This window comes from Ammospiza nelsoni, chromosome 1 (genome assembly GCF_027579445.1).
Source record: "Ammospiza nelsoni isolate bAmmNel1 chromosome 1, bAmmNel1.pri, whole genome shotgun sequence".
Lineage (NCBI taxonomy): Eukaryota > Metazoa > Chordata > Aves > Passeriformes > Passerellidae > Ammospiza > Ammospiza nelsoni.
In genome coordinates this window covers 17,033,832-17,155,727 of record NC_080633.1, presented here as the reverse complement: position 1 = coordinate 17,155,727, position 121,896 = coordinate 17,033,832, and the positions used below count along the sequence as shown (strand labels likewise).

Here is a 121,896-nt window from a genome sequence, read left to right as displayed (position 1 = left end):
TGCCCAGGGAACTGGTGGAATCACTGTCATTAGAAGTGTTGAAAAAACATGTGGATGGGGCACTAGAGTAGTGAACATGGTAGTGCTGAATTAATGGTTGGACTTGATGATATTATAAGTCTTTCGCAGCCTTGACAATTCTAGGATTCTAAGTAATTTTTATTCATATGCAGAGTAATACCAAAACTATTATATCAGTTTCAAATTCATGCCTTAATTTATGTCTGAAATCTCACAATAGCAGGCTGGATTTTGTGTGTTCCTCCCCCTCTTCCACTTGCCAAGCAGATTTCTCCTATCATTTGTTTTCTGAATTTGAGTAAGAGACTTCAAAGTAATGATAGGATATGTCTTGCCCTCAGCGGGCATGTGTTGTTATATATTAAAGCAATATACCACTATTTGATATATCTCATATTTCTTATCATTCTCTGTTGGTTAGTAGGAAGAGATTTAGTCACAAGAGGAGGGTTTATTTTCATATGGATCAGTAATCTGAAAGCTAAAATCAGGACACAGAAGCAATAAGTCTGTGATTTTAGCTGGAGGGCTAGTATGAATTTCTTCCTTCTCACTTTTCTTGACATTTTGATTTTCTGGTTTGATATTTGATTATATTACTCAATAATTAATCCAGAATAATTTAGCACATCTCCTACCACTTAAAGTTATTTGGTGTTGCTCAACCATTTCTCAATATCGTGCTTGTAGAAAGGAAAGGACAAAAATCTGAATACTATAAAACATAGTGCCACATCTATTATGCAGGGAGGGCCTTGTTACATGATGAAAGAATTAATCCTGTCTATCTATTTATTACAGATGTTTAGGACACACCTGACTTTTGTGCAGGGGTGGATGGATAAATATGTCTACCTCATAAACAGCCTGCTCCAGCAGGATAGAAATACCTGTTACTGTATTGCCAAAGTGCTTCAGCTCAGCTGTGGGAGCCTGGCTCTTCAGGGCAGTGTCACTAATCCCTGGCACAATCCCAGCTGTGCCATGACCATGGAGGTTTGCTCAGAATCTGCATCCGTGCAAGAGGCTTGTGCTTGAATGGTTTTGTGGCCAAGATTTGGCCATCCTCTCACTGCCCCACCAGCTCAAATCTCACAGGGCCTTGGTCAGCACATTTAAACTGTTTGACAGAACCTCCTTTACTCTGTCTGGAAGGAGAGGAGCATTGGGGAGAGCAGTTTCAGAGGCAGATCAGAGGGGCAGCAATCAGCGGCTGTAGACGTGCAGGAGATCCTCACCTCAGCCTCTTTGAAGTAGCTAGCAAGAAATGTGTGAATGCACCCTGAAATTGTGGAAAGAGGTTCTAAGAATTATTTACTTTATTAAAATGTAACTTGCCTCTGTCAGTTAAAATGAGGCAAAGCTTGAAAATTAGTAATTTGTTCTCTTTGTTTTCCATTCCCAGCCTTGGATTGAAGGGGGAGTTCAGTTACACTGCAGGGTGAGTTGACACCCTTGTTCTGGCACCATCCTGCTCTTTTGAATTGTGCCTGATCTGTGAGCTAATCTGATAAATGAGGACATTTTGTGCACACATGGTGTGCATTTTAAAGAGCTTCAGTGTGTTAACAAACTGCTCTGAATATCGTGGGCCCCACCAGAAAGCACATAATTTGAGGCACATGAGAAAGAGATGCAGACCTGAGGAGTAAAGAAGGTTCATTTGGAATGACTGAACCACCACCACAGAACTGCTTTCCAGGACACGCATGAGCTTTCACTTGCTTTTACTACAACTGTTTAAAATGTGTTTTCTCAAGTCATTCCCAATCACTTTTTGATATCTCTTTTCAGTAATGTAAAATATCCAGAACCATTGATTTGGGAGCTTAACCTGTTTCTTTGTACCTTCAAATTTCCCATTTCAAGACATGTAAGATAGCTTCATATTTTCAATATCTGTGGTCAGAAATATAATAATTTTGTGCATATTTATTCTGTTACTGTTGATTCCTTATACCAGTTATGCCACACATTCTTCAATGAAATATATTACCATGATGCTTTGGTCATGCAGATGACAGCATCCAGCAACCATGAAGCTCTTTCACAATGATTTAGAAAAATCCACCTGTGAGTCTACTGTGAGTGCAAATCTGAGTCAAGAAATAAGGGGAATGGCAGGTGGCAGGAAAATAAACCACAATGCAAGAATTCCTGACTTATTCCTGACTTCCAAGGGCTTATAAATGTACATAGGACTTCATTTTATTATTACAGAATCAGTGGGATGCTCTGGATGTTGATCTTGAATGTGTGTATAAGTCAACACAACTGCTGTTTTATCTTCAAAAGACATGTTTGGGCTGTGGTTGCAGTGGTTTGGTCTTTGATTTGTGAATGTCTTTTGTTCCTTCCTCTGTCCAGTGCACAATTTTGGATTTATTTATGCAGAATAAAGGGGGGAGCTGTGGTGGGAGTGGGGTCAGAAGGTTTGTGCAGCCATGTGAACTACAGCACAAGTCACCTAATCCATGGGAGGCCCTGTGGGCAGTACTGCATCCTCTGGGGTCCTGACTACAGGAAAGACATGGATGCATTAGAGCAGGTCTGGAGGAGGCCACAAGGATGATCAGAGAGAGAGAATAACTTTCCTGCAGGGAAAGGCTGAGGGAGTTGGGGTTGTTCAGCCTGGAGAAGAGAAGGCTCCAGGGAGACCTTGTTGTATCCTTTCAGTACTAAAAAGGGACAAACATTTTATCAGGGCCTGTTGCAATAGGACAAGGAGTAGTTTTTAAACAAAAAGGCAGTAGATTTGGACTAGATACAAGGAAAACATTTTTTACAATGAGAATGGTGAAACATGGGAACAGGTTGCCCTGAGAGCTGGTAGCTGCTCCTACCCTGAAAACATTGAAGATCAGGTTGGATGGGGCTCTGAGCAGCCTGATCTAGTTGCAGATGTGCCAGCTCATTGCAGTGGGTTTGGACAAGATGACATTAAAGGTCTCTTAAAACCAAAACTATTCTATGATTCTATGATTTTACCAATAGCTCATAATGTACTTATCAATTTTATATAGCACATCACTACTTTATACTCTATCATGTATGTACAAATATACATACATATAGTTGGTCATTGCACTGTCCCCTCTATCATAAACCATATTCTCCAAATATTTAACTATTTTAAATATTTTTGAAAAAGAAAGTACATAATGTCTGCAGTACATTTATCCTGACAGACTGTGGAATAGAGAACATGACTAATCAAAAGCTTTAATCACAGTGTTTAAAACCCATGTTTTTATTTACATTAAAATGAAAAACAAGGGAGATCTAGTTATCTGCATCTTCTAAAATTAGATCTTCTTAAATAAGCACATACAGTTTAATCACATCCGAGAATTTTAAATGAGCCAGCAAAGAGTGTTATGGACTGTTAATATTCATTTTCAGACAGTTTTCAAACACTGGAGAAGTTCCAGAGCACTGAAAGAAAGCAGAGGTTGTGCCAATATTGAAAAGAGATATATAGGTATTATAGTCCTATCAACTTAATATTGATCCCGAGTATATGGCAGAATGACTAACAGGAGATTCCACTAAGAAAAAAATAAAGAAGAACAATTTAATTACTGCAAATCAATAGGAATGTATGGAGAAGTATACATATTTTCAGGATAACTCAATATCCTTTGGTGTGAGAATACAAATTGAATAGATAAATGCATTGCAGAAATGTATTTATATTCTGTAAAAATCTAACAATAAAACTTCGAGAAACTACAATTTAAAAATTAAAAATAAATAATTATTTGAATTGAAAATCATCATGGTGCATATTAAATAAAAAAATGCTGATAGACTACAAAAGTGGTCATAAAGGGTATATTGAGCTTGACTCCCCATTGGACTTAGCTTATTTTGGTTAACTTATTTTGATTAGCCTCCAAGAAAACAATAAAGTCATTGCAGATAAAAGTCCCACAGAGACAAATAATTAAAAGAACAGACTGGCATGAGAGAACAATCTGATAAGCTAGTTTCACAATCAGCAAAAGTGATTGCAACCCATCTTGCTCCCACCACTCCAAACAGCTTTAAGAGTACACACTTATAACAGGGGCCCTTGACTACAAGTAGGGTAAGGAGATCCTGTGCTTTGGGGCCTTCACCCACCTCTATATCCAAAAGGACCAGTGAATTCTGGATGTAAGTGTGAGAATATTGAGTTTGGAGGAGGCAATATTTCAGTCTTAACATTAATACAAGTGCCCAGTAGTAGTATCAATAATTCACAAAAGATGTTAAAGTATTGGAAAGACATAGCAGAGAAAGAATGGATTCACTGGAGTGAAAACATTGTTGAATTCAATTCTAAATAAAAGAAATCCAGGAGCTGCTTGATTTCTATTTATACAGGTTTGTAGGATTGTTGGAGAACCCTTCAGGAGGATAATAGGGAGCTTGGTAATCTAGAAGACATGGCTGCATAAGGATTAAAAACTGATATTTTTAATATTTTGCATGGCATTTTAATATTATGCAGGGCATATTGTACTGCTCTGTTTCTTTTGCATGGCAAAATGCAGTATTAATATTTGATTTCAGGATGTGTTAAAGTAATCTCTATGACACTGAAGACTTGGGCTCTTAACAGGTACATCTTTGGTTGGAGAATTATAATGCCTGCCCAAAACTGCCCTCTGCCCTCTGTTAGATAACTCAGTGTGACAGATTCCAATGCATTCAAAGACTTCTATGGACTCAAAGATAATTTTCATTTTGTGTAGCTAAATTGTCTCTCTTTCTTGGGTTATTTTTAAAAACCAATAGTAATTTACTTGGAAATCTATTCAGCAAGTTCTTTGATTTTTTTCTAGTTTTTTGGAAACAAAAACTTACAGTTATCTTTCATCATTAACCTATCATTTACAGAACTTTGATATTAAGTTTCTCATGCTGAACATATTTTATAGTGATGAGAATACTTTAGTGCAAAGAAAAGTAAAAAACACTTAAGACACTTGATTCCCTCACTTTTCCTCATCTGAGTGAACTGGACAGGCCTTACCATCCCAAAACTGTGAAGCAAAGACAATGCCTTTATTTCAGTTGAGCAGAAATGACCTGACAGTATAAACTGAAATGGCTCCTGAATGTCAAACTTTGTTCTCAGTAAAGCTTCCCAGATAAATTTTGTTAGAAATGTCTTGCTGCAAACGTGATCTGAATATGAGAGTGAAAAATCCATGGTTCATAACTGGGACTAGCTGGCACTGATTTCTGTGGAAGTCTGATCTTTACAGTGACTGGTACAGGAAAAAACTGGGTGCTTGTGGGGTTTGCAATGAAGTGAGGGTCCTGTTCTGAGACACTCAATTAAATTCAGTCTTAAATCCTTCTGAGAGCTTGTTGGAGGACTCACTCCAGTAATTCAACTATCTGTTGAATTAGGTTGTTGAAAGCCATTGACCAAAACCACAGTGGTATATTTTCTGCTGGATAAATATCCACAAGATGCACAGGTCTGAAATACTTTAGATGTTTGCCAGTTATATTCCTGGCTCTGCATACTGATAAATGTGTTTCATGAGCAATGTCATTAAAATCATCAAATTTTCACAAAGTCATTTTTCAGACTTGCTAGAAAGAATAATAAAAATATTTTGCTAGAATTTTAAAAGAACATGCATAAAGTAAGGGTGTTTCATTTTTTTCCCCTTTGCAGATACTGAAAAGAAAATATCACAAGAGCTGTCTGGCTATAAATATGCCATTGCATAAGCACATTAATATGATACAGTCACAGTATTTTGTTTGCTATTCCCAAGAGGCAAATTACACAGGGATAGGCTGCTAAAACTTTAGCAGCAGTAGCTGAGAAGACAAGAAGCACAAATGTCAAAACGGGAAAAATATACCAGACATGGTTCTATTTTTTAGAGTCAGATTCTTACTCATTTACATTATGACAATGTGTAGCACCATAAATATTCCCAAATCAATCAAGTAATTCCAAATTTATATCACTGTAAATGACAGCACAATTTGACCTCCAGAAATTCTGTATTTTACTGAAGGGAAAGGATTAAGTATTTATTATAAGCTGTCTTCTGATGTTTATAATAAGACACAGTTTGGCATTGCTGCAAGATGAAACTACATACTTTTCAAAGCTCAGTTTATGGCTCTGTAAGGGAATGGGATTTTTAGAATGTTCTTTCTAGAATAGGCAAAATCTGAACAATTCTCTTATAACTATCTGCTCTCTCTACAAGAATAATACCTTGAGGCAGTAGGGAAAACTGAACTTTATTAAAAATTTCATCAAAGAGATGAATAGTAACCTTGGAGAAAAAAAAAAGAGGGGCTTAAGACACAATATGGCACTGCATTATGCTTTAGAACCTACAACAATATAAACCTGTTTTGACTTCATAAATGCTGTACACTTCAATGCAAAGTCAAATGCTGCTGAATGTCTTTGGAAGTATGATCATATTTTGTTCTTCAAAGAGCATTTTATGAAAGGGATTTAAGCTTATACTCTTGCTACTCCATCTACTTTTTTGAAATATGTGTGAAGTGGGGGACCATGGAGGAAAACAAAAACACAGGTTGAAATATTGATCACTGAAAGGCCTGAGATACCTGAATTGAATAGCTTAAAAAAGACTTGAAATGGGATCTGTTACCTAATCCTTAGGCTGAGAAGCTGCTGTTAATAACAGTTAAAAATAATTCCATTACTTAATCCCCAACTGTGAAATGAATGAGTATTTCTAGTGAAGTTGTTAAGGGGTGTAACTGAACCTCACAAGGAACTTCTATCCCCAAAAGCATTATTGTTTGTGTCAATCTAGTCCTTTGCCCAAAGGGCTTTTGCTGAGGAACAGGGATTGGCCTACATAAGTGAACAAATTTCAGCTGTTTTTGCCATATTCATGGTAAGCAAATAATTCTCTTTCTCCAGATCTGTTGATTTTGACTCAACATCCTTAATGATTTCATTAAAAATTCTCTAAGTAAATGTTATTTGAAATATTAGCCTTTCTACTGTAAACAGTGTAGAAAGTTTCTCCTCACAAAAACCTCTTTCCTTCTTAGATGACATCTTTCCATTCTTCATCAGCATGTAGATTTGACTGAGAAATTGTAATGCTAATTTCGTTCTTCATAATTATGACTATTAGGTTTTAAATAATTCATTTTTCCTCCCTGCTGGATTATATACTTCAAAAAGTAAGCCTTGCTAAAATTACATGCTCTTGGATCTGGGAGCTTACAGAACTTGCTCATAATGCATATGAGACTATGGTCCACTTTCTTGAGAACCATTTTTAAAGTACTCTGTAAAATACACTGCTGTGATTCAGACCCTTGAGGGAGCAATAGGCATAATTGGTTCCGGTTTCAGCTTTTCACTTGCATAATTTAACTGACTCCTTTGTCCCTCAAGTAAAATGAAGGTGCTCTTCAAGCTGGGCTGGGGCATAGCTCAGCACTGGAAGCAACTGCTAGAAAACTAATGCAGTAGGATACAAATGAAAATTATACAAAGGGACAGTGGCAGCTCACAAATGGCACAAAATGAGGATTGTAAGGTGGGTCCACACATCAGACTTTGATATACTATCCTGTGGCATAGCAGCACTGAACTCAATAACCCTCCCTAATGTACCTGTGAAGGATATGTCTCAGGTAACACTCAAAATCATGCTTGTCTGCCTTTTATTCAGAGATCCCCTAAATGTATTCCTTCAGCAGCTACAACAGCATGCTTCCATACAAGATTTTATGTGTCTCAATGCTGCCAGGAATGCCTCATATTAGTGATTCACAGGCTCTCCATAAGTAATTTGTGAAAGACCAAGTGAAGAGGAGCGTGAGGACTGCAAACCACTCAGACATGTCAAGTGTCACACACTGCACTCGCTGCCAAGTCATGCTGGTAGCAGAGCCAGCCATGGTCTGTCCTCTCTCACATCTCAACTGATGGACATCGTTGGTTTCTCCTTCTGTCACAGTTCCCAAAGTTTGGCTTCTCACACGCTGAATAATAAAAAAATAAGAGCAAGTCATACTTATGATTACTTTGGAAACTGCTGTTGGGGAACAATAGAAACACAGCCCAGTTTAACACATATATAATAATTAGATTTTGCAAGCATGGAATATAATTGTGTTCCCTAAAGAATGCAGCCTAAGTCCTCCTTGAGATAAAGCTGCAGATCCATTCCTGGCTGTCTGTGAGAGATGAGAAGGTCTCCTTAATTACCTGTACATTTAATTATTGTTAACTCTTCATAGTTAACTTCATAGAAGTCACAGCACTAAGGATGCAAAATACATAAAGACATCTATTAACAATGCTAATTAGTAATAAATATGATCATTAAAATTAACTAGTGATTTATGATATGTTCTCACAAAATGTTCGTCAGTGCTCAAAATTTGCCTCTCATTTGCTATTTCATGCTTGTGTCAGAGCATGATGATACTGATTATTTTGGGCTACTTCAATTACCTCATTCTGGATCTGCAGATCTTACACCCTCACACATCTTCAGTTCAAAGAGGGCAGCTTCTGTTTCTGCACACAGCCACTAAATAGGTTGTCATTTGCATCTCTTCTAAAGCCTACTTCCAGTGAAAGTCTGGGAACATTCATTATAAAAATGCAGACTGCATTTCTCTTAAATCAATTAAAAGGCAAACATCATTATAGATTGTGTCGGATAAACAGAATTTACACATCAGCTGGCTTCACAAAAGGCTCCTAATTTTTGTATTACTTTTGAAATTAACTCCTTGCATGCTCAAAGAATACAGAGACCCATTTATCTTCAAAAAGCACTTCTCTTTGATCTGAGCTTCTGTTATTCCTACCTTCATGGATAAAAAACATGATAGATCTTAGTATGAAGCTCACAAGTACTTTAGAAATCTAGCACTCAAAATGAAAAATGCAGAGAAATTATTCTGTAACATTCAGGAGTGGAGCAGTGCTCAAAACACGGGTTCATCATTTGCCCAGTGTGGGGAATCCTATCTGAACACCTCTGGAATTGTCAGCTTCTCTGCAGCAAAGCTCTCCCCAGGCCAGCTGGCTGCTGACCTTGTAGAATGCACTAGCTCAGCAGAGCTGGGGCTGATCTGCTCTAATTCCCTCTCTCTGGAGCTTTTCTTTCCCACCAGAGGGCATACACTGTGAGCACACAACTGCCTTCAGAGGAATTTAAAATATATATTGTGTACTAGATAAATGAACTGACTGAAATGCCAAGTTTTTGGACTCAATTCATTCAATGGGGCTGTTAATTCATCCTGTTGCTCACTGGGTAAATTATTCCATTTGCTACAAAAGCAGTTGGTTTAGCATACTTTTGTTTGACTTTGCAGAGTGCTGGATGCGCAGTGCTTTTGAATAAGGACATTCATTTATAAGCTACCGAGCTAACTGGTAGTACTGTGCTGGTATTCACCCACATCTCTGGATACCATGGAAATAGCTGCTCCCTGGGTTCTAGGCATGCCTAAAATTTTAATGGAAATAGGAGTCATTCAAACTATTTCAAAAAATGTGTCTACAGCGGTAATTTAGGTGAATTGTGTGTGACTAGGTGCGGGTATGAGGACGGCTGTGAGGAGGGGAGGCAGCAGCACAGCAGGCTGCCAGGTGGTAAGTGTCCTGAAGATAACTGAGGTCCATAAAACGGGTGGAATATGGCAATGGCACGTTTTCAAATTTCCCCGTATTGCAGCAATACAAGCACAGGGGAGAGAGGGGAGGAAGAGGAAGGAAAGACAAAGAAACTACGTTTCCCGTCGTGCCCCCGCGGCCTCGGGGCGGTGCGGGAGGAGGGAAGGGCAGGGAGCCGCTGTGGGAGACGTAACATGGGCGCCTGAGGCCGGGGCGGAGGTCGGGCTGGGCTGGGCTGGGCTGAGCTGAGAGCGGGGCTGGCCGTGGGTGCGGGGCGAGGCCGGTCCGAGGTGCTGGGCGGGCTGTCCCGGCCCCGCCGGAGGGGAGGGTGCAGGGGGGCGGGGGGCAAGGCCGAGGCCGGGACCGGTCCTGGTGGAGCTGGGACTGGGGCTGGGTACGGCCCGGCTCCTCCCGGCACCGCTCCCGTGCAGGCGGCTGCGGCGGGAGCGCTGAGCCGAGCCGAGCCTGCCCCGCCGGACGCGGCCCGGCAGCCGAGCAGGAGGCGGTGAGGGGCCGGGGCCATGGCCGAGACCGGCTCTCTGCACGCCACCAGGTTCGAGGCGGCCGTGAAGGTGATCCAGAGCCTGCCCAAAAATGGTGAGTGCGGCGGGAGGGTCCGGCGGCAGCGGCGCCATCGGTACCGGGCGGCTCCGGGAGCGGGCAGGGCCCGGCGGGCGGCGGGGCTCGGTCGCGGGGGCTCGGGGTAGCGGGGCCGCCCCAGCAGCCCTGGAGAACCGCTGCAAAGCTCGGCATTAGTGCTGCTCCCCGCCTGTCGGGGGAGCCCCGGCTCGGGGGCCTTCTGAGCCCTGCCTGGAGCTCCTCAGCCGGGCGCCTGGACCGGGGGATCTGTCAGCTCCCCGCGATCTCAGCCTCCCTGAAACCCTGAAGTTGCTTTAACAAAGCTGTTACCGTGAGTTCCCCTCTGCTGAAAGAGTTAACAAAATGGAAAAGGAAAAAAACCACAGAACTTATCCTTTTGATAAGAGCTGTGATAATTTTAAAAACATTTATTACATACACCATTAATTCTGGTGTAAAGTAAAATCGGATGTTTTTGAGGTAAATGTCACTGTAAGCTTTTAATTATTAGAATCCAACCTCAAGCTACTTGATTTAGTGGATTGGTTATGAATCTTCCCTGCTAGCTGTTAGTTTTATATTTACATTTTTTACCTGTACAAAAATGTGTTCCACAAAGGAAGAAGAGAAACCAAATCGGGAGGTACGGTGAAACTTTTACTGAAAGTTGTCAAATACCTAAGGTAAACAAAAACACTGCAGAGGGCCGTGGTTTGGGTTGTGTTTATTTGGATTTTTTTGTTGTTGTTTTTTAACTTCTGGAGGCTCGCAGTAAGTTACCATTTGTTAACAATAAAGTGACTTGCACGATACTTTGTTTACTTAGAGCCAAACGTGTCCCTTTAAACTGAGTGAAAGGACATCGGCTTGATGTTACTTATTACCTTTTTTTATTCTAATTGTGGAGTTTGACCTTAGCAGTAGGAAAGGTTATAGTCCTTTAAACTACATCTGAAACTTGCTGTTTGTATAGTAAATATTTTCAGTGGTGCTGGTTCTCAGATAAATGATGTGAAGATGTTCTCTGTTGACTTATACTGTACTGCTGTAACAGGCTGCAGGCTGTTTTCTCACAGAACCATTAGGCTTGTAAAATACTCACTAATATTCTTGATGACACTTTAATTGTATTTTAAAATGTTTTCACTAGGTTCATTCCAGCCAACGAATGAAATGATGCTCAAGTTCTATAGCTTTTATAAGCAAGCAACCCAAGGACCCTGTAACATTCCTCGACCTGGATTTTGGGATCCAATTGGTAGATACAAATGGTAACTTTTCATGAGTTGTTGTTTTGGGGATTTTTTTTTTTTATGTTCAGAAGACTAGCACTTGCAGAAGGAAACTCTCTAAATGCTTCATTTTTTAAATAAAAAGAACATTTACAACCTTTTATGCTTTAATTAGTTTTCTGTTGTATTCTAACTCAGATAATTGATCACTTCTCAGAGTTGCAGGTGGAAACGTTCCCTTGGATTATGCAGGTGGTCAGGTTTTTCTTGGACAACCACCATCATGGTACCTCTGCAGTGTTTATCCCGTGTTTTGCAATGAAGTCTTAGGTGCTCTGAAGAATAAGTGATGTGGAGGGGTGTCTGGAGCTCTTCCTTGAGTTTTCTTGTGTGATGTGAGCCTGAAGTAAATAAGTGCTCACTGGCAACCACTAATATAGCTTTGGGCTCTTGATGGGGAGGTTGGCTTTATGTCTTTCTGGTTTGTCTGCTCAGTGGCAGGTCTTCCCACTATCTGTGTTTGCCTTGGCCTGGGAAGAATTCTGATTCACCAAATTGCCAAGTTCTCTTTGAGAAGCCAATGTGAAGGTTTTGCTTGTAATATTTTAATGATAATTTGTCCTGAAGAACAAATATTATCGTTGTCTTTGTGGTCGTGGTATTCTTAGGAATCTGTGAAAACATTATTCCTAGGACTTTTTTCTCCTTCCTCATCCTCCCCAAGGCAGAGTGCAGGGGATAGACTAGGGCTGGGAGCTTTCATCCACCTGGCTGGTTGTAGCTGGAATGTGAGCCACCAACCTTGGTGGTTTTTGATGGGTGGGACAAGTACTCTGGAATGTCAAATAATGTGTGAGACTGAGGAACTGTTTTATTGCAGTCTGTGGTCTAGAGATGCCTTGTGCAACACTAATAAATTTGGTTAGAGTTTGCTGTCTTGCAGAGTTGGAGAGGGGAAGATTTTATTTAGGTCATAAGTAGCTGCTGTGGTAACTATTTGCCTTCTAGGCTGATGTGTCTTTCCCCAGCTGCTAAACTCAAAAAAGGACAGATTTTCCTTGTGGCTTATTCTACCTCAGTGACAGCTGTTTGTAAGTGCTGGCTGAGGTATCTGGGCCTGTTTGTTTTATACAGCACAGGATCTTAAACACAACTTAGTCAGAAGGGTAACACATGTGTCTTTTATCTGGGCTTATTTACAACTTACTGGGTACATAATCATAGATAGTCAGTGAGGAACTCTTCAGTCCCCAGTCTGTTCAGTTTGTTGCTGCTTCTTCCACTGTGTGATTATCTTAGCAAATTATATATTTGTACTTAAAAATTAATGTGAATCATTCTTGCGTTTTACTTGTATCAGAGTAACTTTGGACATTACATAACTGACCTACTTAAGGCCAAGTTGAAAAAAATCCAGTTTGCCCTAAAGATACTGAAGGTGTATGTGACTTTCTTTCCTAGGGATGCTTGGAGTGCCTTGGGAAACATGTCCAAAGAAGATGCCATGATAGCCTATGTTGATGAAATGAAAAAGGTATGTTTACTAAGGAAGAGATTTTCTAGAAAAAATGTTACAGGAATAGAGGAATGTGAGGGGAGTCTTGCTGACTGCTGCTGCCAAAGCTCCAAATGAGTTATCCCCTATGTGAACTGTTACATTTCAGTACTATGCTGTTTGGCCTGTGGGGAAAAGAAAATTACAAAGTTCCTTCAAAACACAGAATTTGTGTTGTTTTCAGAGAAACATGATAGCTATAGCTGATACAAAGCTTAAATGGCAAAGCTAAAGAAAGTGGAATACTGAAATAATGGTAAAGGGGGCATTAAGGGAAAAAACTGTACTGCACAGTGCCTCAGTTCTTAGAGCTGAGAGAGGTAAGTGATCCTTATTCTGGAAAAGAGACTAAAGCAACTTTCCAGAAGAATTTTAGGAGAAAAGGTCTCACTCTTATGACAGAAAACATTAATATAATCCAATATGTAAATGTAATAATTTTCTATTTTTCAGGAAGAACTTAGCAACCTGAATTTTCTGTACTTGTTACAAAAATATTCCATGAATGTTATAGTTGCAGTGATACTATTAGCATTGAGTCACAGTTACCATATTAAGCAGGAATTGCAGCATTAACTAAAGTAAACAGAGTTAAAAGTTTCATGTCATTTCTTAACTAACTCTTTACACTGCAGTCTTTTCTCTGAAACTTTTAGAGATTACTTTTCCAGTTTAAAGATTATTTGATGTCAATCTGAACAAAAGTATAGTTGTAATCTATTATTATAATGAGGTTTGAATCAAAGGGAAAAAGTTCTACTCCAAATACACTTGCTTTTTTCTGAGGCCACTATCTTTACACCAAACTCTGAATTTGTTTAATGGGCAATACAACAAAAATTTTTACTAGGCAAGGAGCTGGAGTCTGATTTGCTATTCTTTTTCCTGTCTGTAGTTCTGGTAATTTAGTTCCTGCTGCTATTACTGTATCTGCTCTAAACTGGAAAATAAGCAGCTCCAGAAAACCCAGAAGGCCAAATACTGTTTGTTTGATTAAAAATCCCACTAAATTTTAACAATTCCTTTGAATGTGTGCCACAAGGTTTAGTCTTTCATTTCAAACCTTGAATTCAATATGTGTGATATTGCAGTAGATTACCTCATGGGTTTTTTTCAGTGCAATAACTGGTTTGGTCAGGACAGTAAAACCAAGTGAAACTGCAATGTTTGTTCCAAAAAAACTCTAGTAAGCCTCCTGTGAGGACGTTTGCTTCCTTGACCCTAATGAACCATAAATATTCTGCTTCTGTGTGGATTATGTGTAGGGAATAGAGAGCAGATGACTTCCTGCCTTTCTCAGCTTTGAAACTGGGGAATCTGTTTACCCTGCTTTGGTGCTGTTCAGCTCTCACATTTGGAATCCTAGCTTCTGCTTTTCTATCCCAATTGATTCTACTTGCAATGTCAATGGAAGTGCATTTCAGATGGATCCACTGGGTTGTTCTATCAGCACATACTGCACTAATTCTCATGGACTTACTGTGGCCAGTCTGCTGTTGTCTGAGGGTACAAAACCCCACTTGTATGCTGATATCCCAGGACTGTGTTTAAGGGTGTATAAGCCTGCCATATTCTCCCAGCCCTAAGGCATTCCCTGGCATTTGCACATTGTGTTTGGGCTATGCATGCATCAGATGACCCTGTTCCAAAGTCCCAAATTTGTTTTGGGGTTTTTTCCCTCCTTAATGTTGCAACCTTGAAAATCACAGTTGGGAATGTGTCTGGGTGAGCTTTATGCTGATGAGAGATGAGCACAAATGTATTATTTTTAGTTAAAATAAACAAAATGCGCCCGAGCTCAGACTCAAGGTTAGTTTGTTTCAGGTAGCATTTCTGAAATTTATTTTGCAATGCTGTTTAAATGAATTTGTTTGCATTTCAGATATATTGTTTTCTTATGTATTACAAATAAGTGATATCATAGCATGAAGTGTTAACACTATGTGGTGTTTCTAATTTAAAACATGAGTATATATATGAATTGTGTGACATCCAAGGAAAACAGTAAATCAGGGTACATAATAACTTATTTTTCACTTTGAATTTTTGAGATTGCTTATTAAGCCTAGTGGCTATAATAAGCAAGCAGTTACTTTTGCTGGTGAAAGTATTTTCTCTTTTTGTGCTCACCTAAAAGCTAGCAGTTAGAAAAAAATTCTAAGTGCTATAAGTAGCACGGAATATATTGAGGTCTGTTTAGAATACATGAAGGGCAGTAATGTGCAGACATCACAGAAATGCATCTGTGAAACAGTTTACAGAGCTGACTAGAGCAATAACTGCATAACAAATACAAGTCTATTCTAGAAAAGGCTTCTTTCTCTCAATGTTACTGAAATGAAAAAATCGGCAATCACAAAACTGTTCAATCTGTGTTTCATATCCAGCTCTGTGTATCTGAGTATTCCTCCCTAACAAAGACAGAATGAATTACATACACTGAGCAGATCAGAGAAGTGGCAGTGAAACTGCAGGTTGATAGAATTGTTATCTCTTGGTATCCTTGACTGGTTTGCAAGTGTTGACTTGCTAGGTGTTGACTTGCCGGCCTGGAGCCCCTGCTCTGTGCAATAATGCTGCAGCTTTTGCTCCTACTGCTTGCTGGTGTGCTGGGTGCCTTTGAGCAGCATGTTCTGTGGCAGCATGTACCTTCACCTGTTGCTTTCTTGGTGCCCCTTAGGAGGAGGAGGTGCACTGTAGCTGTTAGTTTGCTTCAACCTGTGTTTTTACCTATAGCTATTGCTACTTTTAAAATATGATAACTAAAAATGTAGAGGATGAAAGAGGAACAAAGCTATTGGCAAAAAGGTTATTTGAAAGGACTTAAACTAGAATGGGACAGTAATACCATGTGCCTTAAAAATAGTATCCAACTATTGAACCTCTTCTCTTTAATTTATTTTAGATTGAAGATTATGCATTCCTACCATATGATCAAAGATACTGTGTTTGTAACTTAAAATGAAGAAATGCTCCAAATGACTTCAAGAGCAGAACTTGGTTCTAGTTTGTTCTTCTTCTAAGTGGATCTTTGTGCTGTCTCAGTTTTGCTGTATTATGCCCATATTTTTGTTTGGGACCTAGAAGGACCTAGTAGAGCACTTTTGATCTGCTTCTTACATTGCATTGAGGGCAGCAGGGTTTGACAGTACAAAGAATCCTCTAAGACAAAAAAGTTTTTCCATTTTATTTTTTCTGTGGAAAGACTTGTCTATAAAACAGTTATATTGGCCAACAGCAGCCTGTTGAACTTTGAGATGGTTTAATTCAAAATTGAAGAAATAATGGGTTTCAAGGTTTACTAATAAATACTGTGTCAAGCCTGTGTTTTAGTGTTGGCAAATGCATTAGCTCTCTCATCTCATCTTCATCTGAAAAAAATTAATATTATTATAATATTCTTATTCAGTAACTTAGTTTTATGTTCTTTCCCCGTAATTAAAAAAGGTAAACAAAAATCAGAATAACTAGTTTGATGACTTAGTGAAATGTTACAGAGTTTTGCAATAACCAGCAGTTTTAAAATCAGTTGAAATGAATGAATGATTGAAATGCTGTTTCATAAGATGCTTCATGTCTTGGACTTGTGCAGATTCTTGAGAGTATGCCAATGACGGACAAAGTTGAAGAGTTACTCCAAGTAATAGGCCCGTTCTATGAGATAGTGGAAGATAAAAAGAACAGAGGATCTGACCTAACATCAGGTTCGGACAAATAACTTTCTTTGTACTACTAATAATCATAACTCAGCGTTTTTGGGGGCTGTTTATCTGTAAATGATTTGAAAGCTAAATGTTGCATCTCTTTGTTCGTTCTCTTTGCTATATGGCAGTTCGAATGGAGAAAGTCTCTAAGTATTTGGAAGGTAGGAATAATAAATTATGTGTAAAACCATCATTTCCATTGTTTTGGTGCTGTAGGAACTTCTTGCTAACACTTGTGACTTCTGGGCTTGCCACCTCATTAGGCTGGGTTTTGTTTTATTTTACTCTTGAAGTGATTAGGTCCAGGAAGCTGCACATTTAGTCAGCAGGTTTTTTGAGCTGCTGAGGGAAGAAGAGTATTTAAAACAACTCTCCCAAGCAAATCTAGTTTGTGCCTTTTCATTAAGAAAATGAACAACTAATGTGTATTGATATGTTCTGATGTAGATGTGGATTGTCAAAATGAATACAGTTCTGGTAATCCAGCTCTGTCATCTAATCTAAAATGTAAAAAAAAAATTGACAATCAAACCTCATGCTTTTTAAAAAGTCATGGCTTCTCAAGTTTTCTGAGGCTCAAGTTCGTGAAGGGAATATTTAAATATTTTAAATTACTGATGGGTGGCAAACCTAGTGGTATCACAACTGCATAAAGTCAGTGTGTTAATTTTTATTTAGCAATACCATTGTGAGAATGTTTTGATCATACCAATTATTATGTTACAGGTAATGTGTTCATAAGGCTGTTGTGTAAGTCTTACAGTTGTTTAAATCTGGCTTAAAATGACATTTAAAAACTGAAATGCAACAGGGCAAAACTTGAAACTGTTTTTAAAAACTAAATCCATTGCACGTATAAATTGGTTAATGTCTTTAAGAAGCATGAGTCAACTGGTTAAATTGCCTTTTGTATGTGGTTTTTTTTCCCCCTACCTTAAAGGAATGTGGTTTTATTATCAAGCCTCAGAGAAACAGAAATAAATTTTCATTGTTTTGGGGGAAAAGTAGTGGTAGAAGTTTTTACATGGTTATTTTGAAAGTGGGTGTGACTTTTTTCTCAACTAAAGTTGTGTACACTTTATGTGTGGGATGCAATAGGTTTGCCTGACAGCTGGATTGATGGGTGGGTAAGAGTATCAGTAGATTCAGGTCAGTGATCTGTGTAATAAGGATTTACTTGGACTTGCTGTCTGTGGCACAGTGCCAGAAGCCACTTCTTTAAACAATGACACAGAGAATCATGGAAGTTGAACTGTACCTATTTCCATAACAAATCTAGCATACTTGTTTTTTAAAGAGGCAGTTTAAACATAAGGCAGTGTAAGTTAAACAGAACAGCAGATTTCAGCTTTACCTTGTTCTGTAATAATTACCTTGTTCTGCAGTAATTCTAGTGATATGTCATCATTCATGCCGCTTACAGGTGCAACACCTGATTATGCCATGATAAATTAGGACAGATTTTCATAAAGTTCCTTGTATGTTACAACTTTACCATTGCATTTAAGGTTTTGAAGCCCTTTCTTTATTGCTCTTACCACTTCCCTGATTAAAAGTGAAGCTGGAAATAATTATTATTGTTTACAGCACAGATACCAAAATATTCCATAGAAGTATAGAAGCATGGTTACCTTCAGTCTTTCAGATACACAATAAAGAATAGAACCAAAGGACCCAAGTCTGTCTGAGATGATGTAAACACTGGTGACAATACTGTTAAAAATTGACACATGGTTATGTTTTGATTGTGTCACTTTATCCAGTCTTGTTTCTTTCCTCACCCCCAAACCCCTACAGTCTGTAAACTCTGCTGTGGAAGGCATGCTTTTCAAGGGCAGGCAGTTGGTATCTTCTGAAATCTGGGACCCTTCTCTTGACTGCCTTGCTTCATATTGTACCTCCATCTTCTGGTCCATTCTGTTTTGAGTTTGCCTTCCCTTCTTCCATCAAACTTTAATCTGTATGCAGATCATTATCTAATTGTTTAGGAATTGTATGCCACTGCCTCAAAATCAACAGTTTCTTGAATTAGTGGAAGAGAATTGTCTGTAAGCTCAGTGTACATCAGTTATGGCTTGTGTATTGTCTCTCACAGATTGGCCTCAACAGAAAAGTATAGCCTTTTATAATTGCATTTCTAGTCTTTGTGGATCTTTGAAAATGTTAAATACAAACCATTGAAACACTGCCTTTCTGAATCAATAGAGCCTGTGGGTCCTTAATAAAGAACACAGAAGTCTGACATGCCAGCATTGAAATCAATGACTTGTAACATCTACTAGAAAATGAGGATGAACTTACTGGATCCATGGGTTCCAAATACCCAGACTTGAATGTGTTGGTAAAGAAAGAAAAAATAAAGAATTCACTCCAATAGGCTGAGCAAATCTAAGAGTTATTTTGAAAGCATAAAAACTGGGTAGTGTTTGGAAAGGTCACCCTGCAGCTGTGTGAGAAGCTTGATTTTTCTGGAAAGCTGTGTCAGTAGTGTCTTTCTGACAAATATGAAGTGCTTCTTTACATACAGAGTCATTGACAAATTATTTTTGGGTACATGATATACTGGACTTCAAAGAAGAAAGTGGGCTCTTAGCTGACATAGCACTGCAGAAAGGAAGAGGTAACTCTTGCAGCATTATAGAAAAGACTTGTTTGTAGCTGCTGGAAGAGTAGAGAGACACATAGGTGCTTTAGAAGAGTAGCATTTTAACTTTTTTGCACCTTCTAGTAAATGCATAAGAAATCTGATGTCTAAGTCTATGTTAAAAAGGCAAAGAAGCTTCAAAACCCCATTGCTCAGTAAATGTGAATTTTACAGAATGGGCATTCAAGTTTTCTTGTTTTATGATGGCTGAAGAAGCCAAAGGTGAGCTAGGATTGGCACCTAGTGATCTGATGTGGGCTGGAAAATATTGAGAGCTTCAGAACCAATTCATCCTTCAGAATGTTTCCCTGAGAATGTTTGTGGATATGTTTTTGTTTCAGAATGAGAGTAAATCCAAAAAGGGAGCAAGGAAATCCCTATCTGACAGGCTCCTACACTAAGTTGAGGTATCTGAACAACTAAGCAAAGTATCTGAAAATTGTCTGCTGGTTGTTCAGTAGAATTTTTCTGTATAATCTTTCTGCTTTGTGAAAAGGCATTTCATCTGTTCCAAAATCCTTCCAAATAAAGATGACCCTTTGCCTGCATGCTGAGTAGCAGTCATGTTATAAACCTTTGTGAAAACCAAATGTTGCCTCCAGTAACAAGAAGTTAAGTACTGCAGAGGCTGTAGGAAGTTTCAGCATTATTATACTCTTATACCTTGGCTTCCTAAGGACTGTTTTTCTCCCAGCTGTGTTGCAGTGGCACCAGATGAAGTCTGCTGAAGCAAGGTGCTGTGCAGTGCTGCATGTGCTGGTTTGGGGCAGTGCTGATGGCAGCACAGGCTGTGAAGGAGGAGCCCGTGCAGGGCACTGCTCCTGTGACTGGCAGAGGCTGGCCCAGCTCACAGGCAGACACAGCTGTTTAACAGTTTGCTTGGTGTCTTCTTGCATTCGATGTGGGAGAAAGGTTTAAAAGACAATACTCACTGAGGTCTGTATGCTTTTAGAACAAGCAAACACATGTAAACATTTGTGTTTCAAAGGCAGTAGTTAGTACAGGATCAGCTTGAAAAAAGAGAGTCTGTTCCTAATTACTATTTTCCAGGTAGAAATACTTTTCTTACTCTTAAAATGCAATATATCTTCCAACTGCGTTTCTTTATATGAGTATGTTTGTGAGAGTTTCTTTGTATGAGTAGTTTATCTGTTCAAATAGTTTTGTATTCTCAAAGACCATCTTAGGTTCTTTTCAGTGTCTTTGCTTTCTAGTGGGGCATTTGGTGGCTCTTTCTGCTTGTGTGTGAGCCTTTGCTCTGAAACACCCTCTAGGGCTTCATAAGCTCACTTTTTCATGGCTCTTTGACCAGGAAGATACTTGGTTAACAGATTTCCTTCCCTTTCCTTCCACCTTTCTTCATTAGGATTTTTACAGAACTCAATGTCAATGAATGTTCTTAGTCATTCATAAGAAGGAGGAAAAGAGCTGAAATCTGTGTTGCTCTGAGCTGCAGGGCTTTATTAGGTTCTGTTAGTGTCTGCACCACAATGAGGAGTTGCATTGAGGCAGGAGAAGCTGCTGGGTGTGTGGATGAGTGAGGTTTTTAAAATCCCATCCTTTAAACTTTTCTCCCTTTCTAGTTTCCAATTACAAATTAACAGGTATAATCAAGGTTACAAATGATATTCAGATAGGCTACTGTGAAACTTACTATACAAATACTTTTTGTTAAATTCACAGTAATTTGGCCTTCAGAAGTGTCTAGAACATTCTCTCCAGCATTTGCTGCAGGATGGGATTATTAGAGAAGATTAAGGGCTGGGCCAGCAAGTGCCATTGGAGATGTGGAATCAGTGACTCAACAAGCCATGGCTTGTGCTGTTGCAATCTATACCTGCTTCATGCTTTGCACACCAAATCTCAGCCTCCTTTGTGAACTCGACTTCAAGCTGATGGCTTTATGTCAGTGCTGTCTAACAGTGCTGGAAATGAGGGCAGAGCATCAGTGCAGCTCTAAGCCTGAGTATTTCAACAGCTCCCCTCTCATACAAAGAGATCAGAAAATGTATTGCCACAGGCTGAGCAGCAAAGTATCCAAATGGTAAAATGTAAGATTAAAAATTGTTTCTTTATAAGTGGAGGGAGCTATGAGACGTTTTCTTCCATGGAAAGAAAAGCTTGTCTGTATTGTGATTCATGCTGGGTTGAGTCAACAGTAACAGTTTTGGTGCATAATTGGTTGTTGAACTTGGATTTTTTCCTTCCAGCTACACAAGATTTCCCTACAAAAGGCAAAGTAAATGTCAAAAGCTCTTCAGGTTTCATAATTTAGAAGATGTACCCACTTGCCAGATAATTCTGGTGTCTTGTATTTTAGCTGTCTTATTGTAAAGATCTTGTGACAAAAGAACTGGAATTGGTATTTCTCAGAGCTCTGTTGTACAAAGACAAGCTACAAAGAAGTGGATAGGGGTGTAGGAGGTTGGGGAAGGTCAGACATTGGTAGTCACATCTTGATTGCTGTCAGAAAAGTACCCAGTGGACACATTCTGGTGTTTTGTATTTAACTTTGTGTAGCAAAACTAATTAATTATAGCCTTTAAGATGCATAGAAAAGCGATTTGTTTTACCTCTGAGGCTGTGTTTGATATGGGCTTTGTAAAAGACATTTCAGATGGTAGGCTTGGTGCAGATGGCAGGAGAATATGACCTTAATGTTATTTCATTTTTGGTTTTTTTCTGATACAGGGCAAAACAATTTTTGATTGCTACAATTCAAGGCTACAATGTGCGTCTCAGCTATGTGGCCTTGTGTTGTTTTCAAGTATAATTCACTTTTCTTTATAGGGTTCTGAATTCACTGCACTCACATTGTGTATTTTCTGGGACAAAACTCAAGAGTGAATAATGCTCCTTCCTAGCTGCCATGCAAAGTGAAAATTCCAAATGATGACTATCTCTTCTGCACAGAAAAGAGTTTAGCAAGTTTTTCTCCTCCGGGGGGAAGTAGTACCAGGCTTGGGGACATCCTGGATCCTGGAATGATGTTACTGTGCTTTCAAGTTCCAACATCTAAGGAGCAGCTGTTCCTCATGTTCATTCTCACCCATTGCTGAGGTGCTGACAGAGCTGGCAAAGCCTGGATCGTTGGTCCTGTGTAACCAAGCTGTGTGTGCTGCTGGCCCTGGGCACCCTGGAGCTTCCTGCCAGTGCTGGGAGTGCCTGTGCAGCAGCTGCTCTTCTGCTGGGCTTCTCTCTGCAGGAAGTCCCAGGCACCTTGTCTCTACTGCAGAAGGCTGAGGAGCGTCAGGGAGATGGGAAATGTATCCAAGTCAACCCCAAAACTTGGTATCCTTATTTATATGGCACATATTCTGAAAATCCTTTGGAAAAGGTATTGGCAATATGGGTTGAGATGAGAAACTCCTTGGATACTGAAAAGTGTAAAGGTGTGGGATGACTAGTCGGTAATCCTAAATACTGTACTTGCAAGTTAATATGAATGTCTGAGAAGTTGCTGTTTTCTGTGTTTGTTCTTATCCACAGACTATTGTTTTAATGTTTATTAATGGTAAATAAAGATGTGACTATTGTTGATTAATTTTTTTTATTAAATACAGAGTCATCTCTTGTAGTGTAACAGCTTGAAAGGCACATGAGCAGAGAGATGAATGCTGACAAAACAAGGTTATAGTCTTTTGGAGTATATTAAAAGAAAAATAAAAATGAGGAGAGGCTTTTTCTGTTATTGTAAAGTTTAGGAAGACTAAACCACCAAAATAAAAGGAAAACTCTGTAGAGGAAGATGTGGATGTCCCAGTATGTGGGTGCTTAGGGTGTACATTTGTCAGAGAACTTGTACCTAATGCACTTAAATTTAAAAGAAATAAAACCATGATAGTTAAAGTAGTGATTTTTAGATTTTTCAGTCTGCATTTCTTACAGACTCTTATAAAATCTCTTCTTATTTGTGTTGCTTGTTTGAGTAGTGCAGAACAGATGTTGCAGAGCAGGCTGGGCCCTCAGACATTTTCTTTGTAAAGAAGAAAATATCTTTTCAATATAGTGATATAGATCTATTTTTATATAGTGTCCTATATTAAAAAAAATGCAATGAAATGAGGGAATAAAAACTCTTGGTCTAGCTGAAGAGTTTATTGCTCCCAGATGCTTTTATGTACCACTTCTGTCTCCTGCACACACTGCTCCTTGCAGTATTTGGTACATCAGTTTCAAAATGAGGTGGGGATTTGTGTAACCAAGTGTATTGGAAACGGCAGAACATGGTTGCACAAACTTGGAATTGAAGTAGGGAGCCTACCTGGATCAGTAACAAGCATGAAACATCAAGGGGTGATGGCTAGAAAGTAATTACAGTTACCTGATGATGAAAACAACTTTGTACAGCATGTAGACTCCTTGAGAATTAACACAAACACAGGCGTGCAGGGAGATCCTACGCAAAGTGATACAAGTGTAGGCAATGCTTAAGATTTTGCTGCTATTGAGCAGATGTTATGGTATTTCATGAAAACATGTAGTTTTTATTGAACAGTGAGGGTGTACACAGCTAGCTAAATGTTTTATCCCATCTTTCATGTGCTGTTGCAGATTTTCAAAGCATGTGAGAGGCTGTGGAACTTGTGTGAGGATGATACTGTGGTGTACTGGGCTAACCATCAGTACAGGTCTAGCAGTGCATGTTAATTTTGTTTAAGAATTACATGCCTGTTCATAAAACAAAAATACAAGGCATTTGAGAAAAACCTGCTAGGCAAGGTCTCCTTTGTCAAATGACCTTCAAGCTGGGGCAGATGTACAGAGGCATTTAAATTCTGAACTCCCATCTGGGTAACAAAAACAGCGTTGAAATATGTGAAGAGTTAAAAATCACTTACTATTGAGAAACTTAGCCTCATTTTACAGGTCCTTGAGGAGAATTGTAGTGATGCCTTTAAAGAAATATATTTAGAATGGCTTGTAGGAAATTCCTTAATAGAGCTGATACTAGAAAATAAACATCTGGTGAAAGCTGGTAGAGAAGCTGCAGGTTTGTTCTTCACATCCTTTCCATCTTGCCTTATTTTTGGTCAAATCTTTCCTTCTATTTCAAGTTGTTGCTGTTACACTGCTCCTACTATTTAGCATTAAAAACCCCAAACCCACACCACAGGCTTTTACAGAATAGAATTCCTTCTATGGCTAAAAAACAGTACAGCTTTGATTTAAAAAATTGTCACAAATCTCACATTTTGATGTTGTATGTGGTGAGATGAAAATAATAAACCAAGAGGAATTCTACAGTATCTAAAGTAGGGCAACAGAAAAAGCTACTAACATTTTGCGTGCAGTTGAAGTGAGTAGATGAAATAAAGGGTTGACGGGTAGCTGAGTGGGATTAGCACAAACCAAGTAAGGTTTTAAAAGCTAGCTTAACTTGTGAATATTCATTCCTCAGGGAACAGCCATTAACCTACTGGCAGGGGATGTAGAAGTCACTGCTAGCTGGCTCTGCTTAATCTTTAAACCCGTCACCCCCAGGATTAAACTGATGATTGACCATCATGTGTGGTTCCTTAGCAGATACTCAGAGCAGTGAGAATGGCAGCTGGCTGTGGGTTTACTGTGTAGTAAAAGCAGTTGGGGATGGAGCTGATGAGGATAGCAGGGTAAGGGTTCTGAGGAAAAGCACACAATTAGGCCTGGCATTTCATGTGGCCAAACTCTGTACAGGGTTGTGTTCTTGGAGACTGCATCAAAGCAATGCCTCTTTGTGGTCTTTGGGAGCACTGCTGTTAAGAATGACTTAGTGGAAGAAATGGGATCCTGATGGATTTCAGTTGTTCAGGTGTCCTGTGGTGTGATACCACAAATCTGTAACTGTTGATACATTCTCTCAGCTCCTCCTCTTATTTTAAATGTATGTAATAGATCACTCAGAAGTTTCCCCAGATGAATAATCTCCTTACTGCAAATAGGTGAAGAAAGAACATGCTTGAATGTTCAAAAACATTCCTTTCAAAAAGAAAAGTAAATCTTAGGAAAAGGCTTATGGTGTAGCTGGGGCTGTTTGCAGTGTCTTTGGTAGGGTGAGGAGCTTTGCAGTTTTAATTTCCCTTCACAACTCAATGTTCCTCCTGGTCTTGTCTTTCCTGTTCACTCCTACGGCTGGGTAGGACACATGGATGATTGTGTCCCCACCCCCATGTTGTTAAAGGGAAGGGTGATGTGTGCCTCACAGTGCCAAGGGGGTTGTGTCTGTGCCTAGTGCTCATGCTGTGAGGACATAACTGCTGCCTTATCCTTCTTGGGCTGCTGCTTCTCAGAAAAACATCTTGAGAACTGGGATTCGCAATTCATGAAACACACTTGTGAGAAAATAAATGGGACTATGTTGGGATTTCTCTTTCATGAAGCAAATTTCTGTGCAAATAAGTAGTGACCACCTATGAGGAGAAAATGAGCAGGTGCTTATATTCTTGTAGTGTATGAGATAGACAATTCCTTTTCCTTTTCTCATTTTACAGAAAAGCAGGGGTTTTTTAATCTTCAGATAAAGAGATGGATTAAATCAATCCAAAGCAGTGATGCAGGGTGCCCACAGAAACATTACCTTGCAATAAAACTAAAGTGAACTTAATATTTAACATAGTCATTGTTACTGTACAAGAAGTTATTTTACCTTTTTTTCTCTTTTTAAAATGCTGTGGATAAGCTTGGAAACTAGAGAACTGTGGGAAGGCTCTTCATTGGAAGGTTAAAGTAGAAAAAAGCCTTAGCTTAAATTACCATGCAGCAGAGAAAGTAGCGAAGCTGGTTTGGTAACTCCAGTGTAATTGGATATTATTTTGCAGTTTAATGTTAATCCCAAATGTGAGAATAAATCTTTCAAGGTTCTGACAAGGGAATGTAGAAATTATGCAAATGAAATGCTGTGGTGACAATTAAAACAGTCAGATTTCAGCCTTGGAGCCAACATGTAATCTGTCCAAGTGTCTCACAGAAAGTGTCCTCTCTTTGTACCTTTGTACTCTGTCCTAACATAGGAGGCTTAAATGATCATCAGGATATATTTAGCCATAATATTTTTTACAGGAGATGGTAGAATTGTCCTTTATATACTTAATCTTTTTAATGAATCTTTACCTTTCAATTTTTTGTACAGTTATAGTAGTTACAGTAAATTGTCATCCTTGGAGTGATCAAAGATGTGGAAAACAGGGATTTGGAAGTTACTTTGTCTATTTCAATATTTTTTTCTTTAAATATTTATGAAAAAAATGCTCAGTGTATATATTAATTTCATCAACTTTTTCACTGAAATCAGGGAATTTATTTCCATGTGTCATTTGTTAGGTGAAGATCTGTAGAAATGTGAATAATCTTACCATATTTTGCATCTGCCTAAATTACAGCAGATGTGTAGAATATTGTATTTACCTTATTCAGAATTCTGTTGTTCACATAATTGAATATGTTTCAAGATTTGCCTCTGAACTGTGAGTAGGTTTGAAGCATTTCAGCCCAAAAGGGAAATTATGTTTAAAAAGTGATTTCTGGGTTTAAAAGAACATGGCCACCACATCAGCCCCAGCTGCAGCTGTAACCTAAATACAGTAACAAGCTTGGTCTGAGACTCCTTCTGCAAGTGGCTGCAGTCACTTCCCTGAAGGCTGCCCAGAGTCATTGAGAATATCTGCACCAGCAGCCAGGCACTCAGTGATGGGCCACAAAAGAAAAACATGAAACCAGTTAATAAAGAGCTTACAGAAATAAGCTGCCATTATTTGGTAGATCTTCTAATATGGACATACTTCTGTAGAACTGTGACTGATAGTTTTGGGGGTGGTAGTGGTGGTGTGTGTTTGTTTCCTTTAAAATATTTTTTTCCCCTTTGCTTTTTTCTTAGACCTTAGTAATGTTATGAATTCCACTCCAGCTATAAAAGCTGTAAATGGAAAAGCTGAAAGCAGTGATAGTGGAGCAGAATCAGAAGAAGAAGGGCTCCGTGAAGAGGAAGAAAAAGAAGTGCAGATAAATGGAAAAGGTAACTCTGTGTGTCCCAGAGATGTTCTCAGCCACCTAAGTGGCAGAAAATACCAAAGTATCATGAATGCTTTTTCAAGGGAATTAGATGGAAATATATGTGAATGTATATGTGAGAGGTGTCTGTGTTTCAGACTGTAATTCTAGGCTGTAAGAATTAAAACTAGTACAAATTTGCAAGCTATGCCATATGATTTTTGACTTGCCTAGCAAGTTCTTTCAAAAGGTTATCTAAATATCTATATCCTGCATTGTTTTGGGTTTTGTTGCCAGTGTTTTTTTGTAAGAGCTATGAATGATTACATGGCCTGTAAGAGTAGAATTGAAAATTACTATTTTTTCTTCAGAGACAATAAAACAGAACTTTCAGTGAGATTAATTTAGAGGGTCCATAAAGAACTGGATGCTGAAATAACAGCATCTAGTAAAAACCAAATGCAATGACATATTTAGAATTCTATACAGATGTCCTCCAAGGACATTTTGATTATTATTTCGTTTAGAAGAAACACCTACTTCAGATTTACTTACTTATGTTTTGAGTATTTGCTCTTTTTGCTTTTTACAAGAACAGAACAATCCACACAAATGGGAATATAGGGGCATTTCCATGTTTTGTTCTGCAGCTACATTACACATACAGTCCCTTAGTAAGGGAGCTGCTTGAAGAGATATGGTTGGAGCTATTAGGTATAGAGCTTTCTCTTTGCAAAGTTTTCTTTTCTTGTACAGATTATAAGAATGTGAAACCTGAATCAGCAGCTGCTAAGGATTTGGAAGGCATTGTTAGCAATGGCTGTTACAAGGACAGCTTTATCCCAGATATGCAGAATGGCATCCAGACCAAATCTGCCTTGAATGGCTTGAGCCCAGAGGAAGAAACAAATAAAATGGAGCCAAGCCTAGAAATAGCTCAGAATGCTGCTCATCAAGGTATTGTCCTTCCAAGACTGTGTTTTCATTTGCACAAGTTTTTCATGAAAAATATTCTTTCTATGGAAGCTTAATCCCAGGATTCAGAGACTAGCAATGGTGTCTTTCAGTTGCAGAAATATGAAGACAAAATACTAAAACAAATTAATTAATTCCAGTTAAAAATAAGGCTTTCTTTTAGTATGTCTTACAGAAAGAAAGGGGAATTCAGAGACAGAGAGGGCTAAACCCACAGAAATAGAAGTGTTTTCTTGTAATATCATTGTACTACCTATGCAAATACTATTTGCCTTTGAAAATGAATTTGTAGTAAAACAAAAGTCACCTATATCTGGTTTATCATTCTGAAAAGCTGAACATTTTATAAATGCCAGTTTGTTGAAACTGGGATCTGAATATGTATTTTTAATACTAATGTAACTTTAGCCAAAACTGCTTTATACTGAGCTTAGGAAGGAGAGGGTAATGAAAAAGGCAGAATTAAAATTTATAATACAGAAATGTCAATATAAAGTATAGTTTTCCCACTAGCAAAAGTTTTCTATAATTCTTAAGTTAATGTAACATCTTTATTCAGAATCCATGTTTAGGATGACAGCTGTAGATAGAAGAATCATGAATTGATGCTCACCTACACATTTTAACTCATTGCTCTAGTCTTTGCCAGGGTGGCTCAACTGGCTCACATTTACAGACCATGTGTGCTATCCCTCTTTCTCTGCAGGTGCAAGTGAAGAGAATACTGAAGAGATCTCAGCAGCTCAGCACTTAACCAGTGATTCAGACAGTGAAGTTTATTGTGACTCTATGGAGCAGCTTGGACTAGAAGAGGTAGGGGTTTAGTATTCCTGGGTATATTTTGAAGCTGGTATGCTGCTTATTTTTTAATAAGCAGCATACCAGGTTCCTCTCAGTCAAGTGAACATGGACATGCAGAGGTGAATGATGTGGCTCATGCAAACTGTCCTTCTGTTTGAACTAGAGGGGTTTGTTCCTTTCATTGCCAGCATTTTACAACTTGGTTACTGCTAATCTAAAAGCCTTGAGGCCCTCAGAGAATTTTTGTGAGGACAAAGCTTCAAAAACAAAAGTACAAGGAAACAATTTTCAAAAAAGGAAAATCAGTACAAAGAAACTAAGGTCTGTGTCCGCAAATTAATGTAGGGTCTCATAATATGTAGGGACCAGATTTCAGCTATTTTTAACAAATGGGAAGTATCTTTGTAACAATTCACTTTTTGCTTGCCTTTTTTTCTGGCCTGATGACTTCTGCATTTGTTTCTTAGAATAAAGAAATAAGTGTTAGCAGGTGTCCTGTAGGCCAGTGCCTGCAAGTGGCCTTGGTCTAAAGAAGTGGGGTATTACAAGGATTTCTGTGTTCTTTTGTATTCTCTTCAGTCATAATGTACACCTCTGACTTCCCTATAAAATGTGAGCACCACCTGTGCTGCCACAGCTTGGACTGGATTTGTGCTCCTGCTGATTACTACTCAGAACTGTAATCTTTGTTGGCTTTCTGGCCTGGACCTTCTTTAGAGGCCTAGGTTAAGTGTGGGCTTTGTAGGTTGTACTCAGAAACCTCATTTCCTGATTCTGGAGAGAAATGTGTGAATGGTGCCTGGGATCAGAAAGGCCAGAGGCACTCAAATATTGCATCAGTCTCTTGTCTGGCTCTTTCCTGAGTATGTAGGGAGTTCATTTTAACAAATCAAAATTCTGCCCACTAATAAAGCATATTGGGAAATGTAATTTGATAGAAGTGCTGCAAGCTGTCTTATCTAGCTGATTTCCCAACCTTGTGTATTGTTCAAGCTTGTTTGAATTCTTCAATTGAAGCGGGTGGATTAGTTGTCAGAGTTTCCCAACCTGCATGAGGAAAGTTCCAGTTTTGCACAAAGTAACTAAGGTATATGTAAAGAAATACACAGGTAGAACTACAGGTCAATCAGTTCAAACTAGAAGAGGTTCACTTAATAAATAAATACAGCTTGAATAAATACAGCAGTTTCTTGGAAAAGATGTAGCCAGCCCTCTGGCCTTCAGTTCTGATGATCCAGAACTGCTATTTTACGAATTTGGGCAGCAGTTTCCATTTCACTGCCCCTCCTTTTGGTTATTTTGACTTCTCCATGAAGTTCTTTTTCAGCTGAGGTCCCAAAGCTGCTTCAACATATCCTTGTGCAAGGAATGACCTTGTCCTGTGCCAAGGGGTGCTTGAATCACCCACCAAGACAGCCCCAGTGCAGAACCTGAACAGCATCTGTGTCATCCTGCCTTACTGTCTTCCTGCAGTAGCACCAGTTTTAAATGAGAAGTCAATAGAATACTCTGCCTTTCCTTTGTTTGCTGTGAGGTGCAGGTGCAGCCAAGGTGTTTGGAGCAGGCTGATGAAAGCTGTGTGCTCTCTTTGCTGTGAGTGCAAACACTGCCTGCCCAGGGCTGCTGACAGCATGGGCCTTCTGGCCGTGCCTCCCAAATTCAAGGGAAGAGGCCATTTCACTGTCTAGGAAGCAAAGCCACTTTTACAGGGGAAAATTGAATGGTTTTAGACATTTATGTTGTATTTTAGTAATTACTGAGTATTAATGTATGTTGGAAATGTCTAAAGAAATTCCTGTGGTATCACTGTTGTGAGATTTCCCTGAAACACCTTCTCAATCTGGAAATAACATTTAGACAATAGTATATTCTACAGGAAAACAACTGCTCCCCTTAAAAGAAGTCTTAATTCTGGGCAAAGTATTTTCTTTATGTGAAAGTAAAGATGATATTTTTTCCTTTTTAATGTTTAACTGTCATATTTTACAGAATTTAATTACTTGCTAATGTTAATTTGTAGCCCTTGGAGATCATCACATCAGCTAAAGGATCTTTAAAGCATTCATCCCATTTCTTGGATGTAGATCACAGTCCTCTGTTAGAAAATACAGATTTTTCAAGGCGCACTTGCACGACTTATGGGAATCTCCAACCTGGAAATACTGGAGAGGGAGTAGCTGAAGAACAAGGTGAAGTCAAATGTGGAGGAGAAGATGGCAAAGCCAGTAATGGGGGTCCTCACAAGGAGAAAAAAGGTGGAGAAAAAGCAGATTTCTACAGTGTCAGAAGAGGGAGAGGTACTGTGACCCTGCATTTGTGTACTGCACTCTCCTCACTGCCATAAATTACTGGTGTCTGAGAAGCACCTGTCAGCACTGTCCAGTGGGACAGTCATGTGTACAGTGCTTCTGCTCTTCACAATAAAAATAGATAAAAAATACCTATTACAGTTGGTAACTCACTCCAGCTACTGCTTCTGGCACCTGGGTTTTTGGAAATGTGGTCCTCAAAACTAGTCTGTGCCTGAGAGGAATTTCTTTAGAAGTTATATACTTACTGCTAAAATACATATGCATTTATATCTCTGTGATGGTTTGTTTGAAACCATGGAATGCCATGGAAAGTGACATATTGTTTTGTATGTAATTGGAATGTTAGCCACACCTTTGAGTGATTCTGATACTAGCCATTATGATTCTTAAAATTTAATGGTTCTTAATCACATAATAGCCCAGATGTTCAGTTTATGTTGTACCTCTGCACTTTTTAATTCCAGAACACTTCTGATAGTGTCACCTACAAGCAGCACAATATTCCAGTGGTAAGATCTGTAAAGTCAAGGATAAAATCAGTTTTTCTTGTAAAACAAAAAAAGGCAGAAAGTATTTTACTTATATATAGCATGCCTTTTTGTATAGCACCTATAAGTAATCAGATGGAAAAATTAAAAGGAAAATCCAAATAAAACATTTATGTTGAAAACTATTATAAAGAACATACTATAGTTAACTGCTTCCTCTTCTCTCTCTTGTTGTGTTATTGAAGTTTGCTACTTACAGGCAGAAACATGACAGGCTAGTTAGTGGTAGTTGTACCTAGTTCAAGGGAGTATTGTCAATTTCAAATAATTCTTTTCTCCTCACTGTATTCCTGTGATCTTTGTTTTCCAGCTGGAGACTTTGCCAAACTTAAAACACATACTAAGACGAATCCTACTTTTTACTAGGGCAGAATTTGCTGCTGAACTCTTTAGCTTTTTGTAAATGTTCTTGCAGTTCTAGGAATTTGGATGATACTGTCACACTAAGGCTGTAGGGAAACATCTCAGATGGCATTTCAGTGACCTTGCAGTGCTGCTGAACTGTCTGAATATAGCCTGTGATGAGTACCACCACACTCCTGGGTGAAAACTGAGGGAGAAAACTCAACTTATGTTAAACCTTTTCAGTAGAGCTGTAGCCCATTCCGTGTTTGGTGTTTCTGTTTCTCCTCCCTCCCAGCAGGGCACAGACTCCAGCCTTTGGGAGATGGTTCCCAGGGCGGGCAGATGGGCGGCGGAGGGGACGGCGAGCGCTGGGGCTCCGACAGAGGCCCCCAGGGCAGCCTCAATGAGCAGATTGCAGTGGTGCTGATGCGGCTGCAGGAGGACATGCAGAATGTCCTGCAGAGGCTGCATATGCTGGAGGCTGTTGCAGCATCACAGGTACTGTTCTTTGGAGTTATTTGATCACCTTTTATTAAATGTCTTTGGATATTTTTGTGCTTTTTCATTAAAATTTTTGGCAATATTTTCTTAAACTGTAAAGACATTTCAGTCACATTTTGTAGTTGAGTCCAGCTTAAAACTTCCTATTGGTACTTACTGTTAGCAGTACAATTTGTAACTCTGGTACGTGTAAGCAAAACCACGCGTTTTTTACCTAGAAATTAACCATATGTTACTTCACTGATTTCTGATCAGATTGATCTTAGCCATAGTTATTGATACACATTACACAGGCTGTATATGGACACTCCACAGTTAATATTCTTAATGCATGATCCCACAGAATTCAAAGCATTTTCAAAGAAAGCAAGAAATTATCCTAATCTTTCAGATGGTAAATGTTCACAGGCAGAATTCAGATTCCATTTTTCAGGATGCAAAAGACCTGATTGTTCATAGCTTTCTTTCCTCGTGAAGTAATCCAGCTTTATTGGAATTGTACAACATGTCCTCATCCAGTGAATAGAACTCTTAAGCAAGTGTAGACATTATTGATACAGTGTTTCTTTTTTCTTTCTATTTCAATAGAGCATATTGTGAATATAGTTGAACCAGCAACCTGAAAATGTTTGGTTTTGTTTGACTTGCTGATATATTTTGATCTGCATGAGAATAAGCAAGCTGTACAAGCAATATCCTATGGGATGCACACACTCCAAATCTAAGGCAGCCACAGAAAAGGATTTATTAAAACTATAATTTTGCTGCATCACAGATATTCAAGAATCTAATGTTTGGTTAAATACAGATTGGTTTTCTATCTCTGCCTGAGCAATATAAGTAGTAAAGGATTCTTCCCCAGCAGTTCATGCTGTGCTTGCTGTCCTTACCAAACGAGAAACAGAGGCTTCTGTTTCATGTTTACATAAATTAAGACAGACCTAGAAAACCAGCAGCTTTGCTTTTGTGGAAGCACCACAGTAGTGTATGGGAATAGTCTTGAGAAGATTCTGATACTTCCATTTTCAGGATTGCCTGGAAGACATGGAACAGAGTATTCTCTTTCCTTTATGGTGTTAGACATGCCTGTAGCTGTAGCCCAGGCAAACTAAAGCAGTGGTTTTGACCTTAGTAGAGACTGGTGTTGAGACATGCAAGCAGGCAAATTAAACTGCTGGGGTTTCTGCTCTGGGCTGGAACTGGGACTAGACCAGAGCTGAGAAAGTTGCAATGACAACTGGAGCAGGGGAGCCTTCAAAAACTGTAAAGAGGTCCAATAAGTGACACTGCTTCATTTTCTAAGACACAGAGAAGTGATAAAATTACTATAAGGAGTAGTGGAAACATGAGAGGCAAGTTAGCAGCTATGTGGGATGACATGGGGGTGGTTCTGTGCATTAAACTGTGATATATACAGATTGCAAAGCCATCACAAGATGAAAAAACTCATGTTCTTGATTTGTGAAGAAGAAAAATTTTAATTGCAGTTTCATTTTATACTTAAAAGTCTTTGTTTTTATTTAAAGGCAAAATCTGCAACACTACAGTCAAATTACCAGCCTGCCTCCTCTGTCAAGGTAAAATACTGTTTTTATGATGTGTAAAAAGTGTAAACTGTGAAAAAAGATTAATTTGAATATTTTATCTCTAGCTCTTGGTATGTGCTTTTTGTGTTGTCTCTTCCTTGACTAGGACAGAAAAAATAATCAGTCTGAGGAAATTACTTTATAGATTAATCTTTTCTTATGGTCTTACTATTATTTTCTTTTGAAGTGATGAAAAGTATACGGGTGGTATTCAATATTTGCACATATATTGCTCACTGGAATTTTTTTCTGTTTTCCTTAGAAACCGTCATGGTGGCCCTTTGAAATTTCTCCTGGTGTTCTAGCTTTTGCTATTGTTTGGCCATTTATTGCCCAGTGGTTGGTCCATGTGTATCACCAAAGAAAGAGAAGGTAAATATGTGCATTCAATTGAACACATACACTGTGTGTCACCTGTTTAAACCAATAAGTAATATTATCATGTTATTTAGACAGGGCAGAAAATTCTTTGCCTTGAATGTTTGTCAGTATGAGAAAGTATTGCTTAATTTGACTTTGTATGTAGTATGCTTTCTATGTGGCAATTTATGTTAAATCTGTGAAATGTGATGCAGGATAAATAATTTTGAGCATACTCAAGCGGGTGAGGCTGGATAGCTTGGAAGCATCTACATAACATTCTTTGATCCTCCCACTCCTCATATTTTCTTGAGCCATTTTCACTGCTTTTAGACTTCCTAGTCCCATTCTGTCATGAGAATTTTTTCTCCTATCACATCCTTTATAGATGTGCCTATCATATCCTTTATAGAGTGCCATCTGTCACCTATATTTAGCATTTACTAGCACCTTACTATGGTATTTTTGTAACATCTACCTTGACTTCCTTCAGCTGAAGGGCAGTTGAACTCTGATTTTGCCTTTTCTCAACTCTCTAAGCATCAGATCAAGTGAGTGTTCTCTAGTTACTGTGTGCTTACTTCAGCCTCACACCTGGTTCTGTTTGCTTTTACATCTTTTTCCTCTGTCAGACTGCAGAGAGTTTGCACGTGTGTGGATCTTAGGAGAATTATCTGAATTTGCTCTAGCTTTTTAATGTTTGCTAGTTTTCATGGTACAGTTTTCTCTCCTGTGGTAAATCACAGAAGCACAGAGTGGCTGAGGTTGAAGGAAGGCTCTGCAGGTCATCTGGTCCAACACCCTTGCTCAGCCAGGGACACTTCAAAGCTGGCTGCCCAGGACTGTGTACAGGCAGCTTCTGATTGTCTCCAAGGAGGGAAACTCCACCACCTCCCTGGGCAACCTGTGCCAGTGTTTCCTCAGAAATGCTCCAGGCCTTTGATCATCTTTGTGGCCCTTTGTTGGACTCTCCCCAGTTTATCCACGTCTCTCATGTAGCCAGAATGGACAGAGCACTCCTGGTGTGGCCTCTCCAGTGCTGAACAGAGAGGAAGGATCACCTCACTGACCCCAAAGGGATAATGCAGGAAGGGATAATGTTGCAAGGGAAGCCTCTAACACCACTGGCCTTTGTTGCAAGGGCACGTTGCTGGCTCATGTTAAACGTGGTGTCCACCAGGATGCCCAGATCCTTTTCTGCCAAGCTGCCTCCCAGCTGGCACATACTGATGCCTGGAGCAGTTTCTCCAGTGCTGGACTAAGCACTTGCTCCTGTTGTATTTCATAAGGTTCCTGTCAGCCCATTTTTCCAGCCAGCTGTAGTCCCTCTGGATGGCAGCACCACCCTCTGGCATATCAGCCACTCCCAGTTTTGTGTAATTTGCAGCTTTGCTGAGGGTGCACTCTGCACTCTGCCTGTCATCCTGGCCATTGCTAAAGGTGTTAAACAGGATTGGTCCCAGTATTGACCCCTGGCATTCACCACTAATTACTGGCCTCCAAGTACACTCCTGATCATTGCTCTTTGGGCCCAGCCCATGGCTTTGTAAACAGCACAGCACCACAAAGGCTGCAAATCTGCCAGGGAGCTCCCCTGGCTCAGAGCTGCCAGCAGCAGCATCGGGGTTGCTGCACTGTCTGATGAAACCAGAGATTGCAGTACTGGGGCTTTCAGGCAGTTATGCACAGTTTGCTCCTTCTTTGCACCAACAAATGGAAATTTCCCCTTGTCAGCAAGGACAAAGTTGGGGTGTTTTAAATCAAAACTATTTATTTTAAGTATTTTACCTGAAGCTTCTATGAACTTCAGTGTTCTGCTATGTGCTCTTGCATGGTTGTTTTCTCCCTCTCTCTGAACAGTGTGCTGTTCTTGAAAATCTTTTTTGATCATCTATTCTGACCTCTGTAGCACCCTCAATCCAGCCACAGATTCAGACAGAAATCAGTTTTTAGAAATGCACCCTTTCCAGCAATTTTTCTAGTATATTGTCCTAGTAATTCAGTGCTTTGATGAATAAACACATGGTACATTGTTTTTAGTTTGGATTTGACCCGCTTCAGTTTGCATCCATTGGATTTTCCTGTATCTTTATGCAATTGACAAAGAGCCTGTAATGTGTTTTCCATGGTTATGTTTTGCTATCACCAGGTCATCTCATAATCTCTTGCTTAAACAAAACAAATGGAGCAACTGGAATCTCATTTTAAAATAGTTTTCCTATCTTAGAATGATTCTTGTGGTTTATTGCCAAGTGCTTCAGTTTTTCAACTCATTCTTTTTGAGTTTTGGACACCAGGATTTGTACCAGTGGTAATACCAGTGTAGGTGTGAAATACAGAGACAGCACAGCCCCATGTTTTGTTTACTCCTTCATGTATTGTTTTGAGATGAACTTCAATAACAGAAACAACTCAAGAATTGTCTGTGCTCTTGAGCTTTTCTCTCTGTTTCTGAAGTCTACTCATAGGCAGAATTTAAGGACTATGTGCTTCTGCAGCACATTTCTATCTGGAGCTCTATCTCCTTTAACAATGTGTAGGAAGCTGATCAAGTACACTCAGTGAGAAAACAGAATTACAAAATGAATCCTTTTCTCCTGTCCCATGGCCAGTTTCAGCTTGTGCTCTTGGGCAAGGTGTGTGAGCTCTTAGGCAATAGCTGTTCTCAGTGCCTGCATTGGCCCTGTCTGTGTACTTTTAGTTTTAAATTACATGAAGTGTCCCTGCAGCAGAAACCACAAGTCTCTTACCGTGCAAAGTTCTCTTGTGCTGCAGCTGTGGAGCCTTGGCTTCTAAACTCTTCTGCACAGTGCAGCAAATTCCCTGTTCCTGGTGGAGAGACAGCCTTCTGTAAGCAAGAGCTTTGTGTTCAGCTCTTGTCCCATCCCAGCACCTCTTAACCTGTCCCCTGTTCCTTTATGGGCAACTTAATGCTGAAAATCTGGGTACTTGTACTGGAGCCTTCACCAAGAAGGCTTGAAAACCTCAATCCTAAGGTTTCTATCCTAAGATAGAAATGTATTTTCATAACAGGAAAAGTTGTCTAGGTTCAACTCATTATTTTAGAACCCTCTAATTTTAAGTTTTATGGAGTCATGGGGAAAACAGGTCTTAAGTGTTGCTCTGCTGAGCCAGCACACCACTGACCCAGGGTCAGGGATTTTTCTGTGGAATTCTATCTGCAGTTCCAAATTCTTAGTGAATTTTCTACTCCTTGGTGTAAGAGGGAAAATTTTCAGACAGAAATCAGTTTTTAGAAAAGCTGTGGTGTCAAGACAGGGTGTCCTGTTGTGTTTTATTGGAATGGAAACCTTTCACATGTAACCTTAATTGATTTGTTTGTTTAGACAAATGAAAAATCATCTCATATATGAAGGTACATTAAACTAATTTATTTTGTTTCCTCTTCTAGAAAACTGAACTGAGAATTCATGACTATGTTTAAGGACTTCTAGGAGAAGATGGCTCTGAAAAGCAAAGGAAGTCTGAATTCTCATAGAATCTCAGAATTTGGGATGATCTTCCTTATGTTACAGTAATGTTTTCTACTACCTTTGAGCTAAATGTTTAAGGACTAATATTATTGAAACTTGAATGATTCACAGCTCCTAGGTAACAAATAAATTGAATAATTCCATCCTCAACACCATATGAACAGTAATTATTTTGGAATGTGCTTGTGGATGGGCCTTCAGTAATTACTGGCCTGCTGATGTCAGGTGATGAAGAGAATAACATCTCTGTAAAAGAATAAATGAAAAATATGTAAAATTGTCACTTTAACATTGAAATAATTTTACAATCTCAAGATCCCTGCCTGTTTTTCCACAGCATTAGGTATTACCAGGTGAAAGCTCTAAAAGAGTATAAATTCAATACATTGTAAGCTGTTGGAAAAATACAATATAGCTCTGAGGAATTCAACTTGTTATTTTTGCTGCTAAACTGGTGTGGAGCAATTCCCATATAAATTGGTCAGAAATTAAGTTGAATCCTTCACTTATTCTGTAAAATTGTAAAGAAGATTTTGGAATTTGTATATATCCTGAAAGTTAGAGCCATTAATAACAGGGGGACTGTCAAATACGAGTTTGGAAACAGCATGTGGTACAAGGGATCTATGTAAAGAGGCTGCACCTTATCTTTTTAACTTTCCTAACTCTATTGTTGTTGACAACAGCTTATTTTAACTGAAATGCATAGTTTAGGCACAAGGTGCTTTAAAATGAGATGAAAACTAGCTCAGTAAGTCTAGCTTTAAGCTTTTAAAAAGCTCAGTGCACTGTAAGTTTTCTGTTGGCAGTTAAATTAAAGTAAGATTTAATGTATTGTGGATTTTCCCCAAGTTACATCATGAAACATATCACTTCTGGTATGTCTTTCTTATTATCCTTCTACTTCCTCTCAGAAAAAAAAACCTTTTCAGCTGATTTTGGAGCTGATCTTTTCCTTTTCCCCACAGAATATTTATTAACCCATATATAGATAGAGGTACAACCTTGTGAAGTCTGCTTGACAAAAAGCATGCTTTACACTTAATTTTAAAATAAATTAATATATAAGTTGTATAAATCTCTGAAAAATTTAAATGCACTAAAAGTAGATTTGACAGAAAACTTACAGTTTGCTATGAAGAATTATATCATAACATAATCCATGGTTAAGCTCTAAATCTTCAAATTTCACCATTATTGATGTGCTTTCATTTTCCACCAGGACTACATCCTACAACTAATTTTTAAGGAAAGTTTTTTTTGGTCCTTCCTGAAAATATTTTATAGTTTGGAAAACATTTTTCATACAAGCTATACTGTATAAAAATGTAATCACAGAATTTAATGTTGGTTTTACCAGAGAAATTTTAATCTTGTTTTTTAGTTATGTGAAATTTTTTTTTAGTTACTTTTCCCCTTTTCTGATTTTCTTATTGTAAAGCTGAATTAAAAAAATAAAATAGCTGTAAACTCTTTGAAGACTGCTGTAACAAGCAGATGGTTTCATGTGCCAGAGATGAGTTTTGGCATGAGATGTACTGAAAACTCAGGTTTGAACAAAGCTTATCCTGGAAGTTCTGCTGGGACCTGAAGCCATTGTGCCTGAGCTTAAAATTCCTAAAGTGACTGATTTCTTATCACAAAGGATAGAAATGATACAGGAAGGACACTTGAGCTTGCAGGTCACAGGAAAGCCCAGGCTCCTGAAGCAGCATGTCTTCTGCCAGGACAAACCACCCTGGAGTGCCTCCCACAGCTCCTGGCACCTGTAGGGCTCGAGCTCTTAGACACGGGACAGACATTCCCAAAGGTACTTAATTGTTAACCTCTCCCTCAAATAAATGTAGGCTTGTACTATCCTTGTTATTTATTCATATTTCAATAAATCAGTCCGTTAATATTTTGTATTTTATCTTGGACTTAATATTTCCTAAATGCTGTACACCAGATGCTGTGTATACAAGAGCTTGCTGGCTGTATCATGAAGAATCAATCACAACCTGGAAGTTGTAATACAGAACATCATCACTTGAGTAACAATTCACTTGTAACTCACAACTGGACCTATCTCAAACTCACCATTATTTGAACAGGTTCCTAGTTGGCAGGTATTTCAGCTTAAAGGTAAGGAAAACTGGTTGCTTTGGTTCTTTATCATTTGCCCATCATTTGCACCCATCAGGTGCAAAGAGACACAGCTTTGATGTGGAGGCAGAGCATAAGCAGAAGGCTGGAGCTCAGAGCTGGGATACGCAGCTTCAGCCTGTGCTCTCTGCAGGAGGGCTGGGAGCCTGAACAGTTCTGCACAGCACTGGAAGGGCCAGACCCAGCCCCAAAGTGCACTTGTGAAGCAAACATCAGTCTGGTTTCCTGCAGCAAATCAGGCTGCACCTGAAGCTTGCTCTGTATCAAAGCAGATGAGACACTCCATCCATCCCCTCAGAGCTGCTCAGCTGAGAGCTCAGAAGCAGAGTTGGGTCTAAGTGTGTGCCTGGTGCAGCTGTTGCGTCCTCAGTTGCTTTTGTTCTGGGGCTGGGGCAGCACAGCAGGTGCTGAGGAGATGGAGCCACCATCCTTTCTTGACTCATGTGAGTTATGCAGAGGAGACTCACGCCCTGCAGGAGTTACCACTCAGGACTTTGCCATTTCAGTACACAAACGTGGCTGCTACTAAAGCCTCCAGGCAGGGCCTAGCAAGTTATGAGCTGACTGAAGGGCATACAGACCTGTACTGCAAGTAATAGGTATTTCCTTACTTAAAATCACTGCCTTTGCTGAGGTACTGGGAAGCACTCAGGGTTTCTTTGTGTAAAAATCCATCTGCCACACTCCCAGCAGGGGCAAAAGTAACACAGCAAAAGAAAAACGATACAGAAGCAGCAGCAGCACAACTGCACTATTTTATTTTATATATTTACACAAAAGTAAAGTGAATTTTTGAAGCATGAATTTTGAAGTAAGTGCAAAGTGAACTTTTGGAGAATGAAGTAGAGAAGAAAATAATGCATTTTATTGCCAGAGTAAGCATGTGGTAAACCCAATCATGCTGAAACTGGAATCTCTGAGCTCAACAACACAGGGCAGCACTTCAGCACCTTGGTCCCCAGACACTGCCCCATGTGTAGGTGTGCCCAACAGCACTTAAGGGCTGGGAATAACCATCCAAAACTGCTGCTTCTGTGTAACCAAGTACAACACTGAACTCTCCAGTAGTTTTCAGATGTAATGGCTGATAAACTGTCTCCCAAGATAACCTGGAAGCTGCAGAGTTTATGTGTAGATTACGCACATAAAGTTTAGGCCTTCAGGGAGCACCATGTAACAGCTGCAGGACTTGCCAAATGGTACTCTACAGCTTCAAAGGATCAGAAACTTTTGCCAGCCTACCCTGTTATGTGTAAATCTTTACTAATAAGAAACACGAGATCTCTTCCAGCTACTACATTATACCTTTTAAACTTTTACCTGCAGTATTTCAAGTCAAGCAACAAGTGGGACAAAACCACTGGGACTGAGTTGATAAGGAATTCCATGTTGAACAATAAAGCTAGGATTCACCTTTTTACAAAAGATAAAAGCCCCACCAACCAGAACAGCCCACAACATCACAAATCTCAACAATCAATGTCTGACATTCAACTCCATGTTTGCTATAACCTGGATAAATGCAAGATAATTAAGAGAACAGGATATTGCAATATTTTCAGGGCTAATTGTGTGAAATTTAAATTTTGGACAGCAGTGTAGTGATAACTTTATATTAAACATTCAGATTTGTCAATTGGCCAATTTACTGTTCTACAAATGCTCTATTTTTGTATTAATCACCTGGTTTTGTATTAATTCTATGCTTTTGCATTAATCATCTGGTAGGAATACCCCAATTTTCTTTTAGGATAAGATTTTTATAGAAGCTTACTTGACCCTTGTAGATGATTAAGAACTATTTCAAAGGGATAAAGAAGATTATCCCTTTGATAATCTTCCACCTTGAAGAGTTTCTTCCACCTTGATGGGAATGTGTTACACCACCAATGGAAACAGGTGTAACCATTTGTAAAACACTGAAGACACAGAGCTGTTGTGGTGTTCAGTTTCTTATTTCTTTGACATGTAATCATAGTTAATTCTTTTAAGATTTGCTTTCCTAAACTAGATTACTAGAAATGGAAGAATAAATTGCATAAAGTACCAGTGATTAAGGTACCCTCCTACCCCAGTTTATATATTCTAACAGTACACAGGAAAACCACTGAAGAACTTCTCATCACTTTCAAAGAATGTTGTCTATGAACAGTGCTTCAGTAGTGCAGTCATTTGTTTGCACCTTTTCCATCATGTAACAATTGCAGTGTGACTGAACAACTTAGAAGTTCTCTGAAACTGCAGTCCTTAGCAAAGGGAGTGAAATTCACTGTATGTTTTGCAACTTGCCAAGACTATTTCACAAAATTGAATTTTCACAACAAGAACTGGGATTGGTCATTCTGAGCTATTAAAAATCAGCACTCTTTAGGTCTTTCTAGGAAACTTCCTTTTTCCTCACCATTCCCATTCCTTTCCCAGCAACGTGAGGGGGCAGCAGAAAGCCTGGCAGACTCTGCTCAGAACTCCATCAATAAATCTTGTCTTGCAGGAAGCAGGGTAATGAAGGGACAACTCACTACTGCTACAAAGAGAGTCAGTTCATGAAACTAAAAGGCACTTGGCAAAAATCACTGGCAAAATGCTTGGCTTCTGGCACATGGCACTTGGCTGGTAACACCATCTAGCACAAATGATCTTTATCTAACATGTTCATTTCATTAACCTGAAAAATTAAAATCTTCTTTAAGTTAGAGATACATATGCAAGAAAAATACTGAAGATGATTTAAACAGAATTATCTACAAATAAACATCTAAAACCTAGCAGACACAAGAGTTGTATTGCATTTAAATATAAATTTAAATATACTTCCCCCTAATTCAGGTTTATATAGAACATACACTTCTATTTTATATTCTAGTCAAAATCCAAGCTCTGGCTGTGAGTTTACAAAACAGTCTGTTAGCCTACAATATATTATAGTCTTTAATACTTGGCAGCTTCAGTATGAATACTGCTTGCTAGAAAACAAAAAATCATCTGTCACTTGTCATCTGACACAAGGGAGCACACACACACACACTGGGCATTTTCTATATAAAACCAGTAACTGCTAAATGTGTGTTCAGTCCAGCTTCCTACAGCCCAAGGGGTTACAACACAACAACTTAAGCAAAGCATTTGTTTAAGACTTGCCCCAAATATCCTCTCCCTGCCCCATTTCTCTAGGACAGGATAGTGTCCTGCCAGTCTCACATGCCACTTCTAGCCAAATTAACTTGGAATTAACTGTTGTACCCTCCCAGCCCTTCTTGGGAATAGGACAAACAGAAGACAAGACATTGCAATGCTGCATTAAGACTTCAATTTCCCACCTTGAATAGAAATGACCAGTTTTGCACAGTGGATATTCACACTGCTCAGACAGGACTGCTCCCAAACTAGCTTGCCACCACACTGAAACACCAATAGGTAAGTAATTAATTAGATACAATTACGATTCCTTTATATCCTTTCCCTATTATGTTTAGCTGGGAAATAACACCACACTTCCTAACTGGAATAATTATTACTATTAAAAAGCCCCATTATTGCCAAGAGTTACTAGGTCCAAGAAGCACAATGCTCTGGCCTCTCAGTAAGGTGCAGGAGATAACAAGTAGCACAAAGGCACTTGATACCAGTTTCAAACAGTAGTTTCTCTTGAGAATAAAAATAGGCTGGTAACTTGAAACACACTAAATTCAGCAAGGAAACTTAGTCAACACCAAACTAGGGTTACAAGACAACCTGTAAGTGTGCAAAACCATGGAGAATGTCCACTTCTCTTGATGCTATAAGCTAAACCCAGACACGGTCAGATGCTGAGCATTGTTTCTAGCATCAAAGTAAGAGGTGTCAGTCTCGTCATCGGGCTGAGGTATAAATGGCATCGTCTGGTTCTGGAGATTATCCCAGTCCACCCCGTGAAAGAGGGGGTGATGCTTCAGTTCTGAAACAGAAGTTCACATCAGCATTAGAAACTTCCTTATGTCCAAGCCCCACAGTCACTTTGTTCCCATATCTATAACTGTCAGGAGATTTGCTCTATATTCCTTTTCTACAAGTTCATGAAAGTGGAAATTGCAATTGGGCTTTGATTAACCCCAACTTCAGTAGGACCAAACTGTTGGCAGGACAAGTTGCTGCCACCCCCACCCAGGGAACCTGTTCCATACAGTTCCACTGAGCCAAAAGCAGCCTGAAAGCTGCTCTTACCCAGAAAGATTGAATTTAGAGAAGCACAGCACTACAACAACATAACTGGGATTTCCCAGTACGAAAGGCTTCATGCTATAGTGATAAAAGGGAGATCACAAATTTGGGAGAGGGGAGAGAAGATGACAGTGATGGAAACTTAAGTGCTGCAAGAAAAACTTAATGGTTGTCCTGAAAACTACTCATCCAACTTCACTTCAGTGGACTATAAATTGGACAAAGAGGCCAGATACAGTTGTAAATCTTGACAAAGAATGAATTTTAAAGAAGCTCAGATAGGAAGAAACCATTATGTCATCTATTTTAAAATTCTGCCCTTGACAGGCAATTTGGATTTCACTCTAAAATCCAGACACAAAGACAATAACTTATGTTTAACTAAAACACCTTCAAATTGCTGTTTGGAATCTATCAAAGCCACAGAATTGTCTGCTGACATAATAATCTTCATTCATAATCTTGTACCTTCTCTATTTTAATTTGGCTTGATTTCAGCTTCTAGCATTTAGTCTCTTTATGTGTAAGCCTTTCCATAGTAATTTTCTTCTCGAGTGATTTCCTGAACAGTTCTCATAAGATTTCTTTCTCTATTTCCAAAATATCTCACTCTAAATTTCTTTCCATTATCCACTTTTTTTAAAAAAAAGCATAGTCGCTGTTAACAATAGGAAATGTTTAAGCCCTTCTACAAAGGCAAAAAAAGTAGACTTTGTACAGTATATATTGTCCAACTTTATATTTTCCTATGCATTCAGTAAAGACAGGCTGATTCCTAAGAAAAAACTGCTCTCTCTGAATTAACTGTTTGTTGTAGGAGGCTTCTCTCCCAAAAGATCATCTTTTAATCAAGGTTCCCAATGTCATTTAGGTTAAAAATTCCAAAAACTCATTAGATAACAGAGAACTTTGGTACATCAGATGCCTAACACTAAAAATGCATAGCAGAACAGCAGTAAAGGAAAACAGAAGTTCAATTAATAAAATTAATAACCAACAAAACAATCCCTCCCCAGAATCACCTTGTTCAGAAAGCAAAAACCCCACAAGAAATACAGAAAATACCACAACTTGTTAAGTGCTGTGGCACTATACATGGAACCTAGGGAGGCACTGAAGTTTATCAGCCTAAGTTTCAGGAGGAGGAAATCACCACTTAAAAATCTGCAATAAGTTACAAAGACCAATTTTAATACCAACCCTTCAGTCCAGCTCTCTTAGTAGTGTCAATTGTTAGAAGAAGATCTATTGCATTCTGGGCATTATCAGACAGCTTTTCTTCACCCTCAGGCCAGGGAATGTCTACAGACAAAAAGAGAGTTGAGTTGGTAACTCAAACTATAAGACAAATATTGGAAATACATACTTGCCCTGTTACTGAAGTGGATTACCTCTTTTCAAAATATTTTGGAAGACCTGTGTTGGTGTTTCATCGTTAAAAGGTGGAATTCCAGTTAGAAACTCAAACAGACAAACTCCAAGGGCCCACCAGTCTACAGCAGAACCTGGTAAAATAAACCCACATAATTACACTTACAAAAATGATACTTGCAAAGACTTTGAGATTAGCAAAAGCTGAAGAGTGTTTAAATTCTGCAAGTTTCTTGAAAATTATGAAGAGACAAGTTGTGTTTAATATACATGCAGATTAAAAATAGATTAAAAGGTTTTTTATAGCCACTCTGCTCCTTAATTCATTATGGATAATACTGGGGTTTGCTGATAAAACCAAGGGGGATCTTAGTAACAATCTAATTATCAACTCCCATCACAGAGAATCCAGGAGCTAACTCCTCCAGGAGATTGTTTTGTGATAAGAAATAGATGCCTCATGACTAGAGCCTGGGTAAGTGCTCCATGTTGCTGTCTGTGCCCTTCTCTCAGTTCTTTAAAAATCTCCAAAACTTCAGATTATTGAACTTCATTTTTGTTTGTCTAAATTATGATGAACATCACGAAGACAGCTTGCAGAAACGAGCCAGCACACATGAAGCTGGCATTGCCTTTCATTACACTGAACTGACTGGGGCAATGTGTAGTTACTGGCTATCTCTGCTTTGTTATTAGATAGTTCTGGTTTCCCACATTCCAGGGTTTTGTCTTTTTGCCAATCTCTCCTATTAATGTACACTGAAACCAGCAGGCAAAGCAGTCCCAGACACCACTGCATGCATCCTAAGCTTCCTGCATCTTCAAGCCATGCCCACTCCACCATATAAAGAACAGATGCCGCAATTGCTGTTAAAAAAAACCCCAAAACTTGGAAAGATAATAAATCTAATTGTTCTTGGCTTTTTTGGCATAGAGAAAAACCTAAGACACCTCCAAGCAAATGAATGTTTTGAGCCATTTCACAAAGACTGCTGTTAAGTTTAGAAATGCTGAAAACCAGAGTGTTAACCAGAAATTTAATACACTTTTAGCAGTTCCTAACAGCAGTAAGAGTGCCCACCAAGCTAAGCACATCAAAGCAGTGAGTTCACATCCTCTGTTGTTAAGAGTACCTGGATGTTCAGTAAAATACTCCCAGCTCCAGTCAAAGTCTAATAAGATCACAACCTGAACAGTGTAATAACCAGGCGTCAGCAGCAATTTTTCCCACACAAAGTCTAACTAAAATGAGATTAACTCCTACCATAAACCTGCAATACAGGACCAAAGGACAGCATGAAGCTGTGCTGGGGAGGTTCAGGTGGGATGTTAAGAAAAGTTTTTCCACCCAGAGGGTGGCTGGGCACTGGAACAGGCTCCCCAGGGAAGTGGCCACAGCACCAAGCCTGGCAAGGGCTCAAGAAGTGTTTGCAGGGACATGCTGTGCTCTCAGGGACATGCTGTGACTCTGGGGCTGTCCTGGCCAGGGACATGAGTTGGACTCAATGATCCTTGTGGGTCTCTTCCACTTGGGATTTTCTATCATTCTGTGATTTGAAGCAAGAAGCAATAACACCAAGTCTTGAGCACCTGAACCTTCTTCACCCTTAGGCAAAGTAAATGAGACTGCAATGAAGTGAAAGGCAGCAATGAGAAAAGTGTCCCTGGCTTTACCTTGTGTTAAACAATTTAAGAATGTTGACTTTCCTTCTGAAGTACAAGTTTACATGTGTGATTTCTGATAGTTTAGTCACACTGATAGGATGTTTCCTGATTCTGTGAGCATCACACATTTTCATGTGGAGGTATATTGGACATGTCTTTCTATACAGAGACATTGTTCACCCAATGTTCTCAGAAACTGTGATCTGGTTATACTTTGACTGTTCAGTTATGCTGAACACTTCAGCTCTGCACAGAATATAGAAAACTCACCAGATACCAGAGTCCCTGCATATGAAAAGACAATGAAGTAAAAATATTACAATTATTGCCCAAAAAAAGCCCATAACAAATACAAACATTGAATATCAAGTATGAGTCTCCAAAGGCATAGGAATGAAGATTTTTTTTTTCCCTAAGATAATATTCCACAATAAGGAAAGATGGCAATGTTAAATCTAAGTTAGAAACAAAAATAAAATAGTTTTGTAACATGATTAATTTAGGATTAAAACTACATTTACAAGCAACTCAACATGAGAAATATTTAGTGAGGGAAAATTTGAAGCCTCAAAAACCTTGGATTCACTGAAGGTAATGGGAGACTTGTCATTTCCTGACACAAACCCCAGACTCTGTAAGTTTTCACTGAAGTCCTGAAAACCCAGTAACCACAGAGAGATCACCCTGTGACCAAGTTTCACATGGTCTAAGTAGCACTGATTACATTTCTAAAACATTATCCAGTTTTAACACCTGCCAGATATCCAGGAATCCTAAATGGAAGTGCAGAACAACAACTACATATATTTAGCATTTTCAGTTTTTAATGGTAAATTGTTAAATCTCTTCATAGAATTTTAGTTAATTTACATTAGCAGAATTTTATTGCTCCACAGGATAGTAATAACTGCCTCTCAATTAAAGTCTCTTTCTCATGTAATTTTCCCAAGACTTGCAACTCTACAAAATAGTAGTATACTTTTGGGATGGAAATAAAATGCAATTATACATCAACAACTGTATTAGAGATAGACACATTGCATTTAATTTTTGTTAATGCTTCTTGCAATTTAGCAGTAAACTACTTCCGACTTTTTGTTAGTCTCAGTGGACCTCAGAATCTGAGACAAAGAAATTTATGCCCTTCAAAATTGTGCTATTTTAGTATAGTATTTTGAAAGCAAACAAACCAACCCAAAAACCAGCCTCCAAAAATGTGATGGCTATTACTGTACCTTTCTATAGAAGATCCTGTCAGATGTCTGGAGTGTTTCATGAGGTCACTCAACTCAATAACTGATTTTAAGGCAACTTCATACAATTGTCTGGCTTCACATAACACTTAATTATCACTAAACACAGAAAACATTCTAAAAATAATTGGAGGCTTAAGCCTTTCACTCTAAAATTTCACTAAATTTCTCCTTTCCCATCCCAAAGAACCTTTAAGTGCACTCAGGATAACCAAGTTGTTACTCCTAAGCCACATACAAGTCTCAGGCTGCCAAAGCAGCTTCCAATGCTGATTGGCAGCAGGCCTGCTGGTGGACAACTAAAACCTTTGGTTATGAGAAACCAGTAAAGGGATGGAAGGAGCAGCTGAAGCAAACACAGCCACTACCCATGATGGCAAAAGCTTAGCACTAGCTGTTTTTGAAGAATTTCCAATCTTATCGCTTGAAGGGTTTACAGTTCTAGAGACATTTAGAAATGTAAAGGTGCCACCTTGCAGGTACTGCCAGATGCTGGTGTGCCTTACCATGAGGCTGTGTCAGAAGCAGCTCAGGTGCCAGGTAGTCCGGGGTCCCCAGGATCCGTGCACCCTCTGCGGGGGCAGCTCCTCTTCGAACGCTCTTTGGAGTCCTGTACGGTGTGCCAGCATCCCCCTGGTAAGGGGTCTGAAAAATGGGACAAAGACTCAGATGTCAAACAAAACCAGCTCACAAACTCCCAGCTCCAGGTTTAGTCACAGATGTGGTAATTGCTAACGTAAGTTCAAGCCAAGAACAAGTTACAAAACATTCCCTGAAAAGCATATGTGAAATGTGCTTCCAGTGCTTTATCTCAACAGTCTTGAAGCATAAATATGCTTACTCTTTGAGAAACTTTTCCTTAAGTTCTTCCTCCAGTGTCACATCAGCAGCTATCACTGTTCACATCAATCTTTGTAATAGGTTTGTAACTGGCACTTGACAGAATATGTTACACCATCACTTTTAACAGGATTAAAAAAAAAAAAGTAGCAGGTACAATGGCAGTTACCAGCAGCTGAACAGCATTCACACTGTCTTGGGAAGAGTGCAGGATAATGGAAAAAAAACCCAACCCCCCCCCCCCCCCCCAAAAAAAAAAACCCAACTAAGACTTCCCATTATATTAGGAAACCTAAAACTGCTCACAGAAAATATGACACTGCACTAGGAGCAGAATGAGAAAAAACAGCACAGGTTTTTTTTAATCAGTTGACTGTAACAGCAAAGATTTCTCAGAAATGGACAGTCAATGCATGTTGAGGCAAAGGCAAACCAGTGAACATAAAGCTACTGCTAAATTCTTACAGATATTATCATTTTGGCCACACAGTGAAACCCTGTCAACAGAGGTCATTTTGACAGAATAACTCAAACTATTTGAATTTTCCCTAAATTTACCACTGAAATAATTTCAGGTCCCTAATGTCCACTGCATGTACAAAGTTTCTATCTGCATCCTTACCTACCTGATAGACCTGATATGGTCTTCCTTTCTGTAATGGAGTGATAGCTGTTGGGTAAGAGCCACTGCAGGCAGGTGAAAGATCCATTATATCTAAGGAAGCCATGCTGCATGGCTCAGATATATTGGATAGATTGATTGGACTATTATAACTCCGAAAAGCAACAGCATTTTTTTTGAAGAGACTCAGTGCTTCCTTCATCTTTGCTGAAGGAGAAGATACTGTGTCAAGGCAAGTCTCTTCCATGTGTTTCTGGTCATTATCCTTTTTCTGATGTACTGGCTTGCAGTCCTGGATGGTATGTGCCTCCTCTCCATCCTGTAAAGCATCTCGGGACTCTGGTGATGTTATTAGCACACCTTCAGGTTTTGGTTCCTCGAAGGAGAGGTCTTTAACACTTCTGTCCAAATCCAAAAGCTGTTTTTCTAGATGGCTTTCTGTAACAGACACTTCAGGAAGTAAGTCAGAATCTGCACTGAAGACATCTAAAGGTTTTTCATCATCAGTGACTAAAAAACTGGAGTTCATGTACTCCTTTTCATCATCCTTTCCACAGTCTGCATCCAGATCACACATAAGATTTTTAGCTACAGTTGGAGTAAGCGATCTTTCTACTGTTTCCTGGTTACCAATAAAACTCTTCACTTCTTCCTTGCTTTCACAGGTGTCACAAAGGCATCCATCATTACAAAGCATCAAGGATTGAATTTCTGTTGTCAAACCTGTCCCTTTGTCTGCAGCAAATTCTGAGATCTGACAGCCACGTTTATATTCTGCATTGCTTTTTTTAACATAGTTAAGCTCCTGACAAGGACTAGTGTCAACTGATTCAAAGCTTCTTTTTACACCTGGCTTTTCAAACATTACTTCCTCTTTCACAGGCTCATTCTGCCTTGAAAGCAATTGTTGTAGTCTGGAAGTCTCCACTGCTTCACAAGTCATGTCTCTTTTATTTACAAAGACTTTTTCTTTCCAAATCTTGTTTTCAGAAATACACTTTCTTACTACTTTCACATCCAGAGTGCCCACAGGAGTATCTGTTATATCCAAATGTTCACTTCCCAGCTTCTGCCTGCTGCCAGACTCATTGCTGGCAATGGGAGAAATGGCAGACTCGAGTTCTTTCCTCTTTAAAACTTCTTTGCTATTTGGCAACATAGCATTTGAAAGGAGAGCTGACCCACTGTTACTGGTTTTGGATGTTGTAGAACGAGGTTCATCTTCACTTAGCTACAAAAAAGCACATTAAGTTTTGAATATCAAGAAAAATATGATTACAGCATTATAGAAATGTTTTATTTGAAATGCTTTATTACAACCTACATAATGAAATGCAGATTTGCAAGCATTACTCATTCTAATTGCTACTAGTGAAAACCATACGTCAAAATATAAAAAAATCAAAACCAAATAAGGGATGACCTTGTAATTTGATTTCTTTTAACATAAAATAAACTCATTATAATACAATAGAAAATGACATATTTTTAAATGCCAAAGGATGAAAAAATAGAGCAATTGATGTTGTATTTGTGACTTTATTTTAAGAAGCTACAGAAGTTTTCAGTTTCAAAGAAAGTCCAAAGAAAAGAACCCCATTATAGTACCCTGTGGTATATTACACTTCAGAGATGACAAAAGGAAAATCTGATGTCCCTAATGTTTTGATAACATAATACCAAAACCAAGGCCTAAGAAACAGATAGATACATTTAAAACAATTTATTATTCTGTAAGTTGTTCTGTATGCTCTAAATAGGAATCATGGCAAGGAACTACATAACACAGCATTTTCTTTTAGGTTTGTGTTTGTGCAGAATTTCACGAACACATTAAAACAGGATAAAATATTTTAGGATAAAATATTAACAGCTATAATTATTGGTGTTAGGTTAGTTGGTTAGTGATTCAAAAACCCTTCAGTAATAAAGCCTTAAACTTTTCAGTTTAACAGCTTCTAGAAGTTTGAAGTGGATTTTATTGTTTTCCCAAGTTCTGTCTTTTAAATAAATTCTTTCACCCACAATGCTGAGCAAATAAGCTTTAGGGACAAGGTCAGCTTCCAAAAAGCCACTGCTCCCAGCAGTGCCCATCTTGTGCAGGACAGGGCTAAACCAGTGATGGTCAGGGAAGCTTTCTCTTTCACTCCTTTGCTGCAGGCTCAGTAGCATTTGCTTCTCCTGTTATATTGCAAAGGACTAATATTTGTTTGAAGGAAAAGGTTATATTGGTTTGACCCAAAATCCTACTCAACACAAATTACAACCCTTGCTCCTTCTACTGTAGGAAAGTTTCTCAACACTTGAAATAACCAAGGCAAGTAGAGTAAATAGCAGACATTTGCATAGACAAGTACAAACTAATTTAAATTTAGAGTGGGAGGATGAAACAGTCCTGACCTCTACACCTTTCCTGCACCTGGGGCTGATCCAGATTTCTGATTCCACACTGGACAGGTGTGTGTGAGACTGACTACTGGCACTGGAGGTACCAAACCTGTTTCTTGACTGAAGCAGAGTAGGAGTTAAACACCTCGCTGGCATCACAGGTGTTAATTGAGAATTATCCAGATCTTAAGAGAAAAAGAAATTCAAATGTTGATACAAACAGGCAACATGTACTGACTGACTTCACACTATGTTAAGCTTTCACATCAAAGGAAGCTAAGGAAAGCTATGATGACAACAATTTCTCTTGTCATCTTTCCTGCATAGTCAATTTACACATTTTTTTTTAATTAGGAACTTGCCAAGAATGTAAAAGCAGTATAAACATTAGCAGCATAGTTGCCTTCCTTCTCATTTCAGGTTAGAAATGAGAAAGCAGCAGGAGACGACAATTTAAATGAAAGCATACATTGCTTTATTAAACAATTTCCACTGAAAGTATGTCAAGAACTGACACTATTTCCATAAAACTTTAAAGGGTGATTTTGAATTCAGGGGTCATGATCTGAAAAAACCCAATCAAACAAAATCACTTTAGAAGATGACATAAGTAGTGTAGGTGAAAACATGTCATATGTAAAGCACTGGAGGAATGGTGGAGAGCAAGACACCAACAGAATCACATTTAATGAAGTAGGTCCAAACTACTCATGAAATTAAAAGACCATAACCTTACAGGCAGAGTATTCCTCAGCACAAGCCTGGTTATACTCACGTGTTTTGAACAATTTAGTTGAAAGAGGGGTATTTTCCTTCTGGGCCATAGGTACAGGAGAGACCGCTCCATGAGGACTGTCGCATGTTGGACTCGATTTGTGCCCTGGCACTTTCATTCCTACAGGAGGAGTATACTAACAGGCAGAAAGAAGCACAGTTCAAAGTTAATGGAGTCTGAACAAATTCTCAATAATGTTTGCATTGGAGCTTGGCCACGCTCATTAAAAAGTCAGCAATTCAAAAGTCCAAGATAATCACATCAGAATTTCAGAACACACTAAACATATCACAAGTCATTCTACCAGCTGGCAGAAGAGATGCAAGAATAGCCTTATCATGCCAACTGTTGAATTTAAGATAGTAAATAAACTAAAATTAAATATTTCAAAGACAGTGAAAATTTACTTACAAAGCCCAGAGAACTGATAAGAGACAACAGTTGTCCTGGAGTACGTGAATAGTCCTGTTTTGGCTTTGCCATTGATGGGGTTGTAAGGATATCTATCATATTTATCTCTACAGAAGAAAAGAAAACCCAAAATCAAATAGATCAGGTTTTCATTTGGATATTAAACAAAGTTGCAGACATTTACTTAAGTTTCATGAAGCCGAAGAAAAAATTGAGTCACATACTCAAAAAATATACAAATGAAGCCACCAAGACCAATTGAAGACCTACCTGTAAATTCTTACTTAACACAACATGTTTTTTCTTATACATCCAAACATTTATTCATACAGAAGTTGTAGAAGCCAAATTTCTTTTCCAACACACTATGCAAAAAGCACTACATTTTCTAATTTGATATCAGCTTTGGTTTTTAGGCAGCAGTTCCAGCTTATGGCTTGTGGAATAGGATACTAAATTTGATTCTTTTTCCAAAAGACAACTCAAAAAAGCTACACAAGAATTTTTCACAGGTGAAAATTCAACCTTGGATACCTTTTTTTTTTTTGCTCACTAGCAGTAAGTAGCTTTAAAGCTTTCATATAATGTTCAACTAGACACAATAATAACCTGTCCCATTAGAACATCAGTTAAAGCAGTAGATCATAAAAAATACAGAATACCTAGGATTTTCCTTTATATTCTTAAAACTATGAATCAAACTCCATAGACAATTCTGAATTTCAACATTCCTTTAACTATACAAAAAGGATGTACCCTCCAGCAGCTGTCTGAAAAAACCTGAGCTGGTGCTGTGCAGCCTAAGTTTGGATGATCTGACCAAGGAGGTACCAACCAGCTCAGAAATTGGCTATTCACCTTAAGATCTGCAGCCTGTGCCAGACAGTCATGACCATTCAGCTATATTTTCTGCTTGAAAAGAGAACATTCACATGCCAAAGCACTGAGCTGATCTTCCCCTTTATCCCTCAAACTAATGTCTGGAATGTGCCAGTTAATTTATTGGAAATTAATTTATACAGGACTGAGAGACATGAATTGAAAGCCAGAAGTAGTCAGAGAAACAGGAACAAGTCAGAATTATTCATTCACCCGTTGAAATCTTCTAGCAGACTTCAGAAAATTTTGAAATCCATATCCCTCCAAAGAAAGGACTCTAGATCATATTTCATACATCCTTGTCCCAAAGAATAAATATTTTACCTTCTGAAGTGCAATGCTAAGAGCAGACCACCTACTAGCATGTAGCTAATCAGTACTTACCTATTAGAAATCAGGTATTACTGCAACATTTGCACTTATTTAACTGAAAGGTGCCCTTGACAGGGATGTGAAGTATTCAAGAACATGGAAATGTGATGCAGAAATACATTTTAACACAACCAATAGGATAGAAACAACTCTTACCTCTGTTCAGAGTAACTCTGGAAAGCCCAAAGTCTGTCAACTTTATATGTCCCTGATTAGAAATGAGCATATTGTCTGGCTTCAAATCCCTGAAAATATGAATACAGCTGGAGTCAGCAAAAAGAGCACTGAGCAACATGAAGGAAGTTCACTGGTCAGAAACACTCAATACAAAACATTGGTTAGAGCTGTTTAATAGTAACATCTCCTAGCCAGCAGAAGATTCCAGTTTGAGGAACACATCAAATGAATCAAATATATTTAGCATTAAATATGGCACAAACATCTCAGGCTTTGTAAAAATCTGCATGCATGTCAAGAGTTGCATATTTTGTGCTTCAGCAGGCTTGACAAGCATCCTTCACAAGTAGCACCATAACATTCACTGATGTGCAGCTCCTACAGGTGACAAGCAAAGCTCCAGCAGAGTTCTCATGTGCGCTCTCTGCAGCATTGCTGAGTGCAAAAAGAGCCCTCACTCTGGGGGAGCATCACCAGGGTCCCTTTGTCCCACAGGCCCAGGTGTGCAGTACCCAGAGGGTTCCTGGACCACCACAGCTAATCCAGCACTGGACTGGCAAAGAGCTGGCAGGGGAAAGCTCTGTGGGTTTGTGTGCTCAGCACACAGGCACAGATTTGATTTTAGCTATTGGTTCACAGCATTGCTGCAGTGCACACATACACGAAGAGCTTCCAGCAGCTCTAGCAAATGAAGTGCCTGTGGAAGCTGCCACAATGAAACAGTGATGGTTATGTGTTAGAGTGAAAAAATAAAAAACCCAAACTACCAAATACTTATTTGTAAGAAAAATAAAAAATAAATTCACCTGTGGATTATTCCATGCCTATGAAGATAGTCAAGAGCCAATGCTGCTTCAGAAATATACTTAACAGCCATTTCTTCATCAAAATATCCATAAATATGCAGAAGAGATTTGACATCTCCACCAATAAGGTACTCCATCACCTGTCATTCAAGCATTTTAAACTTAAAACACATTTCAAAATTGGAAGTAAAACACCAAATAACCTTCCCCCCTAGAAAAATATGATTTCAAGGAGCAGAAGCAGAGAGAAGTACCTTTGTTCAAACCTCATTTCCCACACAACACTTTTCACTTGGATAAAACAATTAAAGTGTCCTGTAACAGCAGGCATTAAACATTTTCTTTCTGTAGACCATTTGCTTATTTTATTTGCCTAGATTACTTTTAGTAGCTAATGAAAAAGCTTTTACCTACAGCTTTTAAGAGTTAACTACAGAAAATTTTCTGTATTATAAATGTTATATATTTCTATATTGAATATTACGCATTTTAACCTATATTTATCTTCATATATTAATCTATATTTAGCTTAATATTGTATATTTCCATAGTATAGAAAATAAAGTGCAAAGCATTCCTGTGAAACTCCGCACCTGAAGCCAAAGACCACCTGTTCTACACAAATCAAAGTATCTCAATATTTTATCTTGCTGTCATTTATACACAATATTAAATTAAGACCTGAACTTTGTGAAATAAGTACAAACTATCAAAAATGCAGTGAGAGTTAGTGTGCAATTAAGACACATGAAAAAGACTGGAAAAAAAATACACCCAGTAGACCATTATGCAAACACATTATGATGGTCCATGTCATACTCAAAATAAAATAGAAGTCAGCAGGGTTTCTGAAACTCACTCTTTGATGTCAAGAAGGCATTTATGGGGTTTTGGTCAGGAAATCTCATCAGTACTTACAGTTCAATACACAATATTCTTTCACACATATATGTAAACATATATATATATATATATAAACACACACACATAAATATATACATATACACACATATCCAGACATGATTTTAGCATCTCCTTTCCAAATCCTTCACCCTGAAGCCCTCTACTCCATGCAGCAGTTCAGATTCCAGAAAAAGAAGCCTTTGTTTAGACACAAAATGCATTGTAGGAGTGCATAGCAACCTTGTCTCAGAATTTCATCAAGCTGCTCCCTGTGTGTGCTTACAGCAACCCTCACAAATTGTGCCAGACCCTTTGCAGAGAGTCTGAATCCTTACGTGGAAGCAGTACATAAACCCATGCACAAGTCCTGCAGTGCTCCACAGTGCTCTGTGTGGACCAGCATTTAGTTTTGCCACTCAGTTATCATCTTGTCATGTGGCCAACAACTGTAACAACATCTGAGCATTGGAAATAAGTAAAATAGATTTCCTTTAAGAGAGCCATGGAGCATCTTCCAGTCATTTGGCGTCTGCTTGAATAGAATGATTTCTTGTTTTCCCTAATATTTCTACATATTTCTAAGACAGAGCAGTTGTTAGAATTTCTAAGTTTCTCCTGTAACAGAGGGGAACATGAGCAGAAAGAGCCCAAAGACACCAGAGGAACAGAAATATTTTACTTCTTCAACCATTCTGAGAAAGATGTAAAAGTGACTAAGGAATACCATTACAAAAATGTTTTTAGATATCACTATAGTTCATGCTTAATTTTCAAGACTACCATAAAATGCCACGGCCATTTTTTTACTCACTAAATAGATGTTGTTTGCTGACTGAAGTGAGTAGTACAAGTGCACAATGAAAGGACTTTTACTGAGAGCCAGTGCATCCCTCTCTGCCTGCACCTGGTGAACCATGTTTTTGTTGATCATGTCTGCTTTTTTCATCACCTGAAAAACAAAACAGAGCACACTAATAATTTAACCTCAAAATGCTCATAGTAAAACTGCATAGAGATATATAGCTCTGCAGAGCGGTGCCTATTTTGTACGACTGTTTTTATGTTTCCTATTCTTTGTGTACTATGTAGATTGTTATAATCCTTTTAATCACAAAGTCAAGTTTGCACGAATAATTGGTAAGCTTCTTACTAACAACAAGCCTAGATTTTAGCCCTTTGTGCAACGACATAGAAAATGTAACAGGTTTTTGTTGAGTTTTCTTAAAATATTTACTCAGCAAGAACGCTTTTTATTATTTATTCTCGCCTTCTCTCTCAGACGCGGTGTTTTACCCCCCGGCAGGCGCAGCAGCTGAGGGGGCTCAGCTACAGCAGCTGTTTACAGGCGGGAGGCCAACAGCACCCTGGCGCTCGGCAAGGTTTTTGCCGTTATTTCCCCTTATTTAAAGTACTTATAAAAGCAGCTGTCGTTATCAGAGGTCCCCTGACCAAACCCTCCAGGCTTCAGGGAGGTGAGAGCGGGGTGTGCCCGAGCAGCGGCCGCTCCCCGAGGAGGGCCCGGGGCTCATACCGGGAACGCCGCTCTCCCACATAGGGCTGCTCGGCAGCAGCGCTGGACCCCGGCCTCGCCTCACCTTCACGGCATAGAGCCGGCCCGCCTTGCGGCCCAGGTACACCTTCCCGAAGGCGCCGCGGCTGATGGGCTTCACGATGGTGAACTCCTCAATGGAGGGGGGCCGGGGGACCTCGACGCGCGTCGAGCCGGCGGCTGTGGCGGCGCTGGGGCTGTGGACATCGCCCCGCTCCCCCCCGGGCCGCTCGGGCGCCATGGCGCGCCCGGCCCCGGGCCCGCCGCGATTCAAAGCGGCCCCGCCCCGTCACCAACGGCAACGGGAGCTCTCGCGAGAGCCCGCGGGGCGGCCGCGGGTGGCGCCGGCCATGGCGGGGCTGCCGGTCTGTGCCGCCCTCAGAACATGCCCGTGACAAACCACCGCCCGTCTGGGCTGCCTGATCGCCAGGGTGGGAATCTAGGTTCTCCTGCTTGGCTCTAGATTGTAACTTGCTGTGAGCAGGTACTGTCCTCCCATTCCTATGGGAGGCTTGAAGGTGTCCTTTGCAGGGACAGGAGTTGGACTCGATGGTCCTGATGGGTCCCTTCCAACTCAAGGATATTCTATTTTTGTATGACTTTCTCACACTTGCATACTTGATAGCTCCAAGACCTGCATCCAAAATGGCACAGCCAGGAGGGCTTGTCTGCCAGAGAACGTGCCCTGTCCAGTTCTCACTGCTGCTGTTCATCCATCCCTCGCTGTCTCTTTGCATTTTCTGGGCCAGCGGTGGCAAACCGCTCCCTGGGCGGGTCTGTGCTGATCAGCAGTTAGATTAATGCAGTCGGTTGCTTCCCACCAATTCTTGATTACTTCATCTGCTATTTATCTTGTTGTTCCACAATTTGTTTTCTTATTTTGGGTATCTCCATGGCTACATTCTGCCTCCCTCTTGTGACAGCAGGGGCAGGGATGGCATTTACAGTGTACTCTGACCTGGCTGCCATCCTCCTATTCCCAGAGCACAGGCCTTCTGCTCTGTTTACACTGCACAGCCCGTAGTGTTTACCAATTTTACTGCTCTCAGCTGTGTTCTAGGTCACTTTTTTAACCCTTGCCTTACTGATTTTATGTTGGTCTTACATGTACATGGCTGTTCACATTTCATTCACTCTGATCATAATTGTTCTGTTGCATTCTGATGCAGTGCATCAGCGAAGAACTGTCGCTGCAGAGGTCAGTGCATAACAGCAGGCCTCCTTTCACACAGCAGATTCCTTGTTTTGCTCCAAGATACATCACTTACAATCTGACCCTAGTCAGAGAGACCTTGCTTGTGACTTGTGAAGGTGAGCTCCTATCCCACAGATCCCACAATACCTGCTATTTAATAAGCAAATGCAGAAAACGTTGCGAAAAACACCAATATCTTGTTTTAAAAATTTTAAAAGTTTAATAATTAAAAAATGGTTATAAAAATAGTAATACAATTAGAGTAATAATAATTTGGATAATTTTAATTAGGACAATATGAGACAATAGAAACAAAGAGTTACGGATGTCCAGGTACCTTTTTCTGGGCAGAACAAGCCTGAAAAAGGACACCTGTTAACAAAGGATTAACCCTTAAAAGCAATAGCCTGTTGCATATTCATACACTTCATACATGATGCATAAATTCCATTCAAATACAGGATTCTGTCTGGTCATCGTCAGCTTCTTCCTCTGAATCCTAACAGTGCCTTTGAGGCGGGAAGAAGTTCGTTTCTTCTGATACCAGGGCAATAAATTCTTTTCCTCTGAAAGATTTAGGTGTCCTGAGGCTGCTATTTCTCTGTGAGTCCTTCCTTTAAAAAAAAGTATCCTACATAGCATAGTTTCTATTTTAACATTTTTTATAACCTAAAACAATATTAACACACTAAAGAGAATTAATACAGCATTACTTTCTAACACAACACATATAACATCCATTTTAATATTTGCGAAAAGCCAATCATAAAACACGCATTTTTCAGAATGTTTTAAATTAGCTTTTTGTACTGGTATTAAAATACAATTTATCCTAGTCTGTGTGTCATTTAACTCTGCAACATTAGTTTAGGTGTGTCTCACGGGCTGCAATGGCAGTGGAAAAATCCAGCTGAGAGAAGGGGAGGGTGCTTCTTGTTCTGGCACCCTGGGCAGACATCAGGCTAGGCCAGCAATGGTAGTGCGTCAGGAGTGTGTGTTCCACTGCAGCCTGAGCTCATGGAGAGAGGGCAACACCTTCTCTCTTTTCCTCCAGGCAGCATGAGCCATTGTACAGCTAAATGGAAAGCTGCTCCATGGAGTGGATCTAGGTAAATGTTCATCACCTTTTAGGTTTTTTTTGCTGTTGTCAGGTGAGGTTTCTGCCAAATCAGCAAGCTGAGCTACATGACTTTGAACAGGGAGTGCTAGTGGAAAACAGAAGAGATGTATGTACACAAAGGCAGGGGGAGGCAGCAGTGGGGCTGTGTTCATCCAGAGCAGTGAAAGTTGGTGGGGGAGAGCACTTTCAGTTAAGAGCCGTGGTAGGTAAAAGAAAGAAAACGCTAATAAACCCTTGCAAAAATTTGCTTTATGGAAGTCCAGATAAATGACACCTTTATCACTTATCCACTGATAAGGTTACTCCATCATAGAAGGCCACTAGGTTGGTCGGAGAGGATTTTCCCTTGGTGGAACTGTGCTGGCTGTCTCAAATCACCTCCATATCCTCCATTGCTTTAGAAACATCATACACTTGGCTAATATTTTGTTTTATGGAAAAGGAGAGATAATCCCAAGACAAATGGGCTGTCTGGACAAGAGCCACCAGGATTGAAGTCAAGACTGAGCAGTAACTGGAGAAGGGTAATTGTGGCAGCGGGAGACCCTGACTACCTATTCAAAACGGGCCCCAGACACAAATGGAAGAACTGCAGCTACACACTGCTTAGCTTGAGAAGGGAGATCTATAGCTAACAAATACGGAGTTGAAGTCTAATTAACAAAATACTTATGTAATTTGTAAGCAAGGAATGTTGATGTCGTTGTTAAAATGTATAGCGTCAAGTTTTATGATTGGTAAGCCAGCCTTTCGTAGGTCACCACCTATGTCCCTACACAAACTAGAATAAAAATTAGAAATATCACGCTGCGCGCCGGTTAACGACGCGCGTTGCGGACAGCAGCCGGGGGCGCTGACAGCGAGCAGGGGCAGGGCGCTCTGGCAGTTGCACCGCCTCGGGCCGAGAGCGGGCCCCCGCCCGCCCGCCCGCCCGCCCCTCTGCTGCGGCCCTGCCGGCGCTCGCTCGTTTCTTCCGCCTCGGCCTCGAGGCGGCGGCTGCGCGGTGCAGCGGCCCGGAAGCTCTTTGCGCTGCCGCCGCTTCCGGGGCGGCTCGGCCCGGTCGGCGCGGCCGCGGGGCGGACATTTCCCGGAGCGGAGCCGCGGCGTCTCCTCACCGCCGGCGGCCACAGCGGGCGGGCTCCTGCGGCTGGGCTGCGAGGCGGAAGAGGCGCCTGCGGCCGCCGCCGGCCCCGCCGGCAGGATGTTTTCCTTCTCCACCGTGCAGCCCCAGGTGAGCGGCTGGCGGAGCGCTCCGGCCCGGTGCCGTGCGCGGCTCGCCGCGCCCCGGGCCCGCTCCCGGCGGGGGCTCGCTCCGTGTCCGTGCGGAGGCGCTCGGCAGGCCCGGCGGCTGCGGGCAGCGGCGGGAGGAGCCCGTTCCTGCGTGCCACGTTCCCGGGGCTTTGGGCGTCACTGGGAGAGGAGCGGGGGCTACGGCGGTGTGCGGTCCGCGTCGAGGAAAAAAATACATAAATGGGGGGGAGAGGGAGGTACAGTAAAAGCTTGTAAAGAGTAAAAGCATTCTGAAACGACGAAATAACCTTACATGGCGCTTTTTAGTGTCTGTTTTTGTAGCAGAAGCAAGGGGTGGTGACGTGTTACTACAGTTAAACTATGCTGTTAATTTTAACGGGTTCTTGTGAAAGCCAAGAGGAAATTACTTAGAAGAGTTAGTGGAGGGAAAATCGTTGTAATTTGTTACACAGAACAGTCTAAACACAACCAGGAAGGCACCTTTAATTAGGCAATGAGTCCGATGGGACTGGTTAGTTTTATGGACTTTGATCTGAACCAGTGGTTTCGGTTTTATTTTTAAGTTTTGTATTAGTGTGTGATAGACTATAGGGTTTGATTGTTCTTTCCACACGTGGAGAATGTGTTTAAAGCTTTCATCAGAGTAGTGAAATGGAAGAGTTTATGTGTTTCTAGGGAGGTGTCATTTCACCAGAGTGGGAAATGCAGACAGAAAGTTTGGTTAGTGGTTGGGATGCTGGCTTTGACCTCTAGAGGCTTTATGGTATTACCACAAACTCTGAGTCAAATTACAGTTTTGTACTATTAATTATGAAGCAGTTTTCATGTCTCACAGCACTGTCTCTTTTGATCTGCGGTCTAGCCAACACAGAGATGGTAGTCCTTGCAGGAGGATATACCCAGCTGTGGACATACCCAGTTGTGCTTCAATTGCAGTGGCCAGGGTTGTGTCCCAGCTCCTGGGACATGTACAGAGTTTGAGGAGGTTTGGAACTGCTGGGGTTGTTTGTCCCATATGTTCACAAGAGATGGAGTCGTGCCAGGAGGAGGAGCCCTCATACCTGGTGCACCTGGGCTCCTGTACTGATTCCTGAGGTGGAGTTGGCTGAATGCTGCTGAGCTGCAGATTTGACTGTGTGCTTTGTGAAGTTTCATTTTCATCCTTGAGCTGAAACTGAGATCCTAAGGAAGAAATCATAAAGGCAACCTTTCTGAATGGCTAATAAAAAAGCAAGAAAAAGTACAGATAATTCAAGTTATGAAAGTATTGCTTTAGAGATGAAAATACGAGTTTCTAATCTGTCATACATGCTTAAACTTTCTCTTTTTTTCTCTGTAAAAAGAGGTATCAGCTAACACTGTGGTGTTGAAGATAATGTGGTTTATAATTAAGTCCTCATTTAAAAGGCAGTGTATAAGATATGCTGTTATAAGTTAGAGTTTGGAACAGAAGTATATTTAAATAGTTTAAATAAGCCTAAGTCCTTATCTATTTTTTTTTTCCAGGCTACTGTTCCTCTGAGTCACCTTATCAATGCCTTTCATTCACCAAAAAGCTCCACAACTTCTGCCAGCAAAGCATCCATACAGCCTGTCCAGAGGGACACCTCCCCAGAGCATGATCCTCAGAAGAATGAGGTACAAAAAACCTTTTGAAAAAGTGATGGTTTAACTGGCATTAAATCTGAATAATATGAGTTTAATTGAATGTAATATTTGACTGGTCTGTAAAATAATGTAATATGACTAAACAAAACAGGATGTTAACATGTAGAGTGCATCCTTTTGGCAGAACTGCAGTCAGTCAGTATTTTGCCAGTAAGGATTTGACAAAAATACAGTATTTCATTTAAAAAAAAATAGCTGGTATTTGTCTCAGTAGTACTTTGAAAATGAGCAAGGGATTTGTTTTCATTTCCAGTTTAATGGTTCTTCCTGTAAAGTAACAAGTTTTCTGTTAATAAACCCTACATTACCTTTTTATTCTGAGCTCTAGCAAAGTTTGTGTCATTATTGCTTGTGAGGAAATGGGAACTGTAACTTAAAGTGTGTTGAATGTTTTTGAGCAATTAAGTGGCATGGTTTCATGTTCAGTTTTATTTTTCTGTTAAAATATCTTTCATTATCATTGGGTATTTCTTACTTTTGACATTGAAAATTAAAACAGTGCCAAGTAGTATTAGATATTGCCACTTCTCTTTCAACTTGCTTCTTATAAGTTTTGTAACTAAGCACTTTTTTGGGAGGAAAACCATGGAATTTCTCAGTAACTGCAGAACTGTGGAAATCAGTATGGGTTGTACTGCTCACCACTGTGTTGTGATTCCATTGTTGGGTTTTTGTGGGTTTTTTTTTGTTTGATTGATTTGTTTTTTTCAGTCTGTATTTGCTTCTGGGGCTACTGGGAAATTTTTTCTCTAGGGTAATCTTATGTAAATTTTTAACATTTTTTTCTGTTTTTCAGTCTGTATTTAAAAATTTAAGAGATCTGGGATTGTCTGATTTGAAAGCTAACCAGTTCAGAGAGTTGGTGAACAGGCTGCTTCCTGGCTACTGTACAGAAAGCAAAGTCTCCTCACAGTGGCACACATCATATGTCTCTGCTCAGTCCTTCTTTGAAAATAAGCATGGTATGTTTGAGTGATGTGTTTGTGAGAGTGAAATTATAAAGGTGAATACAGTTATACTTCAGTTTAATCTCTTGTGCTGTAGATAATTTGTAGTTAAATGTATTTAATAAAGAGTATTCATGTATTTTTTTGTTCTATATAGCTTGTCTGTGTAAACTTGAGAAATTTAGGAAATTCAACTAATTGTTTCTTTGGATTTCAATTTGGTTGCTGTTAAACTTTTCTGAACTCAGCTCTATCTCTCAGTGATGAGTCTGAGCTGTGAATATACCACTGGTTTGTTTCATCAAGACATTAGATTTTGCTAATCTACTTATATCACAGAAATCCCCGGTTTACGTTTTTATCAATTTTTTACTTGAAGGAATGACACACAAAGATACTAATTAGAAAGGAATTCATGGTAGCAAGCTGTTAATGCTCCATGTAGAGTATTTCATTGCTGAAATAAACAAGAGTAGTTCCTTGCAGGTGAAGATGTTTTGTTGGAATTAGTCTAAAATGAAGGAAGACCATTGCAGATGCTTAAGAATCTATTAGAAAAAGAAGTATATAGCTGAGATACTGCCATATACATTTGAGATACTGTCTATATAGTACTGCATTAGAAAGGAGGAGTGTAAGGAATAATATTGCTGCTATTAGAGAAAAGATTTTAAATTGCATTGTGTTGTGAGATACAAATAAAATTAGCTCAGTGATAATTGCCTGAAAGCAAATAAATACTTGGAAATGCTTCAAAGCTTTGATAGATGTTCTGGTAATTTGTTTAATTAAAGATGCCTGGAGTGCTATAGTGAAATATAATTAATATTTTAAAAACTAAAAAAACAAACTGTGCAAGAAGTAATGTTGAATTGTCATTTAAGACAGGGTGTATTACACTTTGTTGTATCTTTTTGTAGGTTTTGTGGATGTTTTCAGTGCTTTACGCTCATCTTGTTTGTATGGACAACATCCTCATCCCCTCCAAAATTTCTGTTCAGATGTTCGGTGTTGGCCAGGTATGAAACATGAAACTACACTGGTTTAAGCTCTACAGAATTTTTCTATTCTGGAGAAGTATTTTTGGATTTGTTGTAGAGGCATCACTCAGGAAATACCAGTAAGCTTCCAGGAGAAACTTAGGTTGATATTAGCACTTTAAATAATGAAGTTATTTTTTGCACTTGAGTAGTGTATTTCCAGAATTTAGTAATCACCATGTTGTTCCAAGGTGTCAGTATTTGTGGATTATAATCTCAAAAGACCACAGATGAACTGACTATTTTTGAGTCAATAAATATGTTGAATTCAGTACTCATCCAGTTGAATTTTCTGAGGGGTTTGGTGACTGGTGACATTAGTGAAAATATAATGAACAGTTCAGGAAGTTCAGGTATTGTCCTAAATTCAGTTCTTCTGATGCCACCTGTAGGTATATCTGTGTTTGTATCCTGTGGCAAAGAGAAATGCTGACAGTATGGAGATAGCCCAGTTATGAGTCACAGGGAAGGAGGCAGATTTTTAAGCCTTTTATACAGGGGAGAAGCTGAAGGATCTGAGGTTTTAGTTAGCAGAATAAAGGGCAAGGAGTGATCCAATTGCTATTGGAGCCATATCAGTTACCCTTCTCACATACACCTCAAAGAAGGGACAACAATCCCAAGTAAAAGCAAATGGAATAAAACCTGTTTGAACATTTTCACATTGAGAATGGTTAAGTTCTGAAACAGATCACGTGGAGGAGTTTGGTTATCTTAATCCTTGGTGATTTTCAAAACTGAGCTGGTCAAGGTCCAGCACTACCTGATCAAATGTTAGACCTTTTTTGAGCAGGGCTCAAGGGTCAGCTGCAGAAGTTCTTTTTATCTGGTGCTGTTCTAGAACAACAAAAAGCTTAGTGAAACCAACCCAATTGACTGGTGTTGATGTTTATTTTAAAATATAGTAGTAAAAGAAGAAAAACATTCACTTGTGGTGAAATGTCTTTCACAAGGCTTCTGATGTGGTAGGAGAGAACTTAGAGTGTCATTAGCTCACTGTGATTAAAGGATCTCATTTCTTTTATCACTAATGAAGTTAACAGTACACTGAAACCATTCCAGTTGTCCTCAGGGCATTTTACCAGCAGAGCTCACAAAGCATTATTCCCATCCTTCTGCATTTGCTTCTGAATGTTTCATCTTTGTCAGCCTGCCTGGATTTAATTGTCTGAATGTCTCCCCTTCCCTGAGTTGGCCAATTAGCTATAATTTACACCATGAACTCAGATTATTTCAACTTGAAAATTTATGTGAAACACAAGTTTGCTTGCAAGGTCAGATGACAAATAGAGTTTGTGATTACATAACTATCCATTTACAATACAGTGGATATGATGGGAAGATTATATTCCATATTCTTCAATATAATAGTTTCAGAAATTTCTTAAGACTTTTATTTTTGTGGTGGTAGTAACGATTAGGTTTTAACTTCTGTTTATTCTTACTACGTAAAGTCTACATACAGACACGGAACTTTAAGACTCTGAGATCAAGAGCAAGACGTCTGCAGTCAACATCTGATCAATTCACAGAAACAAAAAGTTCACTTTCTTCAATTTTGAAGGTAAATATAAGTAACATTAAGTTATTTTGCGCTTACTCAAACCATCTCTTTCTCTTGACTAAGCCTTCAAATTTACCACAGATGTTTTCTTTCACTAGCATGAAAATATTTCTTAATTCTAGAACTTGAGCTAATGGCAGTGTGTTTTTTTTTTCTTATTAATTCATATATTTGTTCCATAATCACCAATAGTGCGGTTATTTGAATTTTTAGGAGAACAGTTTCAGCATATAACTATGGTTTTAACTCTAAAAATTAAATTATTTCTGTTTCTAAAACAGAATAAAAACTAAAAATAGCTTCAAGTCAAAGGATTCATTTCTTTAAGCAGAAATACAGCTAGTTTAACATACAAGAATGTGTGTTTTCAAGTCAGCAGATAGCTTGGGGTTGTTACTGCTTTGGATGATTGACTTGGGTACTCTTTGCTTCTAATTGATGTTTATACAGAAGGTAGGCTAAGTAAGGCTTTTCATTTAACTGTGTGTGTAAATTGTCTTTGAACTCTTCCCTTCTTCTAGGCATATGTGGTTTATTTCATCTGGGGACTAGGTGTACTGTGGATGAAGATAAAACCAGAGCTAGCTCCATGCAGTGCTGCTCTGAAATTTGACAGGGCATATGAGATGTATTTGCTGAAGCTCCATCAAAATGATACTTGCAAAGATATTTTGCAATTGGGAATAAAGCAAGAAGCTTAAGCTAATAAGTCCCACTGAATACAGTGAACAAAGCTGGCTGTGTACAGATCTGTCTTAGGCTATATTTTCAGTTTGGAACTGGGATCCAGGAGGGCTCCAAAATGGACTTGCTCAGCAAAAATGGGAATGCCCTTGCTCAGACCATGGGGATTCACATTCAAGCTATTGGCCTGTGCCCTCTAACTAACCCAGTAGCACATGAATTATATGCTGTTGTAATTTTATTTTTTCCTATCACTCATGTTAGCCAGGTGGTAAATTAACTGTTTATGAAAACTTGATGTATACTAACACTGCTTTGGAAAACATTGCAGGGTTTTATCCTGAGAAAGAGACGAATTGATGTTGAAAACTTAGACACACTAATGAAAACAAAAAACATCCCAGAGGCTCACCAGGATGCTTTTAAAACTGGTTTTGCAGAAGGCTTTTTGAAAGCACAGGTATTCCTGCAAAAAACACTTGGTAAGTTGTGTTAATTCACATATCTTGTCTTTGCAATTAGAAAGTAGTTTATTTTAGCCCATGTTAAATATGTTTTTATTTTCTTTTTCAGATTCCTTAAGAAGATCACGTTTGCTTTCTTTCTTTCTCTTCGTTCTTTGTTTTTATCTTGCTATATATTCATCATTTTTACCTGGAAAAGGTTCCTTTTCTGATGCTGGTTAGTTAACTTTTTTCCACACAGTTTCACTTGTGTTGTTTCTTCCAGCAGGTTTAGCATAAATTAAATATGTTTTGACATTGTAATTGGTTTATATTAGTACACTGAGAAGTTATCCTATGAGTTATGTACTGCTTCTGGCTACAGCCTTTCAGATGACAGCGTGATAAAACATTTATGAAGACAAAAATGTTCTGTGTCAGTATAATTACTTTATTTCTTTTGGTGAGGCAGTTACATGGAACCAGAGAAGTCAGACTGGCCACCAGTTAGGTATTTGACTTTCAATTTAGGTGATATGTTATCTAGATCAGCTGTAGGCAAGATGGTTTGAATTTCCAATTTGTAATCACAGCCTAGTTTATGGCAACTAGGAACTTGTGTTGCTAAATCTTGAGAAATCTGTTGGAAATAGTGGAACAATCAAAAGGCTGAGCTAAGGTAACTGGAGACGTTCAGCTTGATACTAAGTTATCACCTGATAAGTTATAAGTCTCAAGAAAGTTAGGATATGTATAGAAACATTGAGGGAGAAGTTCTGGCTTTGTGTACACTCTTCTGGATGAGGAGCTTCCTGTACTACATGTGACTAAAAAGCATATCACTGAATTAATTGCAAATATTATCACTGAATTAATTGCAAATATTTCAAAGATTTTTTTGAAACATAAATCTTATTCCTGCTCACCAGTTGTAAGTGCACACATGCCCTATCAAAAGGGCAGGTGTCAGGTCAGTGTCTGACTGGCATGTGTTCAGGTGCAGCACTCAGCCTTGCAGTGAAATGACTTTGTGTGTAAATTTGTTGTTCGTCATCTGCTGTTTGCTCTTAGTACGCTTTCGAACATCAAGTATCTTTGATGCAGCAGTTGATCCAATCCAGCTGAAAAATGTCACCTTCGAGCATGTTAAAGGGGTAAGATCAAAAGTAAAGTGTGTGCAAGTTTTGTTTTAAGTAATCATTGTGAGTCTGTTGTTTAACTAATCATTATGAATGTCTTAGTCTGTTCAAGAAATTTCTTTGTATGAAGTGAAACTTTATATGCACTGACCACTCCAAGGTGAAGGAAGGCTTTAGCCACTCTTTTTCTACTTTGTTTTTGTGGAATGCAATACCTCATAAAAGGTGCACTCTACTTGTTGAATAACATTTTTAAAGACTATAATAGCAAATGGCAGGCCATAAATATCAATATTAATCTACCTTTTGCAGAAGTCAATTGGCATATGAAGATGATAATGCCATTTGGTCGTTTTTCTCTTAGTACCATCTCTTCCAGGCAGTGTTATTGGGACAGGAGATAGGGAGATTCCCAGAAAGAAGTGGGCATGTCACTGCTGATAGGATACCTCTATTTTTTCTGTTCAATTGTTCTTTGACTGTTAGTGGCAAAATGAGGACCTCCCTGTTTCCTTCCCCTTGGACAAATAGATAGAATTAGTCTATTTTTAATTAAAAAGAGTAATATTTTGATTTGGAATTTTTGATTTTGTGTTTATTTCTTTGGTCACACCTGGTCTTGAACTGTTTGGTTGTTCCTTCAGTGTTACTGAGTTTAATGTTTGCTTAGCCCCACAAACAGTTTTAGGATAGGTTGAATTAAGTATTGGTATCCACACAAATTCTGTGGTACACTTTAATATTTTTCTGTATGCAATCAGGGACTTAACCTCTAATACAAAACCTACATACAAAAACATGCAGTGTTTTATAAATGCTTAGTTTTATTTGTGGCTTGCTTTTCATGTATAGGTTGAAGAAGCTAAGCAGGAATTGCAAGAAGTTGTGGAATTTCTGAAAAACCCTCACAAATTTACTGTATTAGGAGGTAAACTTCCAAAAGGTAAGAATAATTGCTCAGCAGAAGTGACAAAAGCTATGTAGCCATAGCTGTGAGGCATGTTCTGTACTGAGTGACTACTTTACAGCCTAGTTTCTTACTATTTCTTCATGTATTATGCAAACTAAAATTTTGGGGTTAGACAAAATTTACTGTGCCTTCTTCAGTTATTGAACTAACAAACAGCAGTATTTTATCCTGTAAAGCAGGAGGGTTTATTAACTGAACTCTTAAAAGGCCTTTATTTCTTCCTTATGGCTTTTAGCACCTTTAGTGCCTAACTGCTTTAGATAGTTCAGAAACAAATGTTTTTATGTAAAAGGGTGATTAAGATCATAGTGGAAATCCACATAAATCTGAAATGCATAGACCTGAGAAATCTGTTTCCTGTTAGTGCTCTACACTGTTTAAAGACAGTTACTTGGAAGGATTTAATTAAAAATAAAGATTCCACAGAAACAGCCAGGAAAATGTCAGTTTGAAGCTAACACTATTAGGGATTCAGCTGCTAAACTCAACATTAAATCTTCAGAATATTTCAGGCTTCTGTTTTGATGGTCTTACAAGTCCTTGTTGTTGTTTAAATATGGATCAAATTGTATCTGGATCTGTTCCAGGAAGCTCCTTCAGACTGGCAGTAATGAGCACTACTTGAAATGGCATCTTAACACCTTTTAGGAGCCAAGTGTACATTATTTCCTCTAATGCATGGAAGAAACCACTGATATAAGAAGACTGTGTGGATGTGGTGGCTTTGTTGGGTTTTTGTTTGTCTTTTAGGCATTTTGTTAGTTGGACCACCTGGTACTGGCAAGACTCTCCTTGCGCGGGCTGTGGCGGGGGAAGCCGATGTTCCGTTCTATTACGCGTCCGGCTCCGAGTTTGATGAGATGTTTGTTGGGGTGGGAGCCAGTCGCATCCGGAGCCTCTTCAGTAAGTTAAATATTCCTGGGTTGGAAATCTTCTCACATGTAAGGTTAAGTATTCAATGTTGTTTACATGGCTTGATTAGTTACAGTTCTGGTTACTGGAAAGTAGTCGTGTATGAGACTAATAAATAAAGCCTTAATTGTGGAGGTAAATGTCACAATTCTGTGAGCATCAGTTAACTGTAGCTTCTTCCTAACCATCACATGAAATGATGGCTGTTATAAACAGCTATAACTGATTTTTATCAGTTATAGGTGTTTATAACTATCTATCATCAACCATCATATACAGTTTATAACTGTAGCTACTTCCTAACCATCACATGAAATGATAGCTGTTATAAACACCTCTAACTGATAAAAATTGGTTATAAACACCTATAACTGATAAAAACCTGTTATAAACTTATAACTGATTTTACAATGGTCCCAGAGAGAAGTAGTAATTTAATTAGAAACGTAATGTTCGATAGACTAAATTGAATATTTGAAATTGTAATTTCCTTAGTCATGTATAAATTGTAGTAAATTTTAATTGTAAATGTAAGATGAAAAAATTGAGTTAACCTTCTCAATTACTGCCCTCATATTTAGATTTTTTTTTTACTCCGAATTAAAGCTTTATGGCATCATGGCATGGTAATAAGCTGAGATTTCCTTTCTCAGACCCATCGGCAGGATAACAAAACTTTCAAAACTTATGTTTAGATTTATAGCTTTCACAAAAGAAACTTCCTATTTTAAGTGTGAAAATATTATTGGGGAAGAGAAAATCCAGCTTCCCTCTTAAATGGAAGATTGATAGGGTCAAATATATACAATGTACAAAGTAGTTTGCATTTGTAGAAAAAAATGTGAATTTACATGGATGGGGTGCCAAATATAGTACACGTAGAACCTTAAAAATACATTTCCTTCTGTTGTCTACAAAGGTGTAGATGCCTGACTGGTATATTAATGTTACAGATATGTCTGGGGGGGTGAAATTAATTGCATCCTAGTATGCAGGCACCAATTGATGGTCTTCATGCTTATTACAGCATTTTTATTTAGTGTTTTAATACCTGTGAACTTGAGTGTGAACCCTTCATTGTAAAATAACAAGCAAGTTCTATTAAACTAAGTTAGTGTTGAGACCCATCAAGTTTTATATTGTTTTTATTTAATAGGAAAATATTCTCTACCCAAGCTTATAAAATAAACTCTTGTAAGAAGTTCATACAAAATTGGACAATTACATACTTTGTTTTACTAGTGATTTCTTGTAACTTGATAAGAATAAGCTGATGAGAAATATTTTTGAAATGGCAAGATAAAGAAAATGAAGGTTCTCTTTCCTTTTTTTAGGCCTAAAAGCAAGACCGTTTTTGTGATGTCTAACAGAACACACTGTAATCCAGTAATAACAGAAACAGTAGAATCCTGAACTACCTGATAGATTGTCTGTTCTTTTGTGTGGTTCAAGGTTCCTTCTGCTATTTTCCTTTTGTCAGGGGAAGCAAAAGCAAATGCACCTTGTGTTATTTTCATTGATGAATTGGACTCTGTTGGTGGGAAGAGAATTGAATCTCCAATGCACCCCTATTCAAGACAGACCATTAATCAACTCCTTGCTGAAATGGATGGGTAAATATATGAATTCTGAGGGCACAGAAGGTGCTTGACTGACTGGTATTTTGGATATGTGGGTGAACTTTTTCTTCTTGGCAGCTTTGAAGTTTTGTGTAATTTTTTGTAATGCTTTTAAGAATATATATTTAATATGCTTTTATGGCTATTTTCTAGCACTGCCAACAGTAGCATTAATGGACTTATTGTAAAGAATGTCGAAGCTTTTGAGTTGTATTTGCACAACAGCTGCCGTTTATTTTAAATAATTTCTCAGGTTTTTTAGCCTGGTTATATATCTAAAGGAAGAAGCTCAACACAGAGATTAGAACATGTTTTTAACCAGTTGCTGAGTTAAACATGGTCATTCTTGGATCATATGTTGTAGTGTAAAAGCATGTTTTTTGACTGGCCAGTAAGGTCAGTAACAGTAGTTATTGACAAAATTGTAAATTCTGTGTCCAGAAAAAAAAGAATTCACACCTTGTTTTCCACACAGCTTTAAACCAAATGAAGGTGTTGTTATTATTGGTGCCACAAACTTCCCTGAAGCATTAGACAAGTGAGTATAATTCATTGCTTGTTTTACAGACCACGTAGTAAAAAAACCCCTTCAACAAAACCAAAATTGCTTGTGAAAATCTTCAAGTATTACAGTGTCATAGCTGGAGTTTTCCTTCTTAAAAAGGATGTGTATTGACTGTTCTTTGGCATTTAATAGGTTGCAGAGTTAAATATGGAGAAATGATTAGTATGTTTTAAACATTTGATATTTCTACAAGTTTTCAGCTAAATTGATAAGCTGCATTCCTTGTTCAGAATACAAAATTTTCAAATGCAAAAAAACCACTTTTAAATTAGTTGTCAATAAATACCTTTCATCTGTCTTTCTACAAGCAGATAAGAAAAATATATTATTTTCATATGTGTAGATATCTTTAGAACCAGCAATGGATTTTTGTTCCTTGCTATACATTAGCAAGTTTACTGCAGTATTTTTGAGTCAATGTACTAAATTGTCATTTCCCTCAGTGCTCTAATACGTCCTGGTCGCTTTGATATGCAAGTTACTGTTCCCAAGCCTGATGTAAGAGGTCGCACGGAAATTCTGAAGTGGTACCTTAACAAAATCAAGTATGACCCATGTAAGTAAATATTTTACTCTAGTATCTTTTTATGTAAGAGATTTTATAGTGGATCTGCCCCCTCAGGTTAGTCCTTTGTTCCATTAGCAATTGTGGCTTTACTGCATCAATAAAGATCACAAAAATTGTCTCATATGTTGTGTTTCTCTCTGGTCCTTAAGAGTTCATAGTGTCTTGAGAATTAAGCTTAATTTATTTTAAAACTGATTTGTTTGTTTGTTATTTTTTTCTTGTTTAATGCATCATTTTTAATAGAATATGATTCTTGATTAAAATTTCAGGAGCAATATGGACTCTCATAAACAAAATGGTTTTGCTTTGTTTTTTTTTTATTCTCCTACAGCTGTTGATCCGGAAATAATTGCACGAGGCACAGTAGGATTTTCTGGAGCAGAGCTTGAAAATCTTGTAAATCAAGCTGCCTTAAAGGCTGCTGTTGATGGAAAAGATATGGTAACCATGAAAGAACTAGAATTCTCCAAGGACAAAATTCTAATGGGTAGGATTTTGTATGAAAGACATTAATGTACATTACAATACACAAAGCTTTTCTTATGTGATAAGGACTTTTACAGGGGAATAGTAAAGTTTTTATGGTGTTGTTTTTCAGATTGTTGCACTGTGGCCTTTTTTTTGGTTGGTTGTCTTGTTTGTTTGGTTTGGATTTTTTTATAGTGGAGTTAGAGGGGGATTTCTTTGTTTGTTTGGATTTTTTTTAACAAATAAAGTTTCCTATTAGTTATTTCTGAATAGAACCTTCTGAGACCAGAGAGTAGTATGTAAAATCTAGTGTGGAATACATTTTTTAAAATTTCATACCATTTTTTAAAATTAAAAATGCTGCATGTCATACTTCAGCCTGGAGGGAGACACAGGCTTGATTTCTTATCCTTCCCTTACGGATGACCAGAAATCTGGAGGTTCTGTTAAAATTCTCATGTGGTAGCACAAATCTTAAACATCTTAGACATAACCACTATAAATCTGGTCTGTTCATGCTTGAGAGAGGAAATGGAGTTTTCTCAGATACTTAGATTGCATTTTAAATCTACTACTTTAAAAGCAGCTTGTCTGTAGAATATGTTTGGGTCTATTTTTTTGACATTAAAATCTGACTTGTAAACATTTTGCACTTAAGTGTTAGTTCCCTTTGATCACAGGCTGTTCCTTGGCTGCTTTGTGCCCTGTTTGTGTTTATGTAGGGTGTGGATTGTGGTGGCCAGCTGTACAAAAAGGTTAATGTAATGTTCCTCTGTTTAAGGACCTGAGCGTAGAAGTGTAGAAATTGATGAGAAGAACAGAACCATCACAGCTTACCATGAGTCTGGACATGCTATCATTGCCTATTACACCAAGGATGCCATGCCGATCAACAAGGCCACAATCATGACACGAGGAACAACACTGGGACATGTGAGTGTTTCTTCATCCGTTTTTTAGTATTTTTAAATTTTATTTAGTTTATTAATAGTTCTTTATTTAGTTAAATTTTTATGTTGATTTGGTGGTGCAGAAGAATTTGTAACGATGCTATGTGCTGTTATTTGTTAATGAGTATTGTAGTCTGTTGAAATAGTTATGAGCAGTCTCTTGAAAACCCAAGGTCATCCTTTCTGTGTGATAAAAAGCTTTCTTCATTTTTTAATAAATTACTGTGCACTGGTATAACAGTTCACATGTACAAGGAAAGAGAAATATGAGTAAGTTTGATTCTGCTGCAGTTGAAATAGCACCCAACAGCAAAATATTGAAGATCACCTAAAGGACTGGTAGGTAGAAGCTCAACTGTACTTTTAACACAAAGTCCTTTATCAGGTTGTGCTTTGTCCAGTTTGGCTTTTTTAAGCTTCATTGGTTACCCACCTTGTTTTTTGCATAGATATCCATAAATTTTTCTATTTTGCCTGTATGTACCAAGCATTTGAACAGAAAAATATTTCTATTATGTCTCTTCCTGTTGAACTTTTTCAAGTTAATGTGTTCAGTTAATGAAAACCACTGGTCTGAATCCTCTGGGCAAGTTGATTTGTTCTGTTTCTTCTGGCAGTAGTTGCTCACATTGATGGGGTGCTCAGGGTCTGAGGAGGCTGTTTCAGTGGTTCCACTCAGCACCTCCAAGCAGTCCTGATAAATGCATATACTAGAGGCAGGCCAGAGCATGCAAAGTGTTACATAAAATCTTTATCTGCTTCTGATATAAACAAGAATATTTTTGAGATTACTTCAGTACTTCTTTGTTTTTTGTTAGCTGACCACATTTCTGTGTCTTACAGGTATCTTTGCTCCCAGAAAATGACAGATGGAGTGAAACTAGATCCCAGTTGCTCGCACAGATGGATGTCTGTATGGGAGGAAGAGTAGCAGAAGAGCTCATATTTGGAAGTGATCACATCACAACAGGTCAGCTAATTGGTAGTTAAAAGAGTTTTTGATCAAGGGTGTGGACTGGCGTGTTTAACGTGGTTTCAGTAATGTAACTTAGATCTGTTTGCTCTCAGGTGCTTCCAGTGATTTTGACAATGCTACCAAAATTGCAAGACTGATGGTGACTCGATTTGGAATGAGTGAGAAGGTAGTATCATCAATCCTTTAATATTTATATGGAGTAAAACCAGGTTCTGTTCTCTAGCTAAAGCCTATTTGTCTGTCAGTGATCTCTGAGATTATGGTAAGTAGTTATCACAAAAAGAGTGAGCCTCTGGTCTGCTGTAGAGAGCTCAACTAGAAAACCTGTATATTGACAGTTTAAAAAATTACCTCGCAGGATTTTCACTTCAAAATTACCTTGAAAATCACAAATATCTTCAGGAAATAGTTATAATAAAGCCAGACATTTTGGAATTGAGGATAATTTGGAATTGAGTCTGGGAGGGCAAAGAGGGTAACAACTGGGAGTTTTGTGGACTTTCTTTAGAAGATTCTTTAGTCATGTTGATTGTCTGTCAAGTATTAGTAGTGTAGACATTTTGGTTTGATTTTTAAGTAAGAAAGGACCTAATTAGGATCTGTACTGTGACCTATTGAAACGTAATTCTGCAGTAACTACATAGTTGATGGATAGGCTTGTTTAGCTTCTGCTTAGAGCACTTCAGCAGGCATTTGACTCATGATTTTGTTTGTATACAGAAGTAATAGATGCTGAAATTTGTAGAGAGTTTTGTGTGTATGACTGCAACAGTAGCAAGATAAAGATATTTTTGTTGTTGTTTAGCTGGGTGTTATGACCTACACTGATCCGGGGAAAGTCAGCCCAGAAACTCAGTCTGCAATTGAACAGGAAGTGAGGACACTTCTACGGGTAAGAGCCTCTCCCCTCCACTCTCATATTCTGAGATCAACTGAACACCTGCTTGATTGGTTACTTGATTTAAGTCATGTATACTGGTGAAGATACACCAGTGGGTGGAAGTATTCCCAAGTATTTAATGTAGCTGCAGCTTTGAATGTCTGCATATCAAAACTTGTTGGTGATTGTCATGCACATGTAGTCTAAATCAAGTGATGTTGGGCTCTGCAATATACTCTTTAACACTTCTCTTATATTTGGTCATGATTTGGGTTTTTTTTTGCTATTCAATTCACAGGGAAAGTATGGCTACAAATTGTTTTAGAACAGATGTGGGTGTTTTATGTTACTTTCACACTTCATAACTCCCAAGATAAGTAGTTTTATATAAAATCACAGGAATGGCCATATCAGATCAGAGTGTTGCCTCCAGTATCCTCTTCCTCACAGTGATCAATGTCAGATGCTTGGGGAAATTTGTAACATTTGATAATCACTGAACTTCCTGATCACTGTTCTGGTAATCTGGCTTAGTTTGGTACAGGCAGGAGAATTACTTGTATTGTAACATTTCAATGAGTAACACTTTTGCTGTATTTGTTTTTGAACTGACTTGGCCAGGGTAGAACTAAAAGTTGAAACTGGTAATGCTGGCAGTGCACATCTACTTGCAGCAACTGGTGGCTTAGTGTAGCTTTAGAAAAAGCTGTACTTTCAGCTTTCTAAAACTACATAGTGTTTTGAGTTTTATAAATATATAAAAATGCTTGTCTTTGAGGAAAAATCTGTGAATGCTGTAGCTTTGCTCATAGTGCAAAAAAAATGTTATAAAAAATCAGGAAATTTTCTAATCTAGTAAGTGTTTTCTAAGTCATATGTAACAATACTAAGGTTTATCTCAGGACTTTGTTTTTAGCCCTACTTGTGCAAAATGCACAGGTGGCATGAAGTGTTTGGTTGCTTTTCATTAATTATGCCAGCTGTATTTTAAAGCTTTGTGAATCAGGAGCTGTGCTAGCTTTGAAATGTAAGGCGCAACTTTAAATGTTTGTCTCAAGCTGTATTTACCTGGAAACGATTTTTAAAGTGGAATCTTGCTGTTGTTTTTGTTGTAAAGTCTTAAAATCTCCTTCTACATGTTCTTCAAATTAGGACTCTTATGAGCGAGCGAAGAACATCCTGAAGACTCATGCAAAAGAACACAAGAATTTAGCAGAAGCTTTATTGAAATATGAGACTTTGGATGCCAAAGAAATCCAAATTGTTCTAGAGGGAAAAAAACTAGAAGTAAGATGATAACTTCTGGGATATGTAACTGATAATTTGAAGAATGTACATCTAGCAATGCAGTAGTCTTACGCAGCATAGCCTTTTTTTCTCTTCCTGATGTGTGTATGGCATTAGTGTCACTTTAATAGTAGTCTGTCTCTTGTGAGCTTCTGTTACTCATCTATTTGTTGTGTCTCATCAGAATAAGACACAAAATAAAGCAAGTTCCTCATCCTCTGCTCCTTATACTCTTCGCACAAGAAGTCATTCAGAAGGATAAATCTCAGGGTTGAATTCAGCATTTTGATCCAATCAAATGTGTTGGAGCTGAGCAGAAAAACATGCAGATCCACTGGTGTGTGTTGGCACAGCTTCCTGGGCTGTGCTGCTACATGTGTGTTTGAAGTGATACCTCACAATGTGTGCTCTGGGATGTTATGGAGAGTGACAGACTGAGATGTAAAGCAACAGTATGTCGTGTAGCTATTGCTCATACTCTGTTTGGGGTTAGAGGCCACTATTAAGGACTTCTTATTTAGAAATGTAACAAAACATCTCAAAGAATGAACAAGCTACATGGTGGGAGCACCATGCTAGACAAAAATGTTAGTGGTCATGTTTCCAGTACTCTTGGGGTTAAAATACACATCTGTATGGCTGGGAGAGAAATTGCAAAAACAACAGGCTAAATGTGTCTAAGCCTCTTTGGACCATGTTTTGGGTGAAACTATAGCAGGGATAAGAGAAATACCTGTGACCTCTCATGTGCTGCTGACAAGTTTCTTAAAATTTTTATTACTGCAGTAGGCAGATGACAGTGCTTTGATGACAGTGCTTTTACACTGCTGGAAATTCTACAGAACTAGTTTCTATCAATACTATGTACGGCGTTTGATAATCCAACAGATAATCTCTTCAAAGAGGACAGCGTCACTCACTGAAAAGTAATTCAGAAAATGTTTGAAGCATGTGTTTCAAATAACATTCCTAGTTCTGTTCTATGGTAGAAGTAGGGAAATAAAATGTTTTCTTTCAACCCTTACAGAAACCTTGGGAAATTCTGAGAAAATACAAAAAAAGTTTTGAAAACAAGACTAGTTTCCAATCAAGTGGAAGTGATGGCTAGCAATTATATGCCAGTATTCCTCTGATCTCATGGAACTGGATTTTAGGGATAACACATCTTGATCATAATCCTTCTGCACAATCAGTTGTAGTGTTGTGGGATTACAAGCTTCTGTTGCAGAGAGGGCGTGTATTAGCATATTAATGTTGAGGGTTACCATATTTGGACACTAAAATAGTTGGGCTGGTGCCAAGAAATGTGAATGGAAACTGGTAGCTACACTTAAAACTAGAAGTAACACAGTATTTTAGAATTTTCTGAGTGTAATGCTTGATTATAACCTAGTATTTTTAGTAAGAGCACATGCTTTTTTTTTTCCCCTTTCAAAAGAAGATCAACTTTCTTTTTTGCCTCTTTTTGTCAACTTACTATAGCGGCATCCTGCTCAACGTGGGAGAACTTCCAAATATTATAAAACGGTATAGGAAATATCTAGGCTGACTAGTTTCAGTTGTACATGTATTTTGGAAATATGCCAATAGAAACAGAAGTATACTGCATATTTGACATCTGGTTTTGGAGTAATAAAGGTTAATTTTAATTATGCACATTGGTTTTCTTCTTATTCACTGTAAATTGCTATAAAATGTAATACCAAGTTCCCTAGTATGTAAATTGAGGTGTATACAACATTTAAAATTGTAAATAAATGTAAGAATTATGGCAAAATTGCACTCTCTCTTAGTGAGATTTCTAGGGAATGTTCTCCCTAGAAATTCACACCTTTTTTTCAATTGCTGCTTCAGTAGTGGGACTTGGAAGGGATCTTTTCCAGCTAAATAATGTGAATTTGCATATAAGAGAAGCAAAAAATCTTTTTCTTGTTTGAAGTTACTAAAATCTGTATTGAATGATCTTGTTTATGGGGGTAAGTTCTTGAAGTCCAACTTTTCTTATTCAAAAGCTTCTTGCTATATGCATAGGATAGTATCAAAAAGAAAAAAAAAATTATTATCATTGGGCTGTGAAAGATTATTACAAGATTAGCCATAAAGTGTAAAGGGTATCTTTGCTTTTTGGCCAACTTAACAGCACAAGTATTACTGAGGAGTTCACTGTCATTCCTAGTTGGTTTTGTGTGTGTAACATATTCTAAGAAACTTGTCTGTTGAGGCATTGGATTTGATGGCTGGTGCTTTTGGGAGCACCTAGGAGCTGGAATTTCTCCTTTTGTTTTATTGGGCAGAGATAGGAGAGCACTGGGTTGGGTTTGTGTGGCAGGGTTTTTGTCGTGAGGAGGCTGCATGGGTGGCATCTGGGAGAAGATGCCAGAAGCTTCCCTGTGTCCAGTAGAGCACTGCCAGACTGCTCTAGGAGGAGCTCCTGTCCAAGGCTGAGCCCATCAGCCCTGGTGGTAAAGCCTCGGGGACAACACACTGAAAGAAGGGGAGGAAGCTCTGCCCAAGAGCAATTGCAGCCAGAGACAGAGGAGTGAGTAGGTGAGATAAACAGCTCTGGACACACCAAGGTCAGTGAAGAAGAGGTAGCAGGCTTAGAGTGAGAGCCCTGAGGAGGGGGGAGCAGCAGGGGCAACCAGTGATGGACTGACCGCAACCCCAGTTCCTGTCCTGCCCCCACCCTGCTCTTACCGCTTGAGGGGGAGGAGGTAAAGTGGAAGTGAAAATGAAAACAGGAAAGAAGAGGTGGTGTTAAAATTTGGTTTTATTTCTGATTTGGTTGGCAACTAAACTCATTTTACTGAACTCAAAACTGTTTTGCCCATGATGGTAAGTGGTGAGTGATCTCTCCCTGCCTTCATCTCAACCCACAGGCCTTTTGCTGTGTTTTCTCTTCCCTGTCCAGCTAAGGAGGGGAGTGATAGAGTGGCTTTGGTGGGCTCCTGCTGTCCAGCCAGGGTCAACACATCACAACCACAAAAGCACTTCCAGAAATCAGTCAGAGAAGTGTTCCTTTATGTAGGAACAGCCTCCTGCTGTTGAAATTGGGGCAGAGCTAAGTGCTTAGATACACTGTTTGCTTTTGAAATACCTCCAAAGTGGTCACAAGCAGGGTGGCACATAAAAATAAGAAATTCAAACTTGGACATAATTCTGAATTTTCTGTATTCCTGAGGCTGGTGTGACAGAATTCTACCAGCATGCTAACACAAAATGCAAAGTTCCACTGAAAGTTGTGGCCTTCTCCTTCTAGCTGCTTCTTACTCTGTGATGACCTGAGTCAGCTGAAATGTCAGAAGGGTGTTCTAAATCTTAATCCTTTAAACTGGCCTTGAAGATAGAGCAATCAAGCCATTGCTAACTTTCTGCTCTATTGATCTGCTTGGAAACTTTAGCTAGAAGCAATGAAAGCCATTTTTGCTTCTAAAACATGGCCAAACAACACGATGAGAGGTGAGAGTACACACTTTAAATAGGTTGCTCTCTCTACTTCCCTGAGCAGTAGCTTTCCCTTTTTCCAAACCCATCACTCACACATTTATTAAGAGGCCTTCCTCTGGCATTGGTCAACATGAGAGCATCATCTGCTCCTTCCACAGTATCATCAGTGCATAAATGGCTGCAACATTTGCCATTATGGCACTAGTATGGACTGTGAAACATTTAATGGGAGAAGTGGGCACTCTAGTGCATTTGTTTTTTCCCAAATGTAGCTTTGTGTTTAGTGCCCTGTCCTGGAAACTTTATGCTGCTAGCTGTAATTCTGAGATTCAGCATGGCGTTTTGACTTTGAGTTCAGAAGCAGATTTCTCCTAAGGTTAATATGAGTTTCAGTCTTTCACTACTCTTTCAAAAACTGTTCTGGAGGAAACAGAAGGCTCCTGCCCTGTCTACTGGGTCTCATGAAATGGGCCAGGAATCACAGGAAACAGAGGCAGACCCTGTCACACTTGCTCAGTCAGAAGAAATCTTCCACGGAAGCAGATTTGGACTGAATGGTTTAATGAGTTCTATACCAATTTTTCCAGAATTGCACCAGTTTCCATCATTCACTTTATTTCCGATGGGTCATTCGTGATATTGGCAACAAGTTATAAATTGACTTTTCTCTTCTGTCTTGTCCCCTACAAGTTAGAAGGCCACTTCTCATCTATTCTTAGCTCTTATTCAGTGAAAGCTACTCAGGATGAACAGAATGGGTTTATGGGTTTACAGTTTTAGGACCGATCTGCTTAAACCTGAGTTGCCTTTTCACTTTGTCCCAAATCAGGCTGTGATTCTCTATAGAGAATCCTTTCCCTGTCATACTTAGGAGGTCCATGCAAGTTCAACAACCTACAGCACATCCTTTGCAGACTGCAGCCAAGAGAAGCTACACACAAACTTCTTAAGGGTACCAGATGTCCAGCCTTAGCTAGAAAACAGGACACTGAGAAAAGGCTTTGAATAGAAAATGGGAGTCAGCTTGGGGTGAGTCTTCCCCAAGGTTTTTCGTGCTACATTAGGAACCTAAGAACATTTTGTCTCCTGAAGGCTTATGGGTTACTGCAGTCTGAGACAGTTCTGACCTCTTGTAATTTTGCTGTAAAACATCCAAATTTGAGTCTCTTGGGCAAAAAACTTTCTTTCAGCTCAGTGTTGGGATGAGTTACAGCACCAAGGCAAACAGGTGGAAAATGCAGACCAGTGGAAGTTACTCTTCCCCACTGTGCACATGTCCTGACAAACATGTAATGTAGTCCATTAAGCTGAAACAGTGGTCAGTGTTTATAATAACTTTAATACATTCAGTAGACACAAAAAAATACTTAACAACATTAACATGTTGACACAAAAATTAAAAATGCATATGCAATCTCTAAGTTTTAATTTATTATTTTTCTTGCCTGGCTTTTCTGAAGCCTTTGCTTCCCTGTTGAGTTAATTTTTTTGTCTTTCATTTTCTTCATGTCTTACATTCCATGACAGTCATTACAATTGAATCTACATATAATAAGTAAAACTTAATAAATTAAACTTAGTCACAAACAAACTATAATTTCTCAAGCTCAAGTTCTTTAGATATGGTATTGGGTGATCTGCCAAAGTTTCCAAAAAATGTTAAAAACACTGGAATAAAAACAAGACCATGAAGAGCCCCAAACAAAATAACAAGGAACATGATCTTGAAGAATGTCCTAAAGATGTAGGTGCTCGCTGCAGCCAGGACAACTACGCCCAGTATTGTAGAAACTGCACCTTGTAGAACTGGGTAACCCAGCAGGGACAGAGCTTCAATTGCCCTTTTATTGGCCGATGACTCTCCACTCGTAACAAAGGCATAGGAAATATGAGCAGAAAAATCTACTGAAAACCCAATGCAAATGACCAGGTTGATCATGGATATGGAATCGAGGTTGACGTTCCAGAACGTCATGAAACCAGCAACGCCAACTATAACAGAGGCTATAGCAAAGGTCACCCACAAGCAGCACAACGGGTTGGGAATGAGCAGGAGGGACACAATGAGCATGGCCCCGGCAGCAACCACAACGTTCTGAACAGTGTTCTGCACTATTACCAGGTACTGGTCGTAGTAGATGAAGGCTGGGTGATACACCTTCAGTGGAATGCTGCACTGCTTGGCTGCCTCTCTTAACTCATTGAGGAGGTTCTTCTCATCCACGGCTGATGTCACGTTCACTGTCTGGATGAAGAAACGTGAAGCCTCTATTTCATCCTGAGTCTTGTTTATGTCCCACTCAAAACTGGGACGAGCTCTGAACAGTACATTTAAGTTATTTAAGAAGTCAGTTTTACTGTTTATATTTATCAAACCCCGTTTGTCAAGTTCTGTGTATACTCTCAGCCACGACTCTGTGAGGTTCTTGTCTACATAGGAAATGTTCTCTAAATTCTGTGCACAGCTCTCAATACCAAGACGCACCGCCTCGTTCCAATAATCTACGCTCTCAGTAATGGCAACCATGACCCTGGGTCCATATGTGGAGAAGTATTTGTCATCATCATCATAGTACGGAATAACATAGGAGGCATCATTTGCCAGATTTCGGAGATCGATGCCTTCCCTGACCTGAGTACACCCATAAATGCTGCCAACCAAATATGCTCCGTAGAGCAACACCATGAGCACCTTGTTCCATTTATTTGTAAAAAAAGGGCCATAATACTTCTTAAAGAAGACGTTCATTGGATGGTCACCTTCTGGCTCAGATGGCTGCCTAGAAGAGCTGCCGATACAGCAAGCATTGTACAAGCAGGAGTTCTCAGCCTGATCTTTACCTACATCCACATGCATACAAGTCAGCCAGTGCCGGTTCCCTTGCTCCCTTTTGTGATTTAATACCAGAACTGCCCCAAAGAAGGTCAAGGTATATACATAGCAGAAGATAAAAGCTGTCCCTGTATAGAGGCAGAAAGACCTCACGGACAGAAAAGCAGTCCAGGTGCCAATGAAGAAGGCCAAAACATCTGTCAGAGTGGTGATGGTCACAGAAAGTGCTGCCTCTGAATAAGTCTCAGCCAGCAGAGATTTAACATTGGATTTCTCTTTTTTCCTTAAACTTTGTTCCCAGGAAGCAATCATGATGAACATGTCATCAACACCAACCCCTGCAAGAGGAGAGACTGTTAACGCTGCACTGCAAGTGGCAGCTTCCACCAACACCCAACCAAACTACAACATTAATTACATTTCATTCTGCATAAAATCTGGAAAAGGAAGTTGGGTGACTAACACTGCTTGAGCACTGATGCAAGTTACAAGAGAATCTGGAAAACAGATCCTTTGTGTGTGGCTGAATGTACTACCTTTCAGCACCTCCTGGAGACCTGATGGGCTGTTGATCCCTCAGCAACCCCCCCAATCTGGAATCTCTGGCTCTGAAGGAGAAAGTCACTCGCCAAAGGCCCTGAGACCTGAAAGGACAGTGTTAAATTACTGTTTTCACAGGTGAGTTTGCTGTATCCTACACTGAGAATAAGAAGGAGCACTGTGCCCTACCTCTCGGCCTGGCTGGACTTCTCCTGAGTTTTCGGTGGTCTCCCACAGAAGACCCTCACCTGTTTTGTAACCACCGTGACAGACAGACTGAGATGTAAGAAGCCTCTCCATCAGGGACTGAGACATGAAACTCCTATGTGAAAAGACCCCTCTCCTCCTTCCAAGGACTGGGACTGAAACCCCCAACCCGGGGGCGTTGTGTGGGGGGAGGAAAACTGACCAAACCAAGATAATTGCCTGCAGGTTGTGACCACTGGACCAAGAAAACAATGGCTCTCGCTAACTGCGGAGAACACGGACTACCTGTTACATCTATTCCCTATTGTATCTGTTTCCCTTCCCCTCACAATTTTAAATAATAAAAACCTCTGAGTTAGCTAGAGATTTTGAGATCTCCCCGAATGTGGCCTGGTGAGCTTTCGACAGCTGGACCTCGAAAGATAAAAGCAGCATCACATTTCGGTAGCTATACCCATCCCCCCTCCTCCCTCTTTTCCTTGTCTTCTCCTTTTTTCCCCGGTTCCCCTCCCAAACGCATTTCTGTTATGGTAATTTCAATAAAACTGCATTTGTTGATTTTGTTACTGCAAATCCTCTGTGCCTTTGTTGGTTATTTTGCACCTTAAAATCACCGCATTGCCCATTCACTGGGACGGATCGTGAAACAAGGATGCAATGATACCAACTTCCTTGGGTTTTTGGGGGGAGCTGCTTGCACAAATGGTGCATCATTTCAGTTGTGCAGCTGACTGAGACTGCTTTGTACATAGATGTTATACTGCAGAGGATCAATCATCCTGGCCACACTTCCAGGGACACTAGAACAATGCCAGAAGTCCTAACCTTACAACTCTCCCACTTACAGTCTTCCTGCTGTAGCAGGGGATCCGGATCAGGCCTTGTCTTCTGGGGAAAGCTGCCCTTGCAGCACCAGAACCCATCTCCAGTCCCACTGTGGCACACGGAGCTGAGCTGAGCTGAGGGGCTTGCCCACCTCCATAGGTGCTCTGAGGGGGCTGCACCTCTGGCTATCTCCTACACTCACTTCAGGAGAAAATGTTGTATCATCTGACATTCACATCATAAAAGACTGACACCATTAGGTTGTTTTACCTTCACTCTGGTCTTTGTATCTGAATACACTCACTTTTTCTACTTACCGAGAATGAGGAATGGTGCATTTGCTACAGTGACCACAAACGGCACTCCACAGAACAGCAGCAATCCAAAGCTGCTCAATACAGCTAAGCCAGAAGAAAGCACTCCACAGCTTGCAAGCCAGGTATTATTTCTTATACAGCTCAGTCTGAAAATATTTCAAGGAATATCTTAGTTATGTGTCAAATATTTCACCAAGGCATGAAAAGTACTCACATACCAGTGATACCCTCTCTCAGAATAACTCCTGATGAAAGCTGCTAGCAGAGTTCCCAGGTGTCAGCATTACACAAAATGATTTTTCTAGGAGGTGTTATACACATTATTACCACTGCCCAACCATACTCAGAAGAGTGAGGATGTGTACTGATCTTTGCATCAATATCAATAGATGGCAAAGTAAGGATACATAAGCTCTATTAATGAGGTGAGACTTTAGGTGACCCAAAAAAAAAAAGGTGAATTTCTAGAATGCATTTGATTTTACATGATTTTGCTGTAGCATATCAGTGGAAGCACCTTTCAGGAAGTACGTGCTGTGTAGAGAAACTTTCTCAGCAGTCGGGTTGGCTACAAGCCTTTTGCCAAGATGCCCCAGAGAGCTGGCTCAAGCATTCCATAAGAAATGCTCTAATAGGCATGATGCTTGATGCAAACACTAAACCAGCCCACTCACCCTGCAAGTCCAATTTTTGGAAGTACAGGACACAGACACTGCTGTACAGCTGTTGAGTGTGCAAGAGTTCACCTTCCATCAGCACAAAGAAAGGGCAGGTTAAGTTCTCTGTGGACAGCAAGTAAGGTTCTGACTCTACTAGCAGACAAAACAACTAAGGTTGTACCCAGATTTGCAGGAATCTATGAAGCTACTGCTCATCCACCTGAACCTTAACTAAGTACTGAACACTTGTTCAAGTTTTCATCTACCATCTAAGCAGCTGGGAGATACACATATGTAGACAAAAAAAGGCAGAGAAACACATTTTGCCTATAATTTGTTACAGAAATTCTGCAGCTTCAAGAATGCCTTCACTTGACAAGAGCAGAAACCAACTGAGGGAGGTAAAGAACAGCAGAGATCACTGCTCATTGAGCCATGGCTCAAAAACATTTTACCTTAGGCAAGAGACGATTGCAAAGGTTATTGTCAAGAAATACGTCACGGAGAAAAGCGGAATCACACTCTTGGTAATTCCTTCAAACTCCTGTTGTCTTGACAGTGAGGTAAAGTAAGTCACCTGCCGGTAAAACAACAAGAAATGTTGAAACACTTTTCCTCTTCTTGGGCTTTCTGCGCAAGCACAAGGAAGGCCAAACACCAAGTTGGCAGAGGAGCATTGGCCTGGAGCTCGCAGCTCACTTGCCTATTCCATCCACCTGCCTATTTCCCTTTCCCTTCCCCTTTCCCTTTCCTTTCCATCCCGCGCCGGGGCTGCTCGGACGTTTCGGGCTCGGCGGCTCCGCACGGCCGTACCCGGCGCCTGCGTTACCTGAATGGAGCCGAGGCGCAACTCCGCCACTTTGGACGAGATGTTCTGCAGGAAGCCCTCCAGCCACTGCCGGCTGTCCTGCGCCTCGGGGCCGTCCTCCCGCAGGTAATACTGCAGCTTCAGGGCCCGCGCCCTGAGCACCCGCCCGCCGTCCGTCTCCACGCCGCCCAGCGCGGTCCCCAGGAAGATGCTGTCGTTGACGGGGAAGCGGAGGCTCCTCGGGTCCTGCGGTCCCGCATCGCCCCACCGCGACAGCAGCTCGTTGGGGCTGGCACAGCCGCCGTCGGTGCGGGCGCAGAGCCGCTCGTACTCGGCGTCGTGCACGGTCGCGTTCAGCCGCAGCACCTCTGCCCACGGCGCCGCGTCCAGGACCGAGGCCCCGTTCGTCGCCACGGCGATGAGGGCGGCGTAGGCGCCCTCGGTGGGCAGCCGCGCGGCGGAGAAGCGCTGCGAGTCGTTGGTGGGGAAGTGCCGCCGCACGAAGTCGCGCTCGGCCTTGGCGGGCCCCCACGTGGGCGTGAACTGCCCCTCGATGTCGTTCTCCTGCCGCTGCGGTAGGAAGACGAAGCCGGCGCCCAGCCCGCCCGAGAGCAGCAGCGGCACCAGCACGAAGGCCCAGGGGCAGGCGGCCACGCCGCTCGCCAGCCCTTCGAAGAGCCGGCGCAGCGGCCGCTCCACGCAGTTGGTGTTGCGGTAGGAGCAGCGCTCCGCGGGGTCCCGCGGCCCCGCCATGGGCCAGGCGGGCACGGGCTGCCGGCCGCAGCTCCTCGCCGCGGGCGCGTCCCACGCCGGGGCCCGACCGTGCGGTCTGTGCGGGCGGCGGAGGAGAGGAGAGAGGGAGAGGAGAGAAAGAGGGAGAGGAGTTCAGAGCCGCCCTCTGCCCGGCAGAACCTCGGACCGCATTTTTCAGAGGGCGGAACCGCCCCTGCCGTTACTCAGCGGGGTTTCCACCGCCTCCCTGGGACTGACAGTTGGAGTCGGGCGGGCAGACCCGGCTCCCCCCGCCGCGCCCCGCCCCGGGTTCGTGTCACCCCTGCCCTCCGTGTCCCCCCTGCCCTCCGTGTTCCCCCTGGCTCTGGCTCCGCGGGTTCCAGCCCGTTTGCAGCGCCCGCCGTGCTGAACCGCTGCCCGGATCCTGCCTTTGGCTCCGTGGTGACCCGGCCGCTTCCCGGCACGGCCCGCGCCTTCCCTTCAGCCTGCAGACGTCATCGGCTTTTTTAGCGTCTTCCCCGAAGCTGCTGCAGTCGCTACTTCACTACTGTGCAGTATTCTTCCATCTGAGAGCAAAACACAGACAGTGGTGATTTGTATCTCTCAGTGTACTGGTTTTGAAAACAGAAAAGTGACAGCAGAAGAAATAAAAGACTTTGAAACAAGGGTTAGCTATTCCAATTGGCAAGTCACAAGAATATCACTAGTGTGATATGCCAGAACTTTATGCAATAGCAATGATAGAAAGAATCTTTCCAAGTCCAAAAACTGTCTTGCAGCCTGGTGTTCTTGACACTGGTGACAGTGATTTGAGTGGTTTCAGGCTGAGAATATTAAGCTAAGATGTGACATTACTAGAGAGGTGTCCAGGCAATATGTCACAGGCAGGCACTTCTTGCCTCTGAGAGAAGCAACTCTCTTCTCTCCTGCCAGTACTTGCAGAAAATTGTAGGTATTTCTTCAATCCCATCTAGGGAAGACAGGCTTGACACACCTGTGAGTATACAGGAGCCAGCCAGGCTCTGAGCAAGGTTATATATCTCCTGCTGCACTCAGCACTTAGGGCAGGTTGGATCCTGGTGATTCCTTTTTCCATGCACAGGTTTTCTGAGACAGGTATTTCTCAGACAGACACTTAGAAGCTATTTTCTTTAGCTCCTAACTTGTTGAAACCTAGGAACTGGCCTGGTGGCAGTAGCTACCCAGTCAGGGTACCCACTGGGCACAGGCCAGTGCCTTTAGGTAAACTGAGGCTTGGGAATCTGCCTTACAGCATGGAAAGATGGCTCCACCAACTCTTAGTTCAGAGTGGTGTTCAAGCAGGTAGTGCATGCCAGTCTTCTCCCAGAATCTGAATGCTTATCCTTGTTCCCTGGCCTATTCATGCACTTTATATAAAGTTCTAATAAGATAAAATATACTCCTTGGAGCAGGGCCAGGAACTGGTCATAGGACTTCCAGCAAGTCAAGGTTTCTGGTATTTTTGGGATGAAGGCACAATCTCTCTTTGTTGTTATGTTACATTTGCTGGAAGTTTCAAAATGAGATTCCTGTGAATTACCCTTCCTTCCTTCCTTTTTTCCTTTTTTCCTTTTTTCCTTTTTTCCTTTTTTCCTTTTTTCCTTTTTTCCTTTTTTCCTTTTTTCCTTTTTTCCTTCCTTCCTTCCTTCCTTCCTTCCTTCCTTCCTTCCTTCCTTCCTTCCTTCCTTCCTTCCTTCCTTCCTTCCTTCCTTCCTTCCTTCCTTCCTTCCTTCCTTCCTTCCTTCCTTCCTTCCTTCCTTCCTTCCGACACTTCCTTCCGACACTTCCTTCCGACACTTCCTTCCTTCCTTCCGACACTTCCTTCCGACACTTCCTTCCGACACTTCCTTCCGACACTTCCTTCCGACACTTCCTTCCTTCCTTCCTTCCTTCCTTCCTTCCTTCCTTCCTTCCTTCCTTCCTTCCTTCCTTCCTTCCTTCCTTCCTTCCTTCCTTCCTTCCTTCCGACACTTCCTTCCGACACTTCCTTCCTTCCGACACTTCCTTCCTTCCGACACTTCCTTCCTTCCTTCCGACACTTCCTTCCTTCCGACACTTCCTTCTGACACTTCCTTCCTTCCTTCCTTCCTTCCTTCCTTCCTTCCTTCCTTCCTTCCTTCCTTCCTTCCTTCCTTCCTTCCTTCCTTCCTTCCTTCCTTCCTTCCTTCCTTCCTTCCTTCCTTCCTTCCTTCCTTCCTTCCTTCCTTCCTTCCGACACTTCCTTCCTTCCGACACTTCCTTCCGACACTTCCTTCCGACACTTCCTTCCGACACTTCCTTCCGACACTTCCTTCCTTCCTTCCTTCCTTCCTTCCTTCCTTCCTTCCTTCCTTCCTTCCTTCCTTCCTTCCTTCCTTCCTTCCTTCCTTCCTTCCTTCCTTCCTTCCTTCCTTCCTTCCTTCCTTCCTTCCTTCCTTCCTTCCTGCCTTCCTGCCTTCCTCCCCTCCCTTCCCTTCCCTCCCTCCCGCTTGTATAGTAGCTCAAGGACTAGCACTCCAATTTCCATGCCAAATGTATAATAAAACTTTGTGACTTTTTGTGGACCCTCCAATTTTTGTAGTTTCTTTCAACCATGAGCATTTACAAATCATGGCTGCTCCCTTCACATTAAGGGTGTGCCATCTTTTTTTTGGTGTCATGAACAGAATGCCATACCCATGAATTCCAGCCAGGTAGTGATGGGAAGAATATAAGGTGTGTCCAACTTCCCCAGGCGTAGTATGTGCTAATTCAAATAGCACCGAGGCAGGGCTTAAATGGATAAATGTGGTAAAAGGTATGGAAGGGGAAAAGTAAAGCAGTTTTATCTGCTATTTTTTGCCCTAAAGGAGAGGTATGCCAACAAACAGGCAGGGCAGAAATGATTGGGTCTCAGTAGGGTTTGGTGAAAGGACTGCAGGATCAGTTAAATGAGAGAGGAAATAGGCTTTGGTAGCAAGTGTTGCTTGCTGTGAGTGTGATAGGGAAAGGGAGAGTAGGCTGCAGGCTGCTTGCCGCTGAGCGCCGGCAGGAGAAGGAAGAGAGGCTGCTGGCAGATGCATTGCTTGGAGCGCTCCAAGAAGCTGCAGGCACAGGGGCTGCTCGCAGCTCAGCAGGGTCAGGAAAGGGATGGTGAGTATAGTAGAGGTGGCCTTTGAGTCCCAGTAAAATACCTGTATTGTACTTCAATATCTGTATATAGGCCTTGCCCTGGTAAGTCCCAGTTGATCTTGATGGGCTGCAGCTGCAATGTCCTTCATTGGGCTGCAGCTGTGGCTAGTGAAGGTAGCTGGGATAAAAGGGGGTGGGTTGGCCAGTTAGGGAGAGCTTGGGAGAAGCCCTGACTAAGAAGGAACAGCATGTGGAAGGAGTCAGTGGTGTGTAGATCTACAGCCATAAGAAAACACCAAACCAAGGTATGGGACTCTAGAAATATAACAACAACAGTATGGGACTCTAGAGATACAACAACAACAGGTGAGCACAGGCAGAGGCAATGCTTGCGGAGCGTGATCGGGAAAAACAAGAGGAGGAGGTATCGAGAAGCTGATGTCAGCTTCTCACTCTGCTATTAAAATTCATATTGAAAACATTCTGGCTTTTGATATTCCATGCCTTTAACCACTGCTGTTCTAAATTTTGCAAAACTGGTAAGGCAAATTCAGAGGGGATCCCACTTATGGAGGGTAACTGTAATTGCAGGAGCCATCCACCAAAAAGGTGGAGGAAGCAGCAACAGTAGTATGGCAAGCACTTAGTGAATTGAAAGTTGAGATTCTGCCTGAGGAATGTTAAGGCCTAACTGTCCCTGACAGACCAAAGCGATCTTTACTATTCAACTCAGCTGCATTTAAAGAGACAGAACAGAGATATCTTGAGTGGGACAAGACTTTTGTCACTAGCCCAAGATGTTCAACACCTTGAGCCACTGTCTGGACTAACCACTCCAGGACGTGTATTGTTTTCTCTTCCCAGGAATGATACTGATAATGATGCCATGCATCTGAAGATCAAACTAATCATCGAAGGACTAGTTATCCTTCTTTCAGGAGCAATCATTACCAGCGCAAACTAAATTTGGTTCACACATAAACTCAACCCACAGGGTGGAGGCCCTCTGTGAGGAGGTAGTTCAGTTTTGCTATGCCTCACCAATTGTTGTCAGGGGCACATGGGGGAGGGATGCATGTGTGCCATGTCCAGGAGGCAGCTAGGAGAAGATGGAGCAAAGTCTCTGGGGAGACTTTGCCTGGCAACCATGTCATGTCTCACATGGGACAGGCAGTCAGCAGGGGAACATCGAAGAAGCTGTACCCCAGAGACACTCTGCAGTCAGATGGCAAAAGCTCTCTGCCAAAGGACTGCAGTGGGACATGGGACTGGGCCAGTGGTCTCTTGTGACCATGCAGTTTTGGGGAGGAGCCAGGGCCATAAAAATAACCGCATCACAAGCTTTGGGGGCTCTTGTGTCCTTTGGCTTACTCTTTGCAAGCTTTTTGAACTTGCTTTTGGAGTCCTGCATTTTGGCTCTTCTGCCCTTGCTGGCTCTTGCTCTCCCTCATGTCTGTCTCACCTCTCTGTGTCCCTGACTGACGCTCTGCCTGCTTCGTCTCTGGGTCCCTGCCTGAGCCCCCTGCATCCGGCCTTGCCTGCCTCCAAGTTTGCCCACCACTGTGATCCTCATTGTGATCCTGTCCAGGCTTCTGCACCTCCTGCCTGAGTGCCCCACACCCTGTGTCCGGTGTCCCATCGCTGCAGGGGCTGTCTCCAGCAGGCAGCCTGCACAGCCCCCACCTTGTGGATGTCCAGGTGCTCCCTGACCTCTGGTGGTAATAATGCCCTCTTTTTCCCTCTGTTTCCTCTCTCTCTCCCTCTTTCCCCGTCTCCCTCCCATTTTTCTTTCTCCTGCTCTGTCTTCTCTAGACCTCTCTAGTAGGGTAACCCCTTTTTACTTTTCTCTTTCATTGCCAACCAACAGTTCTCAGACACAATGTTTGCCTCGTTTGGCTTGATTTTGTTCCTGACTATCTGTTTTTAAAAGAACTCCTTGCAGTTTCTCACATTGGAACGCAACACTGTCACTTCTTTATTTGTGCCAGTCATGAAGGTGACTCTAGGATATTCTGCACCACACATGCTTCTTAGTTGTGGGTGCAATTTACTGCAGCAGAAACGATAAAGGAGATGAAAGCAATTTGCCCACTGAAACTCAAAAGGTAACTTGACATAATGCAAGTTCCACTCTTGGTGTTACCTAGTTAATTTCATTTATAACCCAACCAGCAGTAAAGGCACAGTTTTTGTTTTAACAAAGCACAATGCTATGATATATACTATATACCCGATCATTGAGTCAGAATTAAATCACAAGAGAGCTGCAGTCTACCCCCTGAAGAACAGAGTATGGGAGGGAATACTCTGAGGGAATGGATGTGCCTGTTTGAGAACCTATTGTGACTTTGTACTTGTAGACAACCTTACAATAGATTTATGTAATTACTGTTATATTTGTTTGTTGTAATTATAAGATATGATTTTATTATTCAGCTCCTGTTGTATCTTGTTATGATTTAATTATGCACTTATCATTATGATTTAATTATATATAGGAGCTAGAGCCTATCCCTACTGGAATCAATCTCACCTTGATTGAAGCAAGTACAAGAGAAAAGACAAAAGACTTCAATTACTGTTCATCATCATGTGGAAAAAAATCTACTGAATGATGGTGCAAGTGAAGAAAGATGGGGACCTCCATTGTTGGGACATTTTATTTGGATGGTGAAACAAGCTGATAGATACTTGACATGCCTGAGAAGACAGCTGACAGGGATAGCTGGTGCCCCACATTTAAGCGGGTTGTGTTTTCCCCTTTTCAAGATCTGCAGGGACCCAGCTCTATAATCAATTAATTTCTAATATTCCCAGTGGTCTTATCTCTACATGTTGTCAGACTATGCCTGACACTGCCCACCTGAAGTCCACATAAACCAGTCAAGAGCAGCTGTAACAGAAAAACCTGAAAAGCAAAATAACAAGCAGATTGTTCACTATTCAGGTGACTGAGTTGTGTCTCTGTTGGACAGCACTCAAGGTCAGATCATTTCTCAAGAGAGCAGGAGACCCAGGCTCAACCCCACTCCAAAACTGCAGTACCAGAACCTTCTCTCTTCCACAGCATGTTCCACTGTCTGTCTCTGGGGTCTTTTTACCCTGCCAGAAGCAAGAAGAATAATTCAGCCCAGGTGTCTTTTAGGAACAGCCCAGGCAGGCTCACAAATACAGACATGACTTTGGTTGTGGTCTAAGTGTCGCAATGGCTCCAGGGCTGAGCCAGCTCCTAGCTGAGGGACACCAGGGTAGGGAGAGCAAATGCAGTTTCTTGCATGTGTGACCTTCTGCACAGTGTTTTTAAAAATTAAAAATCACAGTGAAATTAAAAATCAACATGTGCCTCGTTGGTGAAGCTCCCTGCTTCACAGTCTTTTATTTTTTTGTTTGAAAATTCTTCTTCAGTTTGCCCCTTCAGCCTCCATTTCCCTCTACTTGGAGCAGGGCTCTTCTCCTGCTCTGCCCATGGCTGCCTGTTATCTCTGCTCACAAACTCTGTGGTAATATTTATTTATTCTGAAAGGTAAAGCTGTCCCCAGTAATGCTAGCAAACATTTTCTGCTTGGTCTCTGTATTTTTGTGTCTTTCAAAAAATTACTGAGCCTAGAAGTGATACCAAGAGTTTTGTAGAATCATGGAGTAACTTGGGTTGGAAGGATCCTTTGTCACTCATCTCACATGTGCCCTGCTCAGAGCAGGGCTGATGTGAGTGCTAGGCCAGGTCACTCAGGGTTTTGCCCAGATGAGTTGGAGTTACCTCCGAGGGTACATATTAGAGCCTCTGGGCAACGTGCCTCAGTGTTTGACTACTTCATCTTGACTTTTCCCTCATAAATGTCAAGGTTTTTGTAGAGGGCCTGCAGGGGTGGCCTCTGTGAGGAGAGACGAGGCCTGCCCTCAGCTGGTCAGAGCCAATGCCAGCAAGATCCAACCTGAGCATGGCTGGGGAGTCTGTGGCACCTCTGTCTTAAAATGACAGTGGCAAACAGTGATGATGAGGTCTGCTGAAAGGAGGAAGATAATGATTTTCTTTAAAGCACTGGCTACTATCTTGCTAATGCAGCCCCCAATGTTGTTGGCTGTCGCCTCCACAAGGCTGTGTTGTTGACTCATGTTCATGCTTTGCTAACTCATGCTTAGTTGTCTGGGTGGTAAATGTAGCCTTAAAATAAACCTGTGACGTGTAAATTATTATGAAATAAGGAGGAAGAGATGTCAACAAATTTAGCACTTTTTACTTTCTCAGCTCCGTGAGTATTTATTTCCAAGCATACACTAATTAAAATCTCTATCTACTCTGTGTTTCATAAGTAGAAAATATCTTTGTGATTTCTGTCCTTTCAATAAATCCCTTTAGCCTAAAGTAATTTCCTTATACAACTGCAAAGATCTTTTGCAGATCTTTCAAATGACATCCTATGTAATTTGAAATAAAATTCCATGAGATAGCATTTCATATAAGTTTTCCCAATTGAAAACCTTGTCAGGAATTCTAGCTTGTATGTTCTATTGTTTGGAAGGTTTAGTTTACACAGGAGAAATGACAATTTTTTTCATGTTTTATTTCAAGTCATCTTAATACTGGCACTTTTCATTTCTTAGCTGTCTGCTTTCATGAAAAAAATAGGAAATTAAAACATCATAATTAATTGTAAACCAAAATAAATTTCCCTGAACCATTCCAGTTGGAGAGCTGTCTAGAGATCCAGTCCACTCGGTCCTTCTGAAGGGTCAACTAGAGCAGATTGCTCAGGACATTGTCCAGTTCAGTTCTGAACATCTTCAGTGGTGGATCCTCCACAACTTCTCTGGGTAACCTGTTCCAATACCTGAGAATCCTCATTGTAAAAAGTTCTTGGTTTGATTCTTACTATAGAGGTAGTCAAGAAAAGCTGTACAATCAGCTGTGAACACCAGTGCAGCTCTCAAGAAGCTAAGGACTGAATTTGTCGTCTTTGTCTATTTTCACAAAGTCTTTGAGCTCAGTTGTAGACTGTGGTGAAGTGTGACAACCAAGTCTCAGAAAGCACAGTGTATTTTCATTTCAAAATGCAGAGCTGGGTTCTTACATCAGGAATGGATGTTTGTAGTTCCAAGTTCTCAGTCAGAGCATAGATGCCTTATTTCTGACTCTCTCTTTGGAATGCTAGGACAGAGGGGCATTTCCAAATGAAGCCCTTGGAAAGTGCTTTGCAAATTGTGTGAGACATACTAGACACTGGGGTAAAACAAAGTGACATCAAGAAGTCTTCTATCCCATTTCTTCCACCGTGATGCAGTATGATTATGCCAGTGCTATTTCTAGAGGGCCTTTGATGGACTTGATCTTTACGGTGCCCTCCACAGCACCTGACAGAGAAATGATATCCTATGCTATGCTATGATATCATTTCCATGCATGTAGGAAATGCAGTGCCTCAAAGCCCTGTGTCCAAAGGGAGCAGTTTCATTGTCAAACTGGGGGCTGCCAGTGGCAGATGTGTGCCCTCTGTGCCCTCACCAGACAGCGTGCCAGAAAGGATCACACTTTCCTTGGCCTACAGGAAAATACCCACAAAGGAATGATGGGGGTGGCTGGGTGATGGAGGGAGCAGAATGGGGGGTGAATTCCTGGTTTCCTCTAGGGTGACTCTAGAATATAAGATTGCAAAGAAACCCCAGAAGTTCTTCTGGCACCAGGACCCAGAACTAACTGATGTTTATTGGTGTTGAGGATCTGCTTTTCCTTTGCTTTGGGGGCACACAGTGGCACTGTGAAATTGCCATGTGCTGGGTGCAGGCAGGATGAGTGGCTCCTCTGCTGCATGATGAGATTGTATTCATTTGATTTTTCATTTTTGTTTCTGGGAAGAGTGAAGGTGCCTAAGTGTTTTAACTCTCTGGGTGATACTGTGGATAGAAACTGTCTGTTTCAATTGAATATTCATATCATGATTAACAGAATTTCAGCTTATCAGTGCAGGATACCAGAAAGGTAAGGTATGCTGCCATATTTTATTACTTTAATTTTGAGGAATATTTATTTCCCAGCTGACTTAAAAACAATTCCTATTTCCACAGTGATTTTGTAATCATGAGGTTTCCCAAGAAGACTGCATAAAACCCTGGAAGGTGATGATATGATGTAATGTGAACATCATTCTACCGAAGAATCTAATCAACTTTTGTGTTTGTGCATGCTTATAAAGGGTCCATAACATTTTACTTCCTTTATGTACATAAATGATTTCCCAACTTGCTTCCATGATAACTGCAAATGTTTTGCCTCTTTGATCATTTGAACTGCAAATGATTTGCCTCTTTGCCAACTTGTTATTATTTCAGTGTGTTATCTTTGTAGTCTGCTTTTTTTTTTGCATATATGTTTATAGGTTTCCTCTTAAAATGGTCAGTCATTCAGGAATTGTAAGTGCACATTATTATGGAGAAAAATAGAGTAAAATTACAGTGCTTCTCTTTTACTCCTGCTTTGATCAGACAATGTCCATTTGAAATTTTTTGGTGGTAGCTTTTATTTTAAACACTACCTTATAATTTTGTCTATTTATATATCAGAGAATACTGATACTGAACATGAACTGAACTCTGATTTATTAGAGGGCAGAAACACAAGAAAGGTATTGCAGGGGCTAATGTGAGCATTTATTCTGTTATTTGTGGAGGGGATGACCTTTCAAATCCTTCCCCATTTCACTTACTGGAAGCAAATTTCCTGCTTCCCCAACAAGGACATTTTTTTTCCAAACACACCACTAATGTAACCACTGCCCTTCTGCTCCACAGTGTTTCAGTTCCAACAGGATATTAGAGAAGGTGTCTCCTTGTCAGGTTAATCCGGTCTGTTCTGTCATCTATCTATTTATTATGGGTGTGCATGTCAGGATAATATCTTCTATTGCTGGTGCAAACATGGAAGTCTGCTTGTCTGGCTCTATCCGTGCCTGTTTTTTTAATCAACATGTGGTTTTAAAGTTCATTTTGTGAGCCAGAATATTTGCAGGGATGTCAGTATCTGCTTTACATACAATGTAGCAGAACCCTCTAGAGATTTTCAGCTTCTTGAATTCCTGTCAGCTTGGGAGTGTGTTTCTTAGACTGCTGACATGTCACATGGAGTCTTCATATCCTTAGAAAAAAATCCTTTTTCATCTCTGAGTATTGACAGCCATATTAAATATTACTTTTCATAAATGAATGAGAGAGCATCCTGATATCACCTTGCTGTTCCCCTGGTACCTTCATCTTTCTTCACTCCTTTCTTTTTCCTAACTTGTCAGCTACTGGAATATGGTGCAGGGAAATCACTCCTGTTCAGTTAACAATGCTCTCAGATTACTAATTGTAAAACACAAATGTAACATTAGCTGCCTTCCTTTCCCTTTTCTTGGATAGGAATTATCCTCTAACTGAAAGAGTCTTTTTCCTTCCTTTCCCAGCCATTCCTCATGTTCATTATATCTGTGGGAGTGCAGTGACCACTTGCACTGGTCCAACAGCCAGCTCTCTTCAGTGCTCCATTGCCTTAATTGACCAGATGTCGTGGTTTAACCCCAGCCAGCAGCCAAGCACCAGCAGTCGTTTGCTTCCTCTGAACTTCAGCTCAGGTTCAGAGCGTTGTTCCAGCCTGTCCAGTGCAGCAGCACAAAACCAGCAGGAGCACCCTGGCCACCTGCCAGCCCAAGTTGGCAAACATCACCATGGCTGTTATCAAGATGTTCCCAGGCACATTCAATAAGGTGAGAAGCAGCAAAAGCAAAAAACAGTCACTAAGTAGCACTAGGCTCCAACCTGCAGTCAGGAAAGCGAGCCCCATGGCAAGAATAGGTTCCCACTCATTACCAGCTAAACAGCACTAACAGATATAAATTCAGTCTAGCACATCCCAATGAGATCTGTCATTATCTCAAACCCTTCAAGTACCATGTTGGGCACCAGACAAGGATGATCGTGGTTTAACCCCATTCAGCAGCCAAACCCCAGGCAGATGCTCACTCACTGCCTCCCTCACCTGCAGGATTAGAAAAGAGAATTAGAAGGATAAAAGAGAGAAAACTCATGGGCTGAGTAAAAGACAGTTTAATAGGGAAAGCAAAAGCTCTGCAAACAAGCAGAGCAAATGAGAGAATTGATTCACTGCTTCCCATTGGCAGGTAAGTGTGTTCAGACATCTCCAGGAGAGCAGGGCTCCATCATGTGCAATGTGCACACTGGGAAGACAAAGGCCATCACTTCAAATGTGTTTTATCTCTCCCATTCCTTCCTCCTTTTTCTCCCCAGGTTGATATACTGAGCATGATGTCATATGGTATGGAAACCCCCCTTGGTCAGTTTGGGTCATCTGTCCCAGCTGTGTCCCAACCTCCCATGCACCCCCAGTTTCCTTGCCAGAGTGGTGGTACAAAAAATGGAAAAGGCCTTGGCTCTGTGTAAGCCTTATTCAGCAATAACAAAAACAAGTCTGTATCAACTCTGTTCAGCACAGATCCAAAACACAGCCCCATGTCAGCCACTGTGAAGATGGTTAACCATCCCAGCCCAAATCAGCACACCAGATCACCATAAACTGTTAAAGGCTTTTACTTGGACACTCATCTTCCATGTAAGTAGATCCTTACACAGAGTGGGTGGGCAGTTCTAGGAAATTAGGCTTCAATTTATGTATTCCAGATTAATATGCAGATCTGCAGTTCACACGCCTGTCTGCCATTTCCATGAGGTCTGTTCAGAAGAATAATGTCTTCTTAAGAACTTTTCTGTCAATAAAGCAAAAGATCAGCTCTTCAGTTACTTTTGGCTCATTCTAAAGCTACAGGGTTACCAAAACAAATTTTTAGGAAGAGCCAGATTTCCACAACCAGAGACTACTGCTGAATGGTTCAATATCCAATTGGAGATTAGTGATCAGTGGTGTCATCAGGCTTCCAAATTGGGATCAGTAGTATTTAATGCCAAATTGGTATAAAATTGATTCCAAATTGGGATTGGTAGTATTTGATACCTTTATCAATGGTGTAGACAGAGGTGTTGAGTGCACCCTCAGCCAATTTGTAGATTACACCAAGCTCAATGGTGCATTTGACAGCCCTGAAGGACAGGATACCATCCAGAGGGAGCTGGACAGGATCAAGAAGTAGTCCCATGGGAATCTCATGAGGGTCAACAAGGCCAAGTACAAGGTTCTCTACCTGGGTTGGGACAATCTCTGATACCAATGCAGGCTGGGAGATGAAAGGAATGAGAGCAGCCTGCTGAGACAACTTGGGGATACACTGCTGGGTGAGCAGCTGGACTTAGCCAGCAATGAACTTGCAACCCAGAAAGACAACTGCATCTTGGGCTGCATCAAAAGATGTGCGGCCACTAGATTGAGGAAGGTGATTCTGCCCGTCTGCTTTCCTCCTGTGGGATACCATTGTGACAATGTGGTCCCCACCTGGCCTTTTTCTGCTTAAGTAATGGCCACCAGTGGTGGTTGTGATGGCTGTGTCTGACTTACAGATATCAATCCAATAGCTAAGGGCCCTAAATCTTGCTCAACAACTAAGGGCAGTTAGTTTTCCCAACAGCTCAAAGCTAGTTGAGCATGCAACAACCCAAAATACATCTGGTATGTAAGCATGACTCTAAGTCAATCTTCTTATTTCATGTACAGTGGACAGCCTGGGCCCATTGAGCTGTCCTGCATGGGAGTGAATTGCATGCCAAGATCTTCCCTTTAGCAGGAACATTTTCATGAACCTCATGACTCAACAGGAGGGTGTCCCTGACAGTTTTGTTTGACCCTGACTTTATGTAGCAAAAACTAAGGGTACCTTGAATTAAGTCTTAATTAACAGTTAAATCTTAAATCTAATTAAATCTTAATTAACAGTTAAACCACTGTCACATTTACTATCAGACTTTGTTAAGTTGCTTGTTTATATCAATAAACATATCGCTACTTCTCTCTTACAGGTGAAGTGAGAAATAAGTATCACTTAATCTGTGATACTGTCCTGGAGTACTGCATTCATATCTAGAGTTCTCAGCACAGAAGAGACATGGAAGGGGTACAGAGGAAGGACACAAAAAAGGTCAAAGCAATGAAACAGCTCTGAGAGAGCTGGGGTTGTTCAGCCTGGAGAAGAAAAGGCTCCAGGAAGTCCTTTCAATACTTAAAGAAGGCTTAAAAAAAAGACTGGGACAGACTTTTTAATAGGGTTTGTAGTAATAGGACAAGGTCTCATTGTTTTGAAATAAAAGAGGGTAGATTCAGAGTAGATATAAGGAAGAAATTTTTTACAATGAGAGTGGTGAAACACAGGAACAGGCTGCCCAGTGGGATGTTAGGTGCTCCATCCCTGGAAACATTCAAGATCGGTCTGGACAGGGCTCTCAGCAACCTGGTCTAATTGAAGAGATCTCATCGCAGGGGGCTTTAAAGGTTCCTTCCAACCCAAACTATTATATTTCAAATTACTTTGAGACCTCTTGCTTAATGGGAATGGCTTGAGTTAAAAAAATTCAATAAACAGAAGACCAAGAAACCATTATTGGGGGGACTGTTAGTTGAAGCAGAACAAAACCTCTTGCAGAGAGGCAGACCAAATGAGCAATTATTTTTGGCACAGCAGAACATTGATGTTCCTCTCCCAAACACACCTTGAACGACAGTACTTACCTGTCTTCCTTCCTCTGTTTTGTGATTGCTCTCACAGAGGGCTCTTGTCATGCAAGATGAACAACAGAACACAATCCTGGTAGGGAGTGCCCTGCTCAGGAATAAGCAGGGTAATTATCTGCTAAAGGGTAATTGGGTCAAGTGTGCATCATACTTGATGCTTTCATTTGGAGCATAATACTTGTCTCTGATTGAGATCTTCCTTTTGGTTCATCGCATGTTTTGGTGTGTGTGTGAGTTGTTTACTTTTTGGTTTGGGGTTTTTTTGTTTGTTTGTTTTGGTTTGTGTTTTTTTTTTTTTTTTGTCATTTGAGAAAACATGTGGAAGATGAAGACTAGTTCATGAGTCTTTTTAGGCTAATTTTCTATGACAGAGGTTGTTGTCAAGCTTGTTTTCAAGAAATGTCATCTCACTTGACACTTTGAAGCTTTTCTACAGCCTTCAGAAGAAATCAACTGTGGATTTATAAGGAAGACTGTAGCCGGAAAGGACAAACTCATTTGGTGGGTAAGACCTTAAGACTTTGATGATGGACACTCACTTAGCTGATAGGCTTCCAAATTTTACAGTGAATCCAGAAGCCAAAGGTAGGTGGCTGTAATCTCCCAGTAGGATGAGGAAATGGGAGATTCAGGAGGTGGAACAATAAGAAATGCAGAGGTAAAGGAGTGGGAAGAAGCTCTACTACCAGTAAAAAAGGAAATGACCACTCTGGGTGACATTGATCATCCAATGTTTTACAGGCTGCAGATGGGTAATTTTGTGTACCTGGAGTTAAAAATAAGTGAATAGCAACCAGGTAAAGAGGTGCCAACTTCTTCAATATTCTGCTGTATTGCCTGCAGCCACTGTCGAGGAAGGGTTGAGCCTTCAGCAGAGTGGCTGCATGAGGATGTTAAAGAGGGTGCCAAGAGGGCAAGCACAATGGAGCTCGGCTCTGCAATCTAGTAGATAGGGTGCTCATTTGGGATGTGAAAATGACTGATTCTGCTTCTGAATCAAGACTAAGGGTTTTATCTGAAACAGCTACTGCCTCCACTAGCAAAATAATTCAGTGTAGATGGTTCAAAGTCTTCCTGGTGATTCTCTGGTGATTAGGTGTGTAGATGACAGAGAACCTCACTATGGTGAGCAATTCATTAGCTCTGGCTAAGGGCTGAAAATGTGTCACCATTTTCAGTGCCTACAAAGCTAAATGAAATTAATGTCATCAGTGCTGTGTTTTGAAATAATCTACCTGTGTTGATTGTGCTCTGGGCATGTTAGACAAGATTGATTTCACAGGAGTGCCTAGTGAGTCTCTGGAATCTCCTAGGCTTTAACAGGATGCTTACTTTTCCAGTGCACAGAACTATCGGGTGTGAACAGGATGGCAGCAACAGGAGTTCAGGGTTCTAAGCTGAAGATAGAGGTATCTTATCAGTTCACATTTTGGTCTTGTGGGTGAGCAAGTTTGGGGATCTTTTTTGCTGGTTTGGTTTTATTTTTAATTAAATTTGTCTGTTAAGTCCCAAACACACACTGAAATCCTGAAGTAGTTCTTGAAATCTTTATTTGGATATAGTCCATATTGCCTTCCTGTTGACAGTGGTAGATGAACATGTTTTGTAAGTTGTTTTTAACCAGAGAACAAAAAATAATCTTTATTGGAGTGCAGCATGGAGTACAGAAAATAAAAAGTACCATTGGCATGCTGGCATCTACACCACAGTTTCCCTTATTTAGTAATTTTTTTTCTACTTCCATTACTAATGTGGTTTGGAGCCTCACTTCAACTTTGCAGTTTTCAGAGAACTCTGTTTTAAGTTCCTGCTTGAACAGGGGAGTTGAATCACATGATCTCTGTAGATCCCTTCCAACACAAACCATTCCATGATTCTTCGAAAACTTGCATTTCCCACAACTTTTTTTGGCATGCCAATTAGTCATGCCTGCAGGGAAGCAAGCACACAGGTGGACAGAAGAGTCACCAATAGTCTTTCTCCTGGGCTGTTGTTCACCTGTTGTTCTTAGTGTTTGGTGATAGTGCTGTAAAAAATTACTAATAAATACTGGACCTGTACTCTGAACTGCAAAAGTCTGAGGTGGATCTAAGCTTACTTTGTTAGGAACCTACAACTCATATTACATCTTAGGAATATTTTTGTTAGTGAGAAGCTCTGTTTCTTAGTCTGCCCACTTCTTAGTCCCAGAGGTATCTCTACAGTGCAGTGCTTATCTGCATGACCAGGTGTATGTTGACTGCTTTTCTTCACTGTGAGTATGAATGTGTTTAATTTCTATATCTGAGATCCTGGAAGGATTTTAAAATTCCTTTGTCTTTAGCAAGGATTATTTAATTCCTTTGAATTTACTTATGTTTCTGTTGGCTAACTTTAGCCATTTGCACTTCGTGACCTGGTATATGTTTGGGAGGTGTGCATATCTTGTGTGTCAATATATGTGAAGTTTACTAAAATAGTTAAATATATTATTGCTGCCTACAAGAGTGAAAAAGCAACCTGTACATTTGGCCAGCTAAAGGCTCCCTTCAGTAATTCCTATGTATATTTAAACAGAGTTCTACAGTTGTTTCACCACTTGCATAAGACCCTTGTGAATTGCCAGAAGATGCAATTTCTGTGAAAACTTGTTTGCTGTCTGTAATGCTGTAACAGCCTGCCAATCTGCAAAGGCTGATACATGTTCTCTAGTTGAGGGCTGCTAACAGGTTTATAGAGACCAGGAAGAAAAACAGTTTTTCTTAAAGGAACAGTTTTGAGTTGATTGAGCTGTTATTTGAGGCCTCAGACTGCAATTTATCAGCTGTCAAATAGAGAACTTCTGCCTTACTTATAATTGTTTTGGTTGCAGGCTAGATTAAAATGTACACCATTTATTTTCCCATTAAAATTCTTAATTTAATAACTGGAGAAAAGTAGAAATTACCTGCTCTTGAGTATTAAGGGAAGTCATTGAGGCATGCAGGGGTGGCAAAGGTAAGGTGCATGGCTTAGACCCTTTGAGCTTAGATCAAAGGGCCCAGGGGGTTCCTGGTGTCAGGGACACCCAAGGCAGGGCAGGGAGCTCCTGCCTGCAGCCAGCAGCTCTCCTGAGAGAGGCTTCAGCAGTTCAGACCTTGCCAGGAGACTGAAATGGCCCTGGGGAGCAATGTGATGGGCAGATGGGGATTGAGGGGGCAAACAGGGCTTGAGAGAGTGCAGCTGCCTGCACAAAGGGCATGTGAGAAGGTCTCTGCACCCTGCTTGTTGGCCCACAGCCCAGGGAAATGCTCTAAGTCTGTGCCATGATGGTGGGCACATGCCTCAGATATAAACTCAGTGACTCCACAGAGAAAGCCTCTGAGATGTTTGAGGCTTCCTTGCAGATGGGACTGGTAAGAAAGGAGACTTCAGTAGAAGCAGTAGGTTGCAATGAGTGCCTGGAGAAAAGATAAATATCTGCAGATGATGTGCACAGGGTGTTGCATCAGCTGGCTGAGTTGCAGGAAACAGTTAAAAGGCTGTGCAGTATGAGAGAGACTGAGATGGAGATAGATAAGTGTTTTCAGAACCATACACCTGTAGCAGACAACACAGAGAATGTGACATCTTTGACCCCTGTGAGCTGCAAAAGCCTGACCCTGCTTCATTCCCCACCTTCCAGCACTGCAACCAAAACCAGATATGAAGCTTTAACTGCTGTAGACACCCATGAACAAGGTGTGTGAGGAGAAACAATACCAGCAGCAGGCAGTGGATGCCACAGAAGGAAATGACAAATGCTTGCAGTGGGTGGCACACTGTTAAGGGGTATTGAGGCACCCATCTGCTGGCCTGAGAACAGGATATTCTTTGATGACAGTGGCCTATATGGGAGGGGTGGAATCCACCTCTCTGGAAGCACAACTTAGTGAGCTTGGCTTTAAACAGGAGGACTCTGGCTGGGGGGGTGGGGTCCATAGTGGCAACACACACCATTGCAACCAACTGTGGAATATGTCCAGCCAACAGAGTAGTGACAAATTTTCCTTATTTGTCTGGCCAGAAGGCAGCCACCTGACACATCAAGTGTGTGTTGATCAATGCATGCTGTCTGAGGAACAAACAGCAGGAACTGGAACTTCATGCATCAGTCAGATAACACAGGAACAACTGAACCATGGTGGGACAGCTCACAGAACTGAAGAATTACGAAGGATGGCAATAGACTGTTTTGTAAAGACAGGCAGGGATGAAGAGGAAAATGAGTCATGATGTATGATAAGGAAAACCGCAATATGTAGAGGTCAACTACAGCAATTGAGATTCTAGCTGGGCAGAAGATGAGCATTTCTCACAACAGGAACAAGAAGTCATTGGAATAATCTCACTAGGGAAGTGGAATTCCCCAGTTTTGACACTTTTAAGATTCAGCTGGAGAAGGTGCTGTCTATCAGGTGCTTTTTCTATCAAATATTGCAGCAGGTGATCCCTGAGGTACCTTCCAACCTCGCATTCTATGATACTATGAAAATGCTTGTTTGTATTTACTATAAAGGCTACACATGACTCAAAGCTAGTTCAACCTTTTTTTTTTTTTTTTTTGGAGGGGGGTGTACCTATTTCTGAGCATTTATATTCCATCTTTCATAAAAAATAACATCTTAAACATCTAAATGTAAGCCCTGATACCAGATGCAGTTACTCAATAGAAGAATTTTCAGGGCAACTTTTTGAGATAGCTGAATGCAATGTCATGTATCAAGAATAGAGAGAGTGGGGATTTTACAGGATGTGGTATTTCCTTCTGAGAAGCTGCCATTCTGAAAAGGAAACGGGGAGTCCTGTTAGATAATAATCTTGTTTCACATCTCAGATTAAGTGTATAGAAAAAAGAATTAATGTCATCCCTACATACACAAAAAGGAATATTGAATAGGTATAGGGAAAAGATTGTTCTACTGCATTTGCCAGTGAAAGTGGTTTTATATAACTTTAATTCTCTCAATTGATCTGATTTTCCCACTGCAGATCTTTCTTTGTTGTGTTTGGAGAAGAAAGCTAGATGGTTACCATAGACTATGTGCATAAAATTTGCACAGCTCAGGTTAAATGGGGGGAATCCTATCCCTGTCCCAGAAATGTTCAGAGTTTACACAAGGCATGCGGATTCCAGATTCCACCTCCAGCAAGTTAAGAGAAATCTTCTTGTGCTCCATCCTTTCCTTATAATTCAAATTTTAGGAAAATTTTGCAAATATATTGTGACGTCATATCTTCTCTTCTACTTGATCATCAGGAAAGTAGTTGCTTCTGTCCATGCTCAAACTATTAGCAATGGCACCAGATTATCCACAGCTGGTCTGCATGAGGCAGGGTCTGGATATTTTTTCAGGCTTTCAGCAAATGCATGCGGACAGTTTTGCATAATTTACTGTCATATAAAAAGCTTGTTTTGGAATCATACATAAGAGTACTATTAAAGTGGGAAAAAAATGCAAGAAAAATAATTTAGAGGCCAGAAGCTGCTCTTCCTTTTACTTCTGTTCCTCCTGAGTAGCCCCACAGTGCAGAGCCAATAAAAAGAACTAGGGGTTGTCACACATATTACTCTTTGTGGTGGGGTCTTTTTCACCCGATGGATTAGTTTAGCTCCTGGCATAGCAGAACCCTGCTGTGCTTGGTGTTATTAAAACTTCTATAACAATAACAACAACAGTGATAATAAGTGTACTGGAAAACTTCATACCTGTAGAATTAAAAAAGTAAAAACTGCTCCCTTATTCAATGACACATTAATTAATTAGTATTAATTATAATTGTATATAAAGCTAACTTTTGAGATTTGACTGATTGGAAATTATTTTGCCCAAGAGCCAGGGCTTTTTCTTACTAGGTTTTCATGACAAAGCAGAAAGACATATTTGTGTCACAACCTCCTACCTTGTCAGAGCACTGCTTCAGTGAAGAAATAATATCTAGTGACTTGTGTGGTAATCCTTCTTGTGTCCTGATGGAAACAGGGAACCCACATGTATTTTCGTCTTAATATCTGCTTGGAATTAAAAAGCATTCAAAATTTTTTTTGTCTGTGTTATTTTTGAAAGACATGCAGTCCCACAGATACTTCACTCATGCATGTTTTCCCACCAGAAGACAGTACAAAACTTGATTGAAATAATAAAGACTAGGAAAAAAAATAATATAAATAATAAATAAAATAATAAATAAATAAATAATAAATAAAATAGAAGCTGTTTTCCTGTATTCGAATGTCAGCTGGATGTAATTGTTTGGGGAAATACACATATATTTTATTTTTCTTTTTGGACTTATCAGACATAGGTCTGGATAGAAGAAACCAAAGGTTACATTCGGAGGTGAACAATGTAATGGCATGGGAAACAAAACAAGTGTAGTGCCTCCAATTTGACACGTCTTTGTTTCCCTTTTCAACTTTTTACTTTTAAATTTAGATGAAATGCATGACAAATCAACATGCAACTGGATGACAAACCAACATGCAACTGGATGACAAACCAACATGCAATTCAGTTATAAATAGGCTGCCTACGTTAGTAACAGGCTCAATCCATTATTGCTACATTTGCTTCCATACTTAGTTCCTACTTCTGTTTCTGTCATTGCTCAAAAGGATTGGGCAACAACTTGGGTTTATTAATATATTCCAACTATGATGAGACTAGTCCAAGTCATTAGCACTCAAGCAACACACTGCTAAACTGTAAACAAAAATGTTCAGAACCAATTATGTGAACAGCTCTTTCTTAGTCCTTCACTGGTGTTCACATTGTTCATATTGTGTTTGGATCACTGGGGTTCAGATTGGTTTAACTTGCATTGAAATTAATGACCACAGGTGTGCAGGATTCATTTCAATATTCTACCAATACCTAACCAATGCCTCAAAATATGGCTTAGCAACCATTGCTTTCAGGTGCTGATTGTGAAACTGTAACAGAGGTTCCACAGTGAATTCCCAGTTCACTTGATGAATCCACATTCTGTTCTGCCAGGGAATGTCAGTGGTACCAGCACTAACAAGAGTGCTCTTTAGAGAAGTGTAAACTATGGAGATTCTCAAGTCACTTTCAGATGAGCCATCTTGTTAATAAGCCTTGTAATGACATCAAGGCAGTATGTTAATTAAGTGAAAAAATCATTAAATAACTCCCCAAAACCTCAGAACTGGGAAAGGTGAGTGACTGAGATATTCAGCTATGAAATGGAGAGCAGAATTTAAAACTTTTCAGAGCAGGTTATGAAGCTTCTTGGTGGCAAAATAAAATAGAATAAACTGTTTATTCTGTCTATAAACAGAATAAACTGTCTATAAACAGAATAAACTGTTTATTCACAGCACAATGCTTTTTTGCTTTCTTTGTGGAAAGACTTGAGTCCCACCATCAAGGAAAACTTAAATCATAAGGGAATGTAACACTGTATTTCAATTACAAAATCAGAAGAGGAGAAAGACGAGTTTAGGTGGTTGGGATGAATTCAGATGAGGGAGAGTGAAAAAGGTGTCTAGCAGTGACTGCTAGACTTGATCCCTTCAGACATTATTTCTGGATCTTCCAGTCTTGTTTGCCTTTTAAGCAGATGGCAGTTTTCAGAAAGAAAGTTCAATACTGCCTTTAATGTTGTGATAGACTCAGAAATACTTTGGGACTTTTTGTCTTTTGGCAAGGCTTTTGTGCTTCTACATTTAAATGGTTGTGCTCAGTAAAAGAAAGCAGCTGTGGAATCAAACATGAGACTCAGGTTTTAAATTTGTAGAGAGTTTATTTTTCATTTTCACAGATGATGTCTCCAACAAAGAGGGCTTTAAAACCAGTTCATATTTATTGATATTAAGAGTAAACCAAATTGAATTGTTACTTTAGAGACAGAGTATTTTAAATCATAGTCTTAGGATCATAAAGACTTATGAGCTATTTCATGGCAAAATATCTCAAATTAACTGTTTTGCTAACTGTAAAAAGTTAGATAGGATAGAGGTTTTACTACTGTTTGGTGAGAAAACTTGTGACATCAAGAATTTAGTACTTCAGGGACTTAGTTTTGAACTTTAGTCGGGTTTACTGAGTAATCACATGACTCATTTTCATTTTTCCTTTGAAAGGCGTGAACATTTTAGCATGTCCATTTAAAAAAGAAACCACAGAGAATCCTATATAAACGACTTCCACAGATTCAGGCTATTGCTCCACACCACTGAGATGATATAAGGTAAGAGTTACATAGCTCTAGAGATGCTAAAGATATGTTTTATGTTATGATTGGAAGGTTCTTAATTTTCTATTACTTGCTATTTAAGTAATAACTTAGAAAAAATACTTAAAGGTACTTTTGTGATAAAATATTTTGTTGGAATTTGTAGCTTCAGTTTAGCAGTTACATTAAAATATGAAATCACAGAATCATAGAAATCATAGACAATTTGGAAAGAATGTAAAAGAAATAATTCTTGTGTCAATTTTGAATTTGTATTATTAGTAAAATATAATTTACTCCTACAAAGTCAGATTGCCATCTCCATATTTTTGCTAGGTGGCTTTTTATCTTTTTCTGCCTTTTCTGTTCTTAATGGAACCTAGAAGTAAATTTTTCAAAGTATGAATCTGAGCAGTTATTCCTAATTTCACCTTTCAAATAGGTGTTAATATATCTTTCTTTAAAGAAATATTAATTCTGAGTGATGTGTGGGGCTGTGAAACAGCCTAATCTCTGCTTCACTACTGTCAGTCAGTGACTGAGAAAAGCTCTTTGGGACCTGCTGTGCTATCCCTGGCATGGAAAGCTCTCCCCACTGCCAAGAGTCCCCCACAAAACCTTTCCAGAGGAGTCTTCTCCTCTTTGTGGGTGGAAGGAAGTCCAAGAGGACGGTAGGGATTAGAGCAGGGCTTCCTAGTGAGTTCTAATTAGGTCAATTGAATTGATTCTCTTCTGACAAGTTCCTTTCTCAGAATCAAGGAAAAAGAAATCATCTGTCAATTCTATCCTGGGGTATTTAATTTGACCCCAAAGAGAATGCTTGTCTTTGCCATCTAATTTGTTGAAAAGATTCACCATTTGTTAGCAGAGGTTAAACAGTAAAGAGGAAGTGTGTGTGCATGAGAGAGTTTGGGGAATTAAGTGGGGAATTCCCTCTGGAAGTAGAGACAAGAGGAATAACGTAGTAAGAGCTCTTGCGGGCAGTGTTATTTGTCGCCACCACCAGCAGTAGATCATTCCAGATTAAGTAAGTTTTAAACAAGTTTGTGTGTTTGTCAGAAGTTCATGCTTTAACCTAATATTTATTCAATGGTAAATGCATAATTGCTGGACTGGACTGACAGTGCTTCTGTCTTGTGCAGCCCCGGAGATGGAGATCGAGACTGCAGATGAAGTTGCTATTGTTGGAATAGCATGCAACTTTCCTGGAGGTAACTTTGGGGTAAAAGCAAAGCAGGCTGTTTGAAATCAGAGAGTTTTATTAATGTTGAAATGGAGGAAACCAACAGTTATTGGTTTGCCCCTTAGTTGGATTGTTGCTTTGTTGCTTGTGGGATCTTTTTGAAAGGTGGTGCTGTGGTGGAAACGGATTAGTTTAAATTTGTCTGCTGACAGACAGACAGACAAAAGAAGCTGAAGTGCTGGCTGTGGGCAGGGCATTGAGGTGCACATGAAACTCATACAAATGAGCTGGATAGGTCTGGGATGATTTGAACTTTCTGTGTGTTCACTGGCTGGGTGATTGTGTAGTGTTACAGAACTCTGCATCCATAGAAACAGGGCAGATGAAGGGCTGGACATTCTTATCTTAGCCATGCCTGTAATATGAACAGATGGGGTTTTCCTAAAAGAAAGCTTCTTGCTTTATTACAGTAGGTGGAGTAGATATACTGAAATGGCAGAGAGAAGGTGGTCAAGGATTTTGTGGGGTTCCTTTGCTTTTAGACAAGCAGTGAGGGGATCAGTCATACTTTTTCATTTTCCTCTCACTAAAGAATGATCACTTCTTTCTGTGGCAAGCCTGCTTGAGCAGCCTAGATTTACAGGTGGGAGGTCCTTGTTGCTGATTGTGCATTTCTGAGTCTGCATGGGGAGGGGCAGCACATCATTTAATCTGTTTTAAAAACTTTGTACAACAGGAGATGGAATTGACAATTTCTGGAAGGTCCTGGTGGAAGGCAAAAACTGCACCGTAGAAATCCCCCCCGAGAGGTTTAATACCAAAGAGTGGTATGATGCAGATGGTAACAAGCCAGGAAAAATATGTACAACACGAGCTGCTCTTCTGGATGAGTGAGTCTGTTATCCTGCTGCACCACTGACTTTTGTAGTACTTAGACTATGGGCACAGCTGCTTAGGGGCTGTGATAGGGGGAAGAATAGCAAATTACAGTAAGGTTAAAATAAGTGTCTTTTATTTGAATCCCACATTCACCTAAAATCCTCAGGGTGTAGAGCTTCATTCAAAGGAGAAGCTGACATGCACAGAAGAAATCTTATTGTCTCCTGAAATTTATACTTGGCAGGGTTGAACCATAGGATCCAGAATTACTTTAATGCTTAGTCCCATGTTAGATATTGAATCCTGCTCTGAAATCAAGAAATTATAGAAGACCGTATAAATCTGATCTTGGGATCCAAGATTAAAGTTGGACTTGGTCTTTTGTAAGCATGGGCCTGTTTTGAAGATGCTTTTAAATATAAATACACACAAAGTATTTATGAATGTATTTTTAGAGAAGCGTGGGTATCTGTTGAAAACAGACCTGAGCTGATCCTCTACTTTTTGGTTTTAAATTTAGAGCATTGGTCTGTATTTGCTGAAAATAATCTGAAAAAACCCAAGAAAACAAACCTAGAAAACCAGGTTTTGTGGGGGATTCTTTGCAGTGAGGAGAGATTCTCATTTTGTTTGTAACTTGTTGAAGCTCTGACCACATTACTGCAGAGGGAGTCTCATTCTGCACATTTCATAGTTTGAGGAGTCCAGTTGGTAGCAGTGCAATAACCACGAGAATAGAAATGGGTAGGAGTGGGCTCTTAACTCTGAAATGCAGAAGCATTGATAAAATGAAGCATCTTTGGCTTATAAACATTTTCTTCTGAATTTCATAAATGGGAACTGTGGCCAAAACACCAGTTACTGCTCAGCTTTTCATGAAGTTGCAAAAGATGTTTACTGTGGGTCTAGAAGTAAATGGATGTTCTATACATCTGTCATATTTTATTCTGGTCGGTGTATTTCAGATTTAATTCATTTGACAACCACCTGTTTGGGATTAATAATATGGAAGCAGAACGCATGGATCCACAACAGAAATTACTGATGGAGTGCACATACAAAGCCCTGGAGGATGCAGGAGTCCCTGTGGAATCTATCAGTGGCACCAAAACAGGTGTTTTTATTGGTAAGATGAAAATTTCACGTCAAAGAAAGTGTGTTTGAAGCTCACAAGGATTGGAGCAATCCTTCATAACCTTTCAATATGTTATCTAGCACTGGATCTAGACTGGAGATCTAAAGCTACTGTGCTATGGCACTAGTGGTTACTTTTGGTAAGAATTACCAGGCTACTCTAGAAGTTCGTGGTACAATTCCTGTATCTCTTTTTGGTGCTCTTCTTCCTATGTTCAGGCACTGAAGGGAAGCATGAAACTGCATCTGCAGCCCAAGCCTTCTTAGAAAAGATACTCCCAAGCCAGGCTGTGGTGTTCCACCCTTAAGGGGAAGGGAACACCCAAGCTGTGTAATTGCTTGGGTCTGCAAAAAAGCACAAAGATTTAATAGTACATTACACACTTGGCATGGAAATTGGAATGTTAGTCCCTGACCTGCTAAATAAGCACATGGCAGTGGGATGTGGATAAAGAAGTGGGGTAGAAGGAAAAAAACAAAGGAAGAGAAGAATTAAAGAAGAGGAGAGAGAAAGAGGGATGGAAAGAGAGAAAAAGAGAGAATGAAAGCGGGAAAAATAAAAAGAGAGAAAAAGAGAGAAAAAGAGAGAAAAAGAGAGAAAAAAGAGAGAAAAAGAGAGAAAAAGAGAGAAAAAGAGAGAAAAAGAGAGAAGAAGAGAAAAAGAGAAAGAAAGAGATCACCAGTCCTTCTTCCAGTGTTGGTCTGGCAATTGACATGTGCAGGGTCTTTGAGGATCCCGCAGATTTGTTGGGGGTACCTTTTTATAGATACATTTCCCTGCCCTGAAGACGGGTTGCTCTCTTTCTATACAAATTATCATGTCCAGTTCCTTCTTTCAGACCTTTTTGGAAATGCATCAGAGTCTTTGGGGTTCTTGGGTGGTCTCAATGCCCTCCCTCCCCAGCTTGACCTTGGGTCAATATTTCATTCCTGCTTCTGTCCTGGTGCTGCCCATTGTTTGTTGATGGGGATAGAGTGGTAGGAAAGCGCCCAGCAGAAAAGGACCTGGTGGTGCTGGTGGTCAGCAGCTGAACATGAGCCAGTGTGTGCCCAGGTGGCAAAGAAGGTCAGTGGCATCCTGGCCTGTGTCAGCAATAGTGTCACCACAGGAGCAGGGCAGTGATTCTTCCTACTGTGTATGGCACTGGTGAGGCCACATGGTTGAGTTCTGTGTCCACTTCTGGGCCCCTCAATTCAGGAAGGAGATTGAGGTGCTGGAGTAAGTCCAGAGAAAGGCATCAGAGCTGGGGAAGGGTGTGGAGCACAAGTCCTGTGAGGAACAGCTGAGGGAGCTGGTGGTGTATAGCCTGAGAAGAGGAGGCTCAGGGGTGATTTTACTGCCCTTTACAACTGCCTGAAAGGAGGGTGTAGTGATATGGGGATCAACCTCTTTCAAAGGCAGCTGGAGACATGATGAAGGGACGTGGATTCAGGCTGTGCCAGGGGATTTACAGGCTGAACATTATGGAGAAATTCTTCACAGAAAGGGATGATTTGATATGTGAATCACTTGCTCAGAGAGCTGATGGAGTTAACCATCCCTGGAAGTGTTTGAGGAAAGATTGGATGTGGCACTTCATGCCATTGTCTAGTCAACTAAGTGTTATTTGGGCACAGGGTGGACTCAGTGACGTCAGTGGTCTTTTCCAACCTAGATGATTCTGTGATTTTGTGATTATGTTCTCTGTGGAGCAGAACAAGGATGTTTATCCCAGAGAAGTGCTGCCCTACCTCCACATGGTCGCATCTCATTGTGGTTTTTTTAACAATTCTTGGTTATTACTGACAATCCTTGGATGGCTCCCTGGCTATCTGGCAATCGGTGTTTGACACGTACACATTAGCTCCTTATCTTCTGGGCTTCTACACAGGCCTACACTTTCCCCCCAATATGCTGTTTTCCAGTATAATTTTGGTTGAGGTGTTCTGGGGATTACTATCCTTTTAAAGCAGCAGAAATCCTCCTGTGAACATTAGAATGGTACCAAGGTGCAGTGGTCTGCCTTTGTTACTCCCCAAAAAGTTGCAGACAAGATGATACCAGATGCTGTTGAAAGATATTTAAAGGATAATAGTAGAGTATCGGCACATTATTGCTGGTGTAATCTGTGTATCTTTAAAAAGGAGTTTTCTGAGGGAGTTTGCTTGATGCACCTATAGGGGAAATGTTTTAGATTACTTTAGTCAGAGAGATGTTCTTCTTCCATTGAGGGCACTATTCCTTCCTCTCTGAATAGAGCTACTGCGCTTTCCACATGTTCTCATGGACTTGGGGATCCACCATATTTCAAACGTTGCATTCCCAGAAAGAGGACACAACTGGTCTCACAGGCCCTGCTCTTCTTTACTATTTCTTATTGGTTGCAAGTGTGAAAAAAAAGATAAAAACAAAGTATTGGATGTAGTTTGTGCTGTGACCTTTAACTTGGTACATGTGAGGAAATGAAGCTAATGTCTTGTACATTTATGTCTGAACTACCGTCTTTGTAACTTGTTGATAAATCTTGTCATAGCTAAACTAAAACAATCTGAGTCACAAAAGTCACACAGATATCTAAGGAGACTCCAGAAATCTCAGCTGCATGATAGAGTGAGCTGAGCTATCAGAAAGGGCATTTCCTGGGCAGGTAGGAATTTCCTGTCATTTCTTGGGGAGGTAGGAATTTCCACTGTTAGCTAGGTTTGTGTATGCTGAATCTAGGGGAAATTGTGGTGACTTTTCCCTTTGACTTGTGTTGGAGCAAAGCTTCATGACAGGAGAACTGATGCCATAGGGTTTCATCTAAACACTGAAAACGAAATCACACCACCAGGTTTTGAGCTGTACATGCCTATTGTTGTCTTGGGTTAACTTGACATGTATCTGATGTTTTCCAGGTCTCATGAATCGAGACTATGAAATCATGGCCAGCAGAGCTGTGAATGAAATAAATCATTATGATGGTACTGGAACAGCAATGAGCATTGCTGCCAACAGGGTCTCTTTCACATTTAATCTGACTGGACCATCTCTGACTGTCGACACTGCGTGTTCGTCTTTTCTTTTTGCTCTGCACTATGCCTTGCGAGCCATTAAATCAGGTAATGGGACTGAAGAGGTGCTGGACAACAAAATCAGAATTCCTACCATTTCTGTCTATCACCAGGGCCATCTCAACATGAATATTTTTCTGTTTGACTCCAGGAGATTGTGAGGCAGCAATCTGTGGTGGGGTGAACTGCATCATCGACCCCCGCACCTTTGTGTCTCTCAGTAAAGCCAGAATGATCTCTCCAGAGGGCATAAGCAAACCCTTCTCCAAAAAAGCAGATGGCTATGGAAGGGGAGAAGGCTGTGGTGTTGTTTTCCTCAAACCATTGAAAAAGGTAAGATTGCTTGTGAAGCAGCCTGAAGTAAGACTGGTTGTTTGCCTGAATTTTGTGTCTTCAGCTCTAATAATGACTATTCCAGAGAAGTTTTACCAATCTAAGTTTAAGATTAATGAACCATTTATTTTGAATTTATCAACTTTCCCTAACAAAGGGAAAGGAACTCACATTTAGAAGTTAGCATCATATTCTGGTTGTTCTTGGCTTTGTTTTGTTGTTTTGTTCTCTACAGAAAAAGCATGAGTTTATTAAAGACAATTTAACTTTCATGGAACAGGCAAAGGAAGACTACAGCAAAATCTGGGGTGTGATAAACATCAGTGCAGTCAATCAGAACGGCAGGTCCATAACTCCAATCACGAGACCGTCTCAAATAGAGCAAGAGAAGTTACTGCGCAGCATTTATGGAAGTCGTGTTGATCCCTCAGTTGTGCAGTACATTGAAGCCCATGGCACAGGAACTGCTGCTGGAGATCCTACAGAAGCTGAAAGCCTTGGTAATGTCATTAGCAAAAAGAGGTCTTCCCGAGTTTCCATTCTGAAAATTGGTTCAGTGAAAGGAAATATTGGACACACTGAATCAGCTGCTGGAGCAGCCGGGTTAATCAAAGTGCTCCTGATGATGCATCATGGGAAGATTGTTCCATCCTTGCATTACTCAAAGGAGATGAGCAGCATCGATACGGAGAAATTAAACCTTGCTGTTGCCACAGCTGTAGAGCCCTGGGAAGAATCCAGTGAGTATGGAAGAGTAGCTGGTGTCAACTGCTTTGGATTTGGAGGAACCAATGCTCATGTTGTAGTCAGGCAGGTGAAGCAGCCAGAGCCTCTTCCTGCCTTTAAGAAGCCCCTGGAATTAGTTCTGCTGTCAGCAGCATCCCCTAAGTCCCTTCAGATGACAATGGCCGACACAGCTGAGCAGCTGAGCGCAAGGAACTCCGTAACTCTCCCAAGCCTGGCCTATACCTCTGCCTGCAGAAGAAGCCACGCCAGCTACAGGTACCGAAAAGCATTTGTCACAAATTCCCTCCAACACTTGCAGCAAGAGCTGAGGTTGGCAGCGAGCACAGAACCTGCCATATCCAAAGCGGAACCACAGCTGGTGTTTGTGTTCTGCGGCAATGGTGTCACGCTGAAGGAGTTCAGTGAGGCACTGCTAAGCTCAGAGCCGGTGTTCAGAGACAAGTGTAAGGAAATAGAAGACCTTTTTCAGCAGCACGCTGCCATCAGCCTCCTGCCAGCAAGAAATCATAGCCCAAAGGACTTGTTGAATCCAGAGCTTTGTCAGCCCTTGCTGTTTGCCCTGCAGGTTGCTGTAGCTTCCCTCCTGAAGCACTGGGGTATCAAGCCTGTTGCTGTTGTTGGCCACTCGGTGGGGGAAGTTGCTGCTGCACACATTGCTGGGTACCTGTCCCTGGCAGATGCTGTCAAAGTGATTTATCACCGGAGCAGGCTGCAGGCAAAGACTCCCAGCGGCAGAATGCTGGTGGTTGGAAACATCCCCATTGAAGAGATTGCTGAACGCCTGCATGCCTACTCAGGAAAGGTGTGCATTGCTGCTTTCAACAGCCCCATTTCCTGCACCTTGTCTGGGAGCGTAGAGGCTGTGGAAGCTGTCCAGAGAGAGTTAGCTGAAGCTTTCAGACAGAGAAACATCTTTCTTCATGTTTTAAATGTTCCAGCTGCGTACCACAGCCCCAGCATGGACATGATACTCGGGGAGCTGGAGGAGCAGATAGAGCCTTTGGAAAAGCAGAAGGGGGAAATGGAAGTGATTTCAACACTGACTGGCATGGCTGCATCTGAAAATGACTTTTCTCAGGGCAAATTCTGGGCGCAGCATACTCGTGAGCCTGTTGCTTTCACACGAGCCATCCAAACTGCAGCCAGAGGCAGGGAAAACGTGGTGTTTGTGGAAATAAGTCCTCACCGAGCACTGCAGCGAAGCATAAAAGAAACACTAGGGAAAGGCACAAAGGTCTTGTCCTCTTTGCAAACAGATGCAGAATATCAGACGCTCTTCACCCTGGTAGGAAATCTGTTTGAACTGGGATTTAATCCCAACTGGCAGCACTTTTATAATGGGTATCAAAGTGTTCCTGTGGCCATTCCACGATACCAATTTGATCGCCAAAAACTCATGAGCCTGGATATCCCTCAACATGCAAGCCGAAGCGGTGTCACTGCCGGTCATTCTTTGATTTACGGCATAAACAGTGACAACTTGGAGTTTGGCTGCCTGGTGTCCCAGGAAATGACACCGTACTTATATGAGCACAAGAACAATGGGGTGGCCTTAGTCCCTGGTGCTTTCTATGTGGAGCTTGGTCTGGCCTCTGTGATAAGCAGCTCAGAACCCAAAGTGCCTCTGAGCACTTGCCAGCTGAGTATCAGTTTTTCTGCACCGTGTGTTCTTACACAGAATTCCCAAGTGCTGAGTATCAAGCTGAGTCCACAAAAAGCCATGACAACCTTTGAGGTTCTCTCTTCCTCCAATGCAGTTTATGCTGCTGGCCAAGTGGCCAAGGGCCTTGAAGGTGTGGTGGAAGAAAGCAGCATCTCCTTGCAAGCCATCTATCAAAGATGCAAGTCAGTGATTAGCAGAGAGGAGCTTTATGAAGCACTGTCTCAGGTTGGCTTTCAGTATGGCTCCATATTCAGGCAGCTCAGTGATGTGCATTATTGCCAGGAGCTAAAGGAAGCTATAACAAGCATAAAGGTGAATGAGGAGACCGCCAGAGACATGTACAGCTACTGTATCCACCCAGTGCTGCTCGACTGCTTTCTGCAGATGACCGCTGTCCTGACCTCAAGGACGCTCCACTCCAGAGCAGGCTTTCCTTCAGGGATAGGCAGCCTGGTGGTGCTCCGCCCGCTGCAGGAGGAAATGATGATATACATGAGAATGAGCAAATCCACTGGGAACTGCCTTGAGGTCTGTGGGTGCTTTGTGGACAAACACGGCTCTGTTTTGGCCGAGCTCAAGCGCGTTGCCATCACTTTCATGAGGGAATCATCTTCCAGAGACAATGAGTTTCTGTTTCAAAACAAATGGAAAGAAGTCTCCCTTTCACAGACAATTGGACATCTGGGGTTTAAGCCCAGAGTCCTTGTGTTTGCAGACAAATTTGGGATAGCTGAACAGCTCAAAAAACACTTGCATCCTGCTTCGACATATGTTATGTATGAAGGCTGGGACTGCCTCGTGGAAGGTGATGCACAGAACAAAATGAGAGCAGAGGTTAAGGATTATGATGAAATTCTCTTCCTGTGGGGAATCCAAAAGTTAAATGAAGATTCTTCGAGGAAAGCAGTAGATCAGTTGGCAAAGTGCTGCGAAGCCTATCGCCAGGTAGTGGTGGCCCTAAGAGAAAAGAGGTCTCGCTGCTCTGTCAGAGTGATCACCTACAGAACAACAGAGAAATATGTGGACCACATTAACTGTGGGTTTGCATTGTGTGGCATGACCAGAGCCTGTATTGTTGAATTTCCAGAAATCACATTTCAGTTGATTGACCTCAGCTCCTCCACTTCCCTGGACATCTCAGTGTTAGCAGATGTTCTTATCAAGTACAAAGGTGGGGACTATCCAGAAGTCTGCATCAGCCAGGGAAGAATTTATGTGTCCGAAATCAGACGCACACCTTTTGTAGATGCAGATTACATCCAACCCGTAAGATCACTCCAGAAATCACAATCATTCACTTTGTACACTTCTGATCCATACACAGCAAAAGACTTGTCTGGGGAATTATCCAGTGTCACTGCAACTCAGCTTGACAAACTGAGTGTTGAAATTCAAGTGGATAAAATTTGTTTGCACTCAGAAGATTATTTTCCCATTAGTGTTTCTAGCTGTAACTTTGGTAATACACTGTATTGGAACTCCCAGGCAGGGGACAAACACAGGCTTCTAGCTCTTGATTTCAGTGGCACAGTCACTGCAACAGGCAGTGATGTGAAAAAAGTGAAAGTGGGAGATCACGTGGTTTCATGTTATCCCACTGCTGCATCATCCAGAGTTCAGATTCCAGGAACAGTTTGTTTCCATGCAAGGAAATTCCCATTCCTCCAGAATGTCCCTTGTGTGTCATACTTCATCATTGCATGGGAAATCTTC

At 40.4% G+C, this 121,896-nt stretch overlaps 5 protein-coding genes and 1 long non-coding RNA gene across 14 annotated transcripts in view; 4 read left to right on the top strand and 2 right to left on the bottom strand.

The window, feature by feature from the left end:
• The first annotated feature begins 9,850 nt into the window (after nt 1-9,850).
• Nucleotides 9,851-40,186, top strand: ACBD5 (acyl-CoA binding domain containing 5). Of its 9 annotated transcripts, XM_059468204.1 has the most exons (14): nt 9,851-9,892; nt 10,105-10,270; nt 11,403-11,523; nt 12,946-13,018; nt 16,632-16,743; nt 16,872-16,904; nt 27,240-27,377; nt 28,109-28,309; nt 29,034-29,140; nt 31,149-31,425; nt 32,629-32,831; nt 34,361-34,411; nt 34,683-34,792; nt 38,193-40,186. In XM_059468204.1, the coding sequence occupies exons 2-14, from the start codon at nt 10,195-10,197 to the stop codon at nt 38,203-38,205; spliced, it is 1,515 nt and encodes a 504-aa protein (XP_059324187.1). In that variant the 5' UTR covers nt 9,851-9,892; nt 10,105-10,194; the 3' UTR covers nt 38,206-40,186. The 9 variants fall into 9 exon arrangements, with proteins under 9 accessions (XP_059324187.1, XP_059324196.1, XP_059324213.1 ...); XM_059468213.1 differs by lacking the exon at nt 9,851-9,892 and having other exon boundaries at nt 10,031-10,270; nt 32,632-32,831; XM_059468230.1 differs by lacking the exons at nt 9,851-9,892; nt 16,872-16,904 and having other exon boundaries at nt 10,031-10,270; nt 32,632-32,831.
• A 1,036-nt stretch (nt 40,187-41,222) lies between these two features.
• On the bottom strand, nt 41,223-58,746 carry MASTL (microtubule associated serine/threonine kinase like). The gene is made up of 12 exons (XM_059489384.1): nt 58,674-58,746; nt 57,890-58,027; nt 56,176-56,315; nt 55,349-55,437; nt 53,942-54,048; nt 53,531-53,666; nt 52,768-52,940; nt 50,372-51,598; nt 49,412-49,550; nt 46,008-46,121; nt 45,817-45,918; nt 41,223-44,353 (listed from the first exon to the last, which is right to left on the bottom strand). The coding sequence occupies exons 2-12, from the start codon at nt 58,022-58,024 to the stop codon at nt 44,196-44,198; spliced, it is 2,520 nt and encodes an 839-aa protein (XP_059345367.1). The 5' UTR covers nt 58,025-58,027; nt 58,674-58,746; the 3' UTR covers nt 41,223-44,195.
• A 3,249-nt stretch (nt 58,747-61,995) lies between these two features.
• YME1L1 (YME1 like 1 ATPase) lies at nt 61,996-80,650 on the top strand. The gene is made up of 19 exons (XM_059466561.1): nt 61,996-62,173; nt 63,700-63,831; nt 64,658-64,823; nt 65,729-65,827; nt 67,303-67,412; nt 68,428-68,578; nt 68,670-68,777; nt 69,611-69,693; nt 70,531-70,621; nt 71,399-71,551; nt 73,041-73,173; nt 73,655-73,717; nt 74,188-74,300; nt 74,644-74,799; nt 75,562-75,713; nt 76,574-76,700; nt 76,799-76,872; nt 77,512-77,598; nt 78,739-80,650. The coding sequence occupies exons 1-19, from the start codon at nt 62,144-62,146 to the stop codon at nt 78,880-78,882; spliced, it is 2,172 nt and encodes a 723-aa protein (XP_059322544.1). The 5' UTR covers nt 61,996-62,143; the 3' UTR covers nt 78,883-80,650.
• A 2,214-nt stretch (nt 80,651-82,864) lies between these two features.
• LOC132084691 (patched domain-containing protein 3-like) lies at nt 82,865-89,262 on the bottom strand. Its single transcript, XM_059489934.1, has 4 exons — nt 88,531-89,262; nt 88,157-88,278; nt 87,043-87,188; nt 82,865-85,491 (listed from the first exon to the last, which is right to left on the bottom strand). The coding sequence occupies exons 1-4, from the start codon at nt 89,260-89,262 to the stop codon at nt 83,912-83,914; spliced, it is 2,580 nt and encodes an 859-aa protein (XP_059345917.1). The 3' UTR covers nt 82,865-83,911.
• Nucleotides 89,263-93,228: 3,966 nt separating this feature from the next.
• On the top strand, nt 93,229-95,688 carry LOC132082429 (uncharacterized). Its single transcript, XR_009419798.1, has 3 exons — nt 93,229-93,368; nt 94,283-94,457; nt 94,851-95,688. It is a non-coding gene; the product is annotated as an uncharacterized LOC132082429 (long non-coding RNA).
• A 16,619-nt stretch (nt 95,689-112,307) lies between these two features.
• Nucleotides 112,308-121,896, top strand: part of LOC132079071 (mycocerosic acid synthase-like) — an 11,886-nt gene continuing 2,297 nt past the window's right edge. Inside the window, exons 1-6 of the mRNA XM_059481511.1 lie at nt 112,308-112,422; nt 113,131-113,284; nt 114,239-114,399; nt 117,285-117,488; nt 117,592-117,773; nt 118,054-121,896. The exon at nt 118,054-121,896 is cut by the window's right edge and continues 2,297 nt beyond it. Coding sequence (XP_059337494.1) covers nt 112,308-112,422; nt 113,131-113,284; nt 114,239-114,399; nt 117,285-117,488; nt 117,592-117,773; nt 118,054-121,896 — 4,659 coding nt within the window. The remainder of the gene's footprint in view (nt 112,423-113,130; nt 113,285-114,238; nt 114,400-117,284; nt 117,489-117,591; nt 117,774-118,053) is intronic.

Excerpts from the sequence above, each read along its gene's own strand:
- ACBD5 (XM_059468204.1), top strand. The coding sequence starts at position 10,195 with ATGGCCGAGACCGGCTCTCTGCACGCCACCAGGTTCGAGGCGGCCGTG. Across the intron at positions 27,378-28,108 it reads AGTGCAGATAAATGGAAAAG|ATTATAAGAATGTGAAACCT; the intron begins GTAACTCTGTGT and ends TTTCTTGTACAG. Across the intron at positions 32,832-34,360 it reads AGGCTGTTGCAGCATCACAG|GCAAAATCTGCAACACTACA; the intron begins GTACTGTTCTTT and ends TTTTATTTAAAG.
- MASTL (XM_059489384.1), bottom strand. The coding sequence starts at position 58,024 with ATGAAAAAAGCAGACATGATCAACAAAAACATGGTTCACCAGGTGCAG. Across the intron at positions 49,551-50,371 it reads GACCATATCAGGTCTATCAG|ACCCCTTACCAGGGGGATGC; the intron begins GTAGGTAAGGAT and ends CCCATTTTTCAG. Across the intron at positions 46,122-49,411 it reads GCTTCTGACACAGCCTCATG|GTTCTGCTGTAGACTGGTGG; the intron begins GTAAGGCACACC and ends TTATTTTACCAG.
- YME1L1 (XM_059466561.1), top strand. The coding sequence starts at position 62,144 with ATGTTTTCCTTCTCCACCGTGCAGCCCCAG. Across the intron at positions 71,552-73,040 it reads TCGCATCCGGAGCCTCTTCA|GGGAAGCAAAAGCAAATGCA; the intron begins GTAAGTTAAATA and ends TCCTTTTGTCAG. Across the intron at positions 76,701-76,798 it reads AAGTGATCACATCACAACAG|GTGCTTCCAGTGATTTTGAC; the intron begins GTCAGCTAATTG and ends GTTTGCTCTCAG.
- LOC132084691 (XM_059489934.1), bottom strand. The coding sequence starts at position 89,262 with ATGGCGGGGCCGCGGGACCCCGCGGAGCGCTGCTCCTACCGCAACACC. Across the intron at positions 87,189-88,156 it reads GCAATCGTCTCTTGCCTAAG|ACTGAGCTGTATAAGAAATA; the intron begins GTAAAATGTTTT and ends AAATATTTTCAG. Across the intron at positions 85,492-87,042 it reads TGCACCATTCCTCATTCTCG|GGGTTGGTGTTGATGACATG; the intron begins GTAAGTAGAAAA and ends CTCCTCTTGCAG.